Source organism: Barbatula barbatula (assembly GCF_947034865.1).
Source record: "Barbatula barbatula genome assembly, chromosome: 12".
Lineage (NCBI taxonomy): Eukaryota > Metazoa > Chordata > Actinopteri > Cypriniformes > Nemacheilidae > Barbatula > Barbatula barbatula.
In genome coordinates, this window is record NC_136775.1 from 23,648,758 (window position 1) to 23,792,936 (window position 144,179).

The window sequence follows — 144,179 nt, forward strand, 5'->3', positions numbered from 1 at the left end:
AATGTTCGTTATTTTGACACAACATTCATTCTCGTCTTCTCCGGTTTATTTGTGCTCAAATACATTTAATAAACAGAATCTGCCAGGGCTCTTAGTCCAATAGAGCGCATATTTGGAGAAATAATTATTAATTATCTAAAATATATGTTGGTTATGTGTCTATTCAGAATGACTTATGAGCAGCAACCTTTTTATTTTGGGTCATGTATGCAGCACTTGCCAAAATTGGGGGTGAATGGTAAATTAATCTGTATATCAGTATCTGAATTTTAAAATAAAAAATACTATCAATTTTATTGTCTTTTACTGCTGATATTTGCTTTTTTTATTGGTATTTACTGGTTGTATTATTACGGTGGAACCTATTTTTTAACATATTGCTTCTGTAAAAATTAATGTTTTTGTTTGCTTAAAAATCTACAGATTTATACTGTGAATTCCAATGTGCACAACCCCAAAAGATGTAGTTTTACTCAAATGATACCGTAAAATGTAAGGTTTTTAGACATTTTCAACATTACAATATTTAATTGTAAAATGTATGCATATTTATTTGTTTTCACAGAAAATATTTATAATTTCAACATTTTATTACAGTAAAAAACACAGTTTTATTCTGTCTCACAATTAACGGTTATTCAATCTATTTAATACAGTAAAAATAAGTTTTTGGTTTTACGCTCCATTACCGTTGGAATTTGACGGTGTTTTGCTGTATATTTTACTGACTTTTTTTACAGTGTGTATCTCAGGTTCATCTCTTCAGTTAGGAACAGGAGGTCCTCATAATAAAGATTATAAAGGGATGTATTACACCAACCTGGCAACACGATATGAGCTAAATAGACTTACATTCACTTGAGCCTTTGCCCCTTTTGTTTGCCCCTTCTTAACTTGCGGCTGTTTCTCAGATGAAGTTGGTGGATGTAAACTTCACAGTTTGACATCACATTGATGAAACCGACATTCCCAGATGTAAGTGAGAGATTTTTATAATATGAAGAATTGCGTTTATTTCACAGTGTGTGCGCTGAATTAAGCGTGTATGATGGAGTGTGTTACTGTACGGCTGGAAACAGTGAGAGGTGAGCGCTTGCAATGCTCAGGGCAGTAAATCGATTGAGCGGTGTAACAGTTGTGTGTGAGTGGAAGAGCCCGAGGTGATTCATAGCGCCTTGTGAAAGCTGTGATGAAAATCGATGAGGAATAATAAATTAGAAACAACAGAGTGGATTATAGAGGTTATTATGGCATAGAGATGAAAGAGAGAGTAGAAATTTAAGAGCATACACTTACTGCTGTAACAATGTGCACACACGTTAAACCTGACTGGTGAAAGTTTTTCCAAGGTTACACATCACACACATTCTGTGTCAGAAAGTCAAGCGATCAGATACTGAGCTTCATTCACAGACTCACAGATACGTCCCTGCTGAAGCATCAAAGATGTGATCTAAATATCTGGCAGATGTCTTGTGATTGATATTGAGGTAATAATACATTCATGTAATGCATTAGATTGTGCTTTCCTGTCACATAGTGAGGAGCTTTTCTATGATACGGCCTGAAGGACTCCTAAAGCTCGGTGTGGTTGGGATGGTCAGTATGGTCTTAGACTTACACTGACACCTAATGGCATGAAAATAACTGAGTGGCCACATTAAAACATCATCAGGCCTCGACAAGAAGCACTCCGGAAGCAGCATATTTATTGCCGGGAAGCTTTATCTTTAAAGCAACACATTGGATGAACAAAAAGTACATGTTTGAGAAATAATTAAAATGCATATTCATGAAGCGTTCTTATTGCAGAAACAAAAGAAGAGCATATTGGTTTTGCTGTTGGTTTCTCTGCTTGCACAAATGAAAAGACGATGGTCGTGTGAGCAGGTGAACGGAGAGATAGCAGAACTCATCAACAGTCTGAAAACATTTTCATTTCAATAAGGATTGCCAGTCTGTCTCCAGTTCACCATTCATTCAATCTGAACCAGATGACAAAAGCACAACCCATCGAATGATTCACTCATTCAAACAATCATCATCTGTGCTTAATAATAAATGCGACTGCTTTTGTGCCTTTTAAAGATAACAATGATGCAACTTCCCGGCTGCACGGCAGATGTACATATGCACATGATGGGCATTTTAAACGTTTTGAATCTGTGTGATGGCCTCCGCTAGCCGTTTCTTTTTTCACACGAATGATAAAACAGCCAGGAAATCATTTAAGTTTCATTTCATCACATTCCATATAAAGTCATATGAGTTCATCAAGGTGACATGAAGACACAACTATCTCACGATGAGGGCTACATGTGCTTGGACGACATTCTTGTAAAATGCTGCCAAAATCGGGAACTGTTGTTTGTCTAGTATCATGACATTCTGACATTTCAGAAATTCTGTGAAACGTCCCAGAATGCACATGGTCATATCAAGGAAAGAATAAAGCGCTCATAGAAATGTTTAATGCAATTGCAGGGGGTTTCACGCATCTGGTCTCTCACAGTCCGGCCAGATGAATTCTGGGAAGGAACTGACGTACTGCCATCTCCATCTGTTCCGTCCTCTCAGCGCTCAGTGGATGAAACCTCTCGGCCGGTCGACACTGACATCCATCCCTGCAGCCAGTGGATCTCTGAGCAGGTGCTGTTATGTGACCTTGAGAGGTGTGTTATGGGAAATATCACCTCCAGTCAGAAGTGACATGAACAGCACCGGTCAAGAGAACCAGGGGTGTGGATTGGACCGTGCTTCTTTAGGGAAGTGGAACACATCACATGTATGTAGTCTCTGCATCATTTTGAAATACAGAATGTAAATCACTGTATGTGCATTTATTTATTCATTCACAAAAGGAAAATCTATAGAGATGTTATATTACATTTAAATTCCATAAACAAACGGTATCAGAGGTTCATGTGTACTCAACAATAATCTGGTATTATAAAAATGTAATCTGACATTGTAATTGGTAACAGAAATGAAAGAGCAATAGTTCTTCAGCTTTACAATCATCACGCTCATGCTGGATGTCAGGCTCAATGTTTGTACATGAACGGATCATAAGACCTCATTACACCGTGAGAAATGTTCATTAACCCATCAAATATCTCACAGCGTTTCATATTAACACTGCTAATATACTCACCGCATGCACATATTTACTGTAAACAACGCTCACCTGAAAACACACACACACACACACGATAACAGATTTAGGAAATGCCTCCTGTATACCTGCGGTGCGTGCAGATAGATACAGCAAAACCATAACGCTCTACACACCTCTGGACACGTGTTTGCCTTTGTCAACAGATCCTGCAAAACACGACACACTGGACCTTTAAATCAATGTCACCATTGAATATCTCTGTCAACCATTAGATTACATTTCATGTTTGAAGAAGTACATTTTAAAACAAATGCACAATTTTTCGTAGCAGCTCGTATCGCCGTAACGTAACAGATATCTGCAAAAACACAGCGTTGTCTCTGATCTCCAGACTGGAAAGAGATAATAGTGAGTGTAAATCTCGCAGGCTGACATTAGTGATGATCATAAATGTGTTACTGGTCTTTCTGTCAGGGATAATGTTCCACAATCCTCACAGATGGACAAAGGGAATTAACCTGGAGGCTACTGGCATCATCTAAACCGAGCTTCATGAGAAGCAATGACCGTCCTCAGGTTTGTTCTTGCCCTGACCGGATAAGATTGAGTGCAATGCCATGTTCCTCATTCTTTGAAAAGGAAGGACACGGGCAGCCAGTCTTTTTGGCAAAATCTGGACCCACCCATCTGAGTTCTTTTATCTGAGGGGTTAATGCCTCGCCTTCATCCATACATGAGGAACGGTGTGCTTGTGAAACCAAAACAATATGCACGGACGCACCAGCCTGACCCGACACTGCAAAGCACAGCTCTACACGGTCTGGAAGGTAAAAGAAGATCAACATCTCTTTCATCAATCTGTGCTCGGCCAACCTTATGACCATTAAAAACATGAGCCGAATACTCATTATAGAGATCTTTTGAACTCCCGAGGATAACCTGTCATGATTCTGCCTGCTCTTGTCTTGATTTTCTGGTCTAGGGGCAGAATCATGACAGACCCACGTGTTTTATGTGGAGAGAAACATATTATTGTCAATCAGGACATAATATGTGTTCTCTCCAGTCTCGTAATTTGGCCCCGCCCCTCTCGTTCCTAGTATAGCTTTCCTCCTGTGTCTCATTACCCACACCTGCTTATTGTTATCTCCTTTGTTAGTCTCCCTATTTAATGCCCTCTTGTCTATTGTCTTGTGCTTGGTTCATTGTACTTGCGTCCTGCCTTGTATTAGTCTGCCAAGTTCATGTATGTAGTGTTAAGGTCCTTGTTTATGTTTCTAGTTGTTTATTTTTGCCACCTTGTGGAAAGTATTTGGTTTCAATTTTTGTATCAAGTTTGGTTAGAGTTTTTCCCCATCGTGGATGTTTGTTTTGTGCTTTATAATAAAGCTTCTGTTAACCCCTTCATTGTCGCTGCCTGCAATTGGGTTCTTCCTCTGTGATTCGTCACACAAACAATCACAGACAGATGCCTCTCTGTAGACAAAAATGTTGAGACTGTGTGACTTTGATTTGTTAAAACACAGTTTGCTCCCTGTTGTGATACGTAATACGTGTGTACGTAATACGTGTAAACGTAATACGCTGTGTGCGTAGGCCGGAAGTGTATGTTATATTGCACATGTCGTTCCCAGTAAAGATGTTCTGATCCACCTCTGATTCTGTCGAGTAATACTTCATGGTGGCAGCGGTAAAACAACTATAATATCATCCGCGTGAGTGTTCGTGACCAGCGAAGCGAGGAATTATGCCGCGAAGCTAATCTGTTAACGTTACGTGCCTGTTTGAATGCCGCGGGAGACCACTCGGTGACGCGCTCTCTTGTACACATGTGGAGATTGTAAAAGAGCATTGTCTGCGTGATAATTGCTTATCAGTCCAGAGAACACAACCAAATACGGACGAGAGGAACAACTACTTTTAACGTGAGTACAAGATAAATGCACTAAAATGGCTGCACATCTACCAACGATGAACTGGTCCGACCCCGATCTGAGTGAAGCAATGTCTTTATTTAAACAAAAAATGAATCTGTATCTGGAAGACGAAGAAATAACGGATGCAGGAAAACAAGCTAGAAAAATTTGTAGAGGAATTGGAGATGAAGGATTAAAACGACTTAATGCAAGTGGCCTTAGTGATGCAGACAAGAGAAAGCCTGAACCCTTGTGGAATTTCTTTGAAGGACAACTAAAGCTGAATGTGAACTTCAGAATCCACAGGCTCCATCTCATGCAATATAGACAAAAGCCAAATGAGAGCATTGATGACTTTGTGACTAGAGCCAGAACTTTAGCACTGAAATGCCAATTCACTGACGATGAGCTCAATGAACGGCTAGTCGAACTTATCATTGCCAGTACTCCTTTTGATGCTTTAAGAAACGACCTATACAGCAAACCTAAAGGTCACCCAATCGCCGAAATACTCGCAGAGGGGCGAAAGTATGAAGCCTTGACAGCTGGTAATGAACAGATACAACAACTTGGTATGTCACAGACCGAAAATGTCCATTCTGTAACAAGAGGACGAACATGTCAAAACTGCAACACAAACCATAGGCCAAGGCAATGCCCTGCATACAGTGATATTTGCTCTTTGTGCGGTAACAGAGGTCACTGGGCAAAGTGCTGTAAAAAGAGCAGACGACAGAGAGAGCTATCCAGCCAGCGCAGAAGAAGCAAGTCACGAACGCACGACAGATACCAAAGCCATGCTCGCCCATGGAAAGAACACAAACGCAAAGACGAGTCCAGCATTCACACTGTAGACAGGACTAAAGACGATGAGTATATTTACCAACAACACTTTTACTCCATCAATTCTAAATGCATGCACAGCACTCATGTGAAACCACCAAGAGATGAAGCATACACAACTCTAAACATAAAACCACCTCTCTTACAAGGACAGGGGTACACACTTCGCCTGAAAATAGATACGGGAGCATCTGGAAACACGCTTCCACTGCGTACATTTAAACAGATGTATGGCGCATCGCCACAAAGCATGGAACATCTAAAATCAGCATCCAATGTAAAACTAACATCATACACCGGTGATGTGATTCCCTGCTTTGGAACCATCAACATGCCATGCCAACACAAAAAGTCCAGATGGATAGATGCAAAGTTCTATGTCGTTGATGTACCTGGACCAGCCGTGGTTGGACTACCCACAAGTGAGCTCCTCAGCCTGGTGACAGTGAACGTTGATGCGATGACTGAAAGAGGAAACAAAGGACATGAAGAACGACAAACGAACGTGAGTACTGGTACCAATCAACACATAAAAGGCATGAAAGAACTAAAAGAGCAATACCCAGACCAATTTGACAAAATTGGCAATTTCAGTGGCACAGCAAAACTCATCCTAAAGGAAGGTGCCAATCCATTCATCGACCCACCACGCAAATGCAGTATCCACATAAAGGACAAACTGCAAGATGAGCTGAATAAACTTGTCGATCAAGGAGTCCTGCGAAAAGTTGAAGAACATACCGATTGGTGTTCTAGTCTTGCTTTCAGCACTAAAAAAGATGGATCAATTCGAATCTGCTTAGATCCTCAGAAACTAAATGCAAGTCTGAAGAGGTGCCCTCACAAAATTCCAACTGTGGAAGAACTAAACCCAAGATTTGCAAATGCGAAAGTGTTCAGCAAGCTAGACGCAAAAGCCGGATACTGGTCGATACATCTTGAAGAGGAGTCACAGATTCTAACCACATTCCGCACTCCTTTTGGCAGATACTGCTGGAGACGCTTACCATTTGGTCTCAGTGTATCCCAAGACCTTTTCCAAGCCAAAATGGACCAAATTCTAGAAGGTCTTCGTGGTGTAATCAGCATAGCAGACGACGTTGCGGTTTGTGGAATTGACGAGGAGGATCACGACAGGAACCTGACAAGCCTGATGGAAAGAGCTGTAGAGACAGGTCTGGTGTTCAACAGTGACAAGTGTATTATCAAACAGCAGAGCATATCCTTTTTTGGAAACCTGTACACAGATCAAGGCATCAGACCAGATCCAGCCAAAATCCATGACATACGAAAGATGCCAACGCCACAAACCAAAGACGACCTCCATCGATTCATGGGTATGTTAAACTACCTGTCACCTTACATACCAAAATTTGCCGACAAAGCCCACAATCTAAGAGGATTGCTAAAACATGATTCACCATGGGTGTGGGACACTGACTATCAAAAATGCTTCGATGATCTAAAGACAACAGTGACTGTTGATGCTTGCTTAAAATACTACAATCCAGCAGCCACCCTAACACTGGAGGTAGATGCGTCACAGAAAGGCATTGGTGTAGCACTGGTGCAAGACAACAGGCCCATTGCTTTCGGTTCAAAGACACTAACTGAATGTCAGTCAAGATACAGCAACATTGAAAGAGAAATGCTTGCTATTGTGTATGGTATGAAGCGGTATCACACATACTTGTACGGCAAATCATTCATTGTAGTAACGGACCACAAACCTCTCGTCACCATATGTACAAAGCCTCTGCATGCTGCTCCTCCCAGGCTACAACGCATGCTGATCAAAACACAGGGATACAACTACAGCATCGTGCATCGTCCTGGCAGCCAAATGATTTTAGCTGACACTCTGAGCCGCCTTCCAAACCCTGAAAACAACGAAGACATTGAACTTGATGAACGCATTGATGGGCTGGATACTGAATTTGAAGACCCTGAGCATCATACTGTTGCAATTATAAACTTCTCACCAAATAAACAGGAGACTCTCAGAACTGAGACTTCAAAAGACCCCAAGCTCAGTGCGCTAAAAGAAATCATCCATCAGGGATGGCCAGACAGAATCCAAGACCTGCCAAAAGACCTACGCAGCTATTGGCCTTTCCGAGACGAACTCGCCATAGAAGCTGGAGTTATATTTAAGGGCAGACAAGTGCTTATTCCAGAATCCATAACCAGCGATATTCTGACACAACTCCATGCAGCCCACCAAGGCATCGAAAAAACACGTAGGCTGGCTAGAGAGAGTGTATATTGGACAAAGATAAACACAGACATTGAAAGAATGTGCAGATCTTGCAGTACCTGTGCAGAACACCAGGATGCACAACCAAAAGAACCTCTCATTCCACACAAAGCACCCACGAAGCCATGGCAATACCTGGCGTCAGACCTATTTGAGATCCATGGCCATCAGTATTTACTTACCGTGGACAGATATTCCAAGTACCCATTAGTTGATGAAATGCCCATGCCGGTAAGTAGCCATGCAGTTGCACAAAAAAATGCAATGTTACATGTCTTTATTTGGTCGACCAGACGAAATAATGACAGACAACGGACCGCAATACACGGGCCAACCTTTCAGGAAATTCACAACTGAGTGGGGAATAAGACACGTCACAAGTTCACCACATTACCCAAAAAGCAATGGATTTATTGAAAGACATGTAAGACACATCAAATCCATCATCAAAAAAACAATACAACACAAAGGAGATATACAAATGGCTCTGATGCAGGTGCGAGCGACACCTATTGACAGTGATTTACCATCCCCTGCGGAATTACTCCTTGGCAGACCAATCACCACACTCCTACCAAGTCATGCAGATCCGGGTAAACTGGAACACAGAGAGCACCTGGAAAAAAGGATCACAAGGATGAAAACACACCATGATCAATGTAGGGGGAGAGACTTACCACCATTGTTTCGTGGACAAAGTGTACGAGTGCTGGACAAGGAGAGGAAAACATGGCACCCAGGGACTATTGTGGAAAAATGCAAGGAGCCGAGGAGTTACCTGATCCAAACACCAAATGGAAACACAGTCAGACGTACCAGAAGCCAACTCCGTGAAATGTATGCACCACCCACACTGAAAATTCAGAAAAAGGTACGATTCGATGAAACACCCCAAAAAGATGTGGTCGAACAAAGCCACATGAACCAAGTTGAGAACAAAACCACACAACCTCTTGATACAAAAACAGACAATACAGGTACTGAGAAAGCAAGACCAACATGCACAAGGTCTGGACGGGTCATTATCAAACCGGCCCAATACAAGGACTTTGTGTAAAGCTTAAGTAATAATCAAGCACTTAAAAGAATACCAAATATGGACTGAATATGTGTTTTGCACACTGAGTCTTCAAAAAGGTTGTTATTGTTCATTATAGTTACAATGTGCACCATATTTAAAAGGAAAAAAAAAATGTGTTGTATTGGTTATCCGAGGTGTTTACACACTCATGTTAAACAGGGAGGATGTTGTGATACGTAATACGTGTGTACGTAATACGTGTAAACGTAATACGCTGTGTGCGTAGGCCGGAAGTGTATGTTATATTGCACATGTCGTTCCCAGTAAAGATGTTCTGATCCACCTCTGATTCTGTCGAGTAATACTTCACTCCCTACAGAACGTGTTCGGATGGCAACGGTTATTGCAAATGTGAAAAACGGTCAAAATGAGTATAGATAATTTTGACTGCATCTATTATTCTGGACTGTATGTGTAGAGTTAATCCTTCCTTCATGCCAATAAGTTGGTGCTGAAAGGGTTCACACAGATTCCTAGAGTAGACAGGCTGGGGAAAGCAGTGAAATATTCCTCTTTAATTGGCTATCATGTAATAGGTCTGGAGGGCAAGTATCTGCGGGGCTCTGGGATGTTGAGATTTAATTTTCAGTGTTTTCCACCCACTTTGTGAGGTTGTGATTTAAAGCTCATTAGTGCTTTGGGTTATCCTCTTAAGATACAGACACAGGGAGAATCTGTATCGCCCGACTAACCCATTCCAGTTCTCATGCTTCACAGGACTTTATCATTAGCTCCAAACGGCAGATTAATATTTCATCAGATGTGACATCAGGAGAGGCCTCCAACCACAGCGCTGATATCTTATTCTAAGCACTATCTCTTTAAATGTTCACCGTCTGTCTGCGCGGCTTCAGATTATGATGGATGGTCTGTGAAGGGAAATGCTTTAATGCTTAATGGTGTTAGACCAAAGGTGCTGTGTTTTTCACAATGAAAAACATCCATTTCCACTCGTCACAATTGAATTAACATGGGCTTCCAATGTTGTGCTACATGCAGTAGTGGCCAGAAGCGATGTCCGATGTTGGCCAATTGACTTTCTCATCCCATTATTGGTATGTGACCCTGGACAACAAAACCTTCTTAAGGGTCAATGTTTCTAAATTGAGATGTATACATTATCTGAAAGCTTCCCATTGAAGTATGGTTTGTTAGGATCAGACAATATTTGGCTGTGATACGACTATTTAAAACTCTGTAATGGCCTTTGTTACAATGGCTATTCAAAATGTTTTTTATGTATCTTTCATTGAAATGTAATAACTATCTGTCTCTTAAATGATTTTTTCTTTTTGATGTATGTCACCAAGGTCTCAACCAGACCTTATTTCCTCATTCACTTGCAAATGTTCCATATTATGGATGTGAAATAAGCGTCTCTTTTGTTATGCACATCATACACAACTTGATTAGAAGAATGTATGAATAAATCAACTTTTACATTTTCCACACACACACACACGCACGCACACACACACACAAAGATATTTCAGTATTTGAATATAATGAATCATTCTTTTTAATTCTGCAATGTTTTGAATGTTTTATTATCATGTTTTATTGTGTTAGTTAGCTGTATATTTTTAGTTATTATCGCTTAAATCAAAACAAACCAACTGCAGTTTGGTTGATATTAATTGGAATGCACATTAAAAAATTTCATATACTTCATATACTTTTCATTGTTTTACACACAAAGCATCAAATATCCCAATGCTTTCTAAACGCTTTCTGCAAGGTGTATTTGCATTAACCATTCTTGTACACTGGGTCACATCATCTCATAGTTTCTGTCATAATAACCGTTCAACATAATTTCAAAGACTAAGCTCTGGGCAGAGCTTTTGTGGGTCTTACTTTGAAGAATGATACACAGAGAATTGTGCAAATGTACAGGGAACTAATGTAAGCGTGAAGACAGCTGAGAGCACATCACCTCTAAAGACCTAAACAGAATGAACACAATCCCCATTGAACCAACCTGCATGTCTGGAAGCAAGGTCGTGTGCTGGTCCTTAGCAACTAGCTCCTAGCTCAGGACCAGCTCAAAACATACCTTACCAAGATGTCATTTTCAACACATCCTGAATGTTTGCTAGATGTCCTCTGAAGGCCAGAGAATGATAAGAACTGAATACGACGTCACGTTTGGCCTTCTTCTTCATTTCTCTGTCCTCCAAAGGCCTTGTCTCTCAGCTTTTTTACATGATTTATTGACACTCTCTTGGCATTTAAAGCCCTGTCCACTGGTTTCTATTAGTCTTTTGCGGCTGTTGAGTTAAGATGAGCTGGCAGATGTTGTTGTATGAGGACGGTTGACGGAAAGCGTTTGTCATGTTTACAGCGGCTCTGTTTTCAAACCTACCTGCATAGACAGCTCTCTTCTCTGCTCCAGCTTATGTCTGCTTTTTTCACAAGGGATCCGCAGGGTGAGGTTAAAAAAAAGACTTTTATTATAATGAGCCCGACCTGCTTTCTAAAAAGCACTTCCCGTACACTTGGATCAGTTGTTTCAAATTTGATCACAATGAATTGTGGGATTGACTTAAATAACACACACGTAATACTGCTATATGATTTGTATCAGGATCATAGTGTCAGGTATATAAAACACAGCTGATCATCTTTCGGTGGTGTGAATAAGCAATTTTCCCACAGCCCTCCCCTCTGTCGGCCAAATATGAAATAAAAGGAGAAAGAGGGAGAATCACAAAAGACTGAGATATGTGTAGATGTATTTTTAGTAGCAGGCGGTTAGTTAAATGAGGCGTACTGACAGGAGCCAAACTGATGGTGATGATGGTCTTATTCACTATGACAGCAGAACAAGAGCAAGAAAGAGGCCATTTGTGCCTGCATTGGAGTACAAGCCCTGCTTACCGTCCTCTCTTCACGTCCTGATTTCAGTTCCACCGTCATATTTACTGCGTCCTTCACCAGGTTATTCCATTTTACTGCCATTATGTCAACATTTGAAAAATGTACCATATTTAATTCCCATTCATTGACACATGATTCCCAAGATCCAAATGAAATAACTTGCATTTCCTTTGACTTTGTCTAATCCAGTCAGTTCCTACCAGATTAAAGCAACCCCTGCTCAATGGGTTTCATTTCAATTCAAATTTACGTTTATAAAGTGTTATTCACAAACTTCATTGTTGCAAAACAGTTTTACATACATTATGATAAAAAACACTAATAAAACAAAAAATTTAGTTTTTTCTGCTCAAAGTACACTGATAAATCTTTACTGAAATAAATACTATGTTGGATTCGATACAAAAACTGTTAACTGTACAAGTAAATTACATAATTTCATTGATTTGAAATATTATCACTGAAAATTTGCAATATACCGGAACATCATTTGCAAAATATCATTACATATGATTTGAATGTACTATATGTTAAAGTTGAATCCACAAAGTAAATGCAAGATGTTTATGGAATATAAAGCATAAATCATATCAGCAGATTCCTTTATAAATATCATTAATTTAATAGGTCACATCACAGAAAGAGTTATCAATCGTACGATTGGAGGTTAAGCAAACGCTGAAGCTTGTACTGGTTCATTTCCATAATAAAAGTGACTGGATGAATCATCTGACCCCATTTTAAAAGATGAAACAAAGTCCTGCTGGGTGAATCTGCTGTTCTGATTCTAGCGCTGTGTGCTGGACTGAATGGGCAAAGAGAAACCAGCACCTCTCTCTTGGCAACATAACAGATGCTCTCCATTCAGAGAATTCAAATCACCTGAATCATCGATGACTGCTCTCTCTGACCACACGCGTGCCCATCACTAACCAGACACACAATGGAACAGCATGGATTCAATACTGAATGTCCTCACACGTGAATCAGTCAAACAAGTCACACAAGCTTTTATTCCTGGACACAAACACGGCTTAACCTCGAGCTTTAAGTGTGCGTCATTCTGAGGTAAAAACGGTTACAACGTTTATGGCTTTTCCCGACATGATGGCTATGAAGTTTTATTGTATGGCAGAAGTTTCTTCAGCATTCCCTCCGAAGTTCCTCAAATGGGTTCCACGTGAAATAATGAACAGTGTACGGGTTCTGAATGACATAAGGGCTGTGATCTTTGGGTGAAGGCAAACTTGCTGGAGAGTGCATTAAAGAAAAAGGTTTCTTCATTTTGACAATCTGCTCTGTTTCCATCAGCACGGTGACCCGACTGTCCTCCAGGACACTCCCGTCCAAACACACTTTACACCCAGACAGCTGGATTATATGTTACATATCTTCTAATCTAAATCTAAATTTGGATTCCCGGCCACACAAACACAGCGAGAACGACAAGAAATATATAAAAAAATATATTTTGTTATTTCTACAAGTTAACTTTAAAAATGACGATATTAAAATGACATCTTCTCAAAGACCCAGGAAAACAATAAAATCAGGGTTTGTCCAATTTTCTGTCCAAGGGTGAACAATACCCAAATCCGGTCCCGTCCGGATTTAGCTCAGTGTTTCCCCTGTCAGCAGGATTTCGAATAGATCACGTGTTGTTGCGCTGCTTCCCTGCACTTCACGTGGGTCCATCAACAATACTGCCGTATCTGCTGCTCCACCGCTGACCACCGGACCTTCACAAAAATAAGCAACAACTAGAACGGGTCTTCAGCTCAATACTAAAAACAAACACACGCATCAGTGTGGAAGAAAAGGACCACTTCGCTTTAGTCAGAGTTTTTGTGAGCATTGACACTGAGATCTGTGAGTCAGCTCCACCAACGCACAGGTTATCCAGTCAGACACAACGCTGAGTGAGAATAACATTGCCAAGCCAGTCCACAGCAGCACTCAGCACATCCATCCGTGCAGCGCATTTTTCCTCTCCTGGTAAGAGCTCTAGCCTCCTATTTATTTGGAATGGTCTGATCAGCTGGCCAATGAAATCGTTGATATGATCAGGGTTTACAGGTGTGTCAATCAGTGTTTCTCGGTACAGTTTGTGAAAGAGGGAAACCGTGCTATTAAGTGTCCAGCAATATCACAGCAAACAATATAATAAATGAATCCACCACAAAGCATCAAGAAAAACACAGCAAACTAATATAAAATTAAGAGGAAAAATCGCTATATATCAATCAGTAACAATTCCCAAAATAAAGTAAAGTTACCCATCAATCACACTGCTCCACTTGTTGTATATCACATGACATATATTTCCTGAATGAAATGATATTTATGGGGTATAGCATCACACCATTGCAGATAATGGACAAGCCAATGATCTTAGGAACATCTCTCATCTCTGTTCTCAGTGGTTAGGTGAAAAGCCCTTCGGTCGGATTCGCTCTGTCATGATGCTTTGCTTATGTGTTGTGTGATTTTTTTCTTTAAATTCTTCTCAAGACCGAGTTTACTCAACACACATGGAAATTCTTGAAAATATTTCTAAGAGCGCAGACGTCAGTTATGATGTTTGACTGTAGTTTCTCCGCTCTGGTGGTTTTTCAGCACTGGTGTAATTGACGCATGACGTTCAGCACTTTCAAAAGTGACCGACAGCCTCCATCATGAGCGTCTGTGTTCTCAGAATGTGAATCACTTTATCCGTCACTCTCTGGAGAGCAAAGGCAGAAGCAAAGAGCTGAAGAAGTGTATGCGGCGGTTCTCCTCAGCAACCCTGTCACTCATAACCTTATTATCCCCTCCAAACAGGCCATTCCCAGAGTACCTTCACACACCCCTGACTCGGCACGCTTGATGTTATTGCTTCAATGCCCTGTGAAGAACTCATGCCTTGAAGCCAGAGAGCCTGCGAAGGCACAACAAGCATCGATAGATCGCTGTTTCCCGTTCCGCACACTCAGCTCCTCCAAATGCACGCAAGCTTTCTCAAGAGCGAATTACATTCATGCCAAATGCACACGGCTATAGCAGCCACCCATAAAACATCTTTAAAAAAGCTTTAGAGGTAGAATGCACTCCCGGTTTTACCAGGAAATGAAAATCAAGTCCGATTCCGCACCCGAAGACTCATGATGTAATCCTCCAGCAAGCAGAGCAACAGACAGCATAGCATGTGATGGCCTCATCTAAAAACCTGGAATCATTATCCCATAAAATTGTATTGTATTGTAATACTCTGAGGAATTTTTGCTGTCGTTTGTATTAATGAGGAGAACGAGCATTGAATGAGATGTTGTTTATGATATGAGCGTGGAGGAGGCTCTGGCCGTGGGGAGCGTTTGTTCATCCATCGATTCTCCTTCGGTTTGGCTTAATAATCATTACCAGGACAAGACGGACTGATTCCTGTGCCGGAGGTCATTACAGTCTCATTCTGAGCAATGGAAATCTATCAACGTAGTGCACCTTATCTGACTTAAGCTTGACACACACAGCATGACGTTTCTCTGTCCTTTACGATTGTTGCTTTTCAGATGATGTCTTCAACTGGTATGATTTAGTATATCCGGGGTTTAACAAGAGCCTGAGTGAAAATGGGCTTCTATATTGCTCACAGATTTATACCAATGAGAGAGAACAAGCTCTGACGTAAAGTGAAACACCTTTTATTACAGTTTTTTACAATCGCTATGACAGTTTTTTCAATACATTTAACAAGTTTCCTAAACTCTTAACGCACCAACACACCTAAAACACACAATTGGCAAAACGGTTAATTTCATGCTCAAAATCACACATTGTAAACTAAACTCCAAAACAAATTTTCAAAATACAATAATTCACTAACACAATACACTATGTCTAACAAAACACTGCAAACATGTTTCAAAATCAAATAATCATTCAAAACACTAACACACATTCTCTTCCAACAGGAACATTTAGTCAATCATAACACAATGACAAAAAAACACTAACATCAGCTGAATTTACAGAAACTGCATTATTTTATGTGTCAGGTCTGCCCTTATACAATAGACAGTTTATTGTATTGATCATAGATTGTGTTTTGCACTGTAGTTTCTTTTGAAGCCTCTCTACATTTTAGTTTTGTTGGGTTTAGTAAATGCATGCATTTTGTTTCTTTTGCTGCACCATCTCAGCGTAGTTTTATAGAATGCACAGTTTATGAAAAGAAATACAGAGACAGAAATGCTGCAGTAAAGACTTTATTTGAAAAAGGACATTACTGCAAGATATACAAACAGAAAAAGCACCGGAATAATAATAATATTAAAAAATCTTCTAATCTGCTCGGTCTTCTGCATTTGGCCACATGTTCTCATCCACATCACACCTGATATCTTCTCTGGCAAGGCATCTTGGGAAGAATCTTTTGGTAGCCTTATCCACCCCTGGCAGTGTTCAGCTGTGATGTCTTGGCATGCAGCATCCATTGCATCCAGGAGGGACATTTGGTCATGTGGACGATGGTCAAAAACCTTCCATCTCCAGGCTGAGAAAAACTCCTCAATGGGGTTGAGGAAATGGGAGTAAGGAGCAAGGAAATGGGACATCATCCTTGGATGGGCGTCAAACCAGGCTGTGACTGCACGGGAATGGTGGAATGCCACATTGTCCCATGTGATCACATATATTGGCAAGTGGTCTCCCACCTGTCCCCTTTCTACCTCTGGCACCAGTCTTTCGTGAAGGTCTTCTAAAAACAGGAGAAGGCGGTCGGTGTTGTAGGGGCCAATCTCACATTTATGCAGGAGTGCACCGTTGTTGGAGATTGCGGCGCACATGGTGATGTTGGCTCCTCTCTGGCCCGGCACGGTGACTGTCGCCCTTTTGCCAATTATGTTTTTCCCATGGCGACGCCTTTTCGCCAAGTTGAAGCCAGCCTCGTCAACATATATAATTTCATGTGGGACTTGATTGGCCTCCAACTCCATGACTCTCTGAAAGTAATTACACAGTGTATGTAAATGCTGTGCTGTATATTTACTGTATGTCCTAATGTTCTCCAGGTTTATGGAGTAGTTTACTGCAAAACACACAATGTATAGTACAGTAATGACTGTATTGCATAACCTTACCTGGACATATTGGTGACGGAGTTCTTTGATGCGCTCACTGTTCCTTTCAAAAGGAACTTTGTATAGTTGCTTCATTCGGACTCTGTGTTTAGCTAGAGTCCGAGAAATGGATGTTATGCTGATTTCTGCAATGTTCCCAAAGACAAGGTTGTCCTCTACAACCTGTTCTTCATTTAGGAGCTTTCCTTCATTTCGTTGAATCCTTAGAGGGACAAAATACAGTTACATATTCGAGATCGGAGGCATAGAGTCATTCCACTAAATGGTAAAATTATTTACACTACTAGAAGCATATCCTACCTGTTGGTTTCACTGAAAATACGCACAATGGATGCCACTGTGTCCCGGCTGAGATTTGGCTGTAGTCGTTCACCAGCCTCTCTGTATGATAGCCCGTGGTTTATGACATGATCAATGATAGTAGCTCTTATTTGATCAGTTACCCTAGCTCTGGTCCTTCTTTGAGCGCCACCACGCATTCAAACTCCTCTCCCTCTACCTTGCCCTACTCCTCTCCCTTGCCCCACTCCTCTCCCTTGCGCTTGCCCCACTCCTCTCCCTTGCGCTTGCCCCACTCCTCTCCCTTGCGCTTGCCCCACTCCTCTCCCTTGCCCCACTCCTCTCCCCTGCGCTTGCCCCACTCCTCTCCCTTGCCCTTGCCCCACTGCTCTCCCTTGCCCTTGCCCCTGCCCCACTCGTCTCCCTTGCCCTTGCCCCACTCCTCTCCCTTGCCCTTGCCCCACTCCTCTCCCTTGCCCTTGCCCCACTCCTCTCCCTTGCCTTTGCCCCTCTCCCTTGCGCTTGCCCCACTCCTCTCCCTTGCGCTTGCCCCACTCCTCTCCCTTGCGCTTGCCCCACTCCTCTCCCTTGCGCTTGCCCCACTCCTCTCCCTTGCGCTTTACCCACTCCTCTCCCTTGTCCTGTTACTCGTCTTCCTCTCCCTTGTGCAGGCATTTTCTCTCTTTCTCTCTTTCTCTCTTTCTCTCTTTCTCTCTTTCTCTCTTTCTCTCTTTCTCTCTTTCTCTCTTTCTCTCTTTCTCTTTGTGTTGCTCTATATTGTTCCTTTTCCACACAAGATCAGCCCTTGTGATCCCAAAGACTCAGCCCAAAGAGTCCTCTTTTATAACATATGGTCATGCAATTGAAAGGAACTCAACACCTGAGTGTGCTTCCTAGATGGGAATCAGCTGTGATTTATATATTTGCATAACTTCAATAAGCTTTTTCTCATTAGCAATGGAATAAAATACAGGGAATATATTTGTGTTTCAATTCACAATATGAACAGCTATTCACTTTGACTTTAGCCTATATAAGTTATGTTTAGAACATGATGTTATCTGTTCTGACATACAATGTGAAAGCATTTGTAAATTTGGCTGTAAAATTACATTGTTTTGTTATTGGTTGAGCTTGTGTGTAAAAGAAGTTCATGCATTTTAAATTTGTGTCAACTGTATGCATTTTGTGTCATAGCAACAAGAAATGTGTTAAATGTATAGCCTACAAAGACGGATGTTGTGCTAACCGTGTTAAGAGTTTAGGAAACTTGTTAAATGTAATGAAAAAACTGTCATAGCGATTGTAAAAAACTGTATTTGGAGTGTTGCGCTTTTGCAATAATGACATCAGCACTTGAGCGGGCACAGACTCAGTGGTAGAGCAGGCGTTAACAACGCCAAGTTCATGGGTTTGATCCCAGGGGATTACACTTAGTCAGAAACAAATGGATAATACAATGCAAATGTAAATCGCTTTGGATAAAAGTGCCTGCCAAATGTATAAATGTAAAATGTAAATGCATACACAAAACCTGATGGTCCCTGTTATCTCAGTATGATTTGGCAATCTTCCAGAGAGCATCTTGTGGGCTTCAATTAAAGAAAAGAAAGAAACCATTTCTGCAAAGGGATCAAAAATAGTGGCAACATATTTCTAAAAATCTAGAAACCTTTAGAGCCCGTTTGGTTACAGTATAGTCACACTCAATTATTTGACATGGCCACGTAAATAAACCAAGACTGCCCGTTTCCATTTGCAAAAAACTAAAAAAAACAAATCGTGATTCCCTGAAATTTGCCTGAAAAGTGTCTCCATGTGCAACGGCTTGAGAGGATTACGAGAGGCATCATGCCAAAACCGCCAGAAGAGGGCTCTACACGTCAGCAAACAGATTCTTCTGGCTGGATAAACAGATTATTTTCTTTCCCCGAGGGCACCTTCATCATCAGCCTCCTCCTGCACCGGGCACAACACATTCACTATTAACAGGCAGGGCCAAGGGTACAATGCCTCTCAATATTTCAGCTCACCGCTGCTCGACTAGAAGCCCTGTGACCTGATGGGCGAGAGAGTACGCAAGAGATACGGGATAGATACAGTGACTTGATGCATAAGTAAAGAAAGAAAGAGAAATGCCGGAAGGTGTGAAAATGCATGAGTGGAAGATCTGGAGCTCTCGAGAGCAGCTGCATGGCTGGCAGAATCAAATACAGAGAAGTCCAAATTTAGACTGACTTCCTCTCATTTTCTAGAGACGCTATACCTGACTAGTCTCATAAAGCTGCACGCTTACGCTCAAATTGCTTGGATTGTATGTGCTGATGACATCATGCTGATGTTTCTTCTCTCCTCTCTACTCTCCGTCTGCAAGAGACCTGATCATAAATAGCTTTAAAAGTGAATATTGCTCACAAGCATGGAGAGATGTCAGCTAGTACAGTATGGGTAATCTCTGCACTTCAAAACAAAGAGGAACATGCACGATGATGTGTTTTTTTACATGCAGCAAACACACATAGTGGATACATTTGTACATTTTTATTAGATGGAATACTAAATGGTATTCATTAATACATACAAATTCTTAGAGCTTGTTGCAATGCATTCTGGGACTTGCTTTTCCTGTGAAAACATGCAATGAAGACGGCTAATGTAGCGTGTCTTACGGTAAAAGTGTTTTCACAATGGCATAATGAAACGCTGGGCTCATTCCTTTCAATACATGATCCCGTGAATATTAAGATGTGAAGTCAGACTAATGTTTAGGGAAAGGAGATCATCAAATCAAATATTAACATTGAATCTGAGTATTTCATGTCCATGTTCCAGGTACTTGTGTGGGCACGCACACAGACGTCAGAATGGAAATCAAGTGTTCAGATCCAGGGTTAAAAAAATCTGTCACACGTTCTTTAAAGAAAGGTTCTACTGGTGAATGAATCTTCGTTCAAGCGATTAACAATTTGAGCCAAACTGTGATGCTGTTTCTCTACAAGGCCCTCATTTGTTTACAGTTTGATGTGACACACGTGGAGAAAGATTTGCCATAGACAAGTTTAAAGATCAAGAGGTGGAGATCGAAGGGGCGGGGGTCCTGGAAGACTCTAATTGGTCTCCATCTCACGTGCATTCACCGCTGGGTGTCTCGCTGTAAGGGCCCAGATTTAAAGGGAATATATATCGTAAGCTGTGTGCGGGCAGGGAGGGATAGGGAAGCGTAAGCACGGATGGTGGGAATCAATAATTCATAAGGCCTCTTCTTATTAGGGGTCTCCTGACAGTCTCGCGGGTGCTTCAATAGGGGGCTCGTGCGGGATGAGAGGCGTCTGGCAGGGCAGCGTAGCAGAATTCCACTGCCTCCTTCCTCTCGCATGCTTCTTTCTTCTTCATTCATGATCACAGGAAAAACAAATCCTTGATTCATGTATCTTCGGTTTTGCTGGTTGAGACAAACTCTGAGGAAGATTTATTTTGTTGAAGGGTTAAATCGTCCTCATCTCGAGATGAAATGCTCAGTGATATTCGATCAATTGTCAAACAGCAACTATGAACATTGTTGGGGTGCGTCCATTTTTTACCCAACTGGGGTTGAAAGTTACCCAGGATTTGTAGTAGTAATTGCAGAAAGTAGAAACAGAAATAAGCACAATGCAGAATTCGGCTTGAATTTGATCAGTTTTACTCTCTGCATTTACTAACACAGTGAGGCAGATGTGGTCTACATACAGTACACTATATTTACAAAAGTATTGAACCTTTATCTATTGCAGCAATTTCAAACAAAACAAATATGAACGCTATAGCATATGATACCGAAGTGGACAAACCTGTTCATTAAAAAATGGCGTCCCGATACAGAACGAGAGAATCGACAGAATCTGTGTGCAGTTTATCTCTCTGAAAGGGTTCTCGATGTGTTTTACGTCGAGAAAGGTTTTTCTACATAGCACTGGTGTAGCCTGGTTATTTGACTTACTGTCACCTTGGAACAGTCAGACTATTATTCTCTCACCTCTGTCATTAAAGACATTTTCACCTACAGAACTGATTCACATCATTTTCAGCAGATCAGCAGTTTCTGAGATACCTAAACCATTGACATCATCTCATGGTCAAAGTCTCTTCAATTCCATTTACTCTCCATCCCGACCGTCCATTTCTTTAAGGCTTTTCACACTAAGCTTAACCCCGGGTTATCTTCGTTCTAAACCCCACTTTTAACCCCGGGGAAACAAACGTTTCACACTTGTAATTTGGAAGCAGGGATAACCCCGCATTGCGGTGCTAAAGCTGTGTAGTGTGACACGACGCAGGGTAAGAGTGATACGACCAGACGCTTAGCAACGGACAACCAATCGTATTTAAGAGCACTTGCTCGTACAGTCACAACAACTGTGTAAACATTTGCTTTGGGTTTATGGGTAAAAATGTCAAATGGTGAGGAAAAACGTGTTAACTGGAGTGAAGAAGAGACAGCATTATTAAGTTATGGTCAGCAAAGGCAGTTCAGGACAAACTGGACAGAACAGTCAGAAACAACAGTGTTTTTAAAGAACTGGCTAAAAAGTGAGCTGATGCTGGGTCTAAACCAGGGGTGTCAAACATACGGCCCGCGGGCCGTATCCGGCCCGATAAGCCGTCCAATACGGCCCGAGGGAATATTTGAAAAATAATACAAATATGAAATAAAAGTTTATTATTATTTTAATTAATTTAAAGTTTATTAATACAATCAGGTTTTCGCTGCCATATTATGTTTTGTTTCATTAAATTTTTTATTTTATCATTGATCATTTAATTGGGCTTCTGCCGGAACCCCTAACAAGCATGCGCATTCTAAAGCGCCGCCTACATTTCGAAAACAAAGTCGGCTAAGTTGTGCGGCAAGGACTAGTGATTTTAAAATGTCCAAATAAAGAAAACTGACGGAAGAAGACGTATTTCTTCTGTGAGTTCAACGGTAGGCCGGTATGTTTAATCTGCTCACAAGCCGTGGCTGTGCAAAACGAGTAGAATATTAAACGGCACTATGAGATATACGCAGAGAAATATGATAAATACACTGGACAACTTCGAAAAGTCAATAATTTAACTTTAGCCTCGGAAAAAAGCAGTCAATGTTCACAAAAAGAACAGAGACTGATGAAGCTGTAACGCTATTTGATTGCCAACGAAATCGCAGCGGGATCAAAGCCGTTTTCAGAGGGAGAATTCATCAAGAATCGGTCCAACCTGCGCTCTCGACTCACAAACAGACAGCTAAATGACATCATGAGATTGATGTGGTTGAAGAAAAGAGATGTCAGGAATTAAAATCATAATGCAGATGCGATCTAGATCTTTTGTTGTTAAAGGAAATTTCTAGTATATATTTAATGTTCATATCCAAAGTGAAGTTGTACTACTGTACTAATTGTTAAATATGTTAAGGCAGTTTTTCCTATTAGTGAATTATATTGTATAGCTTGTATGGTTCATATTTAATGTGACCGTCTGTAAACAAATAAAGTCTGTTGCATTTTTGTCATTACTAGTTTAAAAAGTATCTGACAAAAAATATTCATATTCAAAGGAAAGGGTTTTGATTGCCTTTACCTAAACAAAATAGTTTATTCAAAGAGGAATAAGAGTGTTATTGAACCGTTCTGAGGATTTATTAAATGCACCTTTTACAGAACAGTATGTCTTTCTAGTTTTTTTGCTAATTCATTTGTAATTTGGTGCAATATGGTTTAAAAAAGGTGATTCGGCCCGCACATTGTCACTTTTCTCTCCATCCGGCCCTTACCCTAAAATGAGTTTGACACCCCTGGTCTAAACCAACGCCTAGGCAACTATTGCATATTATATGCTACTGTAAATAGATACCGATTTTTGTAGATGAATTTGCTTTAAATAGTCTATTAAACAAAATCCCCTGCTTCAATTAAATGAAATCATTTTTTTCATTACATTATGCTGTATATGTTTCTTTTTACAAAGCTTCCCTACGTAAACATATATAGACAAAAGTTCTGAGTCATTTTTATCTATATCTTTCCACAATTTAGAACAACAGTTAAGTCATCAAATCTATGAAATAGCTCTAATGTTACTATGGGAATGGTTTAGTGCACATTTTCTTTTATTGTTATTTGCGTTTTTACTGACACCATCATCCAGCAGCGAGAGGGTCAGCTCTGTTTCTAAGACAGGAGGAAAGTTAGCAGACTTATCTCTGTGATTATCAAGAAATGACTTCATGATGTGGGTGGAGCAACAAGAAGAGACGGCAGAAAGAAGAGATTTCATCGAGAGAAACCTCTCAGGGCAAATGCTTCAACTACAGGAAGGATCGGTTTTTTGTTTGAGAGTTAAGTTTAGGTTTGAGTGCTAAAATGTGTGTTGATGAAACAAATGACCAATAAATGTGAATTTCAGTTTGTGTTACAAATATATGAAATATAACATTGTTGCGTTTAATCAACAGGTAATGTGCTACTTTACTCACTGAGCAATAACAAAAACACTTTGTAATTTGAAACAGTACATTGTGTCTCAAACTTTAGTGAAATCTGTTCGTAGAACAGCTTGTTCAGTTGTTTTCAAAATGCTCAACAAAGGCATTGCGAACTAAACATGGATCATCTCTTTCATTGCCAAGTTGACAATTGTCAGACGTTTGATTCATTTCATTGAGAAGCTGAGGGTCAAAGTGTTCTCCTGAAGACTCGCACAGATTGTGGAGCACACAACATGCTATTACCAATTTGGGCAGCCTCTGAATGCTGGTGTCATTCCTCTTGAGAAGGATGTGCCATCTACCTTCCAAATGCATTTTCAACAACCATTCTTGACCTGCAGGGGTGATAAGTGTACGCCTTTCTTCCTGGGGTTAGTTTATTATTAAGAGGCTTCATCGGCCAGGTAAACATTGGGTATGCACTCTCCAAGAATAACAACTGGCAAATTTGTCTGGTTACTTGAGGACACAAATGAAATAGTCTGTAAGATTTCAAGTTTACAAAAACACGCGCATCATGGACACTACCAGGAAATCCAAAGTGTAAGTTCATAAATTTGTACTGGTGGTCAACAAATCCTTGAAGGATAATAGCTTGGAACCCTTTGCGGTTGTACTAGTCACTCTGGAATTCTTTTGGGACCTGGATCGGAATGCAAGAATGTCCACAATGGCCTCGCAAACCGATAGAAATATAGATTTAAGAAATATAAATATATAGTAGTATTTAGTTATGAATTCTCACATACCGATTCAAACACACACAAAACACTCCACAAACACACACACAACGATTCAAACACACACAAAACACTCCACAAACACACCGATTCAAACACACACAAAACACTCCACAAACACACAAAACACTCCACAAACACACAAACACACACACAAAACACTCCACAAACACACCGATTCAAACACACACAAAACACTCCACAAACACACAAAACACTCCACAAACACACCGATTCAAACACACACAAAACACTCCACAAACACACAAAACACTCCACAAACACACACACCGATTCAAACACACACAAAACACTCCACAAACACACAAAACACTCCACAAACACACACACATACCGATTCAACCACACAAACACCAATTCAAACACACACAAAACACTCCACAAACACACACACATACCGATTCAAACATACACAAAACACTCCACAAACACAAACACAGATTCAAACACACACAAAACACTCCACAAACACACACACATACCGATTCAAACACACACACCGATTCAAACACACACAAAACACTCCACACACACACCGATTCAAATACACACACAAAAAACACTCCACAAACACACACAAAACACTCCACAAACACACAAACACACACACAAAACACTCCACAAACACACACACACCGATTCAAACACACACACAAAACACTCCACAAACACACACACCGATTCAAACACACACACAAAAAACACTCCACAAACACACACACCGATTCAAACACACACACAAAAAACACTCCACAAACACACCATCTCATAACAATCAGCGTCACCAGATAGGGGCATTCATTGATTCAGGAGCAGCTGGAAACTTCTTGGATCTGAAGGTAGCCAGGGAGCTAGACATCCCAATTGTTCGACTTCGAAGACCCCTTAACATCACAGCGTTGGACGGCAGACCGCTGGGCTCAGAACAGGTCAGTGATTGTACTTCACTCCTACATTTTGAGGTTGGCGACCATAAGGAATGTATACAATATTTCCTGACTCAATCCCCAGAGCTTCCTCTAGTTCTTGGTTATCCATGGCTAACCTGTCATAATCCACAGATCAACTGGGCCGAGGGTTGTATCCAGAGATGCTGAACTAACTGTTGCACCTCTGCTTTCTCTCTTTGTCGCTCCCCGGAGACTCAAGGAACCATCCCAGAACCCACTACACTCCCCAGATGTCCTGCCAGACAGGACATGCCTAGCACGCGGGGACTATCAGTCTAACAGCTCAACCCCGTCTCAAGATTCCCAGCCCTTCATCCCCAGTCGTCCCGAACCCACGTAGTCACCCAGGCTTTCTAGTCCCGAGACCCAGATGAAGATACCTTCCTGGCCTCTTTCCGAGTTATCCCGAGTTCCTCCAGAGTATGATGATCTCAGAGAAGTCTTTAGCAAGTCTCGAGCCACCTCACTGCCTCCACACAGACCATACGACTGTGGGATAGACCTGATTCCAGGAGCAGTTCCACCTCGGGGCAGGCTTTATTCCCTTTCCGCCCCAGAAAGATTAGCCATGGAGAAGTACCTGAAGGATGCCCTGGAGAGTGGTTTTATCCGTCCTTCAGTCTCACCTGCAGGAGCGGGGTTTTTCTTTGTCGAGAGACCTCAGGCCATGCATCGACTACAGATGTCACCAGCACATAACAATTAAAAACCGGTACCCTCTACCCCTGATGACGTCTGCCTTCGAGATCCTACAGGGTGCTACCATCTTCACCAAGTTGGATCTCCGAAATGCCTACCATCTGGTCAGGATCCGAAGTGGAGATGAGTGGAAGACTGCAATCAACACCCTGACAGGCCATTACTAGTACAGGGTGATGCCGTTTGGTTTGGTCAGCGCCCCCGCAGTGTTTCAGGCCCTGATCAACGATGTTCTCAGAGAGATGCTAGACAAGTTTGTCTTCGTCTATCTTGATGATATCCTGATTTTTTCAACCAACTACCAAGACCACGTCCAACATGTCCGCCAAGTCCTGTCCCACTTATTCAAGCATAGCCTCTTCGTGAAACTGGAGAAGAGTGAGTTTCATGTGCCCTCAGTCTCGTTTCTTGGTTTTATTGTCTCGAGGCGTAGTCTCCAGATGGATCCCTGCAAGGTGTGTGCGGTACGAGAATGCCCTTAGCCCAACTCTTTGAGACAAGTCCAGCGATTTCTTGGGTTTGCTTATTTCTATAGATGCTTCATTAGGAACTTCAGCTCTGTGGCAGAACCACTTACCGCGTTGACGAAGAGATCAGCTCAACCTTTCAAGTGGACAGAGAAAGCAGACCACGCTTTCTCCAAACTTAAATGTCTATTCACCTCAGACCCCATCCTAACACTCCCGGACTCAGAGTGACCTTTCGTAGTGGAGGTGGACGCCTCAGATGTGGGGATAGGGGCAGTATTATCTCAAAGGTCTGGAAAGGATAAAAAGCTTCATCCCTGTGCTTATCTGTCTCGTCGACTAACCCCTGCAGAAGGAAATTATGACATCGGAAATGACACCTGGAGTTCCGTTTAATATGGGCTGAGTTTGCGCATAACACACTCCACCACTCATCTCTTAACATGTCCCCTTTCAAGTGCCAGTTTGGGTTTCCCCCTCTTTTGTTCCCCGGACAGGAGTTAGAGGTCTGTGTTCCTGCAGCAGCTCAACTGGTTCTCTGTTGTTCCTTAGCTCAGAGACTCCATCAAGAGAACGTCAGGAGCCGTTCATAGAGGAGGGGCTCCTGTAAGGATCTACCACGAGATCGCTCATTACCTCCGGACCAGCAGGGGGCGATCTACTCTGGATCCAAACTCAACACCGCCTAATCAAGCCTGATGCGCTACACCTGAACTTAACCCTATTTAAAGGGACTCATGTTATCTACCCTTTGTTCAGTCTTGAGCCTATGTTACCCATTGTTTGCACCTAGCTATATTGAAGTGGCCTGTTGTTTTGGAATATTGTTTTTGGTACCTTTGTTTTTCAAGTAAACTCTATTTAGTCTAAAAGACTCTTGACTCGTTTGCTGACTCTGCTCTTGGATTCATGAAGAAATCTATCATCTAGGGTTGAACTCTTACACAGACGCAAACATACAGACACACACATACAGACACAAACACATAGATGCACACATACAGACACACACATACAGACACAAACACATAGACGCACACATACAGACACAAACACATAGACACACACATACATACAGACACAAACACATAGACGCAAACATACAGACACAAACATATAGACACACACATACAGACACAAACACATAGACACACACATACAGACACAAACACATAGACACACACATACAGACACAAACACATAGACGCACACATACAGATGCACACATACAGACACAAACACATAGACGCACACATACAGACACAAACATATAGACGCACACATACAGACACAAACACTTAGACACACACACATACAGACACAAACATACAGACACAAACACATAGACACACACACACATACAGACGCACACATACAGACACACACACATAGACGCACACATACAGACACAAACACATAGACACACACATACAGACGCACACATACAGACACACACATACAGACACACACATACAGACACAAACACATAGACACGCACACATACAGACACAAACACATAGACGCACACATACAGACGCACACATACAGACACACACACATAGATACACTCATACAGACGCAAACATACAGACACACACACATAGACGCACACATACAGACACAAACACATAGACACACACATACAGACGCACACATACAGACGCACACATACAGACACAAACACATAGACACACACACACATACAGACGCACACACATACAGACACAAACACATAGACACACACATACAGACGCACACATACAGACACAAACACATAGACACACACACATACAGACGCACACATACAGACACAAACACATAGACGCACACATACAGACACAAACACACATACACACACACACATACAGACACACACAGACAGACACACACACATACAGACACACACATACAGACACACACACATACAGACACAAACACATAGACACACACATACAGATGCACACATACAGACACAAACACATAGACGCACACATACAGACACAAACACATAGACACACACACACATACAGATGCACACATACAGACACAAACACATAGACGCACACATACAGACACAAACACACATACCCACACACACATACAGACACACACAGACAGACACACACATACAGACACACACATACAGACACACACACATACAGACACAAACACATAGACACACACATACAGATGCACACATACAGACACAAACACATAGACGCACACATACAGACGCACACACATAGACGCACACATACAGACGCACACATACAGACACAAACACATAGACGCGCACATACAGACACAAACACATAGACACACACACATACAGACGCACACAGGGCGTGACGACGATGAGATGTCGCTCGCAGCATCGGAGGGCGACCTCTTGGCATCCGACCCCGACGATTCCTTAGAGCTTCCCCCTCCGGGGGGTCGAGCTCAGGATGAAGCGGATGTCGAGATGTCAACCATGCTTTCCCGGGCCGCCGCGAGTATTGGGCTGCAGTGCACCGCACCGCCTCTTCCCCAACGCTCGCGGTTGGACACGTGGTATCTGGGGACCGGCCGTGACTCTAAGCCACGGTCGGCACCGGTACCATTCTTCCCGGAAGTGCATGAGGAGCTCAGTCGGACCTGGAACGCCCCCTTCTCGGCGCGTGCACGTCAGACTAGCTCGGTCGCCCTGACTTCCCTCGATGACGGGGCAGCTGAGGGCTACGTCGACATCCCTCAGGTGGAACGTGCAGTCGCGGTGCACCTGTGCCCGCAGACAGCTGCCACCTGGAGAGATCGACCAAGGCTCCCTTTCAAGGCTTGTAAGTTTTCAGCATCGCTGGTGTCGAGGGCTTACAACGCTGCGGGTCAAGCTGCCTCGGCTCTTCGCGCCATGGCCATCCTGCAGGAGGCCAGGGCGTTGGAGGAGTTGCACGAGGGAAAGTCCGACCCTGGGCTACTGCAGGAGCTCCGCACTGCCACTGACCTCGCTCTTCGGGCGACAACGGTGGCGGCGCGAGCCCTGGGGTCGTACGATGTCCACACTGGTGGTCCAGGAGAGACACCATTGGCTGAACCTTGCACAGATGCGGGACGCTGAGAAGGTTCGCTTTCTCCTCAGTCAGACGGTGCGGTATGCCGCGATATCGCCCGACAGGCACCTCGGCAGAGCCGCTCTCCTCCCCGGGGTCCCCCCCGCGTCGAGGGAGCCGTACTGCCAGCCATCGAACCACCCCCCACGGGGGCAATGACTCAGATCGAACCTCTGGTCCCCCTGTCTCGGTACCTGGGAGCCTGGTTGGCTCTTCCCAGACCAGCACGGTGGCTAGAGCGAACGATCCGTCTCGGCTATTCGATTCAGTTCGCCAAGCGCAAGTTTGGGGCGTCCTCTTCACCTCAGGGGAGGGGTAGATGCTCCCGTGCTTCGGGCCGAGGTCGCTACCCTTCTGGCGAAGGGGGCGATCGAGCTTGTCCCTCTGGCCGAGATGTACTCCGGGTTTTACAGCCCGTATTCCATTGTCCCCAAGAAAAGTGGCGGGCTGCGCCCCATCTTGGACCTGCGTACCCTGAACAAGCACCTACACAAGCTGCCGTTCAGGATGCTAACGCAGAAGTGCATTCTGACGTCCGTCAGGCGTCAAGATTGGTTCATGGCGATCGACCTGAAGGACGCGTACTTCCATGTGTCCATCCTCCCTCGTCACCGGCCGTTCCTACGGTTCGCTTTCGAGGGACAGGCATATCAGTACCGCGTCCTCCCATTTGGTCTGTCCCTGTCTCCTCGAGTCTTTACGAAGGTCGTGGAGGCCGCCCTCACTCCCCTCAGGGAGCAGGGGGTGCGCATACTCAACTATCTCGACGACTGGCTCATCTTGGCGCACTCGCGAGATCTGTTGTGTACACACAGGGACCTGGTGCTCCGGCACCTAGACCATTTGGGGTTACAGGTCAACCGAGAGAAGAGCAAGCTCTCCCCTGTGCAGAGCATCCTTTTCCTCGGTATGGAACTCGACTCTGTCACCATGATGGCACGTCTTTCTTCCGAGCATGCCCAGTCGGTGCTGACCTGCCTGAGGAGCTTCAGGCAGCAGCCAGCGGTCCCCCTGAAACGTTTTCAGAGGCTCCTGGGACACATGGCGTCCTCGGCGGGGGTGGTCCCCCTCGGGTTGATGCACATGAGACCGCTACAGCACTGGCTACAGAGCAGAGTTCCTTGGAGTGCGTGGCACACCGGCAGCAGGCGCGTCCCGATCACGCCCTTCTGCCGGCGCACCCTAACCCCATGGTCTTCAATGACCTTTTTGCGGACAGGGGTCCCTCTTGGGCAGGTTTCGAGGCGCGTCGTGGTGACGACCGACGCCTCCCTGCAGGGTTGGGGTGCTGTGTGCAACGGGCACGCAGTGTCGGGTCTCTGGACGGGCCCCCGCCTGCGCTGGCATATCAATCGCCTAGAGTTGTTGGCGGTGCTGCTTGCACTGAGGAGGTTCCTTCCCCTCGTGCAGGACAAGCATGTGCTGGTCCGGTCGGACAGCACGACTGCTGTGGCGTATATCAACCGACAGGGTGGTATTCGTTCACGGCAGCTATCGCAACTCGCTCGACGCCTCCTCCTGTGGAGCCAGCAGGTGAGGAAGTCCCTGTTAGCCACTCACATCCCGGGCGACCTGAACCAGACAGCCGATGCGCTCTCTCGTCAGTTGACGCCCCGTGGAGAGTGGCGGCTCCACCCCCGCGCAGTCCAGCTCATTTGGGTGCAGTTCGGGCAGGCACAGGTGGACCTGTTCGCCTCCCTGGACACCACCCATTGCCCGCTTTGGTACTCCCTGACCGAGGCCCCCCTCGGCACGGATGCTTTGGCGCACAGCTGGCCGCGGGACAAGCGGAAGTACGCCTTCCCCCCAGTGAGCCTCATTGCACACGTCCTGTGCAAGGTCAGGGAAGAGGAGCATCATGCTACTAGTTGCGCCTTACTGGCCCAACCGGACTTGGTTCTCGGAGCTAATGCTCCTGACGACAACTCCCCCCTGGCAGATTCCCCTGACGAAGGCCCTTCTTTCTCAGGGGAAGGGCACGTTGTGGCATCCGAGACCAGACCTCTGGAACCTCCATGTCTGGCCCCTGGACGGGACGAGGAGATCCTGAGTGGTCTACCCCAGCGGTGGTAGAGACCATTGTTCAGGCTAGGGCCCGGCCACGAGGCGGTTATACGCTTTTAAGTGGCGCCTCTTCTCGTCCTGGTGTTCTTCTCGTGGAGAAGACCCACGGATATGCTCGATCGGGAGCGTGCTGTCCTTCCTGCAGGCGAGACTCGAGAACAATCTCTCCCCTTCCACGCTGAAAGTGTATGTAGCCGCAATTGCCGCTCATCACGAACCAGTTAGTGGGAAGTCTCTGGGACAGCACGACCTGGTCATTAGGTTCCTAAGGGGCGCGAGAAGGCTGAATCCGGCCCGTCCGCGCTCCGTTCCCTCTTGGGACCTCAATGTGGTCCTGGCGGGCCTCCAGAGGCCCCCCGTCGAGCCCCTCTCTCGATGAAGACGGCTCTCCTAGTGGCGCTCGCCAAGAGGGTAGGGGACCTACATGCATTTTTCGTGGCCACGGATTGCCTAGAGTTCGGGCCTGGTCAATCTCACGTTATCCTGAGACCCCGGCCTGGCTACGTGCCCAAAGTTCCCACCACTCCCTTTCGGGACCAGGTGGTGAACCTGCAGGCGCTCCCTTCTGGGGAGGAAGACCCAACCCCTTCCGTGTTGTGTCCAGTGCGCGCGCTGCGCCTCTGCCTGGACCGCACGCAGAGCTTCTGGAGCTCTGAGCAGCTTTTTTGTCTGTTTTGGGAGATCAGCACAAGGGGAGGGCTGTCTCCAAACAGAGGTTGGCGCACTGGATCGTGGACGCCATCAATGGCTTACCGATCACAGGATCTCCCGTGCCCGCTTGCAGTGAGGGCACACTCCACCAGGGGTGTGGCCTCCTCGTGGGCACTGGCTCAGAGCGCCCCTCTGGCAGACGTATGTAGAGCTGCGGGTTGGGCTACAGCCTTGGGCTACAGTTCTACAGCCTCCGCGTGGAACCGGGTTCAGCCGGAGTCTTACGAGACACCGCCAGGTAAGTCCGGCAGCCGGTGGGCGTACGCCTGCGATAGCACTCCTCCATAGGTGAGACGTGGTGCTATCCAGCCTAGGAAGTGGTCTCCGTAGCGCGTTCCCTCAGGGGGGAATGACGCTTCCCAGTGGCCTTACGGTGCCGGGCGGCTTCTCGCTGTTAAGAGAACTAGGCCGCCGTCCGTGACGGCCGGTGGAAGGGGCTCCCATCTTTTTAGAAAGCTCTGGACTCCTTCCCTTCCGCTGGAAGGTTGCAATTCATGCTAAGCGCTCACGTCTGACACGCCCATGCCAGTCAGCGTCGCTTCGCGAGGAATTGTGACGCGGCACAGCGCTGTGGCGTTTTCCGAGGAACCCCATTCTGTCGACACAATGTCGAGAGACCGACAGAAAGGGAACTTCTCGGTTACGTATGTAACCTCCGTTCCCTGATGGAGGGAACGAGACGTTGTGTCCTTCATGCCACAACACTGGCCGCCCGCTGCAGCAGTCGGGGCAAGATCCTCAGGCTCCTCAGCACAAAAGGTGAATGAATGCGGCACGCCGGCTCCGTTTTATACCCGGATATCCGGGGGCGGAGTCCGGCATGCAAATTTCATTCGCCAATTTTCATTGGCCTGTTCAAGTCAGTCAGAGAAGGTAGGTTCTCAAGTCAAACCCCATTCTGTCGACACAACGTCTCGTTCCCTCCATCAGGGAACGGAGGTTACATACGTAACCGAGACGTTTTCATGTTCTGTACATGAATGCAAGTAGAAACAAGACTTTTAATTGGGAGAAATATTGTTAGTAGAATGAAAATAATACAATAAATTAATCAATTTAAACTATAAAATTCTGAAACACTGAAAATGTTATTTGAAATGGTGTCATAATTGTTTCTGCAGCTGTAGGCTATACATATAAACTGTATATATTCATTAAAACATTTCAGCGTTCATGTCATGTGTCATTCAGTATGTCAGAACGTGACACATTTCATGATGTAAAGTGGCCAGCCAACGCTGTCAATCGTGACCAGCGAGTACAAGATGTAAATTGTGCAGTCCGATGTAAAAAACACTGGGGTCCGTTCCTCAAGATCTCAGTGGGCTCTTATCATACAACCTGACAAGCAACACTTGTAAAGGACAGAAAAATACATCTCAGTCTACACCCGGTTTCAGCATAACAATGAGACCACCATTTGTGAAGGTTGATTCTATTAAATACCACACATAGCTTTGTGTTATCACGGGAGAAGAGCAGCAACGTGCTTTCATACATCTGGTTTCTCGTGCTTCTGGTCCACAGTTAAAGGGGTACGCTGCAGTGCTTTGAATGCTATGTCATTTTCTCTAGGCAATTATTGCTTTCTCTTTCTCTCTCTCTCTCTCTCTCTCTCTCTCTCTCTCTCTCTCTCTCTCTCTCTTTAAATAGACTTAAATGTTAGTGAGATGTGCCTGAGGATTCTGTGTTATGTCCTAGACAGTTGTGTATAATGAACTATAGAACATTTCTGTTCAGTGCAAAGTGTGTACATAGCTTTCTATATATTTAAAACCTGATGTTACCATTGTTTTATTTATAATTCAATATTGCTAAAAGGGAGGATTAGGTTTAAGATAGAAACGATTCCTTAAAACATTACGAAACTACCAGAAGATCGTGCTAAATACCCACCGTTATGAATGCAAAGCTTCTTCTTTACAAATCAGTCCAAATCTGATGAAGGTTACAGTAAGGAAAAACTTGTGTCTAAACATGAATGATGGTGTTAAATGTAATACATCTGATAGAGATACAAAACAATTCAAAGCAAGGATTCAGATTCACATTTATATGAACCTTTATATGAGCATTGCTTTGTAAGAAATGTTTAACGTTAAGACACTAAGCCCACTCTTGTATCTTTAGTGTCTGAGAATGTCAATGTAAAGAGTTGTTTGTGTGCTTCTCTACGATCCCAATGAGAGGAAGCTCTGCAGGTGCGTTCAGACATTCAGATACGAGCACAGCATTGTTTGAAAGAATACGCTGGGCATCCTCGCCCCCAGCATGTGTCCATCAAAGTGGAGGAAGAGGAGGAACTAGAGGAAGGGGGAACAAAAGCAGGTGGTGCGTCTTGGCAGCAAGAATCATCAGGTAACGGACGGGTGATAAATTGACACATAATTATAACACGTCATAGATGTTCCTCACAGGTGCAAAATCAACTCATGCTTCAATCTATTATACACACCAACGCCATCCATCCGTCCATCCATCCATCCATCCATCCATCTAATCACATGTTCAAAGCCTAAAGCATAATCCACATGATGCTGGATGAGAGGATGAACAGCAGATACAGATATCAATATCTATTTAAAAACAAAGTTAAGACATTTCTGAACATCATCACAGCAACATACATTGACTTGAGAATTAAAGCTGTCTGAAAACTTATATTGGAATATGTGCGTCTGGCAAGTTTCCAATGGCAAATACTACAAACCGCACTGTGTTTGGTGTTTGTCCTGTTTTAATGATGTTAGATGCATTACTGGGGAACTGATCAAAAGCAGTGATTAGTGTGCAATGTGACCATAAGAAGTTTACTTTCGATGCCCTCTCTCATATTTATCATTCGCCCCGGATACACAATAAACACACAGAACTGAACCCTGAGGATCACGGAGTCTGCCATAACACTTCATACTGTGTGCATTTATTATTCATCCTTGAGAGATGACATTTCATTGACTTTTATAATAACATTCTTGAATTTACATGTACATATTTTTGCTGTTCAGGAAAGGCTCACAGAATAGGATCCATGTGCTTTTATGAAACAGTCTTTGAAAGTAAGTAAGTAGGAAGTATATCCCAGGAGAAGCTGTCTGGCAGCGTAAGAGCGGTGCGCTGATGGTTTCACTGATGGATGCAGGACACGTCACAGCGGTGGATCTTCTCCTCTGGCCTCAGCTCATTAGAGCGCAGCTGCAGCACATTAACTCCAGATGAATCGCTCATAGGCCATGAGATGGGCTCTCCTCAGAGAGCTCACGACCCGTCAAGATCTGCTCCTCAGGTCCGGTCCCTGCCCGTTTCCAGACTCCTGCTTTATACATGACAGACAACAAGTTGAAGTCCAGCTATGAGCTCCTATCATTGCCTCACTGCACTACAAATACAAACACATACACTAGTAGAAGAAAGGCCAAAACAAGAGGGCCAATCTCATGATCTCCAAACATTGAAAAGGAAAAAGATTCATGCACATTTCTTCCCGAATTACCTTTTCCAAAATCTGTTCATTTTCTCAATGATAAAAAAGAATCACTTATACCTTTCTCTTAACTCCATGGGCGTTAGACAACATGTGTCAGGACCCACTCACCTTCGTAATTACACTTTAGATTTAATATTGTCTTACGGTATAAATGTGGACGAAGTAAAAATCCTTCAGCAGAGCGAAGACATTTCGGATCATTATCTGGTATCATGCTTGCTTCAATACCCAATGGTGGCAAATCAAACTCCTTGTTACAAATATTGTAGAACAATAACTTCGACTACAAAAGGTGCGTTTCTTGATCATTTGCCTGAATTGTGTCAAATCTCTAGCATGAGTAATAACGTTGAAGATCTTGACTTTGGCATTGAAAATTTTAACGAAAAACGAAATTAGAAAACTAAGAAAACTAAATTAGAGGTATTTCGTATTGCATGGAAGGATAGTATTAGAAAATACAGGAAAGCCCTAAAACCATCTAGATCTGCCTACCTTTCATCACTAATAGAAGAAAACCAGCATAACCCTAGGTGTTTATTTGATACAGTGGCTAAATTAACCAAAAATAAATCGTCAGCGAATTCCAATTCTGTATACCAGCATAGCAGTGATGAATTTATGAACTATTTCACAAATAAATTCAAGATATTAGAGAAAAGATTATAACTATGCAACTAGAAGTGAAACCCGCTGAACAAACGACTAACTACATCGCCTCTAAGGAGAAATTGCGATTATTTTCTACTATAGATCACAAGGAACTCCAAATTCAAATTCATTATATCATCTAAATCAACTGCATGCATGCTAGACCCTATACCTACAAATCTACTGAAAGAGATGATCCCAGAAATTATAGATCCTCTACTTAGCATTATTAACTCATCTCAGACATTAGGACATGTGCCTAAAGCATATAAGGTGGCTGTTATAAGGCCCCTTGTCAAAAACCCATCTTGACCCTGGAGAACTAGTTAACTACAGACCTATTTCGAATCTACATTTTCAAGAACTTTAGATAAAAAAGGTAGACTCAACTCAAATATGTTCCTTCCTCCAAAGGAATGAGATTAATGAAGATTTCCAGAGTGGATTTAGAGCACATTACAGTACAGAGACTGCTCTGATCAGAGTTACAAATTTACATTTACATTTAGTCATTTAGCAGACGCTTTTATCCAAAGCGACTTACAGATGAGGAAACATTGGAAGCAATTATAACAACATAGGCCACAAAATACATAAGTGCACACACACTCACTCACGCAGGCACGCACACACACTCACGCAGGCACGCACACACACACACTCACGCAGGCTCGCACACACACACTCTCACGCAGGCAGGCACGCACACACACACACACACACAAACACACACTCCAGCAGGCACGCACTCACGCCGTCATGCACACACACACTCACACACACACTCACTCATTCACACAGGCACACACTCACGCCGGCATGCACACACACACACTCACGCAGGCATGCACACACACACTCACTCACGCAGGCACGCACACACACACACACACACACACACACTCACTCACTCACTCGATTCACACAGGCACACACTCACGCCAGCATGCACACAAACAAACACTCACGCAGACATGCAAACACACACACACACACACACACACACACACTCACGCAGGCATGCACACACACACACACACTCACGCAGGCGCACACACACACTCACGCAGGCACACACACACACACACTCACTCACTCGATTCACACAGGCACACACTCACGCCAGCATGCACACAAACAAACACTCACGCAGACATGCAAACACACACACACACACTCACGCAGGCATGCACACACACACACACACTCACGCAGGCGCACACACACACTCACGCAGGCACACACACACACACACTCACTCATTCACACAGGCACACACACACACTCACGCAGGCATGCACACACACAATCACTCACGCAGGCACACACACTCACTCACTCACTCGATTCACACAGGTACACACTCACGCAGGCATGCACACACACACTCACTCACGCAGGCACGCACACACAAACACACACACTCACTCACTCGATTCACACAGGCACACACTCATGCCAGCATGCACACAAACAAACACTCACGCAGACATGCACACACACACACACACTCACGCAGGCATGCACACAAACACACACTCACGCAGGCACACACACACACTCACTCATTCACACAGGCACACACTCACGCCGGCATGCACACACACACACACTGACGCAGGCATGCACACACACACTCACTCACGCAGGCACACACACACACTCACTCATTCACGCACGCACACACACACTCACTCACGCAGGCACGCACACACACACTCACTCACGCAGGCACGCACACACACACACTCACTCACGCAGGCACGCACACACACACACACACACACTCACGCAGGCACGCACACACACACACGCACACACACACTCACGCAGGCACGCACACACCCACACTCACTCACTCACGCAGGCACGCACACACACACACACTCACGCAGGCACGCACACACACACACTCACGCAGGCACGCACACACACACAAACAGGCACGCACACACACACACACTCACGCAGGCACGCACACACACTCACGCAGGCACGCACACACACTCACGCAGGCTCGCACACACACACTCTCACGCAGTCACGCACACACACACTCACTCACCCATTCACACAGGCACACACTCACGCAGGCATGCACACACACACACACACTCACGCAGGCACGCACACATACACACACACACAAACACACACTCAAGCAGGCACGCACACACACTCTCACGCAGGCACACACACATTCACGCAGGCTCGCACACATACACTCTCACGCAGGCACGCACACACACACTCACACACACACTCACGCAGGCACGCACACACACACACAAACACACACTCAAGCAGGCACGCACACACACACACACTCACTCACGCAGGCACGCACACACACTCACGCAGGCACGCACACACACACACTCACGCAGGCTCGCACACACACACTCTCACGCAGGCAGGCACGCACACACACACACACACACAAACACTCACTCGATTCACACAGGCACACACTCACGCCAGCATGCACACAAACAAACACTCACGCAGACATGCAAACACACACACACACACTCACGCAGGCATGCACACACACACACACACACACTCACGCAGGCGCACACACACACTCACGCAGGCACACACACACACACACTCACTCATTCACACAGGCACACACACACACTCACGCAGGCATGCACACACACACTCACTCACGCAGGCACACACACTCACTCACTCACTCGATTCACACAGGTACACACTCACGCAGGCATGCACACACACACTCACTCACGCAGGCACGCACACACAAACACACACACTCACTCACTCGATTCACACAGGCACACACTCATGCCAGCATGCACACAAACAAACACTCACGCAGACATGCACACACACACACACACTCACGCAGGCATGCACACACACACACTCACGCAGGCACACACACACACTCACGCAGGCACACACACACACTCACTCATTCACACAGGCACACACTCACGCCGGCATGCACACACACACACACTGACGCAGGCATGCACACACACACTCACTCACGCAGGCACACACACACACTCACTCATTCACACAGGCACACACTCACGCCGGCATGCACACACACACACTCACTCACGCAGGCACACACACTCACTCACTCGATTCACACAGGTACACACTCACGCCAGCATGCACACAAACAAACACTCACGCAGACATGCACACACACACACACACACACACTCATGCAGGCATGCACACACACACACACACTCACGCAGGCACACACACACACTCACGCAGGCACACACACACACTCACTCATTCACACAGGCACACACTCACGCCGGCATGCACACACACACACACACTGACGCAGGCATGCACACACACACTCACTCACGCAGGCACACACACACACTCACTCATTCACACAGGTACACACTCACGCCAGCATGCACACAAACAAACACTCACGCAGACATGCACACACACACACACACACACACTCATGCAGGCATGCACACACACACACACACTCACGCAGGCACACACACACACTCACGCAGGCACACACACACACTCACTCATTCACACAGGCACACACTCACGCCGGCATGCACACACACACACACACTGACGCAGGCATGCACACACACACTCACTCACGCAGGCACACACACACACTCACTCATTCACACAGGCACACACTCACGCCGGCATGCACACAAACAAACACTCACGCAGACATGCACACACACACACACACACACACACACACTCATGCACACACACACACACACTCACGCAGGCACACACACACACTCACTCATTCACACAGGCACACACTCACGCCGGCATGCACACACACACACACTGACGCAGGCATGCACACACACACTCACTCACGCAGGCACACACACACACTCACTCATTCACACAGGTACACACTCACGCCAGCATGCACACAAACAAACACTCACGCAGACATGCACACACACACACACACTCATGCAGGCATGCACACACACACACACACTCACGCAGGCACGCACACACACACACACACTCACTCACTCATTCACACAGGCACACACTCATGCAGGCATGCACACACACACACTCACGCAGTCACGCACACACACGTTCTTGTGCTTTCAAAAGATTCCCCTGATAAGTGAACTTGTTCTGCGGTTTCTATTGTCTAGTTGTGCTACATGTATTATACACTATAAAAACATAATACAAGAAACACATTCCATAATTTCAATGATTTTAATAACCTTTGAGTTTTTTTGTTCTGCTGAGGATCCATTTGTTAATGTGCTTTCTGGACCTTTCAGCCGGCGGGATTCAGAGGAAAATGTGGGATTCCATCCAATAGAGGAACAATAGCTCAGTAATAATCTCTCACCTGCTGCTTGCATGCATAATCTTCTCTGGTTTTCATCCTTCCTGCCTCAAATAGCTGCATTTGTCACCGTGGTTACACCGTCTCTTATCTCATTAGCTGACATCATCATGGATCCTGTGCCTGTGTGGATAAAAGGGTAAATGGTGGGCTTTTCAGAAGGGACATATTCTTACTACACACAAACTTTTGAGTGTTTGAGACAAACTCTATTTTCCAAATCTGTGTGTTCTCCTGGTCACATTTCAACCACAAACTCATTTTTTCTATTTCTAGGACCATCACAATTGATCTTGCTTATTAAAGAAATGCATCTGAATGTTCTATTTCCAAAAATGGTTCTTCTGAGCATCATTCAGTCAAAGATTCCTAAAAGAGCCATCTCTTTCTAACCGTTTTATCATCTGAACAACCTCCCTCACCACAAAGATCCTTTTGAAAATAGATGGTAGTGAATGATTTGCTGAATTGCTTACTAGTCTTCCAAATATCATTCCCTGTGTTCAACAGAACAATGCAATCTACTGTATACAGGTTTGGAACAACTTCAGTAAATGATGACAGAGTTTTCATTTTGCACACTGTAAAATCCTCAACTCTAAAGTCTTCTGCTTCGAACACTCTGTAAATCTTGATATCCACTGCACGCAATGTAAAGTCTTGAGCTCTGCGCGCAGTGTAAACAGCGTTTCTGTACATGCCAATGCCAAAATAATTGCAAAGCTTTCATTGACATTTTAGAAAAGCAGCAGGACATAGATTAACGCCTCAGCGATATCTCATTTGCCGAGATGATGGAATGCACACAGAAGAAGTCTTGAGCAGTATTTGATGTGTTTGTCAGTTGTCACAGCCTGCGTAGGGAGCACTCACATATAATGATGTGGCTTTTTTGCAGGTGCGAGGCGACTGAATCAAGGAAAATATTTCTGCAGCACCTATAATGGTCTCAAACCAAATGAGGCAGCAAAACTAATCAGTCCACACAATATGATTTCACTACTACAAGGTAATTTCAAAACCTCGATTTTATTCTGTCTGCTCGTATGTGTGAGGTGACATTTTTACCAAATAGGAATTACTAAAGCAATAAGCCCCGTGAAGCAGTGGGTTACAGTGCATTTTATAACAGCTCAGGGTGTCGTGGCACGACGAAGCGCAGTAAAATCCCATCAGCTGTTGCACTTGTAACCCACTGCTTCACGGGACTTAATGCTTTTATAAAACCGCTATTCCACATGTGTCGCAAGGTTTCATCAAATAAAGTACTTTGTTATTATTATTATTATTTTTACCTTTATTATACCAGGAAAGAAGCACGTTGAGATTAAGAATCTCTTTTACAAGAGTGTTCTGGCCAAGACTGACAGACACAGCACGTTTGAGTTTAACAAATAACATCCAACAGTACATACACATATACACACACAAGCAAATTCAATCAAATTTCAATATCAATACATAACAATTTAAAACATCTAGAGCCTGATGTTTAATTTTCCAAATCATTTAAAACCAGTTTGAAAGTGTCCGACGGAACCAGTTTCCTCAGTTTTAATGTACTCTGCAAACAATTCCAGGAAGAGGGAGCAGCACATTCAAATGCCTTTTTCCCACATTCAGTACGTACCACTGGAAGAGACAGTAGAAATCATTCCTGTGACCAGAGGCTATAGCTACAAGTATACTTTTTACAGAAGTTTACATTTACATTAAGCAGACGCCTTTATCCAAAGTGACTTCCATTCCATTATTCTATACATTTATACACAGGTATCTGCAATCCCCTGGGATCCAACATACAACCTTGCGTTGTTAACACAATGCTCTTACCACTGAGATACAGGAAGGCCGTATGTACAAAGATATGAAGGAAGTAAGCCCAGGATAGATTTATAAATAAAAACATGCCAGTGTTTTTGTCTTCTGATGGACATACAGACCAGCCAACCCGAGCATACAACACACAATAATGAGTGAATGTTTAAAGATTATATTAAGATACATAAAGTGATATTTAGGCTATGTGGTACCGTCAGGCGTTATACTGTATATCTGGGTATTTTTTATTTTTCATATTTTACAGCCAATCAGAATTGAGAACCGTTTTATATACACGGATTTAGTTTGGTCAAAGCCTGTGAAAGGAGAGGACTTGTCATGTGTGTCTTAAAGTATCCTGTGTGAAGAGAATAGCCTTCATAGTGCTAATTGACAGTGGTACATTTTATTAAAAATAAATAAGAAGGTTATTCTTAACGTCTGTAGAAATGTCTAAAAGGGCCTATAAAGGCAACAAGACTTCTCTTTCTCCAAAAGTAAGCCACATTACCTGTCGGCACATCCACAGAGGATCAGTCTGTCAGGGGATGGAAGGAGAACCCAAGCGCAGGCAGCGGTGAAGGGGTTAAACAGGCTTTAATAATAAGACAAACTTGGTAGGGACTGACTGTTGAGTCCCTGGCCGGGAGTCCGGCTGAGACACGGGATTGGACACTGCATTGGACAACGGCTGCAGCACCGGGTGGGCTTGATTCAGTGCCCTCTTCCGTTGCCTCTTTCTCCTCAGCCTTGCCGCTCGCCCTGTAGTTGATTGCAGGAAGGAGTCAAAGGGCAGGTCAGGCTCCGGATTGGAGGCCTCCGAAGAGGACCCCCAGGACTCTCGTCTTCCTCGCTTGCCACCAAGGCTGACTGCGGGTGGGGAGGAGGTTGTAGGAGGTGAGGCGGTGGAGGTGGCGATGCCCACAACCCTGATCTGCAGGGCTTGACCCTCTGGAATCGGTTCCAAGGGAGCCATGGGGTTGAGGTGTGCTGAGACCACGGGCGGATCCCGGTTACTGGCGTAACGGACCAGATCAGTAAAACCAAGGGGCCTCAAAATCTTCATCTCCGATCGGGAGAGCAGCTCTGTGAGGCAGCTGTTGAAGATCACCTTCAACTCCTCCTCACGGAAGCAGCGTGGCTCGGCTGTGACCAGAAACTCGTGGGCGAACACCCAAACGTCTCTGAGTCTTTCTGGCGGAGGCCAAAGAGATGGTGCGTCTCCCTAGCACGGTCCTCTGTGTCCATGCTGCCTGCTGGGTTAAGAAATGGCTTGTTCGTTCTGTCAGGGTATGGAAGGAGAACCCAAACGCAGGCAGCGGTGAAGGGGTTAAACAGGCTTTAATAATAAGACAAACACAAAACAAACACGATGGGGGAAAACACTGACAAAACTAAAATCCAAAACTGAAAACAAAAACTTCCCACGATGGGGCAAAAACAGGCAAGATAAATAAAAACACCTAGTCTTAACAGAAAATAAAATAGGGAAAATAACAGAGGATAATTAACAAGGGACAGGTGTGGGTAATGAAACACTGAGGGGAAGCTAACAAGGAAACGAGAGGGGCGGGGCCAGAGACGAGACCGGAGAGAACGCATATTATGTCATAACTGACAATAATATGTTTCTCTCCACACAAAACACGTGGATCTGTCATGATCCTGCCACTAGACTAGGAAATCAAGACACAGTCATCATGACACAGTCATTCTCAGCATTTAAGCTTGTGAAGTCCAGACAGTGAAGTCCAGACGGTGAAGTCTATGTGATAAAGCTAGGCTTGCGCAATGTTCCAGTTAACCATCCAGTCATTCAAACACTGAAAAAACATGACGGACAGAATTATTTGGTGAATTCTTTCATTGACTTATTTGTAGGCTACAGTACATTAAAGTAAGAGTCTTTTTATGCCTGTGCCCTGCCCCGGCAGAAGTCTGTTCAGATGAAGCGTTCAAAGCGCTGGGCAGATGAGATTGTAATATATGCCATTAAATCAATTTAACAGAAACATGTTTGAGGCGTAACACATGTACAGGCCTCATTCTCATTCACTTATCAAGAAGTGAGACTGACTCATCTGCACCTTACCTGTCTGATCCTCTAATAGTCTGCTGAATATGACAGAACGGCTGAGACCCCATTAGATTTGAATCTGTGCTCGCTCTCTCAAGACCACACACACCTCACAGTCCTGTCAGAATTCGAAGGCTAACTTTAAGTTAACATACAGAAACAGATGCACTTGACAGCAGACTCTTATTCCTGTATTGCTACCAATTGGACAACGGCATTAACACACAGTATGCATCTCTCTGTTTCTGTCTTATTAAACACGTGGCCTCTACTCAAACTAAGAAAATTCTAATGGATTCATGTCTCCTGAATGCCTTCAGCTTTTGTGACGTTAATGTGTGTGTGTATCAAGACAGTCCATTAAAGTTGTAATGTTTCAGTTCTAAACACTGTTAATTACTCAACATCTCGGTGTTCATCTCAGGATTCTTCTTGCTCCTGCACTTCAAGTCGCTTTGTAGTGTAATGAAGATTTTCCCCCTTAAAGTCGAGAAACAAATCACTCGTAGCTCTGTTCAATTGTACAGAACGTCTAAAATAATCTGGCTGCAAACAGAGCTGTAAGGCTTTGTTTACCAGGGAAATTAATCAGAATTTGTTTATCAGGAAAAACTGTCCTAATGCCTTATTCTCTTTGAAATAATGAACTGTGAGGAGATGAAAACAAGTCATTTTCCTCATCCATTGCCTCTTTGCATTGCTCTATTACCCACGAGTGCACAAAGTTCTTATTTTTGTTTATTTTTGCATTTCGTCAGAAACTGATTTGCATGGTTTTGTGTCAATCTCCTGCCGCTGGATCACTGCTCGTGCTTTGGGTTCAGAGATCTTACAGGTACCTGCATCTGATCCCCGATGACTGAGGCGTCTGCTCACTTCTCATGGTCAAGATAACCAACCACGGTACTTCTCTACCACACTTCACAAACATGTGAACATCCAGTCCTTTACCAACACCATTCATAGTAGTCAATATACTGTATATCAACAGTTTAGAGTCATTTACTGATCATTCTTTGTCCACAAACACTCGACATAAGACGAGTATGGCGTTGTGCGCTATAAGCAAACAACAAAAAAATGGATAATAAAACGGTCTGTTAAAATACTGATGTTGGAGATTCTGTGAGGCTGGAGAATGTACATTGTCAGTTTATGAACATTTCGCTTAAATGTGTGATATGAATAAATGGTGCTATAAATAAACGGCTGTTTAAACAGTCAAATCTCTCTAGTAGACTCATTTTTCAGTCTAAGCAAACTTTGAATTAAACGTTTGTTTTGTGTTGAAAGAAAGTAATACGGTTGCACAATTATTTTTATATATAATAAAGCTAATTTGAAACCTTTAAGCATACAGCTTCAGATGAAACATTTAATATGAAACACGCACAGAGGTACAAGACGGTGTAATATCCATCCTCAGTGGAAAGTACAGACAGCTTTCCACCAGCATCAGGTCACTATAAGGTTTATGAGTTCTGTGAGACTCTATGTCGGCACAAATTTGAGCCAAAAGCGTGTGTGTGTGAAATTGCACTTTTTGTTCTGGTTGGACTGGTTTTTTAGATACTGTACATTGCCCAGGATTCATTTAAAGCATCTTCACTCGGCTTGCTAGTCTATGTTTACCCTTATCAAAAATAGCCATGGGTTTTCTGTTAGTCAGCAACACTATCAGGGTTTGTTGGTGCACAAACATGCACTCGTAAGGACTCGGGTCCTTATTCTGTCAGAGTGGATTGGTTAGTTAGGGGTGGGCCCGGTCGGGGGCCTGCTGGGACCGGCTGAACGAGTCACCGGGGGCTTCAGGCCTGACTAACAGCTGCACCAGCGAGCAGAGGTGAACTGATCAGTGAACGGACCGCAGGAGTGAGGTGAAAAAGAAGGACAGCACACATACACGTGACCTGTGGGTCTATTGGGTAAGACCGTGTCATATTGTATTAGGAGCAAGACTCTCGCCGGCGTGATTCACTGCTCTGTCTGCTGGCGGGCTGTGCCTCTGCATGAACTAGGACACTGGATGCTGTCATCTGGGAAAAGGTGCTATGTAGGTTGACGTGAGTCCTGTTTTGTTGCACATTTATGCTGCATCTGAGGAAACAAGGCTACGGTTGTTAAGAGAACGATAGAAATCAAATGGATATGAAGTAGAGAAGATCAGTGTGTTGTGAAGACGTACATCAGCTTTTAGAACTGGTCCATATTCAAATGATTGTGCCACTAGAAGGATATCAAAAGTGTGCAAGACGTTAACACCAATGTTATTGCACTTTTGTGCATTTCATCTCTAAATGAAATATCAAATTAGTGCTAAATAATGCAAATAGTAATGAAATGCCTTCTTCATTAGTAGGACTCCCAAAACACAAAGGTCGTATGACTGCAATTCATCATGGAGAACATGGAGTCCAGTCCCAGATAAACAGATGGAGTGATGAATGATCATTCACACACGCTACGGATCTGTCCGGCAGAAGCATTTGTGAAGGTAATGAATGTGTCGGTAGTGTCGGGACAGTGTCTGATGTCCTCCGTCCCTGCCGGTGGTCCGTCGAGCTGCTGGCCCGAGGGGAAACAGACCTTCGGTGCTCCTGTGACTCTCTGTGTGTCCGTCCTGCAGGGCCGCTCCAGGCCCCTGAGATGATGAAGCTGTACACCTTTACCCTCTTTCTCTCCAGGGGGGGACTGAGACGGATGAATGCATATCACAGGCAGGTGGTGCTTTTATAAACACTGGCCTGGTACTTCATTATTGTTATCTCATGGTTCTTTTTGTTTTGCTTTGCAGAATGGAGTTGGGCCAGTGGCGTCATTATTATTGCGATGTTTACCTGTGTGGACATGAGCTATTGGCTTCCAATCATTTGTGTAAATTTCCCCCTGACACGTGTAGAGTCCATCTTTATCACAGCTTTTGAGAAGGATCTGACATTATGTCTATAGGGAACATGGACTCCTGGTGTCTGCCCTACAAGCTTCTGCATGAACTAACATCAGCCTCCCATCACTAACACATTTCACCACAGCTCTCCCATTGCCATGGTAACAACAGCAACTTCTCTGATTGGTGGATTTGGTGTTCTGAGGTTTCAAACAGTTGGTTATGCTTTTAATGTAACATTATTGCTAAAGCCCCATTTATCTAAACATACTTTTAACTGATCTTGATGGATGGCTGAGCAAACTGTTGTTCTGATGGGTTTGTTAAGACAGTTTTCTTTCTCATAGAAAAGCTGTCACTATGGTGAGAGAAACAAGAATTATTCTATGACAGTTTCATATCAGTCCCGTAGACACCAGATTTCCCGCTTATGTATTTTTGCTACTCTGGCAGTCAATGATGTCCCAGAAATGAAAATTCTTCCAAATATCTTTCTGCGTGTTAATCAGAACAAAGACAATATGAGGGCGAGTAAAGGATGAACCGTCACTTTAAAACACAAACTGTACCTTCAGTAGGAATGTTCCTGTGTGCCTTTGATGCCTTTTGTCTAAAATGTGCTTATTTTCATTTCATTGAAACCGAAGTCCACAGTAAAGCCTGTTAAATGGAAATTATAAGTGCTATTGCTATTTTTTTACCCAGAAGGCCATACTTCACTGATGCACTAACAGGTCATTGGAGTGTCAGTCGATGAATAGGAGTTAGATCAAGTGAGGACGGTTGCTATGGAAACGGGCTGGGTACCACAGGTAGGGACCAATGCTGATTGCCTGAACTCAAGAGGCCCTGATGAGAGAAAAAGAGCACTATATAATCACTGGCGCTGCACATATCACTTCAAGAGGGAGAGACAGAACGATGATCAAGCAAAAACAAAAGGATTGCATTTACAGACATGTAAAAGAATTTGTGAGATTTACCGTTGGCATAAAGTCTGTTAAATATGTTCTTATATTTTATATGCAAAGATAAGCTTGTCCTCGCCCTAATTCACCCTTTTGTGCTGGAATCTAGTTTGTAAACACAGTCCAAAAACAACAAAAGAAAACAGGGGTAGGTGCCAAAATCCCCCAAATCCTACATCACGACGTCGCACTATATTGCATTGCATAACCGGTGTGTTTAATTGGATCAGGCTTTTATAAAACAGAGGTTATGGCCCTTACAGGCCCCCCGCTGTCTAACTATTGATTTAATTACAGTGCTGAGTTCAGGCTTCATTTAGCAAAGCATTTCAGCAGAAGTGAAGCAAAGCACCTCTCTCAAACCTCCCGATCTGAACTCATGCTAGAAATGATGTGAAGACCTCTCTGCGCTGACACCTTACTGATCAGCAATCGTCTCTGCATGCTCCAGTCAAAGAAACGGCAAACTCCTATAAATAGCCTGTCTTTATCACGCTGGGATTTGTAATACGGGTTTGTGAGCTTCTGTCAGAGACTTCAGAGCGACGTGTGTCAGAAGGAGAAACTGGCGACGGAGGCGGCAGTCGAGAGCTTGTGAATGCACAGCTTTGGAAATGGAAATTGGCTGCGAGATGTAGCTCGATGAATGTGGTGAAGAAGGTTTCAGCTCGCCCGACACGCAAATCAGCTGGCCGTCATTCTGTTGCAAGAATTTCGGAGGAGACTGACCTGTTAAAAAAAACTTGTGAATTAGTACAGCAATTATGTCTGACAATAACAGAGATGTGCTTTAAATATGTCAAAAAAACTCAAATATACCTTCGTCATGGAAATCAGCCCTGTGTAAAAATGTGTGCTACCTCTCAGTAGAGGGGAAACCGCTGGAATAGCCCAATGTGTGATGTGTCCGAAAATAAATGATTACTGATGTGCTTTATGGCATATTTATATTTGTCTGAACTCACATGAATTCATTGTTTAAATGCTAGTGTTTATTCTGGGGATTTGTATAATGTGTGTTTGTGTGTGTGTGTGTGTGTTTGTGTATGTTAGTTGATGAATTGCACTGATCTGGTTTTGTCTTACTGGTTATAGTCCCCTGTTTATAGCTACATAGACCTACATGTAGGTTGTTATTTATAAAGTGATGGTTGCTGTAATTCCTACATTTTATTTAAGATTTCTACATGTGAACATTGAAATGTTGAGAATGACAACGAACAACAGCAGGCCTATATTTGTCATAGGCCTTCATTAATAACGGCAGCAAAAATTGTTTTTCATTGTTACATTGGGATGCAGCAATAAATGTTAACACGTTACTGCAACACGTTGGGCACGATACAAAAGACACTTTAGGGAAAAGCCGCAGGGCGCTCTTAACAGCCCTAATGTTTCTGTGTTTCTACACCGAGACAAACACATTCATTTAGGGGGCAGTAGAGATACATGCCAAGTCACACATTCAGTGATGAATATGGGCTCTCAGTGCGTATGAATATTCATTTCAGCCCGCTGGCTAATGCATGCACTCAAATATAAACACTAAGGCAATAAATGCCATTAAGAGGAGCCTCTGTTGTTTGGCTATAGAGTGAAAGTAGCTGGAGGATACAGACTCCAGTCATTTATCATAGTTTGTCAATGGAAATCAAGTGTTGGGGCAGTGTCCAGTCATATTCCCACAGGGAAAGAAAAGCCAGCGGTTCTTTCTGTGAAGCTCAGAAGTGCTGTTCAGGTTCAAGCAAGCAAACATCGCCACCTCACAGACAACATTAAATCAAATTAAGAAAGGTCCCGCTTCTTACTGTGCACATATTATTCACAAGAAATGTAAATCTGTAATCTTCCATCAAATGTAAAAACGTTCTTGACCTTTGCGAGGACTTTTCTGCTGATGTAACCAAGACGGCACCGACAGGAGAGATATTATTAACCAACTAGAATATCGTACATTTCCTAAAGAAAATGTGAGTGCTGCTTGCACTTGCAAAACTTGCTGCCAAAACACAGGGGTGTTCTGGGTGGTTGCCAGGGCAGTGCAATGCTGTTGCTAAGGTGAATGGTTGCTAGGGCTACTGGGTGATCGCTGACCCTCTTGCTTGAAGTCAGCAGAGCCCATGCCCCTGTGTCTGTTTACGCCTGTAGATATGATTTCAGTCCCTCTGTGGGATATTTCACCCATCAAATTCATCAGATCAGGTCAAGTCTGGCCTTTCTTGTAAGACCTTTTCCTCATGGGGACCACAAAAAAAATGCCAGCATGTTCTTTTTTAGCTATTTATTCACCAACATTGGTTGGTTTGGTACTTATTAACCTGACCATGGGTTAAAAACAACCCAGTATTATTTTGAGTGTAATAGATTCAATGAAGTCTTTTAGGGTCATCTGACACATAATCTTCAATCTGCCATCACTCATCTGCCCTGCCTCCCGTAACCAAAATGCGAGTTCATTTATATGCAATGTGTGAATATTTTACATGGTCCTTTACCCATGTTTATCCACCTCTTTACCAGCTGAGCTACAGAAATACTTGTGGCAAATAATAAAAAAAGCCCTACACAGCCCAACATCCTGTTTCAATAGGAAATGCATCACCACATGGAAAAACACGCACCCATTTGAGTCTTACTGATTATCTGTCTATATGACGTCTATAAGGACCATATATACCAGTTGGCTTTGTAACTCTGTCTCCTCTCCACCAAAAAGCTGGCGTGTGGTGGGCGTTCTGGCGCAATGTGGCTGCCGTCGCATCTTCCAGGTGGATGCTGCACATTGGTGGTGGTTGAGGAGATTCCCCCCTTCAATGAAATGCGCTTTGAGTGCCCAGAAAATCACTATATAAAAGTAATTAATCAATTATTATTACTTTCTCCCAAATAAATGGACTTACTTATAAGGGTTTCCTTGTCAAATGGCAAACAGCACAGGATGAATCTTTATCATGCGGTGGAATGTGATTGTTGGTCTCTGAAGGCTTAATTAGCTTGTGACGGACATTAATTTGCAGCCTGGCAGCATTTGAACTACAACTATAGGAAAAAAGCCATCAGGGGCCTTTTACGTGTGTTTAATACACAGTACTTCCTCAGCAGTCGGCTTTAGGCTTCCGGGAGAGAGGGACGGGTCAACCTGCAAATCAACCTGTTTGACCTGCAATTTGCACCAGAGGAGATTGGCAGCAATAAAAGCTAACAAAGTCCCCCTCCACACGGGCGTGTTATTAGTCCGCCTTTATTGCGGCAGAGAGCTGCTTTGTTAAGGAGGTTTTCTGTTTCCCAGCCTCCCGTGGGGATCGTGAGTGTGCCGCCTCGCTGTGTTAAAACAGACAGATGTAAAGAGCGTGCCGCTCACATCAGCAGGCTCAGGAACTGCAGTGAGAGAGAGAAAAAGACAAGACCAACAAGTGGTGACATACTTCAGTAACCTCTAACTGAGTCTGGTCTGTCAGTCAAATCCCAGAGATACAATAACAGACAGATGCTCAGGTGCCCCATCGGCCTAGTTTTTAATAAATCAACACTTCACATTTATCTCAATTGGGTCTCCTCTTAGATGTTCACTCGATATTTTCAGTTCAAAACTGTAGAAAACTAGCAGTTAATGAGCAGTTTGTTCGGTGTGACCATCGCCAACTACAGTGAAGACCAGGCGTCATGAAACATGTCCCAGTTCCATAAAAGACAGTACTGTAACACTGCTTTTTGCAATACTCCATTCGATGTTTGATGGTAATCATAAAGTAGGGTGCTGTCGAATCCGGGCTACTTCAAAGGTTTATCATTTGTGAAGAGAATTGTCTTCCCTATTAATCTTAGCAGCATGTGAATGAGACCAAAGAGCTTCGTATACACGACCATCAATGAAAGGGAAAAGATACAGTCTCAAGCAAGATCAAGAGAAAGACAATGTTATATAAGAATAAATAAATGCATTAGCAGCCATTTGTTTTCTCAAGTTTTAAAGAAAAACGATTTGTCCCTTAACAATATTTTTAATGAAAAGCCATTATTGGTTTCCCTAATCTCAGATTTCCTTTATGTTGCTGTTCAGGTTGGATTCAATTGGATTGGCCATGCCTTCCCGAAATCCAAGTGGGAACGCTGCGACTCACCGCTGTTCAATAGCAATGATTAGCCATACGGCAATCCATTCGGCCATTAGCAGCTCGCTCTGTGTATCGATGAGCTCACTGCTGCAAAAACGTCCTGATGTAAATCCATTGTGTCGTTTGGAGAATCTCCTTTCACCACATTGATTGCGTTTGATATTTCATGCAATCATAACAAAACAGTTCTGTGGAGACCACCGGCTCCTGTACGTTCCTTTTGAATAAATGAAAATCACGGATCAATAGGGTTAAATCTATTCTATAAGGTCCTGCCCTGTGCGTCAAACCATGGCTCTCTATTTCTTCCGAAGGTCTTGATGGGTCTGGTGAAGTGGGAAGTCGTAAATCAAACAATCCACTGATTGTATCTTACAGAGAATTGATTTCCAAGCCACGTGTTGTCAATGATTCAACCTGAACGTTCTCTCAGTACATCTGGCTTTCTGTACACCTTAACAGGTGGTGTTGAGAAAACCGAGTATCTAACCTACATTTCCAAAAGTGATGTGCCATGACAGTATGTGTTATAAATGGCTATAAACCGTTGCTGAGGAACAGACTATTGTTTCAAACTCATTTAAAAACCTCTTTTTAACATGAAAACTCATTGATGTGAACTAACCATGATGGGAATCTGAAGCCATGTTAGCTGCACCCAGAAGAAGATGTGGTTGAATTCAGGGAGCTAGGATTCTTTTAAATATTCAGTTTAGATGTTTCTCTAAAACATTTTTGAGAAAAGAAAAGTGACAAAAATAAGACTATTGTATAATACCAAAAACGGATTGGATGGCATACAGATGTGAAGTATTTTTACATTTACATTTATGCATTTGGCATTTGGTTTCTCTGTCCTGTCGGTAGCACCATTGGAAAAGCTTCAAAAATCGGTTTTCCATTTCAGCAGGAAGAGCTGTAGACGTGAGAGCGTTTCATCCTGCTGGTGGGTTTCTCCGGCTTTAGGGAGTCAGTAGAGTCTAACTAATCAGGGTCTGCTGAGGGAGCATTGAGACAGACATGTGGAGGGGAGATGTGACACCTGGAAATTACACAATGTAATGGAATCAGCCAAGTGGTAAATGTAGCTTTTAAACAGGTTTTGTGTTCTCCATTAACTGCACAGACACTGATGGCTTTTGACAGTGCAGAAAGTGCTGGTCAGCATGTTCGCTAACTCCTCTGAAGCCCAGAGACAAAGTGAGAAGAAACACACGGAACATCTTGCCGGCAGAGGTCTATACATTCACTCTTTACTACATTTTTTTACTGCATTAGACATCCGAATACGGTGTGCGAACAATGCTACAACAGAAGCTAAAATCTCCAATTCAGTATCCTCAATTGTTTGAAAATGTGTTGCTGTTCATCACATTTTCATGTGCACCATGACATAACCTATGGACACTTAGCACGGAGAGCAGCCAACGTGTTTCTGGTTAAATCTGAGGGAGTTAAAAATCGTCATGTTCTTCTTCAAAAGAATGCCCATGGTATAAACAGGAAAATCCATGGCTAGCCGTTCATTGAAGCCGTGGATTATCCCTTGCATATTACAGTTTTTTTCAGTCACTAACAAACATATGTCTTATCAGTTGTCACATTTTCAAAACTCTAAACACAATTTGCACAGCATCAGAATTTTGTGGCCATACCACCATTTCATGTCGTTTTCACACAAAATGCAGTCAGTTAACAAATTTTCACAATGCTTACATTTTCTTAACAGACAAGTTATACCTCCCAACGATCTAACACCGGTCGTGTGCACACAGAATTACATGCAGCATCACAAAGTACAAACCGGATTCAGGGGCGTTACTCAGAAATCGCAAAGCATTATCCCCAACCACAACAACAAGTTCATGGCTTCACAATGAATGGGCCTTTTAAACCCGACGGAACGCCATCGGATTGGTGGAACGTCAGCTCTGACGCGTAAAATAGTGAAGTCACCTACTGCGGACCAGCCAATGATCACGACCTACGGATAAAGGAAAACAAACACAACAGCGAAAGAGATGGAAGTTCACAGTTTCACGTGGAACGCAACACTCCTCAATAATGATCAAGAGCTTGCCATTGTAAAAATGGTTGTTGCAAATAATGCAATAAAACTGCATGAAATTAAAACAAACATTGTGGAGGACCATGAGATATTTGACAATATCGAGAGCATCAGCCTCACAACCATTACGCGGACATTGTCCAAACGCAGAGTGCGGATGAAGCCGCTCTACACTGTTCCCTTTGAGAGGAACAGTGAGAGAGTCAAGGAGCTACTACGACAATATGTCCAGGTATAGTGTGTATTCAATTCAACATCCATTTCTATAAGCTTTGCACTTTGCAAGTAGGTAACCTACACAGTAATAGGTTACAGTACAGTATGGTATACAATAATGACTTGATTTAGATAAACTTTGTTTCAGAGAGTTATGGAATTGGAGGCCAACCAGGCCCATCATGAATTCGTATACATAGATGAAGCAGGATTCAATCTGGCCAAAAGGTGTCGACGTGGACGAAATGTAATTGGAAAAAGGGCCACAGTTGTTGTGCCAGGACAGAGAGGGGCAAACATTACCATGTGTGCAGCAATTGCAAATGTAGGGTTACTCCTTCACAGATGTACCGAGCGCCTCCTTACCTTTCTCAATGATCTCCACCAGCGCCTGGTTCCAGAGGAGGATCAGGAGGATGAAAACATGAGGACATTTGTAATTACCTGGGACAATGTGGCTTTCCATCATTCGCAAGCGATAACAACATGGTTTGAAGTCCACCCAAGACTGGTAAGTGTCTTTCTTCCACCCTATTCCCCGTTCCTCAACCCCATAGAGTAGTTATTTTCTACATGGATGTGGAAGGTTTACGACCATCAGCCACATGACCAGATGTCCCTCCTTGAAGCAATGGATGCTGACTGCAGGGACATCACAGTTCATGATTGCCAAGGGTGGATCCAACATACCAAGCGGTTTTATCCCAGATGCATCGCCTTGGATAATATAATTGTTGTTATGTTGATGAAAACATGTGGCCTAACCCTGAAGATCGCAGAGATTAGATACAGTAATTTTTATCTATTTTTAGTTCCCGCCCATTTATCTGGGCTTTTTGCTGTTATTCTTTTGTTCAGAATGCTGTTTCATGGATATTTTGTTGACTGTAAGCAATACTGTAAAACTTTTTCTGTTCTATCACACCATGTTTCTACTGAACCTCCTGTAGTAAACAGTAAATGAAAAAAACATGATTTGCTTTTTACTGGAATACTTTTGAATGTGAACATTACTGTACATGTGCACATACGGTTCCCAACCAAGAAATTGGTGGATTGCATGGTTTGCATGGAAATACCTGTAAAACTGAAACATAAAAGTCTATGCAGTTTGTGTAATGTCAACAATAGCCAGTATTTTGAAACCTGGTGTATTTAGATTGATTCCACGTACCTTGTGCAGTGAAAACAAGTGTTATTCTTTGACAGAATAATCTCATTTTGAGTCCGATTTCCAGTGTTATGTAAAGTTCGTGTGTGCAGAGAAAGATGTGTTCGATTTTGAAATGAAGAGGTAGTATATATTTAAAAAAATGTGTTTTTGAGAAAAAAATTATCCATTTGGCCAATTGTGTTTTGTAGGTTTGAGTCTGTGTTAAGAGTTTAGAAAAAGTATCTGAAGTATGGGTAAGCGCTTGCTAGCGATTGAAAAAAAAACTGTAAACATACACAGTGCTATGATACGAAGTGGTGTGGTTGGAAATTGCAACCAACTGCTCACTCCACTTCCCTTCCCCATTCATTTCGAAGCACCATGGAGGCTGAGAGAGGATTACTGTAAAGGGATACTTCACCCAAAAATGAAAATTCTGTCATTATTTACTCGCCCTCAGCTTGTTCCATATCTCTATACATTTCTTTGTTCTGCTAAACACAAAGGAAGATATTTGTGAGAATGTGAGTAACCAAACAGATCCAACATAAAAATCATTCAAGTATTCAGATTTCAGTTGTTTACTTAGATCCTTTAAATCCTTAGCATTTTTCCATTGTTGTTTTTAAAAATATATTTGTGATGTTTAAAAAAAAGTGAAGTTTAAAAAAAATATATATATTTCTTAAAAGATTAAACTTTATATAATAAACGTGTCCTGGATTTTCATGTCACTTCCGAAACAGTGTATGTTTTAGTCTAGTTTTTATCAAGAATCAATACTGTGTCCCTAATAGCTACATGGTGAGTAGATCAGTCTTATCATTTTGAAGTAAATGTGTTAAAAAAACACCAAACTCTGTACAGTTCTGCAAACCGTTAGTATTTTAGTATGTTACAGTAGTGATATGGTACAGCTGGATTTTTTACTGTCAGATGTGTGTCTGCTATACATGATGTGCTGGCTGCGTATGTACAACATAGTTAGTTATTTATATTCACATAAAATGTTGAAAGTCTGATTTAGCTGTGCAAATAAAATATTGTGGCACCAATCAAACTACTGTAAATGTGTGTGTCACGACTGAAACGTGGGATGTTTTGTCAAAAATAAAGTATATTAAATTATCAACTAATATGTTATGATAGTTTTTGGTTCAATGTTTATATAAACTAATAAATCCTTAACTTTGAAATCAGTATGATCATATTTATGCCTTTTAGAAAGATTGGATTAAAAATACAACAAATCTCATAAATTACATTTGAAATGTTGTTACAGTTTTTCTCAATTGTTTACACACATTTTCTGAAAGCATGCCTCATATTCTCAGAACTCTACACACAAATCAAAAAACACAAACACAATGGGCAAAACCCCTTAATTCTCTTGCAAAATGAAACTTTAGATTCAAAACAATGTTCTTTCTTCTCAAAATGGTATTTTGTTTTCAAATGACACATACAAACCATCATATGAATAAACATTTATAAGAACCAGTTGAACACTGATGTGCTCTTTATAAAACACTTCTCCATTCATCATAATGACGTTGCTCTTTATTTGGTTAAGTACATATATAAGTGTGTTGTAAAATATTTTTTGTATATATATATATATATAAAATAGATTTTATAGTCAGAACACACAAATACACGATATCAAATATATTTTATTTTTCCAACAAAACAATGTACAGTGTACATCCCAACCAACGCAAAGTTGCACATACAGTGGTGTACATACAAAACAACAGAAGAATTGACTGTATACAGTTACAGTAAAAAACTATGCTGCATCTTCTCTTCGGTTTGGGTCTGACCACAGCACCTCATCCACATCACAAGCAATGTTTTTCAGTCCAGTCATGAAAAGCATCAGCTGCTATATCTCCACATGTGTCTTCCATAGCTTGGAGAAGGGTATAGGCGTTTGTGACAGGTGTTTACACATGTGATGAGTCAGTGTTCATATTTGAATGGCAGTGTGTTCCTTGTGAAAACAAGAGATTTTTCTGCCCCGAAATTGTGCCAAATACAGAGAATTGTGTGTAGTGTTTTGAAAAAAGTGTCTTTTAGATCTGCAATGTGAGTGTAAAGCAGGAATTGTGCTTGTAGTTTAGCAGAATTGGTTCAGGGGGTTGGTGAATGAGTTACATGTTGAGGTCATTGTGTCTCAAGGACCAATATTTGTGTGTAAACAATCGAGAAAAACTGTAAAATTAAAAGGTGTTATTGATTTATATGAGGAAAAATATATTTTAAAAGTTGATTTAAACAAAATCGTAATATGTTAATATATTCCTTCTTATTAGATTAAATATGATTGTGGTATATTGTGTAATATGAATATTAAATGCACAATTACTAGAAATGTGTACTTTGATACTATACTATTTGCATACATAAACATACACATTTTCAAATGAGATTTTACCAATTGTGTAGAATGAGTTTTGTGTGAAGTAAGATGTTTTCACGTTGTGTCTTTAGAAGTTTTCATGACATAAACTTTAACCTTACAAATGTGCTCAAGGTTGCTCATCATCAGCAGTTAACTGAAGTATAGAGTGTGTCCAGTCAAACCGTTGCCTTCATTACACTTTAAAATAGTTAAATATTCAGATTGCGTTGGATTCATTTTCATGAGCAGTGGAAGAAAAGTCTCGCTATTGGAGCCAATTCTGTGACAAAGAAGAGGAAGTGAGCTAAGACCTTTCACAGAGTCATACACAATTCCCTTTGCAGCCAACAAAGCAGCCGTGTCACCGTTTCATCATTTCAAGTGAATAAACGGCAGAAAAGTGAATATTCTGCCAGTCACTGAATGCAAACGCTCTTTACCGTATTCATTTTCCTCATAATAACCAGAGACCTTTCCTGTAGAAACCTCATTTCTGTAGGTGATCCTGACATTAGCACAATCACCCAAAACACAGCAGAAGAAGTTCAATCAGCCTGAAAGACATTAATGTTCTGATGTAGATTGCTGTTAACATAATCCAAATATACTAATATAATGATGGCATCTGAAAGCCCTGTGAATCAGCAGCGAGTCTCAAAGCACAGTCTAGCTGAGCATTAAATTGGGGCTGACAGTCTACGAGCACCTTTGCTTTTTTTAGCATCTAGGTCATGTGTTTAGCATCGGCACTGTGAAGGGCTCGGTGTGGAAGCCCAGTCATCTGAAGGACACGATCAAACAAGGGCTTTGAGCCGCGTGAACATTTAACAAAGGCTTGATACTGTGAGATGTATGCTCCTTTTATAAACGTCCTGTTATGAGGTGTTAGCTACTCAGTCTATCACATTAGGCAATAACAGCTAATGGCTCGTGCTAGTGAACTCTGTCTCTCATCTTTGTATCGCCATCTGTGGATGAAACGTTACATTGCAAGTTACTATTGTTGAGGTTTAGTGCTACTCTGATGATATCTTTTGTCCTTATAAAGTATTTGTCAATAATCCATTCTCTTAATGCAAAGGCACTATCACATATTTAATATCATATGGGTTTTATAGAGTTTCCCATGATGAAAAGAATCCTGCTTTCTTTGTAGGAGGTAATACATGTTATAGTGTTTCTATTGGAACATTTTTTGGGCGGGAATACCTGTTTTTTCCACCAATGGCAGGGGGAGGTGTTCAGCAAACACAGAAGGTTTGGTTTTCTCTCAGTACTTCTCCAAAGAATGGCCACATGGTGAGAAAAGGACGGTTTCATTTCATTTAATAAATGAAGGCGAAACTTGACAAGATTTGCTGCATGGGAAGTGCTTGGCAGGTTATCAAGACACGGCAGGAACGGCTTTTCCAAATGTGCAACAGATGGAATCAGGATGGCAATGAACAAGAACAGCCTGTCCATCAACGGTCCCTTCCCACTGCGAGACATCACAAAGCCACACATACGCCACAATCTCAGGCCTTTATACAGGAGCTCTGTCTGGGGTTTTTGGAGCAGTCGTTGTAGTGATGCTTCTCCTTTTTTTTGACAATAAGTGGAAGCTTTTTTGCGAGATGGTCATTGTTGCGTTTTAAAAGAAGTCTCTTTCTGGGACACGTGCATTTATTATTCATCAAGCCTTTATTTTCTCCTTCATGTCATTTGATTACATTCTTTTTGAAGTGTCTAAGCTGGATGAGGTTGAATTATTAATAGCTGAGAGGTTAATGCCTGATCACAGATATTTGGACAATGGCAGATATTTTGTATAATAGCAGTGGATCGCGTCGCTTCGCCGTACATCCGTGAACCTTTGAAACTGTTGTTATAATATTAAGAGAACCTTGTAAATTAGGCTATGCCGAAGGAATTGAATTGATACGGCGACGGACGTAAATTATAGTACGACCTCGTGTAAGCTTTTGTTCAGTTTAAACGTTCCTGGCAAGCAGCTGAGACTGTTTATATGAGTTGGAAACCTTTTATGTAACCTTCTTTTTTAAAGCGCCGAAATGACAGGCTTTACAGTGCATGGTAATTTATGGTTTTGTTGAAATGAACCCGCTAACAGTGGACGCAGTCCTGCCCTCAGCAGCATCATTGTGCGGATGAGAAGGGCATCTGAAGCCCAGCTGTTAGGAGGGCATTGACCTTGGATACCATCCCGAGCACCCGTATTGTCCGTCTGCCATTTGAGAACATGACAACACCACAGAAAGAGCTCATTAGCATTCCTCATATTTCAGAAGGTCCTGTACAGCCTCCATCACAAATGCTCAACGAAGGCATACATTTTAGCTTAGTGGAAATCACTTTTATTTTAAACCAGTGTTTCAAAACACTATCCATATAGCACAGAAGACCATTTTATCAACTCCTATACCAGTCACATCACACAGTTTCCTGTTAAAAACGGAAAGGATTTTGCAGACATTATGAGCTATGAGCGGGGTTGCGAGTTGTGAATGTCATGTCCCTCAATCTGAAGTACACAGTTAACAGTGTGTCGTGACTCACATTCAAACCACAGAGAAGTGTACTTTGTCAGAAAAATTTGTCAAATGAAATATTATATCATGTGTGGAATTGATTTTCAAATAAAGTGGCAAGTTTGATTTATGGTGAAGAAAAGCCGTGAAGAGTGGCTGAAGGCCATCATTCACATTTTCTACTTAAATCCTCATTTGTTTTGCTTTTTGGTTATTTGCTGGCACACGAGTGTCTGTGACATGCTCTTACAATGTAAACATATCAATTTCATAACTCTGCTGTGTCCATCAGTGTGAAAGGGGTTTTCTCAGCTGAGACTAATGTGACGGTCGGTCTATTTGTCCACTGCTTCGAGTAAAAAGCCACAGTGATGTCTGTCTTACAGTGACGTGAACATTTTTCAAGTGTCCAGGGCAAGTGCCGGCAGAGTGAGGTCCCCACAAACCAAGTGACCTGATGTATCCATAATGTTAAGACCACAAACGGAGCGTCAAATCTATCTAGGATTTGTTCAGATCCCTAAGCAGAAGTAAAGGGCACTAAAGCAGCTCTGCGACATGCCTGTTTGTCATTCTCCTGTGAGAAATATAATCATCGTTTCTTCAAAAGGATTCAGCTGTGCAGTGCGGGAGGAGAATAGTCTTTTTGTCACGTAACACAATTTATTTCAGTGATTCTCTGTCATTTCAGAGGACGCACGGCTGAGAAAGAACAGGTGTCTGAGAAGAGCTCGCTGTCTGTCCTCTTTTCACAACTGCTGACGTTCACGTATGCCACTGGAAATTCTATTAAAGCAAACATTTAACCAGTTTGAAAGTGTAATGAGACCACCGTCTATAATTTGATCCCATTTCACTTTCTGAAGCATTGCTGTGAGTCGCCCACGCTCGCCGAGCAGCGTCTCAGCTCTTATCAGCACAGACAGATGGACTCCTGATAGTAGATCTCTCTCTCTCTCTCTCTCTCTTTACATCAGTGAAATGCTATGGGAATCCATACATCCTGAATCTTCAAAATGACTCAAATGACTACATCAGTGCTCGTTTCCCTCATCATATCTGTGCCTTTGTTAACACTTAGGACACAGGAGAGTGTTCCAGTTCCAGTGAAACATATGAATTCACAGTGGAAGTTTTTGTATGGTTCACTACATTGTTCTTTGTGCTACAATGATGATTCAAGCAGCTGTGTTATGTCATGAATAAAACGGTGTAGGAGGATCTAATGTTCCTCTATTGTTCTCAAACAGTGCTCATTATTTCTCACAGATAAAGAGCGCTCACGCTGTGAGTAAATGAGCTGCATTGGTCTCTACAGGAGTTTCACTGGTAACACTTCTGATCTGAGTAGTCAGCATGTGGCTTGAGCACATTCTCCAAAGATGATGCTAGTGGTGCTTATCCTTAAATCTCGGGTGTTACAACTGGTTGCTAGGCGCTGCTATGTTGTTGCTAAGGTGTTTTTTTGTGTGTTGCAATAATATATGGTGAGCTGATGACATTCGGTGACATTTGTGACAGTGCTAGTGTAGCCACAGTACAGGTGTTCATTTAGTTGTGCAGTGTGCCAACACCAACATGACGGATGAAACATTTGCACAGGCTCACAACATGAGGCTTTTGTGTTAATGACAATAAATGATCTCAAATAATATCTCAAAATAATAATGATGAAACATCTCAAATGTGTGCAGATATGTCATGTTTAATATTGTAAATATTTTCTCTGTGCCAATGGAATCACTGTCTAGATTAAGGTTATTTTAGTTTACTGACATTAAAACACTTTTGGTTATTGAAATCAAATCAAATATTGGCCTACAAAATAAACTGAAATGAGTTTAAAGTACTAAAATGATAATAACAAACAAAACGCAAATGATTTAGCAACATAAAAATAATAACTCTGGTCTAGATAAAGCTAGCGCCTGCTCTTACCACTGAGCTACAGGAAAGCTCTACACAACAGTTATTGTTATTTTTATGAATCTGAACGAATCATGTCATATTTCTCTTGGTCCAGTGGCAGGATCATGACAGAACCTCATGTTTAATGTGGAGAGAGGCAACTACTGTTTATTTGGCTTGCCATACGCTCTCCGGTCTCGTCTCTGTTCCCGTCCACTCGTTTCCTCGTTATTGCTTGTTAATTAGTTCACGCCCTTCACCTGTTCCCCTCTTGATTTGGTCTCGTATTTAATGCCCTTGTGTCTTCTGTCTTGTGCTGGTTCATGGTGTCCGTGTCAATAGTTAATTTTAAGTGTAGTTAGTGTTAGATTAGAGTCAACTTTATTGTCATTACACATATGCAAGTACCGTGTAACGAAATGTAGTTTAGGTCTAACCAGAAGTGCAGTTAGCAAGTGCAGGATATACAGTTAGAATAAATACAGAATACAATATTGAGAAAATATAATACAGTGTGCATGGATTATGAAAATATTTTACAGTAGGAATGTTCTATGAAAATATGACAGTAGGTATGTACTATGAACAATATATACAGATGGCTTTATACTTTGAACATTAATGTACAGGTGGCTATGAACAGATAATAATTTAGACAAAACAACAGTGCAAGTGACTTAAGTGTGCATAAATGATTGAAATTATTCTATATATAGACATTATTATAGACATAATTAGTCCAGTCTTGTTATTGTTTTGTTCTGTTACCCCCTCGTGTGTGTTTCTCTTGTCATTTATTAAAGTCTTCTGTTAACCCCTTACCCGCTGTCTGCACCTGGGTCCTCTGTCTGTGTCTCACCCACGTGATCACGACAGTTATAGTTTCAATAGAATATGTTCTAACTGTTTTTCAATTATAATTCATGGCTTCATAGAAAGTGTTAACACTTTATTTTTTGACATTAACTCTCACTGTGCACTTCCTTTCAAAGCAAGCTGGGACATGGAAATCTTCGGCCAGGTTTCTATAATCTTCTTAGACTAAAACATAACTACAATTTGACAAAAAGAAATCAAATCAATTTGTTTAATCCAATTAGCGCTTTATTTCAATGTAGTATTTGTGGCATATGAACGGCGTACAATATGAAAAGACAAACTTACAGCAGCATACAGTATGAGCACACCTGTACTACAATTATTCATTGACTTTATATGCACATAAACTCAGTAAATGCCATGACATTCATGCTACATGGATGTGATGTAACTATTTTGGCATAAGCAAAACTAAACATGATTGTTTACTCCTCATATCCATACTATTCATTCCGAGAGTTAAAAAGTCAGATCTTTGCTAACACACATCAGAAATACATGATAACTTTTCTTTTTGGTGTGCTTGTCCTGGTCAGATCTACTTTTCTGTGTATTCTTTATAAATCACTATGAGCACTGTGGCTGCTAAATAAGGTGAACTATTTGTATTTAAATTACTATTAGTATTCATTTCAGCCATTTCTTGACAAAGACTGGATGCCAGCACAGTGTGCCTATGCTCTCACAAGCAAAAGCAATGACCCGTTGGGGATTTGAGTGTTACATTTTTACCTTGGGTTAAATTCAAATGCAGCCATCTGTAAATGTACATTTATGACATTTCTTCATTGTACAATACAAGCGTCTGTCGTAAAGCTCATACTACTATTCACCACAACATGCTGGATGTTGCATATTGCGAAACTGGATTAAACAGATGGGACGTTCTGCATAGTGACCAGTGTTAACGCCTGTGGAAAAGCCTCACTAATGTCACTTGTCATGTTTGTTCGCTATGGCATATTCTCTGTGCGCATTAATCAAGCGCATCTCGCATTAATCATTTATGATGTAATGGGACTGTTGTGCTGGCTGATGTTGTTCCAGTCCCCCCTTCTCTAAAAATAACAACAATCGGCTCACAAGAGGCGCCTTCACCAATCTGTGTGCATCTGCTGCCATATTTAGCTAAAGCACAGTGAAGTATTAATGATATTTTCCTGGTAGAATGCCGCCAGCCAAGTCTGCAGGTGACATCTGTCTGACAACTGCAGGAGGCCAAAGCCAAATCTATCCAAAGACTTGAAGAATCGCTGCTCCTGGGGGACGCAACTCACAAGAGAATTCTGCCCCCCTCCATCCTATCATCTCATGTTCCCTCATATGTCAGGCTAGGCAAAGTACTTGGGGCTACTTTGGAACAGATTTTTTCATTGGCAATAAACTGCAATTATTTTGTGCAGCTGGAAAATGAATGGTCACAAACATCTCAGAACAAGACAACTAAATAAAAAAGGTGTTGTTTCTAGTCTTTCAAATGCAAGTTTGCATCCTACTTGCATATAGTTCGCTTACCCCCACCTATAGACGGCCAACCTCAATGTGTTTCTAACACATATCCTTGTGTTTTCAGCGTGTTTCAGCTCCCTATATAAGCAAACTGTTTCCGCTTCGCGCTATGAAAACTTACGCCAAGGGGTTAAAGTTACTTTTAGGAGTACTCATGGATTGACTGGAGCCTGTGCCAGAAAATTATTGGTTAAGTTATATTAACAACAACTTAAGCTCTAGAAATTTTTATTTTATAAACATTTACAAAGTCTATGAGCTTATCAACCAAAGCTATAAAATAAAGAAAAGTGTAACCCACATTTTCCCCACACCTCCTAGACTACCGGTCAAATGTTTGGTATCTCCAGACTGGACCGACATCAGGTTGTGTTGTTCTGCATCCCACAGCTAGAACGTGCTATCTACAATCAATGCGTCAAATACCGTGTTTCAAATAGCGCTTTAATCGTTTAAAGGCCCTCACATGAATAAGAGCGTGATTATATAATGTAACACTTCAAATGATGACAAATTAAACCGATGCTGCATTAATTACGTAAAATATTTTGATGCGTTAATCTGAAAAGAATTATTGCTTGCGTTAACGCGTTAATTTATTAGTTTTGTTAGAAAACCTCATTGTTATTCAACCAAATAATAAATACAAATTTGAATATGAATATGAAAAAATATGAATAAAGAGTGACCTAAACGTTTGACCGGTAGTGTTTATGAATTGTTCCTTAAAACAGGAAAATTCATTGCTGTTTAAATTGTTCTTTTTAGGGCAGGATGCTTTACACAATGTTGAGAAAACTGTAGAAAAAAGAGCAATGATACAGTATGAATCATTTTGTCAGGATTTATAACAAACCACAGCAGAGACTTTGCTTCTCAAACAATCTGCTGTTGTCACCTGACCGCAGCTGCATCACCCTTCTAGAACTGTTAGATCTTAGTGATGATGCTTTTGACACCATAGACCATTAGTCTTGGTAATTATGTTACCATTTGTCTGTTAAGTAGTTTTATGTGTTGTTTTATTGAACACTATTTAAGTATGGAGTGCCACAGGGATCTGTGTTAGGTCCTCTGCCTAAATATTTTCTCTATGACTTGACATACTTTGATGCATACCTTTGGTTAGCAGAGTGTTTTAGAAATATCAAAGACTGGATGGCCTCATACTGTAATAATTCCTTGACCAAAGATGTTAAAAATAATATATTGCAGGCTCTACAAATGAAGTTGCTTCATAATTCAGCAGCAACAGTACTTTTCAGGGACCAGGATGACACATCAGGAGCACAATGTTATTACAACGGTTTAATTTAGAATGTATCAGAAGCAAAACCAAAAAACTCGGTTTTGTGATTTGAAATCATCTACCTTGTCATGCACTAGGGGTACAGTACCCATGAATCCCATTCAGCTGCTTGTAACAAAAAGTAGGGTGCACATGCCCAGTGCCAGGTAGACTCAATAAACTATTGTTTTTCCCCTTTGCTATTATTGTGTCTTATAGGCCATACTCTAAGCATTTACGGTCAGGTAATGAGTGTAAGAGTATTTATAAAGCCCAGTTCTATGGTTATCTGTAATTAAATATGTTGCTCTTAACTATCACATAATGAATTGTGGTAGATCGATTTTTCTTTATCTCAGATAATTGAAATGCCAAAGTGAATGAGCTGACATGCAGACTGACCAATTGACTATCTGACTGAATAGGTAACTGCTGAAAATCTTTCTGTGGTCACTCCAGACGAAGTAATAAAAGTGATATAGAAAACGTCACACAGTAGTTTTACTGACAATTATATTTTGCAACCTACAGAATGCAGTATAAAGTGATATCTACCGACGATTATGTGTTGTGTTATTTCATCTTTTCCAAAGGGAAAATGAGAAGAATTATATCAAATATACAATGAGCCATTCAATCTGAAAGAGTGTATGCCAGCATATTTTAGGGAACAGCCTAAATAGACAGATAGGGTGTAAACATGAAAGACAAACAATGAAAAAAGTAGTCACAATTTCAAAATTTAGGTTTATGTCTACAGCATTCTGCTCTTCTAAAAAGAGCTTGAAAATGTGTAGACACTATCCCATCTAAAGGTTTCCAAGACAGACTGGAGTTTATAAGAGGGGTACCGGTGATGCAGTCTAACCCTGGATAATGACCAGACATGTCCGCACTGGACAGGGTGAGACATGTAAGAGAAGACAGACAGGCAGAGAAACTCAGGACAGTAGAGTGTGTCAGATGAAACTTGTTTTCCATCATCTGGAGCTGACAGAAGCCCGGGACCGCCGTAGATAGACTCTCTCATTTACCTTTTCCGTGTATATGTGTGTGTGTATGTAATACTGAGTTTGTGTGTGTGGAGCAGAAGAGATTTGCTGGCACTCAGACCTTGGACAGAGGAGTAATTGATTTAGAGAATCTTAAAATCAATTGGCAGACAGCTGGGGTCTGGGAGATTAGAAGTGAAGTATAGGTGGAGTGGAGAGCAGGAGACAGCCCCAGAGCAAACAGTAATCTTGCCATTATAGACCAGGGGAGATGTACCTGTTTTCTCTTATTTCGCTCTCTCTTTCTTCTGTCGGGGACAGCCCGTAGTCTCTTATCAGCCTTAGTTCAGTCTCATCACATCTCAGCAGCTCTGCACCTCGGAGGGAGATTCCAAACAACATTTGTAAGGAGTGTGAAAAGGCCAAGGGAGCACCTCGGAAATTTTACACGACCTTTGAAATTTCTTTTCTGAAATATACAATCTGCAAGGTCTAACATCTGGATGGTTGGATTTAGGCTGAGATGTTCAGTCCAATATGAACGGTTATGTTAATAAATGAAAAAATTCAATGACTTGTTCAGGCCACCGCAGAAGATCCATTGACAGCCAGTTTTATGAAAGCATGTTATAACAAATGCGTGTGTGCCATATTCATGTAGCCATCTTAAAGACCGGAGATATCGAGCACTAATATCACACACACTATGACTTTCAGCAGAACACATTATTGCTTTCATCTTTATTTTGTCTAAAATAAATAAAACATATTTTAAAAAAGTCCTGAAGAAAAATAATAGGAAAGTAAGATGTTAGTCGAGTTGATAAATAGTTTTTATTTCAAGCATAAAATTGTGGGGAGTATTTACTGATTAAGAAAAAGATTTTTCTTTAGAAATAGGCCACTTAATTTAATGAAAGAAAAGCTGCGTTCAAAGGTTATTTGTTTAATTGTTTTCTACCCTAATAGAACAACTTGAAGATATGCAAACCTTTGTCCCCCTTCTGGAATATATCAAGTGTGCTGTCCAATAGATTGAATTAAAACAGCAGAGTAAATCTGTCAGTGTAATGGTGGAGAAACGGGCTTTGGAAGAGACTGAAGATATATAGCCAGACCAAGGAAATCGAGTGATCTCCCTCAAACCGCTGTGATGTGAAGAGGCTTTTCACTGCCAGGGTCATGTGGCTTTATATTCCTCGCTGTAAATGACGTCATCATACACACTTTAGATGAGCGTAGAAACAAATACATTCCCCCATTAGGTTTGCAATTCAGCGAATCCCTTTTCTTGGTCAATTTGAATTCAGCATACAGTGACGTATGGCCAGTGATACTTCAGCTCATTAGGATGTGACGCTGTTTTGCCATTCTGTACCAGTTGAGATGCTCATTGAACAATAAAGGATCAACGTAGACTAACTGGGACTTCTATTGAAGACACTTCTCATCATCTAAGCATCTGTTGAATAATTACATGTACATCTAAAGTGTCTTTTCAAGTTTGATTTTGTGAACATTTGTTCTAACTGTGTGATTTGCATTTACTGTAAGCAGTTTTCTCCCCTGCCCACACAAACCCTGTTATTCAACTTTACATCTTTTAGTTATCAGTTTGTGTTAAATGTTTCAAGCTATGTGACCGCATGTGTTTTCTAAACGGCACCACAAGCGTGTACAATGAGTACTGATCTAAAGAATAATCGAAGAAAATGCTTTTTCATGCAATGCCCTGCGGTACTAACGTAGTCATAACACACACTGCTACAGGCTGTCAATCCTAGAAAGCCTAGGAAAAGTCTTAAAGTAGAAAGACAAAACTGAGCTTGACTAGTCAGTAGATGTAGATATTTTGTTGCAAAATAATTATACCTTTGTCTGATGTCATCTGAAAATGTCCCTCTTTCTGATCTTCCACTGACAGCCAATAGCATTTAGCAAATAAAGTTTAGTGCACGAAAGGTAGACACCAGACTTACTGTCTTTGACACCAGCTAGAAGGATGAAGTCAATGATCTGATGCCATCGTAATACAGCAAAACTGAACTTCTTATTCTATTTTTGCCATTATCATCAACTTTTATCTGTTTTCACAATTGGTCCATTTGACCAAAACATTTGTTCAGAGAGGACGATGCTGTTAGGATGTCATGCAGCGTGCTTCAGATTTGTGCTGCTTGTCTTGTGGATGTGTGAGAATGAATCTCAGCCCGGCACGCCTCTGAAGATTTGACACAGCACATCTGAACCCACGAAGCCTCTCGCAATCTGTCAGCGTCAAAGGGAATTTCTGTATCCTGATCTCTTCAGCTGTTTTCCATCTTTTATTGTGAGAAACGTCACCCTCAGTCATGTGGATAACACGACCTCAGCGTGCGCTTTCAAAGGGTCAGGCTGGTGGATTTCTCTCTTATTTCATGGGAATCATGGCTTCAATGCTAGCATTTGGAGTGATCAGAGGTTAAGTGCCTACAAAGATATGTTGGATGCGTTTAAAATACGCACCTAGAAAACACAAAGTGATTTTAACTTAACTACATTTTACAAAGGTTTTTTTTGTTGCACTTTTATTACACATAAGATGTTGCAGATTGTGATACGTCACATCAGTCATGTTAGCATACAGTGTCTGAGTGAGTGTGGTAAGAATACGGCTGTGTGCATAAAGCCTCCAGATTTGTGAGGATTGTGGTTTTCCTCAGCGGGGTGCCGGGAGCACACGTGCACACGTTCCCCTGCAGTCAGGGCCAGTGTAGAGACGTTTGGGTGGAGAACGGGGCTGTGAGTGTGCACTGATCCAAAAGATGTCCGGATCACATCACACGGAGTGCCCAGCTTCCCAGCTCTGCTATATAGCATCCAGCCGCAAGCTAAACGTTTGGCCGATCCACGCACTTTATGCTTGTCAGATTGTGTCCCACATGCACAGATATGTAAATCAGACTGACAAATAACCCCAGCCCTGCTACGAGAGGAGAGTCTAGGCTAATGTAGAGAATGATGTGGAGATTTATTCAAGTCAAGCAAGGCATTGCTGCTCGACAGTATGTGCCAAAACCATTCCCCTGTTTGTCTCCGTTTGGAAATGCTGTGCCATAGGGCACTTATGATTTCAATAACTGTTCACAATGCACACAAATCCAAGCGCATAAAGCAGCACGCTTACGAAGGAAAAATGCTAAAATTTTCAAGTCATTTTACTAAACCTCTTGACACATAATGTGTGTGTGTTTTATTAAGTAAATATAAATATATAGTGTAGTGTAGTATACGTTAGTACTGTATATAGGGCACATTAAGCCCTGTGGTATATTACCACAGTTTGACATCAATGCACCTGAAATCCACACCAAGCATATATTCAGGCTTTATCCATATATGAATTACATGTGATACACCCTTACCACTTGAGCATAAAAATGTAAAGACGGCAAGCATTTTTATAATGAGTAATAAAGAAGTAAAATAAAGATGCTTTTTGGTGTATTTTCATACATTTATTTATGGTTTGTCAGAAACAATACAAACATGCATATTAATAACAAAAATCATTGTAATATATACACAATGTCTTCTAGCCATTATAAAATACATTTGATCCAGATTTTGACTTTTTGATGTTGATTTATCATCACTAGTTATTGTCTTCTTTCTCTCTCGGTCATTAGCTGACGGGGGCTAATATTCACTTGTGCTCCAATACAGAATAAATCACCAAACCGCAAGCATCTTATTATTGTGTTTATTAGTATATTTTCATAATTTATAAAGTATACGATGATGGTGGATGATGATGTCTTAAGTAGTCTTAACTGTCTTAAAGGCGGTAGTTTATAGCTATGATTTAATGCATGTTTACCCTGAACAGACGCTTACTCAACGCATTCTTCTTTTATGGCAAGCAGGCTGGCTTTTGTCAAGAGGACATACCGCCACCTACTGTACCTGTGTACATTTGTACATTTATACATCTGACCTTATGTTTGACGTCTCATATTTTACTGTTATATATTGACAACATGTGTGCTTCCCTGTAGCGTTTTGAGAATGGGTTAAAGTAGCAACCATTTGACGTCACAGAACTGCCATTCAAATCTGCCTCCATTTTGGTAGCAACGGCCACCTTCTAACGATCCAGTCAGTTCTCGATAGATGAAATTGAGTCCTGCCCTAAATTTTTGCCTACATCTGCTTCACATATGTCACAATATGGCTTGATGAAATTATGTTTGACTGTAGCAACCAAGATTTTTCTAAAGAGCTAAACAATAATGGTCAAGCTTGTTGATCAATCTTATTGCAGCCATGCATAGATGTTCAATATATGTGATGTTTTAAAAAATGGGTATAAACAGTCAGACATTTATAAAAAATAATTTACAAGTTAAAAGTGTCTTGGCTTTAGAGGGCTTCAAAATCGCTATGTACGTCTCACTGTTTGATTGGTGTTGTTTATTCTTCACAGGACACTAAGAACTAGAACTAAAATTAAATAAAAAAGAATGACGATGTCAAAACGCAGAACAAAAGGGAATTCCTGCATTACAGTTAACTGCTTATAGACATATTTAGCAAAGTCACGATCCAAACAGGAGAAGCAATTTAGCAGCAGAAGCGTACAGAACTGTGTAAGTGTATTTAAATTGTGTCTTGTTGAGTTTTAGTACTGTGTTAAACTGAGAAATCACTTTTGTATTTACTTCCGCTCTGTCACGTGGTGAAACCGCGGGTAGTATCGTTCCTTCGTTCGTTCTTGGGCTAGTCTAATTTGTTTGCTTTGTGTGCGCGTGTCATCTGAGGGCGGGGCCTGTTGAATTTAAGAAATTAGACGCGTATTTAAAAAGTGTCTACCCACCGCGGCAGCGGTCGCGTGCAGCCCTCATCGCGTGAAGACCGAAGAGAGTAAAGACATCGACTCTACCTGCGCGCGACTCCACCGAGCCCTGGACACCGACAGGGCACTTGAGTATTGCACTTCTTTTATATTATTATTTTTCTGTTTTGTATCAACACCTGCACTTTTTGTCTTACTGTTTGCACTAACACTTATTCCTTTATTGTTATCTTAAATGTTTCTCCCTATTTTCTTTCTGCTTCTCTTAAATATGTGTTTTAAAATCCTTTCTGTTATCACAACACGTAAATCATCTGCCGCATGCCGAAAGGCGACGCAATGCTAATAATCTTCACAATGTATTACTGCTAGCAACAGCACCTTCTACTTTCCCCATAGGATTGTGGAACTGCCAATCTGCTGTGAACAAAGTTGATTTCATTACAGCTTTTGTTAAACATTCTGGTCTTTCCATTGTAGCACTTACAGAAACATGGATCAAACCAGAGGACTCTGCCACTCCCGCTGCCCTCTCCCATAACCACACTTTCTCCCACAGCCCTCGCATCACAGGAAGGGGTGGAGGCACCGGTCTACTCATCCCCAAATACTGGAAATTCAATCAGCTAACACCCTTGTATGACAACAGCTTATTTGAGTTTCATGCTGTTACTATCACTCACCCTGTTAAAAGTCATTTTGTAGTTATATATCGTCCCCCAGGTCAGCTTGGACATTTCTTGGAGGAGCTGGATGTGCTTCATTCATCCTTCCCTGAGGATGGTATTCCCCTGGTGGTACAAGGTGACTTCAACATCCACATTGGAAAGCCACAAGCTGCTGACTTCGTCAACCTGACCGCATCATTTCTCCTCGAGCAGGTTTCCACATCAGCAACCCACAAGTCTGGAAACCATCTAGATCTGATCTTCACAAGGTACTGCTCCACTCATCACTCTCAGGTCACCCCGCTGCACACGTCTGATCACTTCTTCATCACCCTTGACCTCACTGCTCCGGACATCACAGATGTCTTACCGATGGTCACCTTCCGGCGCAACCTGCGGTCCCTCCCTCCCTCCTGTTTTTCCTCTGCTGTCTTCTCTGCACTCCCCCCCTCTGATGAGCTCTCTCTTTTGAATACAGACAATGCCACGGACACTCTGTGTTCCACGCTTTCATCCTGCTTGGACAACCTATGCCCTCTTGCATCTGGACCAGCCTGTCCATCCCCGTCGGCTCCCTGGTTATCGGATGTACTGCATGAGCATCGCGCCAGCCTCCGGTCAGCTGAGAGAAAATGGCGCAAATCAAAAAACCCTGCTGACCTCTCTCTCTACCAATCTCTTCTATCTTCTTTCTCTGTAGATGTGACCTCTGCAAAAACAGATTACTACCACTCGAGGATCTGCAACTCTCCGGACTCTCGAACGCTCTTCAAAATCTTCTCTGATCTCCTCTGTCCGCCTGCTCCCGCACCTTCATCGGAGTTAACAGCTGCTGATTTTGCATCGTTCTTCGTAAAGAAAACTACTGCCATCAGCAGCCAGTTCTCTACGCCACCATCTGTCGAACCCGCCCACATCCCTGACACGTGTGTGCTCCCCGCCTTTTCTACTCTATCTGAAGCTGATGTCTCAAAGGTCATTGACTCCAACCACCCTACCACCTGCCCACTGGATCCCATCCCCACCCATCTCCTCCAGGCCATCTCTCCAACGGTTGTGCCTGCTCTGACCCACATCATCAACTCTTCACTCACCACTGGGACATTTCCCACAGCGTTCAAAGAGGCCCGCATCACACCGCTTCTAAAGAAACCCACCCTGGACCCTACACTACTAGAAAACTACAGGCCTGTCTCCCTTCTTCCCTTCATTGCCAAAGCCCTGGAGCGAGTTGTGTTCAATCAGCTCTCCTCCTTTCTCATGCAAAACAACCTCCTGGGCAGCAATCAGTCTGGGTTCAAGACCGGTCATTCCACAGAGACTGCACTGCTCTCAGTCATCGAAGCCCTGAGACTGGCAAAAGCATCATGCATGTCATCTGTGCTCATCCTACTGGATCTGTCTGCTGCCTTTGACACTGTCAATCATCACATCCTCCTGGCTTCTCTCAGTGCTATGGGTGTCTCTGGAATGGCGTTGCAATGGTTTGAGTCCTACCTCTCGGGTAGGTCATTCAGAGTATCCGGGAGAGATGAGGTCTCCGCGTCCCAACAGCTCAACACGGGGGTGCCACATGGCTCAGTGATTGGACCGCTACTCTTCTCCATTTACATGACATCCCTCGGCTCGGTCATTCAGAAGCATGGCTTCTCCTATCACTGCTATGCGGACGACACACAAGTCTACTTGTCATTTCAACCGGACGATCCGACGGTCGCTGCTCGCATCGCGGCATGCCTGAGTGACATCTCGCTTTGGATGAAGGATCATCACCTGCAGCTAAACCTTGCAAAAACGGAACTGCTTGTGATCCCAGCCAACCCAAAGATTCACCACGACCTTGCCATTCAACTAGGCTCATCAACGATTACACCGTCCAGCACAGCCAGAAACCTGGGGGTGGTAATCGATGATCGGCTTAACCTCACAAGTCATGTTGCCAGCACCACCCGGTCCTGTAGATTCATCCTCTACAACATTAGGAAAATTAGACCTTTCCTATCGGAGCACTCTACGCAAGTCCTAGTCCAGGCTCTTGTCCTGTCCAAACTGGATTATTGCAATGCGCTTCTGGCTGGACTTCCTGCTTGCACAATCAAACCTCTCCAGATGATCCAGAATGCGGCGGCAAGAGTGGTCTTCAATGAACCGAAGAGAGCGCATGTAACTCCGCTCTTCATCAGGTTACACTGGCTCCCTGTTGCCGCCCGCATAAAGTTCAAATCTTTGCTCCTGGCCTACAAGACCAACACCGGATCTGCACCATCGTTTCTCCACTCGCTAATGCAGATCTATGTTCCTGCTAGATCACTGCGGTCTGCAAAGGAACAACGACTAGTGGTATCATCCCAAAAAGGAAAAAAGTCACTCTCCCGTACCTTCACTGGATGTGTTCCACATTGGTGGAATGATCTACCTGCTGCTACAAGATCAGCAGACTCGGTTGCCATCTTTAAAAAACGCCTAAAAACGCATCTCTTCCGTCAACACGTCGCTGATTGATTTTTCCTAATTCTCTTCCCTTTCCTTCTTTAAAAACAAAAAACAAAAAAAAAAATTATAAAATTACTAACCTCACTATTCTTAGCTTTTTATACTTTGCTAGGCTTTAATGGACTAGTTTGATGCACTTATGTATTTTGTTGCCTATGTTGTTATAATTGCTTCCAATGTTTCCTCATCTGTAAGTCGCTTTGGATAAAAGCGTCTGCTAAATGACTAAATGTAAATGTAAACAAAAAGATAAAGACATTGCTGCCAAGCAATTGTGCAAAATAAAACATGTAAACAGAATACTAAATCTGCTGACATAAATGAATAGAAATTCTGTGGGTTTGGCAACAACAACAACATCACAATTAACAACATGGCCCCTGATGTCCCCAGTGCTTACCAGAAACTGTCAGAAGGCACTGAAGATGAACTGAAGATTACTGTGGTCTGCAGAGATGCATTCACACCGCTCAGTGTATCGGACATCTACAGTGACAACATTACAACATATACAGTACACTGGTGTGGATAAACAGTATACTGCATTGTTATGTTGTTCTCTACACTGGGTTATTTTAACCCTACATTGGGTCTAAATGGGCATTTACTTCTAGTCATTTAGCAGACCCTTTTATCCAGAGCGACTTACAGAGAGTTCAGGGTGCAATAAGCGATATGTCATAAAAGAGCAATAGTACATTAGGTGCTAAAACAAAGTTACTAGTTTCAACAAAAGCTAGACCACTACCTGTTGAGAGAAGAGGGTTATTGTACGTTTTTTTTTATTTGTGTGTCAAGTATTTGCCGAAGAGGTGTGCTTTAAGTAGTTTTTTGAAGTTTGTGAGAGATGTGGTTGACCGGAACGCAGGCTTCTTGATGGGGTGTAGGGTGTGAAAGTATGCCGGCGCAGATCCAGTGATAGTCCTGTATGCAAAAATCAGTGATCAATACAATAGGTGCTAATACAAAGTTACTTGTTACAACAAAAGCCAGACCACCACCTGTTGAGAGAAAAAGAGAGGGTTACAGTACTGTAACAAAGATCCATAAAAGGAAGGAAGGAGGCGGGAACCGGCGAACGTAAATCAAGCCTTTAATGAAATAAAATAGCTCAATAGCTCCCTCACGGTGGACTGCTGGCCACACAAACAAAACACAACATAAAGTCCAGGCCTGGTCCTCTCTAGTCGTACCCTCCTGTCGCTCATCCTTTTATGCGACGAAGCTCTCCGTGAGAGATGCGAGACCGGTGCAACGTGCACTCATTATTACTCGCGTCACCGGCCTCGGCCGTTCCTTCACGGCTCTCATCCTGCCTTGCGCTTTACATACCCCCATCGCCCCTTACAGCCCGGGAGGTACCCACGAGACTGTGCTCTACTCCTCCCCGGGGGCCAGTCTCGCAGCACCTGGGTGTATGGACAGATGAGACAAAAGGAGCCGGAAGCACAAGGAGTGACAGAGACGAGAGAGGGGAGAGAGGAAAAAGAAAAGAAAATCCTGGTTCGGTTCTCGCAACACACTGTCGCTCGGTCCTCAGCCAGCCGATAAGCTCTTCCTCACAGTGCCATGCGATGGTACTGGATACTGGGTGGACGGCTCGATCTTCCTCCGCCCCCTGGCTGCCGGCAATGGATCCCCCGTTTAAAGCCATACAAACAAAACATAAAGTCAAGGCCTGGTCCTCTCTCGTTGTACCCTCCTGTCGGGAGACCGGTGCAACGCGCAGCTGACACTCATTATTACTCACGTCACCGGCCTCGGCCGTTCCCTCGCTGCTCTCATCCTGCCTTGCTTGTTTCGAGTACGTTCACAATATTTAAACAAATAACTTATTCTTAGAACATGTCATGTAAAAAAAAAACTGAAAGAATGAGGCACCATGAATTTGGGCATAGAAACATGGTGACACTGACTATCATAAATTAAACCTATAGGTAAGATTCTGATACAGCAAGGGAGGATATGTTGTTAATTTCAACAGGCTTACCTTCGTTGGTAAAAAAAGGTACAACTGTTGGCCTTAAATTCCAGCTGAGAACAAAAAAACGTATTTGTCCAATTAAAAGAATAGTCTTCATTCTCACCACAGTTACTGCCATGATCTGTGGTTGTTCTAATGTTGCGGGTGTTACAGCCACTGCCATAACAAATGAGGGATCACACCACAAGGCTCATCGTTCAAGGGGTATTTATTTCGGATACACAAACAGCTAACAATTGGTAAAGATAGTTCACTAAAACAGGTTGATTATCACACTGGAACATCGCAATGCGCAACTCCCCCTGCCTTCTCAATGTCACATGACACCGTCCTTTAAGGGCACTCGAAAGGTCCACAGCAAAAAGCATCTAAATAATTAACACAGACACAAAACAATACCCCAAATACAAATACCTTCCTCCCCAAGAGAAACACACAAACAAAAAACTGAACCGACCAGACTCTTTGCCCATTCAGGGACAGTGCATCTGGACCAAGTTATCTCGACCCCTGACATGTTTAATGTCGAGGTCATATGGCTGCAAATATTAACTCCAGCACCTCGACGCTGGTTTGCGTTTCGCATCGAATCCAGGAAGGTAAGTGGGTTGTGATCACAATATACAACAAAAGTATAACAGCTAGAGAGATACACTTCAAAATGCTGGACAGCAAGAACCAACGGCAATACCTCCTTCTCAATAGTGGAATAATTCCTTTGTGCCACAATAAACTTCTTAGTGCAGTAACACACTGGGTGATCCACGCCATCAGCACCCCTCTGCTGAAGACCTGCTCCCGCACCAACATCAATGGCGTCCACCGCAAGAGCACCAGTGTTGGCAGCCAAGAGACGTTGTGTCCATCATGCCATGAGCGCTGCAGCGAACAAGAGTGCCTCTCAAATTCCTCAGCCCAAAAAGGTGAATGAATGTGCCATCTTCCCTTTTATACCCGTATGTACGGGGCAGAGTCTGGCGTGCCGCCCCATTCGCCAAGTTCATTGGCCTTTTCAAAGAGTCGGAGATGAGTGGTTCTCAAGTCAAACCCCATTCTGTCAGTCTCGACACGTCTCATTCCCTCCATAAGGGATTTGAGGTTACATACATAACCAAGACGTGGATCATTGAGAGAAAAGCCATAACCCCACTCCCCTTTGTTCTAGTTTCCTGATGCCATCATCAAAGGGCAAACCCTTTCACTTCTCCATGGGATATTTAGGACTCCTAAGCTCAAAGCAAGCAAATGGAAAGCAAGTCTCTGTTGCGTCTGTAGTTTGTCCATAGAAACTTATCTGACACGACTGTGAATGTGTACAACTTCTGGAATTACTAGATTTGGAGTAACTTGTTGACAATTTAACCAAGATGTAGATCATGTTTGGGGTCTATGAGATGCAATTGTCATTTCCTTAATGTTAATGTTTGTTGTGTTTTGGGTAATTCTTTCTATATTAGATTCATCCAATTCTTAAAAGTTTTCCTTAGAGGACATCCAATCAGACAATTTACTTTCCCTCCAAAGGTGCCATCGTATGACTTTCCGAGCAAGACCGCATCCTGAAACTAATTGAACCTTTCTATCTCTCCAGGCAGATAAGAATACACATCTAGCACAGAGCTCGCATGTATCTGTTCCGATTTTATAGAATAGCTGCGTTATGTTTGTGCCTCTTTGTTAAAGATGATTTGATTGGTGTTCAGGAATTGCTGTATTGCATTCTCATCTTCACTACAAATAGGTAAAAGAGGCTACAATTTGCACAAGCTCACCAAAATTGGACAGTTGAAGACTGGAAAAATGTTACCTGGTCTGAAGAGTCTCGACTTCTGTTGAGACATTCAGATGGTAGAGTCAGAATTAGGCGTAAACAGAATGAGAACATGGATCCATCATGCCTTGTTACCACTGTGCAGGCTGGTGGTGTAATGGTGTGGGGAATGTTTTCTTGGCACACTTTAGGCCCCTTAGTGCCAATTGGGCATCGTTTAAATGCCAGGGCCTACCTGAGCATTGTTTCTGACCATGTCCATCCCTTTATGACCACCATGTACCCATCCTCTGATGGCTACTTCCAGCAGGATAATGCACCATGTCCCAAAGCTCGAATCATTTCAAATTGGTTTCTTTAACATGACAATAATCACCAGATCTCAACCCAAAAGAGCATCTTTGGGATGTGGTGGAACGGGAGCTTTGTGTCCTGGATGTGCATCCCACAAATCTCCATCAACTGCAAGATGCCATCCTATCAATATGGGCCAACATTTCTAAAGAATGCTTTCAGCGCCTTGTTGAATCAATGCCACGCTGAAGGCGAAAGGGGGTCAAACACAGTATTAGTATGGTGTTCCTAATAATCCTTTAGGTGAGTGTATATCCAGTGGGTTTGTTCCTGGCTGTGCCTTTAATTGTTTTTGCCGACGTGACTTGTTCTCTTTCCTGCTAGACTCTGTAAAATATGCAGAGCCAACATTAATGTGACCTTCATGCATATGGCCAAAAATTCGTTTCAGTGCCGACTTGCCACATGTCAGGGATTATAAGAGCAGGACAAGCAGTGACTGCTAATTATTTGTCTTTAACATAGAGTCCTGCGGTGCTAATACAGCATCAGGAAGAATGATACCGAACTGAAGTAGCTTGTTATATTTACTTTCAAATTCAATGAGTAATCCAGTCAAACTCAGTGTATGCCTCGTATTGGCGATCTTTCTCCTCTTTTAAAAACACAGAGTCAAATTTTTCTAGCAATAAAGCAACAGCCAAGGCTTGTTTCTTATTTCCAGCTCCGTAACACGCATCCACATCTGCACTTCATTTTTCCAATTTTCATACGATTTCTTTTCATCAAACTGTGGCGGGAGTTTGTTGCTTCCAGCAGCCATCTTCTGCTACCAATGTTAATCCGCAACCTTAAATCCAGTCGCGAAAAGTTTTCGTTATGACTTTTTATTCCAGCACATAACATACAGCTCTGCTACAACCGCTACGACAACTCCTCTTATTTCCCCTCCCCAGGTCCAAATTCTAGTTCCCTTGCCACTTGAGCGGACCCCCGTGTGGAGAGGAGCAAACACTGAAATTAAGATTTACGCTTGTAGTTTGACATCCTGCTGTTGTCACGGGACAGGTAGAGAGAAGAACCCAAGCGCAGGCAGCAATAAGGGGTAACACGGATTTTAATGAAAAAACAAAAACCCACGAGGGGGTAAAATCCAGGGGATAACAAAGACAGCAAAAAACAAGAATGAAAACTCACAGAGGGTAACAAGAACAGGATACTACCGCTGGGACACAGCGTAGGGATAGAGCAAACCGTTTCCACGAGGTACAAGATTTACAAGAACAGGCAACATATACAACCAACGAGCAACAAGACAATAAACAAATGGGTATATATATAGGGAAACTAACAAAGGAGATAACGATGGGCAGGTATGGGTAATAAGACACAGGAGGAAAGCTATACTAGAAACGAGAGGGGCGGGGCCAAATGACGAGACAGGAGAGAACGCATATTATGGTCTGATTGACAATAATATGTTTCTCTCCACATAAAACACGTGGGTCTGTCATGACTCTGCCCCTAGACTAGAAAATCAAGACAAGAGAAGGCAGAATCATGACAGAATCCCTCCCCTTAATGAACGACTCCTGGCGTTCACCAAGGGAGCAACTAACAAGACAAGACAGACTGGGTAACAGACATAAACCAACAAAACATTGCAAACATGACTAGGGGCATACAAGAAATAATGACAAAAGGGTTGGGGTGAGACAATAAAAATAACAAACAAGGGAGGGGGGGTGGAGGCAAAGAGTGCCTAGGGGGCAGTCCAAAAGGGAATGGATGGGGTGGAACAGTCTTAGGGGGAGTCATAGAGGCTCTAGGAGTCCCCTGCTGTGACACCGGCTGAAAGGCCGGCTGGAAGGCCGGCTGAGACCCCGGCTGGAAGGCCGGCTGGAAGGCCGGCTGAGACACCGGCTGGAAGACCGGTTGGAAGGCCGACTGAGACACCGGCTGGAAGGCCGGTTGGAAGGCCGGCTGAGACACCGGCTGGAAGGCCGGTTGGAAGGCCGGCTGAGACACCGTCTGGAAGGCCGGTTGGAAGGCCGGCTGAGGCTGAGACGCCGGCTGAAAGGCCACCGGGACCACCGGACTTGACGGGACCACCGGGACCACCGGACTTGACGGGACCACCGGGACCACCGGACTTGACGGGACCACCGGGACCACCGGACTTGACGGGACCACCGGGATTGACGGGACCACCGGGCTCGACGGGACCACCCTTCGAGCCGCCCTCCGAGCCGCCCTCCGTTGCCTCTTCTTCAGCCGAGCCCCCCGCCTGGAGGCCGGCTGCAGGAATGAAGAGAATGGAATGAGCGGCTCGGGATTGGAGGTCTCAAACGAGGACCCCCAGGATTCCCGTCTCCCTCGCTTGCCAGTGAGACTGGGCGGTTGTGGAGAGGCTTCAGAGGTTGGGGAGTGGTGCGTGGCGATGCCCACATTCCTGATCTGCAGAGGACCACTCTCTGGTATCGCAACCAGCGGAGATGAGTCAAAGGAGTTCGATGAGGTCGTGGACCACGAACGACCTGTGGCGGCATCCCACACAGCGTCGAAGTCCAACGGCCTCATCGCCCTCATCTCCGATCGAGAAAGTGGCTCTCTGAGACCGGTGTTAAACAGCACCGCCAGCTCCTCCTCCCCGAAGACGCCCTGTCCTGCGATGTCCAGGAACCTCTCCACATAATCATCCACAGTCTCACTTCCCTGGCGAAGGCTGCAGAGGCGGCGGGCCAAGCTAGACCGGCCAGTGTCCATGCTGCTGCTGGGTTCAGTCTTGGCTCGTTGGTTCTGTCACGGGACAGGTAGAGAGAAGAACCCAAGCGCAGGCAGCAATAAGGGGTAACACGGATTTTAATGAAAAAACAAAAACCCACGAGGGGGTAAAATCCAGGGGATAACAAAGACAGCAAAAAACAAGAATGAAAACTCACAGAGGGTAACAAGAACAGGATACTACCGCTGGGACACAGCGTAGGGATAGAGCAAACCGTTTCCACGAGGTACAAGATTTACAAGAACAGGCAACATATACAACCAACGAGCAACAAGACAATAAACAAATGGGTATATATATAGGGAAACTAACAAAGGAGATAACGATGGGCAGGTATGGGTAATAAGACACAGGAGGAAAGCTATACTAGAAACGAGAGGGGCGGGGCCAAATGACGAGACAGGAGAGAACGCATATTATGTTCTGATTGACAATAATATGTTTCTCTCCACATAAAACACGTGGGTCTGTCATGACTCTGCCCCTAGACCAGAAAATCAAGACAAGAGAAGGCAGAATCATGACAGCTGTACCACGCAGACCACATGGCAGTGCCGTAAGTTTGATTGGTAAGTCTGTGCAGCACCGCATGTCCAAAAAGCCTAACTGGGAGCAGAGAGTGTTAATCAATGCATTGAAGAAAACAGCGTCCATGGATGTAAAGGAACACGGTTGCTTGTCAGATTCTCCCAACAAGTAACCATATATATATTTTAATATGCCCCACAACCAGCAATTCGTGATAATTTAACGCAACGTGACAAAAAAAAAGAAGCCAAAAGTTGCGTATTAGAAGCGGACATGACAACTACGCAACTAACGTTCACCTCTGTCTGTGTCAAATAGAAAAAAAGCATGACGTGCTGCGCATGACCTGACCGAACTATACACAGATATCTCGAACCATGACAAGGGAATTGAATGGTACAGATTTGTTTGATGAACCATTTCATCCCTATAAACAGCTCTCCCAAGTCTCTGTCCTGGAACGCAGCCATGAAAACCCGTCAGCAAGCTTTCACCTCTGCCCCACCCCTGGTCCTTCGTAGTGGAGGTAAATGCCTCCACGTCAGGTGTGGAAGCCGTTTTGTCTCAGCAGCAGGGGACTCTGCCCAAGCTTCATCAATGTGCCATTTTCTCTTGGAAGCTTTCCCAGCAGAATGATGACATTGGCAACAGAGAACTGCAAAGCTGCCCGCCTGGTGCCGTTAAAGGGTCTGCCCCCTTAATGGAAAACGCTGAGGTACTGTTCAGTCATGTCATTCTACATTTTTGTCATTCATGAAGATATACTGTATATTCCCGGGTATAGAGAGCCTTCTTTTCTTCACAGCCTATTTTCTGGATACCATCCACCGAGCAATGGACAAACCAAAAGAAAGTTCCAGGAGATAGGCTGTTATCGCTGTACCTTTTGCCATGACCACCTGAACTCCTGGATACGTATCCTTGCGTTATCTTTCCATGGTCGGGAGAACCTCTCCGTCACCTACTGGTTCCAGGCGAGTGAGAGGGTCTGGGACTCAGCACACCAACATCTCCGATGAGCCATTTACCGACACCAGATGCATGAGGATGCCCAGAGAGCCCCCACTCCCATCTTTCAGCCTGGACAACAACTTTGGGGGGGACATCCGCCTCTGGCTGCCGTGGAAAAAGCTGAGTCCCTGATTCGTTGGTCTGTTCCCCATCCTATGCCAGATAAATGAGGTCACGTATGAGCTGAAGCTTCCCTGTCAGTTTAAATTCACCCCACATTTCATGTCTCCATGCTCAAAGCTTTCACTCACCTGTCTCTCCTGTTCCCACAGAGCCTGCTGCCCCTCTGCAAAATGTATAGGATAATGCGTTGTAAGTACTGGTGGACTGTGAGGGAAATGGGCCCGAAGAACGATCCTGGGTTCTGCGTGATGACATCCTCGATCCCAGCCTCCTCACAGAGTTCTAGTCATCCTAAGTATAATCAGTGTTCCATAGCTCTGTCAGTGGCTGACTACCTGCACCTCGACAGTTCACCAACTCCTCGTAACACAAAGAACTCTGTCACTGCTCTATCTGCATTCTTAAAGACTCAGTTACATAGATACTCACTTGTTTGATTACACTTCTGTCAATAAATACCTGTCTGGCACCTAAACCAGTTGTCTTGAGTTCTGCATACCGTTGTAGAGTCTGGTCGGACCAAAAGGCCAACACATTGGATCGTAAATGTAAATGGACGAGCTATCACCTATCTGGACTGACCAGGGCACATTCCGACACTCTCCCCGAGCTTCAAAGGCGAAAAATCAGCTCACTACATTGGATCGCCTACTCTGGAGGGGTGTGACACCCTCAGGGTTAAAACATCTGTGCACGGAAGAAAATGCGCTTGTTGCTGTTCCTTCAATCTCTCGAGACATGTCTCCTCCCTGGAGACAGCCTTTTTCCGGCAGTTTGCTTCGGCTAAGTTCGTACATCCTTCGTCAGCCAATCCGGTTCTCAGGGAGAATCCAACGGACTCACCGCTTGCTTTAAACGCACCAGGACTTCCATCAGCGCAAACCAGAATTTGTCCCAGCACATCTAAAAGCCAATGCAAGTATCTGGTCTTTTTCTAAATAGCTGCGCGTAAGCTTTTCCCCTTTTTAATAAGGAGATTGTCCGTGATGGTTTATGCAGATGTGAATTGCTGATGTAATACTGCCACTTTACTTTGTCTATTACTTTCATTCTTTACTGCTTTTACATTTCATGAGTGTTTGTCTAAGTGTTCATCATTGTTTAGTTAGTTGGTTTATTTCCCCTTTTACGTAGTCAATAATCCCCAATTTGAATGCCACGCTAGAATTGCTTCTGTGTTTATTGATCACATCTTAACGTCACTTGAAACTGCTTGATTTCGTTATAAGACGGAAGTGGTACTGTATTACAGTAAGAGTTGTTTTCCCAGGCCAGGAAGGTGATATTTCTTAGAGTTAATATACAATCTCCTAATCACCCGCTGGACGAGTGTATTTAGTTGTCGCTATCATTGATTCTGCAGCATCAGTTAAAGTGTAGAAGATAAGTATGGTTAATCACCGTTAATTATCCATATCTTACTGTGGTTAACTTCATAGTTTCCCGAGATGCACTACACCGTTACAATATTGTCTTCGTTTATTATTATTACAGCTTTATGTATGCTCTCTACTATATTTGAATGTTTGTTTTTATGTATCCACAGGAAAAGTTAAATTATTCTAGAAAATAATATCCAATGTCAGCAGTCTCCCAGTGAATGCCTGGCTGAAAAGATGTGTCTTCAATCTAAATTTAATATAGGCGAGTGGGTCTGATCCTGGAATAATATCAGGAAGGCTATTCCAGAGTTTAGGTGCTACGTATGAGAAAGCTCGACCCCCTTTGGTTGATTTAGTTATTCTGGGTGTTATCAAAAGTCCTGCGTTTTGAGATCTTAGAGAGCGTGATGGGTTGTAATAATAATAATAATAATAATACGATACTTAATGGGTAGCCAGTGAAGGGTTGATAACATTGGGGTTATGTGATCGTATTTTCTGGATCTGGTTAGAACTCTGGCAGCTCCGTTCTGACCTAACTGTAGTTTGTTTATTAATGATGCAGGACAACGACTACAGTGCATGAATAAGCATCTCTGTGACTTTTAATACAAACCTCAAATTAAACACAACTATGAAATCCATGAGACCTCTTGAGATAAGACAAACTTTGAGCAATTACTTTAAATTTTAATTGAATCTTAGGGAAAATTCATCAGGGGCTTTCCACAAGTAATAACTGTAAATATCATTGCAGATGACATTACGATGATGTGCTGGCAGATACGACACTGGTGTAGGGTTTAATACCGTCGTGCGTAAGGGCTCCAGACTCTAGAAATGCTGAATGATTAAAGACATGTTAACAGCAACAGTAAAATAAATAAACATGGTTACAACATTACTTTATTGTATTGCAGGTAAAATTTGGATTTGAAACATTAAATCAACACAATTGTGAAGATTCTACTGAAAGGGTTCACTAAACCTTCACTAAACGCAGGATTATCATTGAAATGGTTACAATACATGATCACATACACACATAGAGTTACTCAATATGTTCCATGCCAATTGCTTTTTCTGTGCCAACTGTACTGGATGATCCCCTGCACTATTTGTGTGCAATGATGCAACACTGTGTTGTTAGATTGACTACCCAATGTGGTGCCAGTATAAACATGCTCAATGTTTTAAATGAAGTACAAGAAAAGGTATAAATGAGAAGATGTCTGTAGCCAGAAGTGCATTCTTTGGAAATGCCTGCAACCTGTCTGTAAGCATCAGTATTTTCTGTTGTGGCATTTCATTGTGTTCTTGTCTGCCGGGGTCCGGGTTGTCTCTGATGATAATAACAATGCTCAGGGGGGCTGGCAGGACTTGTATAGCACACGTTATCTGCAGGCTAGCATGCACCAGTGTTTTTCACATGCCTTGTGATGCTATGTTATGCAAATAGAAACACGCACCATTTCGAGCTGTGCGCACTTATGGACCACATATTGTGTGTCACATTAAGAATATAATTGTGCCATTGCACAGGTTACCAATAATCCAATCCAGCAGCGTGACCAAGCTTTGGAGCAGAACTGTCGATAGCTCGTAGAGAGCACTGCCAGTGGACTTGCTCACAGGGAATCAGAAGGATTCAGTTGGCACAAAGAAGGTGGCCAAGCTTCAGAAGCATCAGGTAAAACCATCTCACACATCAGAAATGGGACTGAAGGTGCTTTGGGCCATAAGCATCTTACCTCAATCCTCCAGCACATGACTGTGCTGTGTTTGGAATCTTTCCTGGTGTTCAGTTGACTTTCTGAGCATGCACTGCATCCAGACTCTCCGACGGTTCACATTAAAGTTTAACAAGAGAGGAAACAGAGGCGAAACTACATACATTTCCTGAAGTTTCACACCACACAAGGTCTGATCAATAATGAATGCTCTTTTTGTGGCATGAGGGAGGTGTTGAGGAGCAAGGGGATTGAAGGGTGGGCTTTGTTGCCACTGTGTCTCTTACATACCACAAGCCTATTGTCTCATTCACACTGCATGAAATGCACGCTCGGTTTGGTACATTTGGGGAGACAATAAAATACAATATCAATGAATGAATAGCATGTCAATCTGTTCGTTTTCATTCTGAATCTAAAAATCTAGCAGTCAGTGCTCAGGTTGAGTTCCTACAGGACAATGTGTTTACTTGAGTTAGCATATTTCAGCAAGCTTATTGTGTTTTTTGTTCAGTTAGCAACATTGAAAGAAAGCTTTCTTTGCATTTTTTAGGATATGTCAGAAACACCTGATTTAAGTGCCATTTCCTACAGTAACTTTCGTAGAAGGTCGGCTTTGTTTTTGTAGCAGCATCAGCACTGCTACTGTGATGTTGACTACTGATCTTTGCAGGCCCAGCCATTTTGTTTAACAAACAGACACACACATACACACAAACAATACACATTTAAAGAAATGTACATTGAACTCATTTTTATGCAAAATTGTGCATGAAAAATAACATTGATCCTCTCCCAGAACATGCAATCCACTATATTGATGAAATAAGATGATAACTGTTTGCTCTGTATCATCATGTCTAAAGCTACCGTATCATTAGATGAAAGGTCCACAACATCCATCTATCCCAGCCATCTCAAGCCGAGTCAGGAAACATCATGGACAGATGGCTGTAATACCCATAACATTCACTCTCAAAACATCTTAGTGAATATAAGAATATGTGTTGAGTGTTTATAGATGAAGAGCAGACACAGCTGGAGAAAACGTGCTTCATTTAGCAGACACGCATACAGAGCACTGGCACTTTACACTCTCGAATGCTGCTTTTACTGTGTATAAACATATTTCAGCTTTTACACACGCTGTAAGATGCAAGTGTGATTCTTCAGGAAAAAACATTTTAAGAGCATTACAGTACACTGTGTTCCTGAATTCATTTTAACAAGCTGCTGTGAAAACAAAAAATTACCCTTTTTACTCTTTTTATGGTTTTTATTCTGAACATTCATCACTTCATGATCCATTTCATGCGTGTTAGCTTTGTATACTGTGCTAGGCTTTAAAGAACTAGTTTGATGCACTTATGTATTTTGTTGCCTATGTTGTTATAATTGCTTCCAATGTTTCCTCATCTGTAAGTCGCTTTGGATAAAAGCGTCTGCTAAATGACTAAATGTAAATGTAAATGATCCCTTCACTTTATTTCAAAGAGAAAAAAGAATCTTATTTTTATCAACTTTTCCTTTTAGTCCTGCCCTACACGTTCTCTCTCAGTGACATAATTTACAGAATTTTATTTTTGTCTGACCTTGCAGTTTCACTTTTCACAGCAAACTACTGGCAATATACAGTACAGGTAATTTCAAGCTTCTTTTCTTAGTTTTTATTGACTAATAAACTGCCATAGAACACCTGCAAAGTACTGTCACAAACAAGTTTTCAACAATATTAACATAAGACTGAATTCATTCCATTCCTTTTATCTAAACACTAGTTAACTTATTCAGAAATCAAAAATAAGGCCTTATTTAATCAATAATTTAATCCAATGTTTTTTTATCAACACTTAATAAAAGTGTCAATATGTATTTAGATATAAATAATGCACTTCCGCCTTCGATATGGTTGATCATGCTTTACTTGTTGGTTGTCTGGAACAGTGTGCAGGCATTACAGGCAGAGCTCTGAACTGGTTTAAATCGTACCTTCAGTATAGGTGACCATTCCTCAAAAAGTGCTGTCTTAACATGTGGGGTTGCCCAAGGATTGATTTTGGCTCCCATTTTCTTTTCTTTATATGTGCTATTTATTCTATTTTTAGAAAATATGGACTGTCTTTTCACTGTTATGCGGATGACACGCAAATTGATCTGCCTATTAAGCGAAACTCTAAAGGTGTCGATGCCCTCCTTGCCTGTCTGTGTGATGTAAGGGCATGGCTATCGCTAAACTTTCTCAATTTGAATGAAGATAAGCCCGAAATCACTATTTTCGGACCTTCAGATTCTGTGGCTGCCCCCAATATAAATCTTGGTGAGCTGTCCACTTGTGTCAAGCACCTTGTAAAAAATCTGGGTGTTATCTTTGATGAACTTTTGAAGTTTGATGGGCAGATAAATGTAGTAGAAAAATCATCCTTTTTCCAGCTGAGACTCCTGTCAAAGGTTAAGACTTTTCTCTCATTCATGCTTTCATTACGTCCAGACTGGACTATTGTGACCAGTGTTGGGTAAGTTACTCTGAAAAAGTAATTAATTACTAGTTACTAATTACATATTCAATAGTGTAATTCGATTACTGTACAAATTACGCTCTCCAAAAAGTATTTAGTTCCTGATTACTAATTACTTTCTATATCCTACATCCACTTTGATTAGTTAAGTGAATCAAGGGTAGACATGAAACGACTCTTAATTCATCCAAATAAATCATATACAACTACATAAAGTTCTCTCATTAACTGACTAAAGTATTACAAATGTGAGAAAGATACATTAATGCGTACGTTTTAAAGTTAGACTTTGAAATTTAATGTCAATTCCACTATTGTTTACATGTCTGTGGGTGTGTGTGTGTAGCGCGTGACCGAGGCGTCATCACTAATTAAGCGCTCAGCTGATCATACTCACTGACACCAGCTGCAGCTCATTCACTCTCCCATAAATACTCACTGTTTTGTCCTCTCCTTTGTCAGAGCGTTGTTTAGTGTTAGTTGTGAGTGTCTCCGGTTCCCTTAGGTGTCCCATACAAGTTTGTTCCTGATCGTCTTGTCGTCTCTTTGTATGGATTCACGTCACCTCACTGGATCACTTAACAGAGCATTTCACGACCATCGAAGTCCCTTTGTTGCCTGTGTCGTGTCATCATCATCATCATCATCATCATCATCTACCTGCTTTGTGACTGTGATTGGTTAATATGACCTTTATATTAAATCTGAGTTTTCACTTGCATCTCTGCTTCCTCATAATTATTATCATGACAGAACGCTCTAACCAAGGAATGGAAGCAGAGAGTGAATCACCGGCTACTCTTCAAGCATTCGTCACCAGCAGAATTCAACGCATGGACAGCTGTGAGAGAAACATCAGCGACACGGGCAGGGCTGTTGAAGCCCTCGTGACACAGGTGTCCGAGCTCACCCAGCAGATTCAACTCTTGCGAGCTCCCACTGCGCCACCCACACCGGCCGTGCCCATTCCATCACCAGCGAGTGCTGCCCAACCGGGTGAACCCAGTTATTGTAGACACGTTGCTCAATGCATTTTGCTCTTCAACCCAGAACTTTCAGTACAGAAGAATCCAAAGTGGCGTTCGTGTTAACCCTTCTGTCCGGGAAGGCGGCACTCTGGGGTACGGCGGTGTGGGAGAATCAAGATCCATGCTGCGCCTCGTTCCAGGCACTCACCGCCGAACTCAGGAGAGTCTTTGATCGCGCCGTGGCCGGAAGAGAAGCTGCCCGACTATTGGCTGACCTTCGTTAGGGAGATCGTTCAGTTTCTGACTTTTCCATTGAGTTTCGGACTCTGGCGGCGGAGTGCCAGTGGAACCAGGAGGCGCAGTGGGATATGTTCCTGCATGGGCTGACTGACCGCATCCAGAGCGAGATTTATGCGATGGACCTTCCCGCATCTCTAAACGGATTGATCGAGCTGGCTCTGAGAGTCGATGCCAGACTGAGTCGAGTCAAGCGGCGGGTCTTACCCACTCGTGTTTCAGGAGAGACTGGTATCCAGCGATTCGGCGGATGCGGTCAGCCCCACCTACGATCCCGAACCCATGCAGGTAGGGCGAGCTCGGCTTTCCCGGGAGGAGAAGGAGAGGCGGAGATCCCAAGGACTATGTTTGTACTGTGGTGGGACTGGACACCAAGCGTTTAATTGCCCAGTAAAAGGCAGAGCCCGATAGTAACGTTGAGGCTACTATCAGGTGGGATCTCCGCCGAGAAGACCTCACCTAAATCAACCTTCCTCCCGGTAAGACTGAGATGGTCAACACTCAACCACGACTGCCGTGCACTGTTGGACTCCTGGGCTGAAGGTAATTTTATGGACAGAACATTTGCGCACAAATTTAACATCCCCATCAAACCCCTCACCCAGAAGATTTCAGTGCACGCACTCAATGGCCAGAACCTTTCCCCCATCAACTCCACCACAGAGACTATCACCCTCATCACGTCCGGCAACCACAGCGAGAGACTGTCATTTCTCATCATGGACTTCCCCCTTGCTCCTGTCGTCCTCGGTCACCCTTGGCTCCTTCAGCACAACCCCTGTGTGGACTGGCAGAGTTGTGCTGTAGTTTCATGGAGCAATCGTTGTCATGAGTCTTGTGTCTGCTTGTCAGTCTGTCTCTGTTCCTTTGTTTAAGGAGGAGACAGTGGAGTTATCAAACGTGCCCGCAGAGTACCGTGACCTGAAGGAGGTGTTCAGTAAGTCTCGAGCTGCTTCTCTCCCTCCGCATCGTCCCTATGACTGTGCTATAGAGTTATTGCCAGGTAAGTCTCCGCCTAAGGGCAAGTTATATTCACTCTCTGCTCCAGAGAGAGGCTATGGAGAAATACATTTCTGATTCTTTAGCAGCCGGATTCATCCGCCCTTCCTCTTCTCCAGCGGGGGCGGGGTTCTTTTTTGTGGGGAAGAAGGATGGATCCCTGCGACCTTGTATTGATTACCGAGGGTTGAACAACATCACGGTAAAGAATACCTATCCTTTGCCGTTGATGTCTTTAGCTTTCGAGAGGTTGCAGGGAGCATCTATTATCACAAAACTTGACTTACATAATGCTTATCATTTAGTCCGCATCAGGAAGGGGAATGAGTGGAAGACCGCCTTCAATACCCCCAGGGGACACTTTGAATATTCGGTAATGCCGTTCGGATTATCGAACTCCCCGGCGGTCTTTCAGGCACTCGTCAACGACGTGCTGCGAGATATGGTTGATCAGTTCATATATGTCTACCTGGATGACATATTGATTTTTTCTTCTTCTCTCCAGGAACATGTGCAGCACGTCCGGCGAGTACTTTAGAGGCTGCTAGAGAATGGGCTTTTTGTCAAGGCGGAGAAATGCGCTTTTCATGCACAGTCGGTTCCTTTTTTGGGATACTGTGTCGTCTGAGGGACTTCGCATGGATCCTGACAAGGTTAAGGCTGTGGTGGAGTGGCCAAACCCAGATTCATGTAAGGCCCTACAGAGGTTTCTGGGTTTTGCCAACTTCTACCTGCGTTTTATTCACAACTTCAGCCAACTAGCCGCTCCTCTGACTGCCTTGACCTCCCCCAGAACTCTGTTCAGGTGGTCAGACGCAGCCGAGGCTGTGTTTGCCAAACTCAAGGGCCGCTTTGTTTCAGCCCCCATCCTAATCACCCTTGATCCTTCACAGCAGTTCATGGTGGAGGTCGACGCGTCAGAGGTGGGGGTAGGTGCAGTGTTATCACAACGTTCTCCCACGAACGACAGAATGCACCCGTGCGCGTTTTTGTCCCATCGTTTATCTCCTGCTGAGCGTAACTATGACATTGGTAACCGAGAATTGTTGGCAGTCAAATTAGCATTGGAGGAATGGCGTCATTGGTTAAAAGAGTCGGGGGTACCTTTTATTGTCTGGACCGATCATAAGAACCTTGAATACATTAGAACTGCCAAAAGATTGAACTCCAGGCAGGATCGGTGGGCTCTTTTTTTCGGTCGTTTAGATTTTTCTCACTCGTACCGCCCGGCTTCCAAAAACATCAAACCCGACTCTTTCTCGCATATTTTTGACCGTTCTGAACGCCCGTCTACTCCCGAGTGCATTTTACCCGGGACCCTATTTGTCTCCACACTCACATGGGAGCTCAAATCGAAGGTCAAGACGACCTTTGAAGGGGTAACGCCTCCGACTCGGCATCCACCTTAGCGCTTATTTGTGCCAGAGAGATTACGGTCAGACGTTATTCGATGGGGACATTGCTCTAATGTGGCTTGTCATCCGGGAGTCAGTCGTACCAAGTTTTTGGTCAAGCAACGATTCTGGTGTCTGGTTATGGCTCGTGACGTTCACAGTTTTGTTTTGGCTTGTTCAGTTTGTGCCACTGGTAAGCCTTCCAATTGACCTCCTGATGGGTTACTTCGCCGCTGCCTGTTTCTTCGAGACACTGGTCCCATATCGCTCTAGATTTTGTTACCGCCCTCCCAGGGCAACACGGTAGTTCTAACCGTGGTGGACCGGTTCTCGAAGGCAGCTCATTTCATTCCCTTGCCCAAATTGCCCTCAGCCAAGGAGACAGCGCTGGCCGTCGTTAATCACGTCTTTCGGTTACATGGCCTCCCGATAGACGTGGTTTCCGATAGAGGACCCCAGTTTATATCCAGATTTTGGAAAGAGCTTTGTAGATTACTGGGGGTGACTGTCAGTATATCCTCTGGGTTTCACCCCCAGAGCAATGGCCAAACTGAAAGAGCCAAGCGAGATCTGGAGAGAACGCTGCGACGTTTAGTCTCCAAGAATCCTTCCTCTTGGAGTCAACAACTCTCTATGGTGGAGTACGCCCACAACACGTTGTGTCATCCACGGGCCTATCTCCGTTTGAGTGTAGTGTAGGGTACCAGCCACCAATTTTTCCCAGTCTGGAGTCCGAAGTCGCGGTCCCCTCCGCTCACGCATTTGTCCAGAGGTGTCACCGCACTTGGACTAGAGCCCGTGAGACTCTACTCCAGGTGGGGGCGCGCACCAAGGCCAAAGCCGATCGCCACCGGTCTAAGCCTCCCGTATACGTTGTCGGATCCAAAGTGTGGCTTTCAACTAAGAACATTCCTCTCCTGTCCGTCTTGAATAAACTTGCTCCTAAATTCATTGGCCCGTTCACTGTCATCAAGATTGTTAGTCCGGTGGCAGTCCGCCTTAACCTCTGTCCGGCGTACAGGAGAATTCATCCTGTGTTCCATTTCTCCAAAATGAAGCCCGTGTTTTACTCTCGTATTAATCCCCCAGCCCCGGTTCCCCCACCGCCGCGTCTAGTAGATGGGGAACCATCCTATTCGGTCAACAGTATTCTGGACCCAAGACGGAGGGGACGCGGAGTTCAGTACTCGGTGGACTGGGAAGTTTACGGTCCGGAGGAGAGAAGTTGGGTATCTGCTAGAGACATCCTGGATCACTCCCTTATCGATGATTACAATCGACAGGTAAGGGAGTCTGGGAACACCAGGAGGCGTTCCTAGGAAAGGGGGTACTGTCACGGTTCTTGAATTCACTGTTTCCTTAGGGTCTCGTGGCTTTGTTGTTTACATGTCTGTGGGTGTGTGTAGCGCGTGACCGAGGCGTCATCACTAATTAAGCGCTCAGCTGATCACACTCACTGACACCAGCTGCAGCTCATTCACTCTCCAATAAATACTCACTGTTTTGTCCTCTCCTTTGTCAGAGCGTTGTTTGGTGTTAGTTGTGAGTGTCTCCGGTTCCCTGTGGTGTCCCATACAAGTTTGTTCCTGATAGTCTTGTCGTCTCTTTGTATGGATTTATGTCACCTCACTGGATCTACACCGAGCACTTAACAGAGCATTTCACGACCATCGAAGTCCCTGTGTTGCCCGTGTCATCATCTACATCTACCTGCTTTGTGACTGTGATTGGTTAATCTGACCTTTATATTAAATCCACTTGCATCTCTGCTTCCTCATAATTATTATCATGACAGTTCGATTACATCTGAAGTACCTGTAATTAAATTACAGAGAAAATAAGAGTAATCCCTTACTTTACTTTTTTAAGGTAAAAGTAATTAAATTACAGTAACTAATTACTTGATTGTGCACTGCTGATTGTGACTCACTATTTTTGGGGATTAGTCAATCTTCTATGTCCCGACTACAACTGGTCCAAAATGCAGCATTTAGATTTTTAACTGGGACTCATGAACATGCTCATATTACTCCTGTTTTAAGATCTCTTTATTGGTTGCCTGTGCGCCAAGGAGTAGTGGCAAGAGTATTGTTTTTAAATCGTTAAATGGTCTGGGTCTCGCTTATATTTCTGATCTACTGGTTGAGAGAAAGATTTGTAGATCTCTTCGATCTTCTAACGATCAGACTCTGTCTGTTCCTAAAATGAATCGAAAGTACAGGGGTTTCAGAGCCTTCTCATTTGTTGTCTCTCAACTTTGGAATGAACTGCCAATCACAATAAAAAAAGGCTCCATCTGTGTCTTCTTTTAAGACTCGGCTAAAGACCTATCTCTTTGATAAGGCTTTTGATAGTTAATTTGTCGTTTCTTAATATTCTCTGTACTATTCCTTTTTATCTTATTACAATATATGATATTGCCGCTTTCTGATGTTAAATCACATTGGTCAACCTCTGGTTGAAATTAATAGTGCTATATAATTAAAATGCCATTGCCAAGACATAACTGACCAGAATGTGTAATGCAGTGCACATATTTAGCAAAATCTGTCACTCTAGAGTTTCTTTTCTATTTTCTTTCATTCAAATATAATTCTCAAACTGTTTGCACGCACGCACGCATGGACGCAGTGATAGACAGACACAGACAAATAGACGATAAAAGAAGAAAAACACAGTTATATATTATTCATACTATAAATTCCTAGGTGGGGTAGTAATAATCCACACAAAATGTTACATTTAAAATAATATTAACAAGTACAACATTGCAAATTTTTAAATTCTAAAATTTATTCTGGCTAATGTATATAGGCCTCCAGATGCCATGCTGGAAGAACGGAGTGAGGCCCAAATGCGGTGAAACAGATGGTTTTATTAACTCTGCCCACAGGGGACACAAGAGAGCATACAAAACCCCGAAGGGAGAGATAAATAACCCCGAAGGGAGAGACTAATAACCCCGAAGGGAGAGACTAATAACCCCGAAGGGAGAACTCTCAGGAGATCCTCTAGCGAAGCGTCTGCAGCACAGGAGGGTGTCACACCCGGAGAATCCGGGTTCTAGACGGCGGCTGCGGAGCGCAACGGTTGAGGCAGGGTCTGGTGATAGGCAGAGTATGCCCCCAGGGGTCCCAGACGGCGTGGCTGGGCAAGGTTCCGGGGAGCTGGTGGGAGAGCTTCGTGAGCAGCAGATGCAGAGGGTAACTGGAGCGCCAGCGGGAAACTAGCGGGCAGATGAGGACAAAAAATAATAGGAAGAACACAAAACTAACTAGGGAAAATAACTATAATGGAAAAAACTAAACTAGACTAGACTTGGAAAATAACACGAATGAAAGATAGCAGTATGCTAGCAGCGCAGGACACGACTGGACTGGACTGGACAAGAAGTCAGCTAACGGCAGTACTAGGGTACACACACAACGGACTGACAAAGAACAAGAGCACACGAGGGAATGAAATAGGAAACCTCTTAATAACATAATGAGCAACAGCTGCGTAGCGCAACCCGCGAGCGGGAAGCGCTAGCGAAACTCCCTACAGGTGACAGGGTGATCAGCGGAGTCATGAGGGAAACCCAGTGAGGGAGACACGAGGGCGGGGCTAGTGACGCAGACACAGAACACGCGGAAAACTGTCAAACAATTCCCCACGTGTTCAACATGAAACAAAACAAGTTCACGCAGGCAAAAAACTGAACCACAGACCCAGAGTCATGACACCAGAGCAACGCACAGATTTTATTAAAGAATTTGGTGGGTTCTTATCAGAACTAGTACTAGCTGCAGACAGAGTCCTTGTTGTTGGTGACTTTAACATCCATGTAGATAATGATACAGATGCTGTAGGAATGGCTTTTAAAGACACTCTTAACTCCATGGGCGTTAGTCAACATGTGTCAGGACCCACTCACCTTCGTAATCATACTTTAGATTTTATACTGCCTTACGGTATAAATGTGGAAAACATAAAAATCCTTCAGCAGAGCGAAGACGTTTCTTGATAATTTGTCTGAATTGTCTCAAATCTCTAGCATGAATAATAACGTTTGAAAATCTTGATTTTACCATTGAAAATGTTAACGTCACCTTCTCGGAAACGCTAGACATAGTTTCTCCTCTGTGCTTATTTAAAAAATGACAGCCCAACACCGTGGAATAATGAACACACTCAGGGTCTAAAGAAAGCAAGGTGGTAGGCGTTGCGGAGGTCTAACTTGGTGAAGACCTTGGCTCCCTGTAACAATTCAAAAGCAGTTGACATGAGAGGTAAGGGGTATTTGTTCTTAACCGTGATCTCATTCAACCCTCGGTAATCGATACAGGGACGTAGGGAGCCATTCTTCTTCTGGACAAAGAAGAAGCCCGCCCCGGCCGGCGAGGAGGAATGACGGATGAGCCCAGACTGAAGTGATTCACGAACATACTTATCCATGGCCTCTCTTTCAGGACCGGAAAGGGAATAGAGTCGACCCTTGGGCGGAGAATCTAGCATGAATAATAACGTTGAAAATCTTGATTTTACCATTGAAAATGTTAACGTCACCTTCTCGGAAACGCTAGACATAGTTTCTCCTCTGCGCTTATTTAAAAAATGACAGCCCAACACCGTGGAATAATGAACACACTCAGGGTCTAAAGAAAGCGGCACGAAAAATGGAGCGCAACTTTAAGAAAACTAAATTAGAGGTATTTCGTACTGAATGGAAGGATAGTATTTGAAAATACAGAAAAAGCCCTTAAACCGTCTAGATCCGCCTACCTTTCATCACTAATAGAAGAAAACCAGCATAACCCTAGGTTTTTATTTGATACAGTGGCTACATTAACCAAAAATTAATCGTCAGTGACTTCTGATTCTGTATACCAGCATAGCAGTGATGAATTTATTAACTATTTCACAAATAAATCAAAAAATTATAACTATGCAACCAGAAGTGAAACCCGCTGAACAAACGACTAACTACAGCGCCCCTAAGGAGAAATTGCGATTATTTTATACTATAGATCACAATGAACTCTCTAAAACTACATGCATGCTAGACCCTGTACCTACAAACCTATTGAAAGAGATGCTCCCAGAAATTATAGATCCTCTACTTAGCATTATTAACTCATCTCTGACACTAGGACATGTGGCTAAAGCATATAAGGTGGCTGTTATAAGGCCCCTTGTCAAAAAAAACCATCTGGACCCTGGAGAACTAGTTAACTACAGACCTATTTCGAATCTACCTTTCTTATCTAAAGTTCTGGAAAAAGTAGTCTCAACTCAAATATGTTCCTTCCTCCAAAGGAATGAGATTAATGAACATTTCCAGTGTGGATTTAGAGCACATTAAATTACAGAGGCTGCTCTGATTAGAGTTGCTTATGGCGTCTGACCGAGGTTGTATCTCCTTAATGGTGCTGCTAGATCTTAGCGCTGCATTCGACACCATTGACCACAGCACGCTCCTACATAGACTCGAAAATGATGTCGGTATTAAGATCTTATTTAATATTTAAATACAGTTTTCAATATTTAGAAATAAACAATGAGGTATCACGCAAATCGCAAGGGTGTAGGGTGTACCACAGAGCTCAGTCTTAGGACCTATGCTCTTCGCATTATACATGCTACCTCTAGGAGATATAATAAAGCAACACGGAGGAAGCTTTCACTGTTATGCTGATGATACGCAACTTTATATTTCCTCAAAGCCTCATGAAACACAGCAATTCCATCAAATAGTGGAATGCATAGTCGATATAAAAATCGAAATAAAAATGTATTACTGAACTCGGACAAAAGAGAAGTGTTACTTATTGGACCGAAAACCGCCATACCTAACAACCAAGAATACTGCTTAACTATTGATGGATAATATCCTGTATTACAGTCCATCACGTGCACTATGCTCTCAGGCGTCAGGACAGTTGGTAATACCTAGAATTTCAAAATCAAGCGCAGGCGGCAGATAATTATCCTATCTAGCGCCTAAACTTTGGAACAGTCTTCCCTGCACTGTCCGGGAGGCAGACACACTCTGTCAGTTGAAATCTAGACTAAAGACGCATCTTTTTAATCTTGCATACACTACACTATCATAATATATATTTTCAAAGATTTAGGGTGCACTAGTTAGATCAACCGGAACGAGGAACACTTCCAATAACAACTGATGGGTTTGTTGCATCAAAGAGTGCAGAACTGTACTCTACTCTCAGCCAGTCTTGTCTCATTGTTCCAAGGTTACTAGAGCGGGCAGGACGCAGTCCAAGGTTACCAGAGCGGGCAGGACGCAGTCCATACCCAGACCTGACAAATGCTGTGATGATAGAGCTGGACAAAGGACGTGGCGACTCTACAAAGCTTCAGCCGCTATTAGATTATTAATGATAATCTTAAATCTAACTTTTTTTTATTTTGCCTTGTTGTGCGAGCCCTGTCGAGCTTGTGCAGAGGCTGCAGCTTTTGCCAGAGGGGAACTGGAATCCCCTGGCTAGGCCTGGTTTCCCTCTGAGGTTTTTTTCTCCTCCAATGGAGTTTTTGGATTGGATTCAATTTACTGTCATTACACACATACAAGGACAGTGCAACGAAATGTGCAGAACAAGTGCAGCCAGTGTGCAAACTGTGGCGACGAACCCAAAACTCCAGTGGAGAAAACGGGCCCAGCCAGGGGAACCAGTTCTCCTCTGACACTACTGCTGCATCTCTACAAGCTCGACAATGCTAGCACAACTAGGCTAAATAAAAAAAAGAATTGTGTATACTGACATTCCTACAATCACCAGCTACAATCCCAATTAAACCACATATTTAAAAACAACATTTAAAATTATGTAAATTATACCGTAACATTGTTTTCCTTTGCGCTTAAAAAACATAATTTTCATGTTGCTTTAGATACTATGCGTGCTCAAAGGTTCGCTAGGGCTGCCATATTTAGTGTTGCGTTCCTCCTCATTCATTACAATCACAGTGACTCATCTTGTATATATATATATATTTGATGACAATCAATACATCAAAACACATCAGTTTTACCACAATGTCATGGGTAATTTTCATAAGGCTGACCAACTTCCTAAAAACAAATCATATATGTACAATAATGCTAAAACGATTTCTTTTCAAACTGAAAAGTAGTTTTTTCCATCACTCTGGTCTAGGTTGGAACATAATGAATACTGAGTGATTTTGTGAATCGAGGGAGGGCCCCAAACATCTGCATAACTCTTTGAAACGGAAGGGTCGTGATTCCAGGTTGAAACAGGGGGTTCCAAATGCCACGTCGAGCCACATGCTAATTAATGCCGGAGAGAGTTACAGAGATTTTCTAATGACACTTGCCCAGGGAATTCAACAACCAAACTGGTGAAATTTCACAATGCGCTTCTGTCGCCGCTGACAGCGAGAGCGATGGGAACAGCCTTTACTGAGGGAAACAAAGACTTTACTGAGCTCCTGAGGGAAGCTTCCTTTTAATTCTCTGTTTCTCCCACTGGCTGTAGCGTCAGTTCCATCTAAGTAGATACAAGAAGCAGCTGCATAATTGTGCCTCCAGCTTCAGTGTGCTCACACGGACAAGAATAGAAAGTCTTCACTTGATTTGTGCAAGGGGACAGGCTGTTTAGAAAACTTAAGAGGTTTACTTGATGGATAGGAAGCATCAGAAGTCTATCTTGACTGTAAGCAGTATTCACTTGTCCATTGCTGTGTTTGAAATCCTTTTTGTGGCTTTACCAGAAGCAAATCATGGTATGTCTGTCTTTAAATATGTATGCATTACTCTAAATGACTCTGGCAGGAAACGATATAAGTGCACAAATCTAGTCTCACAATAAAACTCATTCATAGAACTACTACGCAGTGACACAAACAATGTCACGCTGTCTGGCAAATGTGCTATTTTGTTCACTGTGCCCATCAGGAACCAGCTTGTCAAGCCTGGAGGATTTTCCTCTTTTAGAAGTAATAATTCATCTGAAAAAGTATAAATTCTTCTTGTTAGTGAAATTTTCCCACAATATCAACATTTGTTCTGTAGGAAATAGATGACCTTGTCTACAATGTAAATCTGCACTTAAAACACAAATGTATCTTTTTTTCTAATGAGAGACTTAGACAACATTGTTCAAACATGAGAAATATTATGAGAATCGCGATGTTCTCATAAATTCTTCCCATTATTAAAATCCTAATTGTGGGCCTCGTTCCTTCAATAGCTGAGACTCATCCATATCCAACATAACATTCAATATAATAATGGCCTCAACCATTTTTACACACATTCTAAAGAGTGAAGGTAACATATTCATGAATCTTTTTAAATAAATGTCTTATCTGTCGTACAGATGCACACACTACCGCTTATTTTATTGTCGACTAATCTAACGATTATTTTTCAGATTAATCGAATAAAGATTTTTTGGATTACTTTATTAATCCTTTGACAAACTTTGACAAAATTTAACAAATAATAATCTCATCCCAGACGCACAATGATGCTTAAATCACCTTCTTCTTCTGAAATCGCAGGGTTCATTTTGCTTCCCGGAGTAAATAACAGTTAGAACACAAACATGTAACATATCATCTCTTGTTAACACATGATGCTTTGCTTCCATCCAATAGTTTACAGTTAACTCGGAGGTTAAAAAAAGAGTTATTGCATATGAAGACATTCAGATCGCATTCACTGCTTGTAATAATTTTGTCAGCATCCTGCCTCCTGCTGTTCGTCTCCAGGCCTCTAGAGGTCACCTGTATTCCCCTCCGTTTTAGTTCTTCCCCTTGTTAACTTAATCCAGGTCACCTGTGCCTTGTTTCCCCTAGAGTATTTAAGCTGTGTTTTTCCCCTTATTCCTCACTCGGTTTTTGAGTCTTGGCTATGCGTCTCCTGCTGTCTCCCATTGAGTATTTCCAAGTAAGCAAAGTTATCCCAAGTAAAGTGGTCTTAGTTATTTGATTTAGCTTTTTCTCCCCTCGTGGAGTTATTTTATTTATCTCCTGTGATTGTTTGCGATATCTTTTTTGTTAGTAATACCTCTTTCTGAGAAGAACTTTTGTTGGACTTTTTATTAACCTTTCTTTTTTTAAATAAATCACCTTTACCTGGAGTATTGCCTTGAGTGTTTCGTTTGGGTCCAACACTATCTGCTCTGTGGCTCAGTGGTAGATCTCTCAACCCACCACACCTGAGACCCGAGTTGTGACAGAAAAACCGAGTCTGTCATGGACCCAGAAACACTCAGTTCCAAAGACCTGTTGGCGGTGGTCTCTCAACATGAGGCATCTTTCCAGTGAGTGCCATGAAGCCAATCTTAGCCGACAAGAGCAGCTGATGGCAAGTCATTCTCAACGCCTGGCTGATATGATGAGTTCCATCCGTCAACTCTTTGAACATCTACCTGGTTTTCCACCTCCCTCCGGATCTCCCCCGAGTGTCGACAGGCCTTCTCCAGTGGCGGAGCCCAGACTACCACCTCCAAAGCCCTTCGCTGGAGTTTCAAGTTCCTGCCAGGTCTTCCTCACCCAGTGCTCTCAAGTGTTGCCAAGTTAAGAAATATTCTGTGTGTTGCTGACGCGGAGAAGCTTATTCATGCATTTCTGACCTCAAGACTTGACTACTGTAATGCGCTACTTAGTGGTTGTCCTGCATCATCAATAAACAAACTACAGTTAGTTCAGAACGCAGCTGCCAGAGTTCTAACCAGGTCCAGAAAATACCATCACATAACCCCAATTTTATCAACCCTTCACTGGCTACCCATTAGGTATCGTATTGACTTTAAAGTTCTTTTAATCACTTATAAAGCCTTAAAGGGTTTAGCCCCTACCTACCTAACATAGCTTCTATCACACTACAACCCATCACGCTCTCTAAGATCTCAAAACGCACGACTTTTGATAATACCTAGAATAACTAAATCCACCAAAGGGGGTCAAGCTTTCTCATACGTAGCACCTAAACTCTGGAATAGCCTTCCTGATATTATTCGAGGATCAGACACACTTGCCCAATTTAAATCTAGATTAAAGACGCATCTTTTCAGCCAAGCATTCACTTAATGCAAAATATTCTAAATAAACCACCAGGAGATGCTGACATTAGATATTATTTACTAGAATAATTGGATTTATTATATAAAACACCATGTAGTCATATGTTGTATTTTGGATCTGCATTTTGTTCTCATGGATCCGGGCAAGATGGCGCCTTTGTTTGGCATGGCCGCTGCTGGGTCACATTTGTGTCGTTTTTATTTGTTTTTATATGTCTCTTTTATGGTCACATTAACCTTGCCTTTAAACTATTGTGTCACCGCTGTTCAGACATACGATCGTGTCACTCTGATAAACATTGGAGTGTATATGGAAGGACTCTGTAACAGCTGGGAGAGTTACAGTCAAACTTTTCCACCCCCGTTGGTGTGTGTACCCACCCTATTTGATTACCGATTTGTGCTTCGGGGTCGTAGAAATCCCAAGAAGAGACGAAGGAGAAGGGTCTGCAGAGCTGGCGTTCGAGTCGGGATGAGGCTATCTTTGTGGATGGGGGTGCCCAAGCTTCTTTGCGGGCAGCGGCCGCGGTGGCTGCTGCCGGTTTTTCCCTGGGATGTATGCGCTGGGGGCGCTCTGTCGCAGGGTCGCCTTCAGCCCGTCCTGCCCATTGGAGGAGATCCCCTGTGGTCATCGTGGTGCGGTGGTGGAGACGCAGTTAGGAAACTGCAGTTTGTGGCCGACCTGCCTGACCAGCGATTGGCCGCACGGCACCGCTGGAAATCACGTGACTGTGCCAGGTGTCTGCGGCCACTACGGCCTGCCATTAAGGAGACCGGTCTGCCATCATCGCTCCGTTTAGCGCTGCTCAATGCTCGTTCCATCACAAATAAGGCGCATGCCATCAACGATCTTTTCACCAAGGAAAAGATGGATTTTATGTTCCTCACAGAAACATGGCAAAAGGATAAGGAAGCTGTTCATTTAAACGAGCTGTGCTCTGCAGACTGCTCTGTGATTGGGACACCTCGAACGGATACTATGCTGTTGTGTATCGTGACAGATTTTTATGCAGAGAAATTCACTCCGAAACCTTCTCCTCGTTTGAGTCACAGATGATTAAGGTCGGTTCTATTAACATTTTTTATTGTGTGTTAATTTACCGCCCTCCTGGTCCTGCAGGTATCTTCCTTACTGACTTTACTGATTTTTTAACCTCTATGATCAAGCTGGAGAAAGTTTTAATTATTGGAGATTTTAATCTTCATATTGATGATATGTCATGTATTGCAGCTACAGATCTCCTATCCATTACTGACTCTTTTAATTTTACGCAACATGTCTCAGAACCTACACACTTAAAGGGACACACCCTGGACCTTGTTTTTACATTAGGTCTTGAGATAGTAAATGTGTGTGTGGAGGATGTACATATGAGTGATCATAGTTGTGTTTTCTTTAACCTGAACTTACCTCTGGACCCTTCGCCTCTGAGAATTAAGACTCAAAGGAGAGTTCTTAACCAGGATGTTGCTGAGAAGTTTTCTATTTTGTTTGATCCATGCCAGCTAAGGGGTTGTAGTGATGTAAATGTGTATGCTGAATCTTTTAACAGCCAATGTTTAGCAATTTTAGATGTAGTGGCTCCTATGAAATCAAACATTGTCTCTCTTAAAAAGCCCTGCCCGTGGATAAATACATCTATTCAGAGCTGTAGAAGTAAACGTCGGAAAATAGAGCGCTTATGGAAAACAACTAAACTTGAAGTTCACAGACTTTATCTTAGGGAATTAACTGCTTCTCTAAATGATCTTCTGAAAAGTGCTAGAACTAAATACTTCTCTCAGCTAATATCCTCTAATAAGAAAAACCCCAAATTCTTGTTTGAGACCATTAATTCTATGGTTTCGCTTTCTGTGTCTCCAACTGCGGTGCTCTCTCTGTCAAACAGTAATGTTTTCCTTAATTTCTTTGTAGAGAAAATTCAGAATATCAGAGCTAGCATTTCACCACCTCCTGCATATATCAAGGCTTGTACTTTGGCTCTTTTCCATCCGTGTTTCTCTTTCAAACTAGTGTCATTAGATGATGTTACCACTCTCCTAGACAAGTTGAAGCCCTCTAATGGCCACAGTGATGTTCTCCCGACTATACTGTTTAAGCAGGTTTTTGATAGTATTGGCCCCTGTGTTGTAGAAATGATCAATACTTCTCTTCTAACTGGTGTGGTTCCTGACTTCTTTAAACATGCTATTGTTGAACCTGTTCTTAAAAAGCCCAGTTTAGACCCATTGCAACCTATTAATTATAGGCCTATATCTAAACTCCCTTTCATGGCTAAGATTTTAGAGAAAGTGGTAGCAGAGCAGCTTACTACTTTCTTAGAGATAAATGATATTTTTGACAAATATCAGTCAGGTTTTCGTAAAAAGCATTCTACGGAAACTGCACTAGTTAAAGTTTCAAGCGATATTTTGATGTCAGCAGATTCTGGGAAGCATACAGTGTTAGTTTTATTGGACCTTACATCTGCCTTTGACACTATTGACCACAATATCCTGATTAATAAACTTCAGGATCTATTAGGGATATCTGGATCAGCGTTAAAATGGTTTACATCTTACCTTTCCGGTAGAAGTTTTAGTGTTTTTATAAACCAGATCATGTCAGATACTGCAGGCTTATCGAGTGGTGTTCCTCAGGGTTCTGTCCTGGGACCGATTCTGTTCCTTCTGTATATACTCCCTCTAGGACAGATAATAGCCAGTTTAAAGATGTCTCTTATCACTTGTATGCAGATGACATTCAGTTATACTGTTCTTTTAAGCCTACTGAGTTATTTAAACTGTCATCTTTAATCAACTGTCTGAGTGGGATCAAGCAGTGGCTAAATGATAACTTTTTAATGTTGAACTCGATTAAAGTTTCAGTTTTAGCCATTGCCCCTGAGCAGAGCATCCCTCTGATAAAACAACATCTCGGTGACCTAGGCTCGTCTGTTCAGCCGAGTCTCAGGAGCTTAGGTGTTGTTTTTGATGCGGCCATGTCGTTGGAGAAACACTCGAAGCAACTCATTAGAAATTGTTTCTTTCAATTAAGAAACATTTCTAAGATAAGACCTTTAGTGTCAAAGGCAGAACTGGAGATTATAATTCATGCTTTTATTTCGTCTCGATTAGACTATTGTAATAGTCTCTTTATTTGCCTTAATAAGAAGGATCTTGGCCGTCTCCAGACTGTACAGAACTCCGCCGCTAGGCTTTTAACGCACACAAGTAAAAGGGCACATATCACTCCTGTCTTAGCTTCACTCCATTGGCTACCAGTGAAATTTAGAATACACTTTAAAATATTGGTTCTAACTTTTAGAGCCCTGCAAGGACAGGCGCCCGCATACATCTCTGACCTGATACAGCTGCATACATCCTCGTGTAGTTTGAGATCAACAGGTCAGAGACTTTTAGTTGCCCCCCGTACTCATTTTAAAACAAGAGGGGACCGTTCGTTTCAAGCTGTGGCACCCAGGTTGTGGAACGCCTTGCCTCCTTCCACACGCTGTTTGGACTGTGTGGAAAATTTTAAAAACCAGTTAAAAACCCTTCTTTTTAAAGAGGCTTTTAACTAGACTGTAGGGTGGCTAGGCCGGTCTAATGTGTACTTCTGTCTTTTTGATTAGGCACTGTACTGTAATGTTTTCATAAATGTTGCGTATTCTTCCTTTTGTTGTGAAGCACTTTGTGATTTTTATCTGTGAAATGTGCTATAGAAATAAAATTTACTTACTAATTTACTTACTTTTACCCTTTCTTGGGTTTTTAGTTTTTCCCCTGTAAAGCTGCTTTGGAACAATGCAAATTGTGAAAAGCGCTATATAAATAAAATTTAATTTAATTTAATTGCTCTCTCACCTTCGAGCTCCAACCTTCCAGTTTTCCTACAGACCGTTCCAAGATTGCTTACATCATTACCCTTCTTTCAGACAAGGCACTCTCCTGGGCCTCTGCGGTGTGGCAATCACAGGAGGGCTGTTGTGATTCCTACACGTCATTTGTGAAAGAGTTCAAGCGGGTGTTTGATCATCCTGTCAGTGGTCGGGAAGCGTCCAAGCGCCTACTTACTCTCCGTCAGGGTTCTCACAGCACGGCAGATTTGAGTTCCGGACCGGAGTTCCATTGAGTTTCGGACCATTGCAGCAAGGAGCGGATGGAATGATGAAGCGCTGAGAGTCTGTTTCAGGGAGGATTGTCTGAGCCCCTTCAAGATGAGTTAGCCACCCGAGAACCAGCTGAGGGTCCCTCATAGCAATGGCCATCAGCCTGGACAATCGTCTGAGAGAGCGGAAAACGGCTCGCCACCAAGTGTCTCAGTCCCATGTTCCTCTGAGCAGTTCTGTGTCTCCAGTTTGTGCTCCTTCGTTCAGAACTTCCCCGGCCCCTGAACAGCTCCAAGATTCTCCAGAGGACATGCAGTTAGGCCATTCCAGGCTTTCTCCCAACGAGAAGGAACGTGCGTGAGGGAACGTCGATGCCTCTACTGTAGTGTTACCGGCCACTTCCGCTCCACTTGCCCTGAGCTTTCGGGAAATGCCTGTCCCCGCCCAGCTACAGGAGGGCTGTTATGGGGAAAATTAGTGCTCCTCCTACTAACGCTGTCCTAGCTATTCCAGCCACTTTGTCCTGGGAAGGCTTCCACAATTGGGTCCAGTTTATGATCGATTCCGGTGCCGCTGGTGACTTCCTGGAACTTAAGATCCCTACCCAACTACTTCCTCAACCCCAGGCAGTTACAGCCTTGGATGGCAGACCTCTGGAACCAGGCAAAGTAAGAGAGGTGACTCAGTCCCTTCGATTTACCATCTTTCAACACTAGCAGGAGGAGACCTTCTATCTCATTGACTCTCCCGAGTATCCTATTATCCTGGGTCAGCCTTGGCTGTGCAGACATAATCCCCAGATCGACTGGCCAACTGGCACCATTCTAGGCTGGGGCTCTACTTGCCAACTCACCTGCCTGATTCAGATTCCCTCAGCCCCTAGATCTGAGTTTCAAGATTCTGTCGACCTCTCCAGAGTCCCCAGTGTTTACCATCGGTTCAAGGCAGTGTTCAGCAAGTCCCGGGCTATCTCCTTCCCACCGCACCGCATTAACGACTGTGCAATTGAGCTACTCCCTGGTTCCTACCCTCCCAGGGGTCGGATATTCTCCTTGTCCTCCCCCGAGCGGTCCGTTATGCATACCTACATTAAGGAGTCCTTGGCAGCCGTCATCATCCCTGCCTCTACTTCCCCAACTGGGGCGGGCTTCTTTTTTGTAGAGAAGAAAGACGGGGGTCTAAGGCCTTGTATTGATTACCGGGGCATCAACAAGATCACGGTTCGGAATCGATACCCCCTTCCTCTCATGGCCACAGCTTTTGAGCTGCTTCAGGGGGCTTCCATCTTTACCAAGCTTGATCTCCGCAATGCTTACCATCTCGTGCGCATCAGGCAAGGAGACTATTGGAAAACGGCCTTCAACACTCCCACAGGTCACTATGAATATCTGGTGATGCCGTTCGGACTCACCAATGCCCCAGCAGTATTCCAAGCCCTGATCAATGATGTTCTCCGGGACATGCTTAACCTGTTTGTCTTTGTATACCTGGACGATATCCTCATCTTCTCTAGGTCACTGAAAGAGCACGAAGAGCATGTCAGCACGGTTCTCCAGAGACTGTAAAACCTGAGAAGTGTGATTTTCATATTTTCCAGACTCAGTTTCTCGGTTTTATCGTCACTCCTGGCCACCTGGAGATGGACCCAAAGAAGGTTAAGTCGGTCCACAACTGGCCCACACCTACCACAGTCAAGGAGGTTCAACGTTTCATTGGCTTTGCGAACTTCTATAGGAAGTTCATTCAGAATTTCAGCTCTGTGGTAGCCCCCTTGACAGCGCTTACCAAGGGAGGAGGAACCAAGATTCACTGGGGTCCGAAGGCAGTGGGGGCCTTTGAGGATCTCAAGGGCCGCTTCACTTCCGTGCCGATTCTTGTGATACCTGACCCAGAAAGACCATTCGTGGTGGAAGTGGATGCCTCCGAGGTGGGGGTGGGGACCATCCTGTCACAGAGGGGTGATGATGGAAAATTACACCCTTGTGCCTTCATGTCTCGCCGCCTATCTGAGGCCGAGCGCAACCATGTGGGAGATCGAGAGTTGCTTGCAGTAAAACTGGCCTTGGAGGAGTGGCGCCATTGGCTTGAGGGGGCTCAGCATCCGTTCCAGGTTCTCACGGACCACAAGAACCTGGAATATCTCCAGCAGGCAAAGCGGTTGAACCCTTGGCAAGCACGATGGTCCCTGTTTTTTAATCGATTCCAGTTTCTCCTGTCTTACAGACCCGGTACCAAGAATGTCAAGCCGGATGCCCTGTCTCGAGCCTACTCTCCCGAAACACAAGAGAAGCCCTTGGCATCGATTATTCCGAGGTCTAAGATAGTTGCGCCTCTTCAGTGGGAGCTGGAAAAAGGGGTACGAGAGGCTCTTGTCCATGAGCCCGATCCAGGTGAACCATGTTTTCCGGATATTTGGAATTCCCCCTGGATATTGTCTCTGACCGAGGTCCCCAATTCTCGTCCCGGTTCTGGGGGGCCTTCTGCAGGCTTATTGGGGCTACAGCCAGCCTATCGTCTGGGTTCCATCCAGAGTCTAATGGCCAGACGGAACGGATTAATCAGGATCTGGAAACTACCTTGCGGTGTATGGCGGCCAGCAATCCCACATCTTGGGCCACCTATATCATTTGGCCTGAATATGCCCACAACACCCTCCAGTCCTCGGCCACTGGTTTGTCCCCTTTTGAATGCCAGTTCGGAAACAACCCTCCATTGTTTCCAGAGGAAGATGTGCAAGTTGGTGTTCCCTTAGCCCAACGCTTTGTCCTACGCTATAGGCAGCCCTGAAGGAAGGCCAGGCGTACCCTCCTTTGGACTTCCCAGAGATACAAAAGCCAGGCTAATTGCCACCGCCGGATGGCCCCTAATTTCCGAGCTGGTCAAAGAGTTTGGTTAGCCACTAAGAACCTGCCCCTCCGGGTCGAATCCAAGAAGCTTTCCCAGAAATGCATTGGCCCTTTTCGCATAGCAAGGAAAGTTAAACCTGTTTCTTATCGTTTGTTTCTCCCTCACTCCCTTAGAATTAACCCCACTTTTCATGTTTCGTTACTTAAACCTGTCTTGTCTTCTCTTTAACCTTGAGTCTTGTCTATGCGTCTCCTGCCATCTCCCATTGAGTATTTCCAAGTAAGCAAAGTTATCCCAAGTAAAGTGTTCTTAGTTATTTGATTTTGCTTTTTATCCCCTCGTGGAGTTATTTTATTTACCTCCTGTGATTGTTTGCAATATCTTTTTTTGTTAGTAATATCTCTTTCTGAGAAGAACTTTTGTTGGACTTTTTATGACTTTTTATTAACCTTTCTTTTTTTTTAATAAATCACCTTTACCTGGAGTATTGACTTTTTTCGTTTGGGTCCAACACTATCTGCTCTGTGGCTCAGTGGTAGATCTCTCAACCCACCACACCTGAGACCCGAGTTTCGACAAATTTTAACTACACTCAGTAAAAAGTCATAAGTAGCAAAATACATTTTAAACAAAACCACGAATATCAACTTGTGATTTTCTTGGAAAAAGTAACATCCTGACCATCACGTACACATGCATGCTGACTGGAGATTGATAGATGACAGCACCAGCGGAGGTTTCTTATCTATGCTGTATTGGTTTATTCCTTGCATAAAGCTATCGAATGATATAACTTTTACTGTGGTTTCATGATAGTTAATCCTTTTTGAAGCTTAAGAGTTATTTAAGCAAGGTCACAATTGTACAATAGCGTAAATCAGAATCATTCTTGTAAAGCGAAGTCTTAAAATAATTTATTATGAAAGTACATCTACGTGCCCCTCTCCGTCCGATTGTGATTGCGTGTCCATGCCGTGGGTAGGTGGAATTCCTCCTTCCACTCACTAACTTACTGTGTCGGAGGCTTTCGCACGCTGTTTGTCGTGTGTATTATACTTTCTCTAGTTATGCTGATTAACGTGCACATGCCCTGGAACAGAAACGTCTTGGTTACTTATGTAACCTCGGTTCCCTGATGGGGGGAACGAGACGTTGTGTCGAGACTGACAGAATGGGTTTTGACTTGAGAACCAGTCATCTTCGACTCTGGGCATGTGGCCTGGTTAGGGTCTAGCCCACGTGGGGTACCCCAACTCTAGGCACCCGCTGGACACGGAGAGTGCGTGCTGATCCCATACCCTCCTGATGGAGTGCCAACAGAAGCAGCGTCTTAATCTTTCGAGAAAGGCAGGGTTCTCCAGGGGCTCCAACGGGGCCTTATGCAGGCCCACCAGGACCATGTTAAGGTCCCAGGAGGGTACGGATAACGACAGGGGGATTAGCCCCCCGTGTGCCCCTTAGGAATCTGCTGATCGGGTCATGCTGCCCAGCACGACACAGATCAAGGCACTCTGTGCTGCAGGAAACGCAGCAGGGGTAGAAGAGTCACCACTTATAGCAACCCCGCTGCACACGTCTGATCACTTCTTCGTCACCCTTGACCTCGACCTCACTGCTCCGGATATCGCTAATGTCTTAACGATGCTCACCTTCCGGCGCAACCTGCGGTCTCTCCCTCCCTTCTGTTTTTCCTCTGCTGTCTTCTCTGCACTCCCCCCCTCTGATGAGCTCTCTCTTTTGAATACAGACAATGCCACAGCCACTCTGTGTTCCACGCTTTCATCCTGCTTGGACAACCTATGCCCTCTTGCATCTGGACCAGCCCGTCCATCCCCGTCGGCTCCCTGGTTATCGGATGTACTGCGTGAGCATCGCGCCAGCCTCCGGTCAGCTGAGAGAAAATGGCGCAAGTCAAAAGACCCTGCAGACCTCTCTCTCTACCAATCTCTTCTCTCTTCTTTCTCTGTAGATGGCACCTCTGCAAAAGCAGATTACTACCACTCGAGGATCTGCAACTCTCCGGACTCTCGAACGCTCTTCAAAACCTTCTCTGCTCTCCTCTGTCCGCCTGCTCCCGCACCTTCATCGGAGTTAACAGCTGCTGATTTTGCATCGTTCTTCGTAAAGAAAACTACTGCCATCAGCAGCCAGTTCTCTACGCCACCATCTGTCGAACCCGCCCACATCCCTGACACGTGTGTGCTCCCCGCCTTTTCTACTCTGTCTGAAGCTGATGTCTCCGAGGTCATTGGCTCCTGCCCACTGGATCCCATCCCCACCCATCTCCTCCAGGCCATCTCTCCAACGGTTGTGCCTGCTCTGACCCACATCATCAACTCTTCACTCACCACTGGGACATTTCCCACAGCGTTCAAAGAGGCCCGCATCACACCGCTTCTAAAGAAACCCACCCTGGACCCTCCACTGCTTGAAAACTACAGGCCTGTCTCCCTTCTTCCCTTCATCGCCAAAGCCCTGGAGCGAGTTGTGTTCAATCAGCTCTCCTCCTTTCTCATGCAAAACAACCTCCTGGACAGCAATCAGTCTGGGTTCAAGACCGGTCATTCCACAGAGACTGCACTGCTCTCAGTCATCGAAGCCCTGAGACTGGCAAAAGCATCATCCATGTCATCTGTGTTCATCCTACTGGATCTGTCTGCTGCCTTTGACACTGTCAATCATCACATCCTCCTGGCTTCTCTCAGTGCTATGGGTGTCTCTGGAACGGCGGTGCAATGGTTTGAGTCCTACCTCTCGGGTAGGTCATTCAGAGTATCCTGGAGAGATGAGGTCTCCGCGTCCCAACAGCTCAACACGGGGGTGCCACAGGGCTCAGTGCTAGGACTGCTACTCTTCTCCATTTACATGACATCCCTCGGCTCGGTCATTCAGAAGCATGGCTTCTCCTATCACTGCTATGCCGACGACACACAACTCTACTCGTCATTTCAACCGGACGATCCGACGGTCGCTGCTCGCATCGCGGCATGCCTTAGTGACATCTCGCTTTGGATGAAGGATCATCACCTGCAGCTAAACCTTGCAAAAACGGAACTGCTTGTGATCCCGGCCAACCCAAAGATTCACCACAACCTTGCCATTCAACTAGGCTCATCAACCATTACACCGTCCAGCACAGCCAGAAACCTGGGAGTGGTAATCGATGATCGGCTTAACCTCACAAGTCATGTTGCCAGCACCACCCGGTCCTGTAGATTCATCCTCTACAACATTAGGAAAATTAGACCTTTCCTATCGGAGCACTCTACGCAAGTCCTAGTCCAGGCTCTTGTCCTGTCCAAACTGGATTATTGCAATGCGCTTCTGGCTGGACTTCCTGATTGCACAATCAAACCTCTCCAGATGATCCAGAATGCGGCGGCAAGAGTGGTCTTCAATGAACCGAAGAGAGCGCATGTAACTCCGCTCTTCATCAGGTTACACTGGCTCCCTGTTGCCGCCCGCATAAAGTTAAAAGCTATGCTCCTGGCCTACAAGACCACCACCGGATCTGCACCATTGTATCTCCACTCGCTAATGCAGATCTATGTTCCTGCCAGATCACTGCGGTCTGCAAAGGAACAACGACTAGTGGTACCATCCCATAAAGGAAAAAAGTCACTCTCCCGTACCTTCTCTGGATCTGTTCCACATTGGTGGAATGATCTACCAGCTGCTACAAGATCAGCAGACTCGGTTGCCATCTTTAAAAAACGCCTGAAAACGCATCTCTTCCGTCCACACGTCGCTGATTGATTTTTCCTAATTCTCTTCCCTTTCCTTCTTTATTAAAAAAAAAATATAATATTACTAACCTCACTATTCTTAGCTTTTTATACTGTGCTAAGCTTTAATGGACTAGTTTGATGCACTTATGTATTTTGTTGCCTATGTTGTTATAATTGCTTCCAATGTTTCCTCATCTGTAAGTCGCTTTGGATAAAAGCGTCTGCTAAATGACTAAATGTAAATAGCAACAATCGCCTAGTTGTAGTGCTCTTGCCCGAGGGACCATGCTCACGAGACTGGGAGACAGGTCCCTTCGTATTTTCTCATCCCGACCAGGATCCAGACATGGGGTCCCAGAGGTCTAGTCTCGGGCAAGGGGGGAGTGGCCGTCGGAGTGTTTGCTCTGAGAGCCAAGTCTGGTTGGGCCAATCGGGTGCAATTAGCAGACTTTGAAGCTCCTCTACCCTGGCTCCACACAGTACCGCAGTCAGCTGTGCGGGAAGGCATCCGTACCGAGAAGGTCTCGGTTAGGGAGTACCTAGGCGGCCAATGGGAGTTGTGAAGGGGGCAAACAGGACTCCCTGTGCCTCCCCGCACTGCTCCCAATGCGCTGGACCGCAGGGATGGAGTCGCCAACTTCCGCAGAGCGACCTGCAAAGAGCACATCGGTTGTTTGATCGAGGTCGTCCGGATATAGATGGCCTGCAGGGACACCACCCACTGCTGATTCCAGAGGAGGCGTCGGTTGACATACACTAGGGCAGCTATGCTGTCTGCAGCATGTGCTTGCGCCAAATGAGAGGCAGGGGCCTCTACATTGCAAGGCAAGCTGTCCGCAATCTTAGGCAATCGGATTGCCACTGCAGGCAGGGGCCCGTCCAGCACCCCAGCACTGCCTGGCCGTTGCACACCGTACCGAGCAGGGATGCGACTGCTGTACCACGGCACGCCTCCCACTTGCTCTAATCGGACTCCACCCCGGAGTGGGACATGTCTGTCCGAGTGGTAAGGGTGCGCCGGCAGATAGACGTGATGGGAACACGCCCTGTGCCGGTGTGCCATGCTCTCCAGGGACCCCGACTCTGAAGCCCATGCTGAAGTGGTCTCATATGCATCAACCAGAACGGCATGATTGCAGACAAGGACACTATATGCCCAAGAAGCCTCTGAGTGTTTCAGGGTGACCACTGACTGTTGCCTGACAAGGGCCAGGCAGCACAGCATTGGCTGGGCACGCTCTCATGAGGCATGCTGTATGGTAACAGTCTAGTCCCATACCAGGAAAAGAGGTGCTCCGGCAGGGGAGGGCATGCTCTTGTCCAGGTTGACCCATAAGCCCAATCGGTCGAGGTGCTAGGCACATGGTCCCAGTGCGTAGGCCAAAGATCCCACGATTGTCAAGATAGGTCAGTCCTCAAGATTGTTAGCATACGCACACCCAGCTCCCGGGGGGAGTGAGGGCAGCCTCCGTGACCCTCTTGAAGGCACAGGGAGGGAGGGCCAGACCGAGGGGGAGGATGCTCTTCTTGTAAGCTCGACCCTTAACTGTTTTGTGACCACTGTCTTGGGTTGACAGGTATGCACATTACAGAGAATGTATCTCCTTATTGGTGCTGCTAGATCTCAGTGCTGCATTCCACACCATTGTCGCTCCTCCATAGACTTGAAAATGATGTCGGCATTAAGGGAACAGCTTTGAAATGGCTTAGATCGTATTTATCCGAGCGTTTTCAATATGTAGCAATAAACAATGAGGTGTCACGCAAATCGAGTCCAGTACGGTGTACCACTGGGCTCAGTCTCAGGGCCTATGCTCTTCGCATTATACATGCTACCTAGAATTTCAAAATCAAGTGCAGGTGCCAGATCCTTTTCCTGCTAGAATTTTAGTTTTATTTCATTAACACTGCAAATAGGAATTTATAGTCTGTCTGATATTTGACCTGTGTTTTGACTTGCATAACCTTATATGTTTTGCTTATAATCAATGTTTTCACGATTGGGTAAAACAGTAACGAAACTAAAATACAAACAAGAACAAAAGACTTCCCGCAATGGGGCAAACCGAGAAAATAGGATACAAGACTTCTCAATGATGAGAACAAATGATAACAGTCCAAGGCAAGGCAAGAAGACCACAAGACAAGAATGCATACAAAACAATTCAGCACAGGACAGCAAACACAAGGGCAATATATAGGGAGGCTAACAAGGATAATTATCAAGGCAGGTGTGGGGACTGAAACACTAGGGAAGCTAATGAGAGAACGAGAGGAGCGGGGCCAAAGACGAGACCGAAGAGAATTATCAGCTAACTAAAACTTAAACTTACCCAGGTATGTCACATAACCAGCTTTCTGGAATACACCCCTGTGTGATGCGAGTCATCTTGACAGGGGCAGTTTTATATTACCGAATGTAAATATGCCTAATTAATTGCAAATATGTTTTATTTCAAAATGATGAAACTAAACAGCATGTTTTTAACTCTTTTTTTACATATTAGTGGCTTTCTTTAAAGAAAAAACACTAATGAATCAGATTGGGGAAATAATAACAACATTATTGGTCTAGTAATAATCACAACATGGATGAATATGTGACATTAGTTTAGCTGTTAGAAGGTCCGACTTGATCTGTGCGCGGTCTGGACTCTCTCGGTCTGGTACCTGATCGAGTGTATTGCTCCAATATCTGTCAGGAGATTGAGTAAGCTCTACTTTGTCTGACCTGCTGCTGTCAATTTTGATATTAATTAAAGACCATTTACTGTACAGGCGTAGAGCACGGCTCCCTAACAGTGTTGTGAAGTAAGACTCAATTAACCTGAATCACTCTTCCCAATACAAACAAGACAAATTCATTATATTACATCCATATCAGAAAAGCCCTTAAATGCATAAGGATGTAATCTTTCCGCTTTGATTTATACCTGCATTTTTGTCAGGCCAGGCAAATCATTAATGATAGAAGAGCATAAAACATTTATATCCAAGCTGACAGACTGTTGATGTGGATTAGTTGCAATCTCAGTTGTTTTAAAAAGCCTGTACTGCGTTAGGAAGCAGACGGATATGTTTTGAGGTTTTAGAGTTATTAAATTAAGCAAGTGATTAGTCAATATATACATAAACACCTGTAACTCAAGCCATTTCTAAGAGAAAAGCAGACTAAACTAATATATACCAACAGTATTGACCAAATTCAACCGTATTGGCAACCATGTGAAATAGTTATGACTTGTTGTGTTGATCAAACTCATTTGAGTAATGTTACCAGTGTGATGCCCGACTCATTTTGTCTCCTTCACACTCTGCTCTTCCTGTTTGTGTACATAAAGTTTGTTATGGAAACTGTTTATTAAATCAGTTATCTAGGAGTAGTCAGTTCTATATATGATCATTAAGAAAGTGCTTAATAAATGATTAATAATGCTTTATTGCTTAATTCATTAGTAATTCAGGTAGTTTCAGTTTACTAGTTTTGTGAGCTCATCTAAAGTGAGCACTAATTGTGCTTCGTAAAGCTTTTACAATGTTTGGGTATTGGTCAGGATTATGGTACAATATGTTAAGGAATATGTGCTTTATAAGTACATATAAACAACCAATATGCTAATAATAGGCACGCTAATAAAAACTAGTAAATAGTGAGAATTGCCCCCTGTAATGAAGTGTTACCGTAAAGATAAATAAAAAAGGATAAACAAAATGAGTACGAAAATAAGCAATATACTTTGTCGTAGCAAGTTTTCTTTTTTAAGTTTCATGAATGAGTGAAATTTCAGTACAGTAAGTCACGAAAAAAATGTGTTTTTTTGTATTGTTTAATTTAAAAATGATAAACTGATCATTAATACAAAATACATTGATTAAACAATTTTTGTATTCATGTAACATGAATACAAATCAAGAATGAAGCATTTATGTCTGTATTTATAAACTGCTTAATGATGTCTATTAATTTAGGGACAATGCTTTATAAATGATGAATGAAATGTTTACTAATGCTTAACTAACTGATTAAAAGCATGCAGTTGTTACCAATTACACTTATTTGAAAATGAATAAATGAAAAGCAGAAATGTTTGGATTAGGGAGTAGAAAATACCAACGTACATCAGAGTGAAAACAATAGAAGTCACCATGAAGATGTGTGATGTGACGATGTGGACAGAACAGGAGTTCTGTAGTAGGATGACTGCACTGAATTACTCTAGAGAGATGTATATTAAGGATTTCAATTGTATTTCAGAAGCTGGTGGTGAGTCGGGGCAGGGAAAATGCATAGGCTGATGGTCCTAGTGCTCAGGGAATGGTGAGAGAAGAGACATTTGGGCTTCAATCAGTCCATATCTGAAAGGTTGCCATTGAGAGCATTAATAAATTCCCTGGAGATATTTCTGAGGAAAGCTTATGAGATTGTGCTGTGACAAGTGGGACATCTGGCTTCCCCCTGTGAGTGTGGTTTAGGCTGTTGCCAAGGGTAATGCTTAGTTCTTTGTTCTTAAACATGCAGTGTATTTCATAGCATAACAAACTCAAAATATTACCTCAGAACAACCTCACTTTTAACCTTCAGCTTTGGCTATAGTGTTTGGTTGTGTAATGCCAGTGAGCTTTATCTGATATTTGTGTAGTGATGATGAAACAAAGCTGGGTTAACATTTTTAAAGAAGCTGTAAAGACTAAAAGCAACAACAATGATTTAATAAAACAACATTGATGTGTTTTCAATGAAAGGCAAGGTTTAAAGTCGTGAATGAACTTGGGGGGAGAATGGCAACACACGACAGCAGTGGATGGAGTTTGTACTTCACGGACTGAAAATGTTTTTGTTTGTGAGCATCATTTCGTACACGATTGTTTCTCAAACAAGTTGTACTCTGAATTTTCAAGTCGCTTGCAACGATGTTTAGCATTTAGTTCATATGTAGTCGTTGCTGCTGTGGTTCTTTGTCAGGGCTCGGGTCTGAACCTCACGTGTGGTGTTTGTTTGTGTTTTGTCGATTACATGGCAGAGCTGTCAGTTCACCATGTGCCCGGTGTCTGTGTGTTGTGTTTCACTAATCACGCACACCTGCTTCCTTTTTCAGACATCTAGTCGCAGTTTGAGGACTTCAACCCTGTCTGTGTGGTGGGGCTTACTCTTTTATCCGGTGTGCACCGTCTCGCTGTCCTGACTCCAGTGCTGTTATTGTCTGCACAGTGTTTCCCATCTGTCTCACTGCTACCTCGGAATCTCCATCTCCTCTGCCCTGTCCGCTGCCTTTCGGCCGTCGAGGTCCCCAAAAGTCTGCCTCCCAGCAGCCCCGGCCTTCTTCGTCGTCAGCCCCGGCTACGGCGCCCCCTGCTCAGGCGGCCCCCCGGAAGAGGACGGCGAGGAAGCGACCACCGTCTCGTCAGCAGCCGCCGCGGAAGCAGAAGCGTTCCTGACGAGCCGGACCCGGAGAGATCGAGATCGGGCCCGACCCCAGCCATTCCATCGCTGACGGGTCGGAAAGGGACGGTCCCTGCCCCGTCCCAACAACCTTTTCAGGGCCTAGCGCCCACTTCCTCACAAAAAGAGCAGTCTCTCTCTCTGGGTCCCTCTTTCAGCCGCACTCACCCTCCACAGGACGGTGTTCGGCAACTCGACGTTGCGCTGTGGCGACACGCAAGGCCGAGTATAAAATTGCGCAGCCCTCAGCACTCTCACCTCGACGGTGCGTTGAGCTGCGCCACCGCCAGGCAGGTAAGTCAGCGGAGCCAGCCCCCCCACGAGGTGGGGCCGGCACCGCTAGCCAGCGAACCGCCCTCCCCAGGGGCGATGAAGCAGATCGTACCTCTAGTGCCCCTGTCGCAGTCTTTGAGTGCTTGGTTAGCACTCACCAGACCGTCAAGGTGGCTGGAGAACACGATCCGTCTCGGCTACTCGATCCAGTTTGCCAGACCTCTGCCCAAGTTTCGGGGCATCCTCTTTACCTCGGTCAGAGGCAGGGATGCTCCCGTGCTGCGGGAGGAGGTGGCAACCCTTCTGGAGAAGGGAGCGATCGAGCCCGTCCCTCGGCCGAGATATCCAGCGGGTTCTACAGCCCGTACTTCATCGTCCCCAAGAAGGGTGGAGGGCTGCGCCCCATTCTAGATCTGCGTACCCTGAACAAGCACCTCCAAAAGCTGCCGTTCAGGATGCTCACGCAGAGGCGCATCCTGACGTCCGTCAGGCGTCAGGATTGGTTCGTGGCTATCGACCTGAAGGACGCGTACTTTCATGTCTCGATTCTCCCTCGTCACCGGCCGTACCTACGGTTCGCTTTCGAGGGGTGGGCATATCAGTACAGGGTCCTCCCATTCGGTCTGTCCCTGTCCCCACGTGCCTTTACGAAGGTCGTGGAAGCCGCCCTCACTCCCCTCAGGGAGAGAGGTGTGCGGGTACTCAACTATCTCGACGACTGGCTTATCTTGGCGCACTCGCGAGATCTGTTGTGTACACACAGGGATATGGTGCTCCGGCACCTAGACCGTTTGGGGTTACGGGTCAACCGAGAAAAGAGCTAACTCTCCCCTGCGCAGAGTTCCTTTTTTCTCGGTATGGAACTCGACTCTGTCTCAATGACATCGCGGCTCACTGCAGAGCGCGCACAGTCAGTGCTGAACTGCCTGAAACTCTTCAGGCAGCAACCAGCGGTCCCCCTGAAACTTTTTCAGAGGCTCCTGGGCCACATGTCATCCTCGGCGGGGGTAATTCCCCTCGGGTTGATGCACATGAGACCGCTGCAGCACTGGCTACAGAGACGAGTTCCCTGGAGAGCGTGGCACACAGGCAGGAGGTGGATCGTCATTACACCTCTCTGCCGTCGTATCCTAACCCCATGGTCATCAGTGACCTTTTTACGGACTGGCGTCCCCATGGGGCAGGTCCCGAGGCGCGTCGTGGTAACGACCGACGCCTCCTTAAGGGGTTGGGGTGCGGTGTGCAAAGGGCACACAGTGTCAGGTCTCTGGACGGGGTCCCAACTGTGTTGGCATATCAACCGCCTAGAGTTGTTAGCTGTTCTGTTGGCACTGAGGGGACTACGGTCCCTCGTGCAGGGCCAGCACGTACTGGTCCGATCAGACAGCACGACTGCCGTAGCGTGTATCAACCACCAGGAGGGTATTCGCTCACGACAGTTAACGCAACTTGCCCAACGCCTCCTCCTGTGGAGTCAGGTGACGAAGTCTCTGCATGCCACTCACATACCGGGCGACCTGAACCAGACAGCCGATGCGCTCTCTCGTCAGTCGACGCCCCGTGGAAAGTGGCGACTCCACCTCCGTGCAGTCCAGCTTATTTGGGTGCAGTTCGGGCGGGCACAGGTGGACCTGTTTGCCTCCCTGGACACCACCCATTGCCCGCTTTGGTACTCCCTGACCGAGGGCCCCCTCGGCACGGATGCCCTAGCGCACAGCTGGCCACGGGACAAGTGGAAGTACGCCTTCCCCCCAGTGAGCCTCATTGCACAGGTCCTGTGCAAGGTCAGGGAAGAGGAGCATCAAGTGGTACTAGTTGCGCCGTACTGGCCCAACCAGACTTGGTTCTCGGAACTAATGCTTCTGACGACAACTCCCCCCTGGCCAATTCCCCTGACGAAGGACCTTCTCTCGCAGGGGAAGGGCATGTTGCGGCACCCGAGACCAGACCTCTGGAACCTCCACGTCTGGCTCCTGGATGGGACGAGGAGATCCTGAGTGGTCTACCCCCCGCGGTGGTGGAGACCATCACTCAGGCTAGGGCACCTGCCACAAGGCGGCTGTACGCCTTTAAGTGGCGCCTCTTCTCGTCTTGGTGTTCTTCTCGCAGAGAAGACCCACGGATTTGCTCGGTCAGGCACGTGCTGTCCTTCCTGCAGGAGAGGTTGGAGAGTAATCTCTCCCCTTCCACACTGATAGTGTATGTAGCCGCTATCGCCGCTCATCACGAACCAGTTGCTGGAAAGCCTCTAGGGCAGCATGACCTGAACATCAGGTTCCTCAGGGGCGCGAGGAGGCTTAACCCGCCTCAGCCGCGCTCCGTACCCTCTTGGGACCTCAATGTGGTCCTGGCGGGCCTTCAGAGGCCTCCCTTCGAGCCCCTCGGAGAGAGACCGATCTTTCTCACCTCACGATGAAGACGGCTCTCCTGATGGCGCTCGCATCCATCAAGAGGGTGGGGGATCTGCAAGCATTTTCCGTGTCCACAGAGTGCCTAAATTTCGGGCCCGGTGATTCTCACGTGATCCTGAGACCTCGGCCCGGCTACGTGCCCAAGGTTCCCACCACTCCCTTCCGGGACCAGGTGGTGACCTTGCAGGCGCTCCCCACTGGGGAGGAAGACCCAACCCCGTCCGTGTTGTGTCCAGTACGCGCCTTGCGCCTCTACGTGGACCGCACGCAGAGCTTCAGAGGCTCTGAGCAGCTCTTTGTTTGTTTTGGAGGTCAGCAGAAGGGGAGAGCTGTCTCCAAACAGAGACTGGCGCACTGGATTGTGGTACATGACGGCGTACCGATCTCAGGATTGCCCGTGCCCGCTGGCAGTGAGGGCACACTCCACCAGGGGTGTTGCCTCCTCGTGGGCACTAGCACGGGGCGCCTCTCTGGCAGACATATGCAGAGCTGCGGGTTGGGCTACGCCCACCACCTTCGCAAGGTTCTACAACCTCCGCGTGGAACCGGTGTCAGCTCGAGTCTTACAGGATAACACCAGGTGAGACCGGCGGCCGGCAGGGCGTACGCCTGCGAAGAGTGCCACCCCACCTCTTTAGGTGGGTCAGTGCGCAATCATCTGCCTCCCTTCTTTCCCCTCGGGCGAAGAATAGGCATTCCATCCATCACTAAGCACTCAAGGCAGCGGGCTGGGCGGAGCAGCCTGCCACCTTTGGCGGGCACAAGCTGAGTTATCTACGTGTGGCTCTAACCGACCTCAGTGCTCCAGACGTGGTAACCCCCCAGCGGGGTGGTTCCGTCTGAGATTCCGTCATGAGTTGTTCCCCTCCTGGAACCCATGACCTTCCCCAGGTGGACATCCACCTTGCGGCTTCTCGCACATACCTCCCATGAGTTCTTCCCTACCGGTAAGACCATGCTGATCCTCCACTGTTTTCCCCCCGAGGTGGGAAGTGGTCTCCGTAGCGCACCTCCCCGTTGAGGGAATAGCGCTTACCCAGTGGTCCTGTGACCGGATGGCTCTCGCCAATGGGGCCGTCTGAGTTGGCAGAGGGCAGGGGCTACACATCTTTTCTAAAAGCTCTGGGTCCCACTGTCTACCTACTGGAAGGTTAAAATTTCACGAGAGCGCTTACGTCTGACTCGCCTAGGCTGGTCAACGTCGCTTCGCTGGAGATTGTGACGCGGCTAGTGCCGTGGCGTTTTCAATAGGAACCCCATCTGTCGGCTTCGACACAACGTCGAGAGACCGACAGAAAGGGAACGTCTCGGTTACGTATGTAACCTCTGTTCCCTGATGGAGGGAACAAGACGTTGTGTCCTTCATGCCACGACAATAGCCGTCCGCTGCAGCAGTCACGAGATGCTCTCAGGCTCCTCAGCACAAAAGGTGAATGAATGAGCTCGCCGGCTCCGCTTTTATACCCGGAGATATCCGGGGGCGGAGCCCGGCATTTTCATTGGCCTTTTCAAAATAGTCAGAGACGATTGGTTCTCAAGGGCGAACCCCATCTGTCGGCTTCGACACAACGTCTTGTTCCCTCCATCAGGGAACAGAGGTTACATACGTAACCGAGACGTTTTTCTAGCACACACAATGCTGTATTGATTTAATTGTTTATTCTGTTTCGGTTAGTTTATAAAGTACTTTAATAACTGATGCATGCTCAGAGTTGGCCCAACAGTGCTAAAATGTTCCATCACCCCTCAAAATTTACAAATGAAGCATTGTCTTACAATTTAAAACAATTTAAAGCTACATTGTGTGCTACATCTCAGCAGGTTTTGGATGGTTTAGGCTGGAAACAATCATTGTCACAGTGGAGTAATCAAAACAACCATAAACTATTGAAAACTCAAAAGTCAGAAGTACATGAAGAATGTTCAGCTGACTGCACACAAGCCAATGACATCTGCTGCTACAAAAAGCCTCTCAAAAGCACACAGCCTGTTGTATGTCAGGTACAAACACTTGAGTCGACTGAAGTGCAGCCAATGCGAGAGCGAGAGACAGGGAGGGTGGGAGAGAGAGAGAGAGAGGACATCTGTGTGTGACAGCAGTTATAGTCTGCATTCCAAACGGGTTAAATCCACCTCTGAAGGGCACTTTGGAGTGAGAACAATCATGGCTGCCACATTAAAATAACATTCCAAATCAAAATGCTCAAAACTTGCCACTTCTAAAGGCCGTCTAGAATGACCCACAATAACTAATGGACACTTCCCTCCATAATTCTTCGTGCAGCCATGGTGCCTGTTTAATTGGATCAGCAAAATAACAGTTCCAAGGGAAAGTTTTTGGTCCCTAGTACACTTCCTTTAAAGCTCTTACTTTAGAGGGTAAAGCCTTCAGAAGGATTAGGGCATGAGGGCATACATGTAAGAATGAGCCCTGCAAAATAGACCTTACCAAATACTATTTTTATTAACATGACAGTTGTGTTATAATCAAAGGAAATACGTCCAATGCTGTAGTGAAGAAAGGCCTGCATTTCTTTTACAATTTTGTTGTCCACAGCTGGTCACATGGTCACTGGGATTCCTCAAGGATCAGTGCTTGGACCACTGTCCAGCGCAGACCACTTGCTGTGCTGGTTGTTCCTCAAACATAGAAAACACTGTCTGTACTGTCTGCATGTCTGCGCTGGCTGTATGCAAGGTCTAAAGTTATTTTGTGTTAGTTTTTGATCAATTTGCTTTCAACTCTGACAATGCAAGTGCAATGAAAGGCAGACACAATTCAGTGATTAGCAGACTAAGAGGAAGTCAGCCTAATGTCCAGGACCTTGGCTGCATTTGCTTCCATTTGAGGACATTTTGGTTGGGATATACACACACTTTGACAAAAGGTAAATGTAAAATAAAAGCACACACGCACACATAACTCTATATCTAAGAAATCTGAGACCACTTACTAAACACAAAATCATTGTCTCCTTTCAGTGCAAAGAGATGTGAGCTCTACAAGGAGTTTGTAGAGTTCACAGACTCCGACAACCTGAAGCTGCTGAGGTATTGCAGTACTAGATGGCTCAAACTGCTTACATGCATTCAGAGAGAACTCAACCAGTGGGATGCTCTACAGGTAGGATTATAATGGTAAACTCTCAGCAGATATCTTGAAAATGTTTCCATAAAATTTGTATTCTATAACTCCTAATTCTATAGGCATACTTTGACAGTCATGAGGAGGTGGAGAGGAATGCCAAAGTTCATAATCTGGCAAACTATCTCCGTGATCCAGTTATGAAAACATACTTTATGTTCCTGAGTGTTGCCCTTAAGCCTTTAGCGGAATTTTATATTGCCTTTCAGGTGGGTGTCATGACCTATTGGGATAATGTCAGAATAACAAATTAATGATCACATATGTATTATTTCATTTATTTTATTTTAGCTACTTGTACTGACTACAGTCAGAGGTAGTACATATTCACAGGCTTGAAGAGGAGATGTGCAGGCTGATCAGGCGTTTTTTGGACTACTAATACCAGCCTGGGCCATCCTGGATGTGCCTGTCAGGGAGGTGAACTATGGAGAGTGACATCAGTTGGCAGATGAAGATCTCTTCATTGGAGCAAAGACGACGGCATTCATCAGAAATGCAGAGCTCCCCGTTTCATCCAAGAAAAAAAAAATATTTATAAAGTATATTAGTCTGTAGTTTAATATAATTATGATCTAATCTTTTGACAGCCTGGGATAACTCTTATAATGTGCCTGAAATGTTTCCTAATATCTAATGCATGTTTTTGTTGTTTTTACTATTACCTTGTAGAACTGTTAGAACCTTCTATGAAGCAGTTCTGAGAAAGATGTTCAGCTGCTTTCCACTTGACTCCCAACTCCTGAAGGACCTGAGAGTGCTGGACCCTGCATATCGGCTTCACATCACTCCAGGGACAGGTAAAGATTAGGGAAAGTTTACAATTAACTTGTTGTGAGCTATTGCGTAGTTTACATAAATCAGCAATGTTCAGTTAGCAACATTGTTTTATTTTACAGGAACAAGGCTAGTAGCCCTGTTCCCTCAGTTGACCTTGAGGATAGGCGATATGGATACGCTTAACCAATGGTTGATGGCATGGTGTATTGAACAGAAGCTGCTCTTTGTAAATAATTTTGATCTGTTCTGGGAGCGACCTAGGCTCTTCAGCCCCGACGGCCTGCACCCCAGCAGCATCGGAGCGGCTCTCCTGTCCGACAACATCTCGAAGGCGCTAAGCACCGGTTGACTATGTCTCCCACAGGTAAGTCTCCCTCAGGTAAGTCAAAACTTTAACCATAGTATGCGCGCCTCAACTGCTATAAATGTTACTGCTTCTAAATATATAGAGACCATATGTGTCCCCCGAATAATACCACAAAGCAAAAATCTTGGCAAAAGTCAGAGAAAAAATCTGATCGTGATTAAACCTGAAGACAATGTAATAAACAACCAAAACCAATTTATAAAGTTCGGCCTACTTAATATTAGATCACTAAATTCAAAGGCAGTAATTGTAAATGAAATGATCACTGACAACAGTTTTGATATACTCTGTCTTACCGAGACCTGGCTTAAACCAAATGAATATTTCGGCCTAAATGACTGTACCCCACCAAGCTACTGTTATATGCATGAGCCACGTCCGGTTGGTCGGGGTGGCGGCGTCGCTACAATATTTAGAAACTTTCTTACTGTAACTCAGATAACAGAGCATAAATTTAAATCATTTGAAGTGCTTGCGTTGAACATAATTATTCCTTACAAAAGTAAAAAACCTTGTCTTTCTTTTACATTGGCTACGGTGTATAGACCCCCGGGTCCCTATACTGAGTTTGCAGACTTCCTATCGGTCCTATTGGTTAACGTTGATAAAATACTAATTGTCTGAGATTTTAATATCCACGTAGATAGCGCTAACGATGCATTAGCACTGGCGTTTACAGAACTACTACAATCTTTTGGGGTAATACAACACATTAAAGGACCCACTCTTAATCATACACTAGACCTGATTATATCTCACAGAGCCGATCTAACCAATATAGATATTATGCCTCAAAGCGACGATGTCACCGATCACTATCTTATAACGGGTACTTTGCGCACGTCAGGAATCAGCCCTTTAACTCGTTATCGACAGGGTAGAACAATCACCTCCGCTACTAAAGATAGTTTCACAAAGAGCTTGCCAGATTTGACTCCTTTAATAACCATTCCAATAAGTAAAGAATTGCTCGATGTCATGACCAGGAAATTGGGTACTATTTTCTCTAATACATTAGAAGCTGTTGCACCTACGAAGTCAAAAAAGATTAATGAGAAAAATATTTCACCATGGTACAATAGCTCCACTCGCGCCCTTAAAAGAGAAACTCGCAAACTAGAGCGCAAATGGATAAAATCTCGATTAGAAGTCTTTAAAATGGCGTGGAAAGAGAGTGCAAACTGTTATAGAAAGGCACTAAAAGCAGCAAAGGCTGAGCACCTTCGTAACCTCATAGAAACCAACAAAAACAATCCAAGGTTTCTATTTAGCACAGTCGCTAAATTAACAAATAAACAGACATCATCTGACCTGGCTATTCCACCGCACCTCGGTAGCAATGAATTCATGAAATTTTTTACAGAGAAAATCGAAAACATTCGTGACAAAATTGTAAAAACTCAACCTCCAAATCTGTCCTATGAATTAGCACCAACCATCGCTCCAAAACAAAGGCTCCAGCGTTTTTCACCTATAAAACAGGAAGATTTAATTCAACTTATCGCAACTTCTAAACCTACAACTTGCTTATTAGACCTCATACCAACTAAATTATTAAAATAGCTACTACCTGTTGCAATTGAGCCCATCTATAACATTATCAACTCGTCAATTAATCTAAGCCATGTCCCAGGACCCTTTAAGATGGCCGTCATTAAGCCTCTAATCAAGAAACCAAACTTAGATCAAAATGAACGTGGAAACTATAGACCGATTTCAAATCTCCCATACCTGTCTAAAATTCTAGAAAAGTAGTGTGCACTCAGTTGTGCTCTTTCTTACAAAACAACGACATGCACGAAAAATTTCAGTCAGGCTTTATACCGCATCATAGCACTGAAAATGCGCTCGTTAAAATTACAAACAACCTGCTTATAGCATCAGATAAAGGTAACATCTCACTCCTAGTCTTGCTTGACCTTAGTGCTGCGTTCCATACTGTAGACCATAACATACTTCTAGATCGTTCTGGCGGGGGTACTGAGCCAGAATCAGCATCACCTGGGAGATAGCCCGCGGGAACACAGACGGTGTGCTGGATTTCCCTCACACACCAGAACTAAGATCGATCTCTCTCAACTGTTTTACAGTTACCGAATCGGACTCGAGACCCTAACACGGGAACCAAGGTCGGCACCAAGACTTCTCGCCTGCACTTACCCAATGCAGCCTCTCACTGCCAAATTTGTTAATAAAACTTCCCCTCCGGGGTAGGTGACCAAGAGCTTGTGCCGTCGTGTCTCTTACCTTGCCACAATCGATTGCACAATTATACCGGTATTGAGGGACAGGCACTACAATGGTTCAAATCTTACTTATCAGACAGACATCAATTTGTCCATTTAAATGGGGAATCATCAAATCTAACGCAAGTAAATTATGGATTACCCCAGGGATCAGTTCTAGGACCCTTGCTATTCTCCATATACATGCTGCCCATTGGAAACATTAAAAAACATAGTATTAGCTTCCACTGTTATGCAGATGATACCCAGCTATATATCTCATCAAGACCAGATGATTCCTCCCAGCTATCCAAATTGGCAGAGTGCATTGAAGATATAAAACATTGGATGACCTGTAATTTCCTTCTTTTAAATTAGAATAAAACAGAACTATTACTTATTACTTCGGATTATAAACTGCAAGTTGAAGGATGTACTGTTACTCCAACAAATACAGTAAAAAATCTAGGCCTTATATTAGACAGCAATCTGTCGTTTCGCAATCACATCTCAAATGTCACAAAAATTATGAAACTACGAAAACTAAATCCAAATTGTTGACGCAGAGAAGCTTTTTCATGCCTTTATGACCTCAAGACTTGACTACTGTAATGTGGTTGTCCTGCATCATCAATAAACAAACTACAGTTAGTTCAGAATGCAGCTGCCAGAGTTCTAACCAGGTCCAGAAAATACCATCACATAACCCCAATGTTATCAACCCTTCACTGGATACACATTTAGCATCGTATTGACTTTAAAGTTCTTTTAATCACTTATAAAGCCTTAAAGGGTTTAGCCCCTACCTACCTAACAAAGCTTCTATCACACTACAACCCATCACGCTCTCTAAAATCTAAAATCTCAGGACTTTTGAAAACACCCAGAATAACTAAATCCACCAAAGGGGGTCGAGCTTTCTCATACGTAGCACCTAAACTCTGGAATAGCCTTCCTGATACTGTTCCAGGATCAGACACACTCGCCCAATTTAAATCTAGATTAAAGACATCTTCTAGCCAGGCATTCACCGGGAGACTGCTGACATTATATATTATGTACTAGAATAATTTTACCTGTTATATAAACACCATGTGCTATGTTTTCCCTTTTTGGTGTTTTTCGGATTTCTTATTTTCCCCTGTAAAGCTGTTTTGGAACAATGCACATTATGAAAAGCGCTATATAAATAACATTGAATTGAATTGAAAGGTAGTTTCGATATAGGTTATCGCTTATCGCTTTTTTCTCCCCGAACTCTTAGTAAGTTGCTTTGGATAAAAGCGTCTGCTAAATGACCAAATGTACATATAGGTCTGTAGTTAACTAGTTCTCCAGGGTCAAGATGGGTTTTTTTGACAAGGGGACTTATAACAGCCGCCTTATATGCTTTAGCCACATGTCCTAGTGTCAGAGATGAGTTAATAATGCTAAGTAGAGGATCTATAATTTCTGGGAGCATCTCTTTCAGAGATGACTCTACCTATACTGGACCTGGTTCCAACAGACGGCTCAGCTCAGTCTGTTACCAAGTGCCAATGCTTAGTGATGGATGGAATGCCTATACTTCGCCGCGAGAGGGGAAAGTAGGGAGGCCAAAATAGCGCACTAGTCTCACCTGATGAGGGGAGAAGGCGCTTTCGCAGGCGTACGCCCAAACCTAGGAGTATGCCCTAAACGTCGGGCTGCAACTGGTTCCACGCAGAGATTGTCAAATCTCGCGAAGGTACTGGGCGTAGCCCAACCCGCAGCACTGCAGATGTCTGCCAGAGAGGCGCCACCGTGATGGCACCCACAACCCAGTGCACCACCTCTCAGATGGACTGCTGGCAACTCTAGGCAGTTGATATGCCACCGCAGTCGGGGACCCGTCCACCGACCCGATACTGCATGCCCGTTGCACACCGCACCCCACCCTTGCAGGGTGGCGTCTGTCGTTACCACGACACGCCTCAAAACCTGTCTGAGCAGAACCCCGCCCGGAGAAACTAGGGTAAGAGAGTGCAAAGGCACTGAGGCGTTACCGTAATTCGCCTGGTGCCGGCGTGCCACGCGATCCAGGGAACCTGACTCTGTAGCCAGTGCTGAAGCGGCCGCATGTGCATCGACCCGAGAGGGATTACCCCTGTCGAGGACGTCATGTGCCCCAGGAGCCTCTGAAAGTTCTTCAGCGGTGTTGAGGGATTCCTGATCAACCTCAGACAGCTCAGCACCGATTGCACACGCTCGTTGGTGAGACATGCTGACATACGGACAGAGTCTAGTTCCATACCGAGGTAAGAGGTGCTCTGCGCGGGGGAGAGCTTGCTCTTCTCCTGGTTGACCCAAAGGCCCAGACGGCCTAGGTGCCGAAGCACAAGGTACCTGTGCGTGCACATCACATCTCTCGAGTGTGCTAAAATAAGCCAGTCGTCAAGATAGTTCCTGACAGGAGCTAAGGCAGCCTCCACTAATTTGGTAAAAAAACCTGTGGAGACAGGGCCAGACCGAAGGGCACCGAACCGTGTCGAGGGAGAATAGAGACGTGAAAGTACGCGTCCTTCAGGTCGATTGCCACGAACCAATCCTGGTGACGTACCGAGGCCAGGATGCGCCTCTGTGTCAACATCCTGAACGGCAGCTTGTAGGTGCTTGTTCAGGAGGCGCAGATCCAAAATGGGACGCAGCCCCCGCCCTTTTTGGGCAAGATGAAGTACAGGCTGTAAAACCCGGTCGACATCTTGGTTATAGGGACGGGTTCGTACCGAGGTGAACAGAATGCCCCAAAACTTGGGGAAGCCCATGAACCACGACAGCGGGACCAGAGGGACAATCTGCTTCACCATGCCGGGGAGGCTGGTTCGGTGGCTGACAGTGCGGTCACCTCGCACAGGGGTGACCCCCAGGGAGGTTGAAGGCTCTGCATGTTTACCTGCTTCCGGCTGCCTTACGCAACGTCCGGGGGAGATTGCAGTCGGCGGCTCGGTCCATCCAAGACACCGTCTGGACGAGAGTGCTGTGGAGGAAAAACCCAGGGGAAATTTGTCTCTTTGTGAGTAAGTAGACGCCGGGCCCTGAAAAGGGCCCAGACATAATGGAAACGCGGCAGGCAGCGTCCTTCTCCGACCCAGCGTTGGTAAGGCCATGATCGGGCCCAGTGAAATCTCCCCCAGGTTCGTCCCGTCAGGGCCGCTTAGGGGACCTCTTGGCGGTCTGCTGACGGGGAACAGATGCCTTCTTCCACGGGGTCCTATGCCTCCGGTGGGTCGTCCTCTGGGAGGATCCTAGAACCGGAGGGGTCCCCACGGGAGGGCGGGGCTGCAGTGAAGCAGGCTGCGCTCAGGACTGTGACGACCTGTTGGTGGACACGTTGTGGCATGGCAGGATCTGCTTGATTGCCTCAGCCTGCTTCTGGACCGCGGAGAACTGCTGTGCCACGTCCTCCACGATATCACCGAACAACCCTGCTTGCGAGATAGACGCATCCAGAAGGTGGGTGTCGCTAATCTGCGTAAGATTAAGCCACAGATGCCTCTCTTGGACCACCATTGTGGAAATCGACCGACCCAAGGCACGTGCCGTGGCCATCGTCGCCTGTAGCGCGAGGCCCGTGGCGGTGCGTAACTCACTCATGCGAGTTGGGTCGGACTTCCCGCCGTCCAAATCCTTCAGGACTTTCGCCTGAAAGATTTGGAGGACCGCCATGGCGTGGAGAGCAGAGGCGGCTCGTCCAGCAGCACTGTAAGCCCTCGACACTAGTGTTGAAGAAAGCCTACATGCTCTGGACGAGAGTCTAGGTCGACCCCTCCAAGTGGCAGCCGTCGGCTGGCACAAGTGGCCCGCGACTGCACGCATCACCTGGGGGACATCAACATAGCCTCTAGCCGCCCCACCATCCAGGGAAGTTACAGCCACCGAGCCCTCCTGCCTGATACGCGCCGAGAAGGGCGCATTCCAGGACTTGGTGAGCTCATCATGCACCTCCGGAAGAACGGTACCAGAAACCACGCATCTAGCCGCGAGCGTTTCGGGGAGGGTGGCACACACTGCAACTCGATGCACGCAGTTGCCCGGGAGAGCATGGCCGACATCTCAGCGTCAGTCTCCTCCGGTGCTCGACTGCCTGACGATAGGAGATCAGAGGAGTCTTCCGCATCCGATGGCAGCAGGCAGCTGTCCGATGCAGCGACAGAGATAGCGTCATCATCCCTGTACAAAGTCTTGCCACTATGAGACGGCTGTCTGCCGCTCGTAGGGGACAAACCAGGTGAGCGTGTAGGGGTATGGACTGTCTGCGAGCGTGAAGCTGACGGAGCAACATCCATAGGAGACCCCAAATCACCCCCGCCGCTCGCCAAAGCGGTCAACCTTGTCGAAACGGTAGCTGAACACCCTGGGAAGCAGATGGGGTGGTGGCAGCGCTCGAAAAGAACGTAGCCAACCGTGACCGCAACACCCTGATTGCCACGTCCGCACACACGGGACATGCCGAATCAGTGAAACCTGCCTCAGCATGCTTGAGCCCCAAGCAAGCGATACAGGTATCATGGCCGTCAGACATGCTCGTAGCCGAGGGAACTTACCTCTTAAGGTCTGTAGCTTTCTGCCGAAACGCCCAGGGGAAGTCCACCGAGAAGGAGAAGTCCGCTGCTCTGTGTCGTAAATCCAGCAGATGTCAAAAATTCTCCAAGTCGAGTAGAGTATTTGACAGCATGTGCGTGGCGTGCGCGTGCCATTTGCCAAGCCCATTGGAGTTTTATAATTAATTATCTCGGAGAAGGTAGGTTCTCAAGATCAAACCCCAGTCAGTCTCTCTACACAACGTCGAGAGACCGACTGAAGGGGAACCATGGTTTTACTAATCTAATCTAAGATTAATTATCTCGGAGAAGGTAGGTTCTCAAGATCAAACCCCAGTCAGTCTCTCTACACAACATCGAGAGACCGACTGAAGGGGAACCATGGTTTTACTAATCTAAGGGCTTTCCTTTCTCAGTATCTGCATCGGCTGAACACCCTACATGCTGAAACATCAAGTTCATAACTATCCTATATAATAATAATAATTTTGAAATATAATGATCCTAGTTAAATAAATGAGATGTAGCAGTGTTTTGGTTGTACCTTGCCAATGCATATGGGTGGATCCCCACAAACTGGTCAAGACCACCCTAGACCGACACCACATACCCTATAAAATCAAGAACCTCATCCTAGATTATTATCAGGCTGACAGTCTGGGGTATAACATTGAACAGGCACAGACCTGAGAAAGGGATCATAACTGGCTGTACGATCTCCATAATCCTGTTCACCCTCGCCATGATTATGTTGGTGAATGCCGCTGAGGTGGAGTGCAGAGCGCCCCTGTCCAAGTCTGGAATCCAATCAGAGCCTTCATGGATGACCTGACAGTCATAACTACATCAGTGACTCGGTGCAGTTGGATCATTCAGGGCCTGGTAAAGCTAATTTCTTGGGCTAGAATGAGCTTTAAACCAACAAAATCTAGGCCCATGGTTACTGTGGATGGCGTAATAATATCATCTATCCCTGAGAAACCTGTTACTATCCTAGGCAAGGTTTTTGACTGCAGCCTCAGAAACACAGAGTCAGTCCAAACAAGCATCAAGAAGCTGAAAGCTTAGTTATCGGCTGTGGAAAAATCTGGCTTACCTTACGAGAAGGGGTCTATGATGTGTTCCCCAGCCCAGCTATCCTGCATGCCTAGTGTAAGAGGGACATTCCAACTTGTCCATGCTGTCCCAGAAAAGGGAGCTTGGAGCACATTATGAGCAGCTGCTGGTCGGCCCTTGGAGAGGGCCACTATCGCTGGTGACATGACCAGGTCTGAGGTCTGTGGCAGAGGACATTTCCTGCGCAGTGGCCAACAATTAACATGTCCACAGCCAAAGAAGAATTGCGTGTGTAAAGCATGGAGAGCAGCCACAATCGCAGCCGACTCTAGAAGCCAGCTTGTTCTCATCAGCACCAGACTGGGAGCTGTGGGTTGACTTGGGTAGGCAGCTCAAGTTCCCAGATTTTGTAACACCAACCTCTTTAAGACCAGAGGTGGTCCTGACATCTGCTTCGACTAAGCAGGTCCTCCTGCTGGAACTGACAGTTCCTTGCAAGGGCTACATGGAAGAGGCACAAGCGGCTTACTTAGCAGGAGTTCATAGAGGAGTCCAGAGGAGGGGCAGGAGGGCTCGCTGTGAATCCATTGAGGTGGGGTGCAGAGGATTCACCGCCCACTCCTTGTGTAAGTGCTTCACCTTGCTTGGCATTACAGTATCTGCAAAGAGGAAAGCCATCAAGTCCACCACAGCCTCGAGGTGGATTTGGATTAAAAGGTCCGAGAAGTGGGTTAGCGCTGCTGGGACACTAAGCACTGCGTTTAGTTAAGTGGACCTGATCAACCCCAGGGTGTTTTGCCCGAAACACCTGATGTCACTACATCACAATGATTGTGTCCCAGCACATCCACAAATGTATCTACATGTATGCAGGTGAAATTGAAGTTTTTCAAATTTGTATGAAATTTGGTATAACATCTCGAAACACTCCAACTCAAAAGTGATGGAATTCACACTAATTGACCAAATTGTTCTCATATATCACATGAATAACTTTGACAAAACCTGGTAGGTGTCATATTGTGCACCTAATGTTCACCTCAAACCAATTTGATGACAGCATCACCTATTGGTAAAAAAATGATAATCTATTGTGTTTTATTTTTATTTTCAAAAACCATCAGAGATGTCCATATATAGTGTTCTACTTGTAAACTTTGTAGGCTTTGTGCATTGCAATGTATCACACGCTAAAACTGGAATGGTTCTGGTGTGATATGATTTAATGCCATTGGCTTCTTCTTCCTTCGCTGCTATTGGTTTATTCCCAGGTACAGCCTCACCTGTTGAAAGAATGTCAAACCAACCAAATTACACAACACAGATTTTGAAGCACAGATTTTGATAAATGGATCAAATATATTACTATATTTTAAATTATGTTGACAAAAAAATATGGAATTTACATTTACAAGAGAAGAACAACTCTAAATACTCTTTTATTAGGTTTTGTATAAATCTTGCAACACATTTGACATGAAAACAGAAAATATGAACCGTACAAACATACTTTGTTTTTATTTAGTTATGGTTACATAATATTAGTATTTATTTTCTATTTTTACTATTAAGTAATTGCTGTACGGTTTTTGTCTTTGTATTGTCCTTTAGTAGGTGAAGATTGTTCAAATGCTTTGGACAGATTTTAAATGCATGTATTTCTATGTGTAGCCTAGCGGCCAACCAATAGTGACTACGCCACCCTGAATAAACAGGGAAAATAACTAAAGCACACACGTCCACTCCCTTCAAGAGGACAAGGCAGGAGGCGTGGGTAAAGGTACAAAAATAGTTGTATTTATTACAATCAAAGAAAAGATGATCAGAAAGAATCAATTAAATCAAAACACAGAGCATAAACACAATACGTTAAACAAACAAACAAACTCAAACGAAAAGCTGAGGCGTCCTGTGTAAGAGGCGGGCTGGAACAAGGTTACCAGTTTACACACCACGCACACTGCATACACCACTTCGATCCAAAATAATGGCACAGCAAACTTATACACCATAACACCATTGGGTGCGATAAAGAGTCAGCCCGCCTCAGGACACACTCAGCTCCTGCAACGAAAGAAATATTAATTTAAAGCAAATATCACACAAAAACACTTCTAAACCAAATAACCTAATAAAGAAAAGACAATTAAATGTTAACCAAGGAAACCAAGACAAGAAAGAAATGAAATAACTACCACCGCAATTCTACCCACATAGGATACACGATCACGTATAAAAGGCAAAAGGTCCAAGCATTAGCAAAGGGTCAACTTCGCTATTACAGCATGAGATATGAGAACACTCAAATTTAAGGGTAACTCCTCATAAGATGACTCCGAGATACACGGGAGAGAGACTGCAATAAATATATCGAGTGACAATATGGCCACACAGATCAGGACCACACTTGGGGTGGTAAAAATACAATAATGGGAAACAACAACAAGAAACACAGCAAAAGTTTTGATCTCCACAAAGCAGCAGCGTGAAAGCGTCACAATAGCACAGCCCAACTTGCTCTAATAAGAAAAAGAAGAAACTAATTAATAATTGTATTTAAAACCCATAAAATAATTCGACCTGTACGATTTACCTGCCCAATGATTCAAAGAATTATTGCCCAGAAATCCACCGTAAACTAACGCTCGTTCTTTAGCCGCTACAGCTTTAGCCCAGCCTATGCTCCGCCATCCAGGCAGACCGGGAAACAACAGTAGTAGCCCTAAGGGCAAACCATACTAAAATAAGCGCACATAGAAACCAAAATAGTCCCCGCCCCCACATTTCTCCATGCATCCAGCGCTTACCTGGGAATGAGCCGCCTAATACGCACAGTCCGTCCTTTGTCCACTCAAACCGCATAAAACGCACGCTGATGATTGTCTTACGCACACCACATCTCAGCAGCCCAAGATACTGAACAAACGAGAGTTACTTAAGATATCGAATAGCTAAGCTAACGATGAGAGCTACAAACACATACCTGTGTGATTCACAACGATACAACGGGGCGGGTCCCTGACCATGACGTATCCCAGGAGACACAACCAGCAGGTATTTATACCCAATGACACAGTTGCTAATTGGACATGTCCTTATGACGACAGCTGTCACTACCGCCTTGCCACATATGTATTTGAAATAAATCCTTAAAAAAACACAAGACTGTTTATTTGAATTTCCATGGAGACGTTCTTCTTTTGGCAGGGTTACGTTTCTCCATGTGGTAAACTCTAAGGACAAAGCTGAATTTATATCTGGGTGATATTCAGCGACAATTGTTTCCATCTGCCACACTTTTGTACGATTGAATTTGACGCATACACATTTGTCATGTCACATGTGAACCCTGTCAGAAGATGATTTTTACGTTAGATTGATAAAGGAGGCCCAGTTTATCAGGACACCACCAGCTTAAGTCGCGTCACTTATCCTATATGTGTCTGAAATCTCCTGCAGTGCTTACTGAGGCTAATACAATGATCAATGAGAGAATTAGAAGGATTCTTCATGCGCCGGCCTGCAGACATCAGTTTGGCTCACGTCTAATCCGTCAGCATTGGTGACATTGCTCTAGTAAAGCACAGGTGAGTAAATAGACACTTCGTCATTCTGTCTGTCTGCTAACACTGCAAGGACAATAAAGTAACAGGAGACAAGTGCCACATTGAGACAATACCACAGTTGACTGTGTTTTTTATGGCACTAGGAACAATGACAGAGAATGTTAAAAATAAAAATACACTACATCACCTCCTCCAATTAAACAACTTTTTCTATTTTCAGAATGCAATCTTTGTTTTTTTCTAGCAAATATTCTCTCTTACGGTGCTTAATAATACATACACCTGATTGTTATTGTGGTTTGGATTTGGTAAAATATTATCAGAATATCATACTTGCATAATAAGCATTGTGAATGTCAATGCAATTGTTCATGTTAGTTCATTGTGCATTAATTGATGTTAAACTCTTGCTGATTTTCAACTTGCATTACTATATACTGATAAAGACCGTTTCATCGGATGAGTGGGCCTGGACTGCAGTTAACTTCCGGTCTGTGTTTGTTTTGGATCTGGCTAGTGTCTAACAATATAACTTTTTATAGTTTGCTCACTATAGGAGAGACAATTTATACCAAATATATACTCTCTCTCAATTCAATTCAATTCAATGGTGCTTTATTGGCATGACAATTGTTACAATGTATTGCCAAAGCATTTATAACATCAACAATAAATCTAGAACAGATAACAATACATTAAATCAAACAATACATATTTTAGAAATAACAAATAAAAAACATTTTGTGAGTTCTTCACTGATTGGTCGACTCCTCCCTTTTCTTATGGCAGGCATCAATATATTGATACAATACAATCTTGTTTCTCTCCTAATAAATATTGAAGTTGTGTTCTGTTGTCTAATTTCCTGAAGTCAGGGCAAATTATTTCAAATTTGGGATAGAATTTCTTTCTAATTTCTTGATAATTGTGGCAGCTGATGAGGAAGTGATGTTCTGTCTCTACATCTCCTCGGTCACAGTATGGGCAGATGCGGCTCTCTTTAGGTAACCAGTTCTGTCGATGTCTCCCCTTCTCTATGTGAAGAGTGTGATTGCTTAGTCTGTATCTCGTCATTGTTCTTCTTAATTTACAGTCTTTCACTGTACTCAGATATTCTGCTGTCGTATAATTTCTATCAAGGGTCAAATAACATTCAAGTTTACTCTGTTTTCCTGTTGATTCAGTCCAGTAAGTTAGGTAATTTTCTTTTTGTACTTTTATCATTTGGTTGGGTTGAACTTTGTGTATGAGTGTGTCAGTGTCGTGATGCTGAGTGTTGTTCAATCAATCAATCAAACTTTATTTATAAAGCTCTTTAAAACGACCGAAGTAGACCAAAGTGCTGTACAAAGAACAAAATGCAAGCAAAACAACTCATACAGCACAGACTTTCAATGTGAAATAAAAATTATGAACAAAACCTATTTAAACACAGCCTAGACATAAAAACAATTAAAAATAAACAAATAGTCAACTCCTGGTGTTAAAGGCCAAAGAAAAAAGATGGGTTTTTAAAAGAGATTTAAAATGAGTGAGCGAAGTGGCCTGTTTTATCTGCAGAGGCAGATCATTCCACAATTTTGGAGCTGCCACAGCAAAGGCGCGGTCCCCTCTGAGTTTACGATTTGTTTTGGGCACCTGTAGGAGCAGTTGATCAGCTGACCTAAGAGAACGAGTGGGTGTGTAAAAATGTAATAACTCAGAGATGTAAAGTGGGGCGAGACCATTTAGTGATTTAAAAACAAATAAAATAATTTTAAAATTAATCCTGAACTGTACGGGCAGCCAGTGAAGCGAAGCTAAAATTGTTGGTTGTGTTTGTTTGGTTTTGTAGCTTTAGGATCATCTGAATCATTTTACTTGTTTCAGAGTTTAGTTCATGGTGTTTAAGGGCTTTAAAATGAAATGAGTTGGGGTCACTCATTTTTAGATGTTTCCAAAATGTGATGGTTCGTTTTTGGATGCGCATCAGTAGAGGATATTGACCCAGTTCTGCTCTACATGCGTTGTTTGGTGTGTTTCTCTGGACCCTGAGGATACTCCTACAGAACTCTGCATGTAAGGTTTCAATCAGGGTTTTGTCCCATTTGTTAAATTCCTGGTTCAGGAGGGGACCCCACACTTCACTGCCATACAGTGCAATCGGTTCTAAGACTGATTGAAATATTTTCAGCCAGATTCTAATTGGTATTTCAATTTGGATAGATTTTTTGATGCTGTAAAATGCCCTTCTTGCTTTCTCTTTCAATTCATTCATGGCCAGCTTAAGGTTGCCAGTGGCGCTTATTTTTAACCCGAGGGATGTGTAGTTTGTAACGTGATCAATTTTGGTTGCACCAAGGGTGAAATTGTGTGTCTTTCCCTGACTTCTGGGTCTTTTCTGGAATGTTAATATTTTGGTTTTGTTAGTGTTAATAGTCAGGGCCCAGGTCTGACAGAATTTATGCAAAGTGTCTAGGCTTTGCTGAAGCCCTTCTTGAGTTGGAGATAGAAGGACCAGATCATCCGCAAACAGAAGGAACTTTATGTTGGAGTCGTGTAGTGTGAGACCAGGTGCTGAGTTTTGTTCTAGGAGTTTTGCCAATTCATTAATGTAGATATTGAAGAGGGTCGGTGATAGTGGACATCCCTGTCTCACCCCCCTTCCTTGAGGGAAAAATTCTGTTTGTTTGTTCCCGATTTTGGTTGCACATTGGTTGTTTAGATACATCGTTTTAATAATGTTGTATACATTACCCCCAATGCCTGATTCTAGAAGTTTAGACAACAGACCTTCATGCCAAATTGAATCAAAGGCTTTTTGGAAGTCTACAAAGCAAGCAAATATTTTTGTCTTTTTTTGATGAATGTATTTATCGATCAGGGTATGTAGGGTGAAGATATGGTCTGATGTTCTATAATTTGGTAAAAAACCAATCTGACTTTTGTTTATGACGTTATGTTCTGTAAGGAAGTGTATGAGTCTTGTATTGATGATGCTGCAGAACATTTTCCCCAGATTACTACTCACACAGATCCCTCTGTAATTATTTGGATCTGATTTGTCACCTTTCTTAAAAATGGGCGTTATGAGTCCTTTGTTCCATATGTCTGGGAAATATCCAACACTTAAAATCAAGTTAAACAGTTTTAGTAAGGCCAGTTTGAATTTATGATTTATATTTCTAATCATTTCATTTAGGATGCCATCGAGTCCACTTGACTTTTTTGCAGTAAGTTTCTGCATTTTATCCATGAGCTCTTTTTCAGTGATTGGGTAGTCTAGTGGATTTTGGTATTTGCCAATTATGTTTTCCATCTGGTTTAATTTTTCATGTATCTGTGTTTGTTCTGTATTCATGTTTATTTTACAATAAAGTTGTTCGAAGTGATTTTTCCATTTGTCTCCGTTTTGAATAGTTATTGGTTCGTGGTTCTTTTTATTTAAGATATTCCAGTTGTCCCAAAAACTGTTTGAATGGATAGATTGTTCAATTGTTTCCAACTGATTTTGGATGTATCGTTCTTTCTTTTTTCTGAGTGTATTCTTATATTTCTTTAGTTCCTCGCAATAACGGAGACGTAAATCTGCACTGTCTGGCTGTCGATGCTTTTGATTTGCAAGATGTCTTAAATTTTTTCGTATTCTTTTACAGTCCGAATCAAACCAGTCTTCTCGTTTTTTCTCATGGGTTTTTTTGGTGATTTTAAGGTTGGATATTGTTGCTAAACAATCAAATATGTCATTTATGTTTTCTACTGCCAAATTTACACCATCAGCATTAGGGGAATATTTCTTTTCTATGAAGTTATCTAATAGTAAATGTACTTGAGGGTGGTCATTTGCGGTCAGGTATTGTTCAGTGCTGTTTTGAGACCATCTATAATTTTTGTTAATGTTAAATAGCTTACTGGGTTCAGGTTGTGGATATATGTTTGTGTTTTCTTCCCTTTTTAAATAAAGAGTAGTTTGGCTGTGATCTGAGAGCGGTGTTAGTGGTTTGACTATGAATGCTTTGAAAGAGAATAGATCTAAATCTGTGATCATGTAGTCAACTGTTGAGCAACCATGAAATGAACCGTATGTGTATCTTCCTAGAGAATCTCCTCTCACCCTGCCATTGATAATGTATATGCCCAGACTTCGGCAGAGCTCAATTAAAAGTCTTCCATTTTTGTTGACTTGTGTATCAAAGTTATTTCTTGACATATGTACACTGTTTTGTTGAAAGCTTTGTCCAAATATATAATTATTACCATTATCAGTGGTGTAATCTGGTAAGGACCCTGTTCTTGCATTGAGATCCCCACATACCAACACACTTCCTAGGGCCTGGAAATGATTAATTTGACTGTGGAGGGTTTCAAAGATGTTTTCATTGTAATAAGGAGATTCAGAGGGAGGAATATAAAGGGCACATAAATATATATCTTTTGTAGTTTGACTGAGTTGATTATTGATTTTGAGCCAGACATGTGATTCTTCTTTTTTGATTAGTTGGATGTATTTATCAATTTCAAGCTTAAGCCAAATGATTGTTGTGCCGCCTGAATCTCTCCCACGTGTAACTTTTTCATGTTTTTGAGATGATATTGATATTTCACGATAACTCGGGGGACAAAAAGTGACCTCATCAGTTCTGCGCCATGTTTCTTGCAATATGATTATGTCTGTGTCTAATACACTTTTCTTAAAGTCCAGGGTTTTGGTTTTACATCCCAAACTGGATGAGTGTATTCCCTGAATGTTCCACAGTGTAATTTTCAATGGTTTCATGTGTTGTTCACGAACAATTTTAACATTCCTCTATAATAAAACCAACCCTTTTGAATATCAATGTAAATCTTGTAGGCATACAGAAAGGCTACTTTTACCCCACTGTAATTACTGTATTGATATATTGTAGTTCAACTCAGTTTTTGTCTTTTACTCACTACTTGTCCATCAGCCGCCTGCAGATTAAGTTCAGCATGTCTTTAATCTCTCCTAGATTGGTGCTTTCAGTGTCCTTTTGGCCTTTTAGGGCTGCAGCGTAGTTTAGTTGCTCCGGCCGTTCTGATCTGTGTGGGTTCGGTTGTGCAGTGGACATTTGCTCCATCCTCGGGGCTTTTCTCAGAAGTGGCTCATTTTTCCTCAGCTGATGTGGTGGCACCATGTCTCTGTGTTGTTGTCCGTGATGGGGGACAGGGTGATGCGGGTGTGAAGGTCGAAAACGTGGTTGCTGTTGTTCAGGATGTGGGTACAGGTGGACCGGGTGAAAGTTTTGAGACATAGGTTGACTCGGATCCAGCCACTTCCAGCAGTGGGGAAAAGCAGACCTAACTGTTAGCTATGGTTTGTTGTGTGACTCGTCTCTCTATGTAGGTAAGTCAGCTAGGGAACACGTTATAGCCAGCAGGATAACGTCTCCGGTTACTTTCGTAACCTCGGTTCCCTGAGAAGTGAGAACGAGACATCTGTATAGTTATCTGTGGCCTAGTGGTTAGAGCGTTGGACTTTTGATCAGAAATTTGCCGATTCGGATCTCAGTGCCAGCAGGTCATGATTGAAGTGCCATATATGCAACATTCTTGTCTATCATGTGCTTATTTGTACTTTTTCACGTTTTGGTATATAATTGCAATGTTTTTCACTCATGTCTCTTCAAAAAATATATAAAAAATAAATTACAACAAAACGAGCAGTTTGCTGATCTTTGTCTTTATTGAACATTACACATTGTTTGGTCTGCTTTGTAATATGACTGCAATTAAAATCTCAGCGCTATGCATACATGACTGCCTCCATATATTATTTAATAATCCCTAAAGTACTTC